We start from the raw sequence: 142,325 nt of genomic DNA on the forward strand, positions 1-142,325 counted from the left end.
AAGAAGTCTGATACATTTGTTTCAGACTCCTTAACTCCGCTAAAATGTCCAACAGTACCGTGACCGTTTGATTTTCACCCTTTTGTTTCTTTGATGCTACTTCTTCTTGCTGTTGCTGCTGTTGTTTTTTTCTTACCTCTTCTTCTTGCTGCTGCTGTAGAAGAAAAGCTTGTTCCGCTTCCTTTTGTCGTTGTATAAATTTCTCCAATTCTTCTTTCTGTCTCTGTCTAAAATTCTCCACTTGCGGTAATGAAGAAGGTAACGAAGGTTCCGGAAAAAGTTCTTGCGAGGTAAGAAAATCCACAAAATCCCAATTCACCTCTTCTGAAAGTAAGTCCGGGTTCCCTTGGGCAGTCTCCCCTGCTGGTGCACCCCAATGGATCGTTTTCTGAGTTTCCGTCATGTTGAATCACTGTCGCATAGATTGACTGTACACAAGCGCTTGCGAATCTATATAGACCACGTGACGTCACAGACTGCTCTCTTCGGATTGGATGCGGGCTGACTGAATTTTGTCACGCGTGTTCGGATTGGTGAATGAACTCAATCCGTTTCAATCCTTCCTCTACCTATAAATAAGCGCAGTTCACTGCATTGATTCACCTGTTCTCGTCGGTTCAAGATGTGGACCACAGTCGAATCATCCACCCTTGTGTCTTCCATGATGTTTAGGACGGACATGCTCATGTATGTCCGGTCCAAGTGGACCGTTGTCGACAAGTCAGACACCAGTCTGTGGATACGAAGAGTGTACGTAGAAAGACAAGGTTGCCTCAAGAGGACACTGATTTATGGCCCTCGAGTAAGACGCAGCTTGAGGACAAGAAGATGCCGCAGATGCCCTTTATGTTAATGGATACATTAACATAAACCCAAAGGCCCTTTTCAGGGCCACCCATATTTCTCGAAAAGAGAATGACTTTCAATTCCCTACCCCTTTTTTAAATTAAAATTTTTTTAAAAAAAAAAACAACAACAAAAAAAAAACAAATCCCATGTTCAATTCCCCTTGTCCCTAAATAGACCCACACTTTATTTCCCCCATGTTCAATTCCCTTGTCGCTAGAGTTGCCCACGATTTTTCTCCATGTTAAATTCCCCTTGTCGCTAGAGTGGCCCACGATTTTTTCTCCATGTTAAATTCCCTTGTCGCTATATTTGCCCACGATTTTCTCTCCATGTTAAATTTCCCTTGTCGCTATATTTGCCCGGGGGGGGGGGGCTGTAATGCTAATTCCCATTGTCGCTCTAGTGCCCCACTTTACTACTCACGGGATAGCCCGGGTAGAACAGCTGGCGATAGGAGGATAGACGATTCTACGATAGTCCACATCTTGTGACTAAAACAGATCAATGGAATGAGGTGAACCGCAGTTATTTATAGTGGAAAAGCGGATCAAAACGGTTTGATCTCTTTCACCAATCCTAACACACGTTACAAAATTAAGTTACATAGCGGAGTCTGTTTTCCAATTCGAAGGGAGTTGACTGTGATGTCACATTTCCTATATAGGTGCGTTTGCGCCTGTGTACAGTGAATCAATTTAACAGAGATAGAAGATGACGGAAACTACGAAGGCGATGAATTGAGGTGCACCGGCCGTGGAGACGAGGAGTGATGACATAGCAGCGGATACTAAAACAACCACAGTTTTACTTTCAGAAGATAACGACTTTAATTGGGACTAAGCGGATTTTATCTCTTAACACGAGTTTGTTCCGGAACCAGCACCTTCTTCGCTGTCTCCTTCCTTTCAGTACGTCGAAGATTTTAAACAGATGCAGAAATAAGAATTGGAGAAAGTTTTGCAACATCAGAAGGAAACAGAAGAAGCCATTCTCATTCAACAGCAACAGGGAGAAGAGGAAGAAGAAGCAAGAAGAAAACTACAGGAAGAAGAAGCAGACATGAAACAAGGTCTAGGGGAGAAGGTGGACAGGATAAGTCAAACGGTGATGGTACTCTTAGACATTTTGACAGAGTTAATTAGTCTGAAAGCAATGTATCAGATTTCTTTAATACGGCCAAGAGAAAAAGACCTTCCCGAGTCAAACACTCCAATCCCTTTCACACTCCCGCTACACCGGAGATACCAACGCAGGTGATTTCTACCAAATCATCGACAGTAGCAGGTCCAGAAGTAGGCCTTAGCCGTGGTGAAAGGATAAGGCAGTTAAAGCTCATTTCTTACCGTGCCTATTTTGTTTTCTAAAACAAAACCACACAACTGTCCTTTTCAGGGCCACCCATCTCTCTCGAAAAGGGACTACTCAATGTTTGCCAAAATCAAATTAAACTCAAATTACATTTTTCCCCATGATGTACTTGTGTGAGTGCGTGAGAGTAGAACAAATTTATAAAAATCAAAACCAAGAGACCTTTACGTTTTTCTTTCTGGTATATTCTCTGTAAAAAATTTACAATCCCAAAAGTTCATTGACTTTTTCCTTAGACCTCTTTGTTTTTTCTATCTCTCCTTTTTATGAATGTCTTTGCTGTCACTGGTTTTTCCACTTCTTTCTCACTTTCCTCTCGTCGTCTTTTCTTCTCTTTCTGGACGTGTCTAGGTTCTTAAATTTTGGAGGGTGCCGCTTCTTCCTGTTCGGAATCCCTCTCCCCCTCTTGCCCCTATTGTTTCGTAGGGCAGTCTGAAGACCAATGTTCTTTCTTTTGGCAAAGATAACAGGTATCTTGACTTTTGTCTCTTTTGACGCCTGTCTTGCTTTGACGTTGTGGACATTTCGAAGACCAAAATCCTTTCTTCTGACAGATATAGGAAGTATCGTGACTTTCATCTCGAAAGGAGGCGGAGTAGTCCGTCGGCTTCTCTGAAGAAAACCTCCGTATGACACCTCACAAAGCTCTAATCAGAAGTTCAATCTGTGTTGGCTCTTCCATCTTTATGGTAGGATTGGGAGTGAAATGAATGCTTTGAGGGGAAGACACATACCCTTTATATAGGGAAGACTCTGACCTTAAATTTATATATAGGGGACCATGGCGTTTAAAATGTAGTCAATGTAGTTAACCAGAATGAACGGGGAAAAGTCGTAGTTGGACAGTCTATGGTTGTGAGAGTTTACATTGTGGACACAATATCTGTATGCATCATAAAATTTCCATGTTTAAATTAGAATAACGTAGCAATTAGAATAAGTCATGACACTGACAGAATGGTCTAATGCTTGTTTTTGTTGGTTTTAACGACTCTTTAAACACATTATTGACTTTATCATGCCGAGCAAAAGGGAGCTAGTTCCTTTCAGAAGGACACATAGAGACAGTAAACCTGGTCTTGTCGGATGGGGTGGGGTGGGGGGGAGCAAAAGAATACGTACAACTTGGATCAAGATTGCAACGCTGAACCAAGTAATCAGCAGCGGTTCCACAGAAACCATTCCATACACAAACATCTAATAAATTAAATTTTTTATTTATCAGCTTTGTACAATGTTACAAATCAAAAGACCTTTCTTCTTGTATCTACCCAGTAATACAAGCATTTTATCACTTTTTAGATTTTGATGCAAAAAATCTGTTATGTATGGCAAGCATGCTTTACAAAAAAAAAAAATGTATACTGGGCTTTATACAGGGCCTCAGATACGACTCTGTCGGATATCAGGTTTAGAGGCAATGCACAGAGCTAGCCCTACGATGATACGGCATGAGCATGTATTACCCTAGGTGATTGATCATTACATGTAAGACTAAGATTCAGTTCACGTAAGATTTGCCTCCCATTGAAACAGCTGTTGAATGTTATCACGGTCATACTGCCATATCATAAAAATAATAGTTTAAATATTTCTGATAATAAGTATAATAATTATTTTTAGGAATAGTAATATTACAAAATGTAGTAGTATAAAATAGTATAAATATAATTTATTATGCAGATGGCGTTGCTTATACGGTTTCTGATAATTGTGCTGTTTTTTAATATATATTTTAAATTATTCGGACTATTCTATATCGATTTCAATGCAGACAATTAATTCAAGGGAAGTAAATCTAATCGTAGATGACGTTAAGATTACCCGCATACTTTATAATTATCTCCCTTTGAGATGAAGATGCCACTACTGCAACTTTGCAAATTTCTAGATAAAATGCCACTGAGAAAAACCGTAAGTTTTCATAACTGAATCACACTTAATTTAGGTTGCATTTCCTGCGCTGTACGTCAACGTCACATTCTTTACTTGCAGAGATCGAACACAAAAGCTGAGATTACAGAATTTCACGCGTCAGGCTTTAAAATGATGTAACAACCCAGACGAGTCATACCAAAGATTTATAAAAATGGTTCTATCAGCTGCCTCGCTATGTGCTCACAATTAAGGGGTTAGTGTCAGGACTGGTCTGCCTGGTGTCAGCATAATGTGGCTGGGTTGGACATCATGTTACGTGTCTGCGGCATGATGCACCAGTGCTAGACATCACTATAAACTGCCATGCTGCAGACATATATCGTAGCGATATGACTAAATTTGTTGAAGTTACGTTGAAAATCCTAATCACACACACACACACACACACACACACACACACTATTGACGTAACAATGAAGCGCATCACGCTCCACAGCTCATTTTCCTTCAGAATATATTTGTACCGGAAGGCCGCTTTGCCCCGAGGATACCGTAAAAGTTAGTACATTGTCTTGAGACATTAATATATGAGAATGATTACTGAATCGTACGCTACATCTGGTAGTAACAAAATAGAGCACTTAGAAATTTCGTATCTGAGATAGGCAAATGCCTTCTGTACCCCATGATTCTACTTCTTTTACCCTGATATTCACAATCGAGTGTATGCTCGTTGGGGAAGTTACAATAATTTCTAATGTTAGAGTGAAAGTTTTTGCAACAACGTATATATATATATATATATATATATATATATATATATATATATATATATATATATATATATATATATATATATATATATATATATATATATATATATATATATATATATATAAACTTTCACTCTAACATTAGAAATTATTGTAACTTCCCCAACGAAGAGAGAGAGAGAGAGAGGGTTTGTGTGTGTGTGTGTGTGTGTGTGTGTGATTTGGATTTTTAACGTAGCTTGAACAATTTTTCAGTCATATCGCTACGATGTCTGCAGTGTTGCAGTTTATAGTGATATCTAGCACTGGGGCATCATGCCGCAGACATGTAGCATGATGTCCCACCCAGTCGCATTATCTTGACACAACGCCGACCAGTCCTAACATTAAACTCTTAATGCTGAGCTCCAAGCGAGGTAGCTGTTAGTACCATTTTTGTAAGTCTTTGGTATGACTCGGCCGGGGTTCGAACCCGCGACCTCCCGCATCTGAGGCGGACGCTCTAACCACTAGGCCACCGGAGAGGTAAGAGAGAGAGAGAGAGAGAGAGAGAGAGAGAGAGAGAGAGAGAGAGAATTATAAATATACACTAGATAGAAAAAGAAAGTGTTATCCTTGGATTCTGTAAAAGATTGCTTGATAATCGTAGGCAGAATTAATATTTTAATACAAATAATACTAACATACACATTAGAGACATTTTAATTAGCACTTTACGGAGGTTCGAACCTAGGCCAGCGGGTTAACGGCACCTATCACTTTTATGTATTACAAAGTAATATGTCTTGCCTTACTTGTAAATATATTCTCTTTTTGTGTCTCATTTTCCTTCTTCATCTCTAATATGAAAGAGTCGATAAAATCATCAATGTTTTCTTCATCGAATTTCTTAATGTGTTCCTCAATGAGTTCCTTCACAAAGTCTTGTGTAACTTGCATTTTTCTAGTCATACTTCTTAATATTGGAATAATTATCACAATGGAGTCAAATGGGAGAGTCTGTAGAAAGAAATTAAACCCTTTCATCATTGTCTTAAACTTAGGGTTGTCATGGGTAAAGTGTCCATCAAACACGAGATGTGAAATGACCTTTCCAACACTAGTTTGAATAAGATCTACCATTTTTAAAGGCATCTGATGGAATGTGTCTATTTCATGAAGGAGGAGCTTTACTTCCGCTTGAATTTTGTTTTCCAGACTGGAATTTCCAAATTCGAAATTCCGACGAGTTACGAGAATAAACTTCCTTTGGTTCTTCCAAGTGTCACTTGAAACTTGTGATGCCTGTCAAAACAAAAATACAAAATATATGATAAATCATCAGTAAGTATCATTATAAGGGGGGAAATTACCTTACAATTTAGTCTGTTATCTTTCAGTGTTTCGCTACAATAACTCATAGTTCTGTTCTCTTAATTAATAAATTATTGAACGATTTAATAAATTAATTAATGAATTAATTTCGGCGCAGTTGATGATAATGCAGTAGCGTCATTTAATTTTAGGAGAAACTGTACCTACATTTTAATAAGAATACCAAATTGTTTTGGGGAATAAACAAAGAAAATCAGATATGTTTATAAAGAAATCATAATGCTTGTTTTCATCTAAATTTAAAGACATGGAGCGCTCATAACATGTCTTAATGTTTGAGTTTACAAACGTTTGAAGAATTCATCCGATTCTTCAAAAGCTTTTTGCACCCTCGTCGAAAATATATTCTATTTATAATAAATTATATTTCTCTCAAATGATGTGTTTCAAATAGTAAATGACAATGATAAAGCAATTATTACTATTTTGTTCGGTAATTCAAGATTCCAACCCACAATAAAATTAGAACCTAACAAAACAGAAAAATGAAAACATTAAATTATAACAGAACATAAACACGTGTACAAAACTATTGAGAAATACTTAAGATCATTACCATGATCATATCAGGTGATCATGCGACTTCAAAAAGTTTAATATTTAAATTAATTTTTAATAAAATAGCTTTATTGATAAAAACCATGATATGACGAGCAGTATGAGTGACAAACAGCGCAATGGAAGATACTCTAGTTTTATATTGGAAAAGAAAGGACATTGTACAATCACGTGATATTCATCTTCAACTCAATTAGTTGTACAAAAAAGCATACTTGCGGTTTAGAGGGATGTTGTGTCTCCATCTTTCCATCACTATATTATGAGCAGGAGGAAATAGTTTCTCGGAAACAAACGGATAACATGTTGATAAGTTGGTGAATTTGACAGTGACTTTAGAAACATAACGGAATAAACGTGGACAGATGTTTTAGACAAATATAACTAACGAATATGATGAATATCGCGCACGAAAGAGTACTTCCTCAAAAGAAACAATAACTCGCCCACTGCGTCTGAAGCGAGTGTGACATTTTAGACGAAGCTGTTCAAGAGGAGGCTAATTAAACAACTGTTTTGGAGTCAAAAGTATAAAAAAAGTATAAGAATGGCAATGGAACGGAAGCTCCATGGCACTGAGACGCAACAAAGGAAAGCTGTCTGCCTTGGAAAATACGAACCCTGTTGCAGAACATGCCATTATAAACATTGCAGAAAACAGACGAAAAAATCACGCGAGGGATTAGGAACAAGACCCTGTCTGAAAAGTGCCACCGGAGTTAATGGTTTTAATGGCCCTCTGGATCTGTTCGTGAATGCTAAAAAGCAACAAATCAAACCCACAAGAGCCTGTTGTTGCATAAGCACAATCAGATACCACAGCAACAAAGAAATGAATTAAGTAATCATCAGGATTGGATTGCAGTGTCTGGTCCTGACATAATATCGACAAACAAAAAACCAACAACAAAACAAGCCATCGACAAAACTTCCCAATCAGAATGAGGCTTCACCCTCCCTTAGTATAAGCATGCCTTTAGTGTCGAAGGTAAAACAACTGCACCACAACACGGAATTTACATACCATATCGTATGAGAAAAACAAACATACTTGAATTATTAAAACTCATCTTTGTACTGAATCCACAACCATCTCTGATCACCACTGCAATAGCAGCAACACTACAGCAACAACCAACAAATAACAACGGTCAAGCAACTAAGACCATTTGCATAATATCCGAATACCCAAAGTTACACGAAAGCCGACATTCTTTCTTTGATCAAATCCGCCTTCGAGCTGAGGATGGACAAAATCTGCTATTGCTACTGAAGCGGCAGAATACGTTACGTTAGTTCAAAAAATACAAGTACCGGATTTACAATTTTAGAAGCGTAGTGACGAGGTGGAAAATCACTTCGCCATTATCCCGCACACATACACACAAGGCAAATACTATCGACATCTATTGAAAAATATCATTCTTTGATTTCAAGCTGAGAAATATACCAATGCAAGATCGGGATGGACTGTCAAAAGATCTTCACAAGCTGATGACCATCTTTCACCATATGAATTGTTTCGTGGATCCAGTTACATACCAACATCAGACTGGGTACAGCCAAGGTCGATTATAAACATTAAAAGCTTCGTTGTTTTGAGTCATAGTCAGCGCTACATCTGGTCAATGAAAATCAATACAAGCGTCGAAACTATCAACAATATCTGGGTGAACTCAACTTTGGTGATATCGAATTTCCTACGCATTTTACCAAAGCCACACAAGACAAATTCAAAACACTTAACGCAAGTTTCTCTGTTAATGTTCTATGTTACGACAAAGAATTTTATCCACTGGCACTATCTCTCCATGGACAGAATAGTCGAATCCAGATTATATTGTTGCTGCTGAGTGAAACGAAAGCAGTCAGAGTCCATATCACGCTTCATATGGATAAAGAATATTGCTTGACTGTTTAACTGATACAACAATCATCATGGTAAAAATATCTTTGCAGTCGTTGTATGCATATATTTACGACTCAGGAACTGCTCACCAGTCATGATTTTCACTGTGGTGGTATCAGTGAAAAACAACAGCGCACAATTAACCCGACTCTGGTAAAACATTATCACATTTACTGCAGTACAACAAAAGATGAAAGTCCCGTGTATCATCTTCGCGGAGTTTGAATGCCCGATTGTTTCGTGGCAAAACTCGGCTAGCCAAGATATTGATCAAATAGTGCAAGTCGCTAAACAAATTCCATGCGTGTTTTGTTATGTTGTGGTTCGATGTGATATAATAAAAACGCCTTCTGTCCTTTCTCGTCCTTGCTCTCAGAGCGCTAGTGCTCCAGACACTGTTGAGGTATGTCTCAGAACGATTAAAACGGATAATAACATTCGTGAATTATTAGCAGTCACTCACTACTGGAGTTGTAAAAAGCTTCTGCTCCAGCGATATCATAGTTTATGAGCACTGCCATATTTTAAGTGCGTGCATAGGTGGAGCACACAACGAATTTACCCAGCAAAACCAAATTTACTGTGGTGTTTCATTACCTACGTGGTTAAGATGGTCACTTAAAAACGCAAGTGGTAGCCATGGCATCAAAGTCCCATATATTCATGATCTCTAGTAACGTTAAAAAATACGTGACGTTTCGGATGGGTCAATTGCAGTTTGTTGATTCATTACAGTTTATGAATTCTTCCTGCCCAAATTAGTGAATAATCGAGCGATCACTTTCCGGGAGAATATCCATGCAAAGTCACTAATGCGTTTCAGTGGATTGATTCTGCGAACATTGGTCTAAAAAAACACGATCCCGATCACAACATCAACAGTTACCACGGTTGATTCTTTGAAGTTGGTCTGGAATATACTGAGCATTTACATGTTCCGTATCAGTTGTATGCGTGTAATCAAAAGTTCCCGATATTCCCCAGCAAGCTTGAATTGCCCCGTACATTCAGATAAATACGGGCCTAAACGCAAAGGCCAACAATGGACATTTTCAAGCTCAAGAACAGTGCCGTGTTTGAGAAAAACATACAGATATACGCAAACGAATTTGACAAACTTCGAAATCTCATCGCGACCCGGCCTTTGAATCATGGAAAATCGTTTATGGTGTACTTATGGCCATGCTCAGTTTAAAAAAACAAACTCAAACTGACAAAACCAATCTGTATGGGATCTTCCGTGCTGAACTTGTCCAAATTGCTCATGTACGAGTTCTACTATGATAAGATCAAACAATATTATCAGGATCGGGTCAAGATGCTGCACACAACATTGACTCTTTGTTGATGCATATCACCACCAATAATGTGTACGCAGACATGGCACAACCAAGTCTGGTCAACAAATCTGATATTAGCGAATATCCAAAAGAACACCCGCTGCTTAGCAGTGACAATATAAAAATGGTTGACAAGTTAAAGGACAAATACTCGGGGAAACTAATCAAAACGTATGTGGAAATGTGGCCTTAAATGTGCTCGATTGTGGTCGACTCCAAGAACATTACAACGGCCAAAGGTGTTTGGAAAGTGACTGAACAAAAAGATCTTAAACATGAACTTTACCTAAAATTCCTGGAGATCGCACGCACGACAAATATGACCCGATACAAGAAACATTGCATGGTTGCACTAAAGTGAGTTTGTCCACGCTGGATAATAAGCGATGGATACTCTCTGATGAAATTACCAAGTACGTATTTTGTCATTGTGCTATTGTGGATGATATTGATCAATGCTGTACCAACACAAATCCTGGTGGCAGTTACGTATTTTCTGGGACGACTTGCAATTCCTCCAGCACAAATCCTCAGCTTGGAGGTATTGCTCCAATATGTGATGGCTCCAAAAGATAAGAGGTTGGTTGCCTTGGAGTGTCAATCCGTTCCTAGATCACTAATACCTTGAGTTACTATTTTGGGTCTGTAGAGCGACGCTGTTGCCCTGCTTCTAACACTCTAAATGCATTCACATACCTAACAAACTTGTATCATAGCAGCTGTAGCGGTGATGGTTGTGAAGTCATTTTCTGAGTAACAGTGCCAATATTTTGTCGAATCGCATCGGCTGGTTTTGATCCACATGTATGAGTTCATTCTTCAATTCTGCTATGACAAATATAAATCATGCTACCCATTCCTGAGACTATTTGGCCTTATCAACAGTTCTTCTATGTACTGATGACCGAATAACCATCCAGCAAAACTACGATTAAATCGTTTCACAATAGCTTGGTCACGGTGTACACTGATGTACCCGACACGTATTCGCACACGGTGTTTGGCTAACATCCATTACACAGATCCAAACACTTCTTTGCCAGGATCCACTTGTAACAATCATGGCCATGTGAGAGGTCTGAGTACATTAAAAAGCTCAAGTGCTTCTGCGCCACTAGTAGAATCGTTTGATGTTAACGCCTCCGCTTTTTTGTATATTCTGGCCACATCGACAATGCAGAATCAGCATTGTCGATCACGGACAAGACTGTGTTGAAGAAATAATAAATTAGCTTGATGATCTTCATTAAGATGTATGGACAACGAACCAAACCTGTGAAATCGTTTTTGGTAATGGTCAATACATTTTCCGCAACATCTGTTTCGACAACCATGCTCGAGCAATCTCAATTACCTTGGCTGAACTGGCAAACTGTTCCACAGCGGCTTCAAGTCGCCATTACTCGCGTGGACTATAGTATATTTTAGATAATGTTCGGTCAGTTGTGCATATCGCTTCTTTGGTACATATATATAATTTGCTCTTAATAATAAAGCAATGCAATCTTGACTTTCACGCCAACCTTGACGACATATAATGCGTTTCGTTCTCAAAATGCTGGATTAATCGCACTCAAGTCATGAATCAGATCCATGTTGGCGCGTTTTCTGCTCACATATATCATTGGATGCTTCATAAGCAATTTCATGCCGGTAACACGCAGCATCTACATGATTGATAGGTGTTTCACCAGATCTAGGTTGATTGTTATCACATGGTGAGGTTACAACGATAAGCAATTATTCAATGGCATCACACATAAGAAAACTATCAGATGATTTTGGAAAAATTAAAGATTCTTCAAGCATGGATATCTCCGCAAAAGCAACACCTGAACTGTTCTAGCATGGTGACGAAACTGTGTTTACACACTCAGCTCATTCACGAGTCATTGTCCCTGCTAGATCTAGAAAAAATTAATTTGTTGTTGTTTAAGGTTGTACGATGGTTAACCCGGAATCTAGTGTACGTAATTGCACCATCGGCTTATGATCGACCGTGTTAGGGCCCTGTTGGGCTGTGTGACCCTAACGACATTGCGGATCGACTAGAAATACTCGTGGAAACAGTTCGGCCAGGCAACAATGCACCCGAAGTTATTAATGAGGCCACATCGATTTGTCAGCGGCTGCACTGTAACGATCTTATGGACATAAGCCAAATCGTGCGTTGGTGTATGATTTTGTTTAAGATATTCATATTATATATAACACCGAAAATGAATACTGACAGGATTGTGGCGCTTCGCGTCGTGCGTGAAATCTATTCTTTAGTACAAACAGGTGGTTGTAAATACAGTCCTGAGATTGAACTCGATGATCACCATCTTATCTACGACTACAAAATTCAGCTTGACATTTTCTCCACCGGTGACCTGGGGAATCACACACACCTGGAGACCAACTATCATAGCTGCAAGTGTATTACAGTTGGCATAATGTTTGATCCCAATGGTGTGGTTGTCTGCCCACAAATAACGACATAGAATTGATCAATGAAGAAATTCGACGAAGAAATACGGTGTTGTTTGCAAAGACTCTGAAATTACTTTCAGTACCCATGCGCCCACACCAAATTCTATCATTGTATGCTGTTGATATTCCACGGTCATCTGTAAGATCAGTTTTAGGTTGGGCTGGATACGTTCCAGACGAATTTTACGTGCGGAATATCATATCGCACCTGACATTATGAGTATTACTCAACAACGCAAGTCAGTGTAACTTACGACGCCACCAGTGGCAACTATGAGAGCAGGTCTGAAAAGACTGGCTTAGTTATTCTGGGTTATATTCTGTTTGGGTTTTTGCCAACCGTGGAACCAGGTCACCTGATATTGATTACGCCAGCAACTCCTGTGTATCATCTATGCAATAATAATCGGCTGACACCTATTCATTTTTGCCTTGTATATCAAGACGGCACGTGGTTGATTTACGCTGTGGAACATTGGCGATACAACTGTACATTAGAGATCGACCTGATATTTGATAGTATCAATGATAGTCGTGAGCGGACGTTCTTATAATACATGATGTATGAGAGATACAGTAAAGCTCAGAACAAATTTCCCAAGCACTCGTCCCTGTGACGAGGAAGTTGCAAGAGTTAGTCCCTGGGACGAGTAAGCTACAAGAGTTAGTCGTCTCTATTCTTGTTATACTCGACAAATTACACTTCTACAATTTCATAAGAAAAATATCAGTTACTTGCATTTGCAAGAAAAATTCCAACCCATTCGATTTTCACCAATTTTTGTACTAAATGGTCCATGTTGATAATACCTCCATTCTAGAGAGATACATATGGGAAAAACGACAAGAAGGAATGAAGAATGGCCGAAATAATTGAAACATTAATAGATCACTGCTCCAAATGAATTCTGATCAGCTGCTTTATCAAAATTATTTGTTTTGTAAATTGATTACAAAAGTATGCATTCTGTGAAAGTTAGTGGGAATCGGCCGAGACACTGAATACTCATGTTGAATGTAAGCTGGCAACATTAGTCTTGTAACAGATACCTACATACTCACTAAAATATCTGATGAGATTAAATGATATATTATATGGCAAAGGTATTCATCGTTCAGACAGACGTTTTCATACATAAAGTATATAGGAAATTTATATACTGATTTTATTAAAACTACGATATTTTTTTCTGATCAATAGCACTAAGACATTCCACATTCGGATGTTGCCACCAATACTGCAGAGTTAAATTTCCAAAAATTTCATATCACGTTGAGCCCTGTATATGTTCAATGAATCGTCAATAACACATAATACAGTGTAGACATTTAAAAATGGTTCGGTATTTGTAAGTAAACTAGTCATTCATCTGTATTATATTTAAAATAAAATTGGGCGTTGATGAGTCTTTCTGTTTCATGAAAACAACCGACAACCATTGAAGTAGATGCTTATATAATTTTGTTGTTAGTAAGTCAAACATTGCTCATAAAAAATGACGACCACGGAGCCATAATCCCAATAAAGAGTTATCCAAAAATATTGTCGAAGACTGAGACAGATTTTTCTCATATCATAGATGATGACAACTGAATCGGAGATGATTCTTTCTCCAAACAATTGACTGCCATTCATCTATTGTTTTCTTTCCTAATAAACAATGATCACTGAGTCAAAGTCAGAGGCATTGTTTGGGGGATTTGATTTCATTCCTGACCCAGGCACTGGCGAGAGACATTCCGTTATATAAAAAAACTGACCAACTTGTAGAACTTAAGTTTAAATTCGCCATTGAGAACACAGCAAACTTGATCTTGTACGTAGAATTGATAATAACCGTGAAAGCGAAAGTCTGAGATATTATCCTATACTATATAATCAATATGGAATACGATCAGGAAATAAAGCAGTAGAAAACCCAGTCTCAAAGTGGAATAAAAGAGAAACAAACAGCACTGATGTCGCGATGGCAATAACAAGAACAGCAGTTAGCCGCCTGTTTTGCTAAAAGAATACATTCCTGACCAGAAACCGTTGAGATGGTTGTTAAACTGATCGTCTCAATCAAAACCAAAACTATCAATGTTTGATAATGAGTTGTGTAAAAAAGTTGAAGAACATGTGGAAGAAGCATGGACACTCATTCCAGAAGAGACAATCTTCGAATAGTGGCATAAAGACTAGAGAGACCGTTCGATAGTGCATTAACTCCTTTAGAGACGAAACAAATCAAAGCTCTCTTGCAACAGAGAACCGTGACTTCCATTCTTTGACTTGCTTGAAAGACCTTCGAAGAAAAAAGTCAAGTGTTAAATTATTATTGATCGTTACCTTTAAAAGTGAATACCTTGGAATTACATTACCTACTCATACAAAGGTCGTTTACAGCTCACTGTAATCCAGTGAAGTTTGCAAAAGATGAAAGTACTTATATAAAACCATTTGAACTTATGTCATCAACATGCTGTCATTTCGATATATTCGATTGCTTGTTTGAATTTGTTAGAAAGGGATGTTTTCTATCACGTACAGGTACCAAATCTGAAAGCCGTTGTCATTCACGTCTGCACATAAAATATATAAAGCTAGTTTGCCGGTCTTGACACTCATCGTCGTCTCGACCGCAAACGCAAATTAGCAAGAATATGAGCCGAAAACTGAGCGAGACCTTAGTTCACTTAAGTAGTTACAACATATCCTTGATAAGGTGCAATAACTGGAACATCATCCGAACAGGGGAGTCGGCAAGAAGGTATGCTTGAATTCAATGTGACTAAACTAACGGGTGTTATCAATGACGGAGGATGACATAGAAGCAACAATAAATCTGTGTGGGAGGATGAAAGGTACATGGAGAGGGTAGTGGAGAGACACATTAAACAGGGGAACGAAAAACATCAACAATCAACAGCAACAATCCTCACGTTTCCCTTTTGTTCAGCATTAATATTGGACTAGGAAGATACGGGAACAGAGGTGGGAGGCGTACAGAATCCGAACCAGAAACTGCAGTTGTGCTGGATATCGATTATATTTAAGATCCAGGAACAACCAGAGCCGTCATGATCTCTCATAATCAACGATAATATTAAAACTATTGCCATTCTTTGTTTATATGTGTGTTTGCGATGTGTCTAAGTTTTTCTTTTCCATAGCACAAATTCAAACCCATGTCAACTGTTTTGTCTTGTGTGATACTATATAAGTATGATAGTATGTTTGTTTATGTATGAGCCGTCCTACCCCTTTCCATACTTACGCTCAACTATGGGGGTGGTATGTTTATAAGTGCGAGATTCTTTGGTGTATTCTTCCTTATTCTACTTTTTATTTTACACCCCCTTTCACACTTAGTGCAGCGCTCCGGTGGTCTAGTGGTTAGAGCGTCGGATGCGGGAGGTCGTGGGTTCGATCCCCGGCAGAGTCATACCAAAGACTTACAAAAATGGTACTAACAGTTTCCTCGCTTGGCGCTCAGCATTACGAGGTTAGTATTAGAGCTGGTCGGCCTGGTGTCAGGATAATGTGATTGGGTGGGACATCATGCTACATGTCTGCGACATGATGCCCCAGTGCTAGACATCACTATAAACTGCCACACTGCAGACAATGTAGCAACATGACTGAAAAATTGTTAAAGACGGAGTGTTGGTCAGTACTTATAGGTGCTGGTCAGTCAGAACTGGTCTTGGTCAGTAGTTATGGGTGCTGGTCAGTAAGACTGGGCATTGGTCAGTACAAGTGGATGTCGGTCAGTCAGATAGCGTGTTACTATAGGTGTGTGTTAAACACTTTTAACATTACAGTTTTCCTTGTCCGTAAAACGTTTCAACATGGATACGTCATGTTAAATTCCCATTGTCAGTGCGGTGCAGCTTTTGCGAATACTGAATATCCTTTGTGTTATTTTGATACGAACATTTATTTTTTAATATTAAACTGCACCTGTCCGTTTAATGTCACTATATACTACTAACAATAACAACAACTAATAAATACAGTTCAAACCCGTATTTATAAATAAAGCATAATGGATTGTTTTTTTTCCAACGTTTAAAACCTATTTAAGACCATGTGAAAAGTTTCTTGTCTTAGCCTCAGTTACGATAGATTCAATGTAAAGGTGGTTTGTGCACATTTGCACCACATACAATTAGCGATAATCCAAATCTTTATATTGACAGTTTTCTTTACCCCATACTGGCAGAGGCAAAACGTGTCGGTCTTATTTTTAAGCATAATCTACTCTTCGTTTCAAACGTAAGATACCTCAGGGGCAAAAGCAAGAGAGCCCGTGATATAATACATGTCGTGGCCAAAATAGATACGACGTCAAACCAGTTGGTTGTATTCTGGTTATACAGGATTTCAGTAGGGTCCAAACTGGACTATGTTTCGAATTTGTACAGATCAGCCTGTAAATCTTACCGGCAGATGCTTTATCAGATACGCAATCAGACACTTAAACCAAGGCATTTATTCATTCAAGAAGCACCAAAAAGAAGTCATCGAAACGTTGTATGAATGTTGTTTTAACATGCTGGAAGGAACGGTGCTTTTAACTAAGATGAAAAAATAAAAAAAAGAAAACCTGAGTAAAATCAATGATATCGACAATCTTCAGCAGAAGGACAAGAAGGAAAGGGTTTGGATGGAACTAACTGTAGCGTAAACGTAGTGCGTTTGTACAGTCTGAAAGTATTGCTGATTTATCAAGCGCATTTAGATACTGCGTTTGGTTTGTCACTTGTTGCGAAATGCCGCCTTAAATAAAACTTATTAAGAATCAGATATTAAACAATATTTTATGAGGGAAAAATTAAGGGGAGGTTTTATATCTGGGAAATTGCATATATATACTGTAATTCTTTGTCATTGCAGTGTGCTGAATTTCATATAAAAAAACGCAATACACCTGTCATGAAGCTCCAGTGCAGCACAAATGGTCACGTTGGTGTTTTGTACCTTAAATAAATAATCTAGTTACATGTATAGGTAGGTCATTGTGCGCTTTGAGAATGTATTTCAGACTTAGAATGTTTTACATATCTTAGACGATGCATCATGTTTTCTTCTTAGGGTATACGTTGACTCCATAAAATAAGTTTGCACATTGATTTTATATCCATTGCTTTGTCACTACAAGACATTGTCCGACAAAGTTCTATATATAATCCTTCAAAGGATGAACGGTAGTTTTGGCAAATTGATTTGGAAAATCACGTTATAACTTGTCTGACTTTGGAATTATTCTTTAAGGCGAGTACGAAAATAAGGATGTCCAACAGTAAAAACAGTCCGTCCTTGATCGTAAATTTGGATCTTAAATGGATTTTACATAACATTCCAAAAACAAAGTCATGTTTCCAATATTGTTTCATTTAACTTAATATTTATCAGGTAAGTAAAAGTACTACGACTGCTGATTCTTGAAATCGAATAAGGTGACCAATATACTTGTGGCGAACAAAACCAAAATTATATATGTTGCTTTAATCATTGTGCGTCTGTTTGTTTGAATATATGTACTCTGCTGGAAGCATAGCAGTAATATGCATAATATATTGCAAGTGCTAACCGATGAAACTAGAAACAACTTGGAAGACAAAACCAGTCAGACTGCTCTAATTACCCATAGAGTCAAATTTCTAAAGAATGTTCCTATCCATGACATTTGCATAAGCTCTTGGCCATTTTGATATGTCACTGTGCTGTGTGCCCAAATATGTTATCATTTTGCCTTAATAGATGTAACTGGATGTGTAAGTATACTCACTGATATCGTTGAATCGATTATGTTTTAGTATCATCACGAAATGTCAAACCGGCTGAAGTCATAAATGAGAATTTACCCGGACCTTGATAGTTTCAAATACCTGTTCGATGTTGCCATGTACTTGATGGTCTGCTTTTTGGGGGGTAATATTCCTTGTTATATATCTTTAACTATTTGCAAGAAGCACATAAACACAATATGCATAATTATTACATCCGGTCATGACTTGGACAAGGGAATATAATTTAATATGCAACCATGTCCTTCATGATGATACATGATATCAAAGCAGCATATGGTTACCAACAAAATATATTTTCTCGGCCAGCAATATCAACGCATTCACACATGTTTTGCTTTATAACTTCGATAGGCAGCAATGACCAAAACAATACGCAACTGGAATAAAACATTGGGTCCAGACAAACAGGATTCTCATAACCGAGAGAGGTTGCAATGACCTAATTTTGGCATTCATGCTAAGAGGCAATACCATGAACGAAACGAAAGTTTGCTCATGTCAAAATGGCGAACTTGTGCTGCTTATATAGAAGAAATTACACTGCAACAAATGGTGGACCCACCCCACTGTAAATATTCTACAGTTGTATAAATCTAATTTTTACTCAATCTAATTAGCGTGTCTATTAGTGGAAATGTGAATGTTCGCATGACACATCCTTGCTGAATACTTTTGCATATGCAATCGACAGTCTCCGAGTTCCCAACACTGGTATAGTCATACATATTTAGTCATGTTATTTCTTTTTGATCGGAATTATAACTGGCCGAATGTCTGTAACTATTTCTCTTCTACCTAAATCTAGTCTGCTTTACTATATAGGCATACTGAATAAATCAACAGTCCTTATCAAAACTGAAAATTCAAATTCTAGGAAACCTCAACCACGCACGTGTTAATCACAATCGTTTAAGAGAATTGTGGATTCTAGAATCCCATGATTAAAAAAAAATAGTTGACGATTAAGCACATATGTATAATCTTTGTTGTCTTCTTAAATCTATTGAGTAACAAACGGGACATAATTTCTCAAACATACTTGCTTGTAACCTAGTGAACTCTTGACCAGAAAGTTTAACAACACCTTTAAAGATTTTAGGAAAAAGAATTAATTCCATCGCCGGTTGATGGAGTGCCAAGGGTCTCTTAATCGGGTGTTTTAGCTTTAAATCTACGTGTAGTGTCTGCTTCATAGTATAACCTTGAACCACAATAAGTGTGATCACGGACAGTACATACTTTGTAATACTAGACCAAGTATGAAAATGATCAGTACAATTTACTTTCACCGAAATGACCAGGAACAGTAATATAGGTCTTCCCTCGAACTAGCAGAACATGATCTCGATCAGCACATAGACCGTTCCCGCAAAAGGAGACGTCGCTACAATGTTCATGCTGTCTATTTAGTTTATTGAGCATTGACTGTTGTCGAATTTCGCACTAATGATGTATAAAAAGATTGTGTGTTTTTTCACAGTGGTCTTGACAAACGCTACGGTTGATGCAAACTAGCAAAGTCAGAATAGGTCCCTACCTCCTATCTCTCACCTAATCACTTGGTATCATATTTACTGTGTTTATAATTAGTTAGCATTCAAAATCAGGCATCAGGGTTAAACAAGTCTGAACCAGGAAAATATATTACAAGTACAACTATAACACCATATTCATGCAAACTAAGATTCTATTACAGGCAAGTTACGCACTTCGCAGTGTTACATGATTCAGGAACCATACAGGTTTCCTGTAATTACTTTTGCAGGCATTCTAATCTGCTAGCACTGATCTTTTCCAGAGCAACCTGATTAAAATCAGATCTTCACTGTCCAAGGTGAAGCTCTGACAGCGACCACTTAGGGTAATGTTTTAGGGACCCTTGAGCTAGCCAAAGAAAATACAGCTTTGAATAATTTGAAAGGGAATCAAATCGATAGGTATATACTGCTGCTCTTCAGCTATACTTCTCAGTCTCTTAAACGTGAAGATATAAGTCTTCATCTGATTGGCTGATAAACTTAGCGATAATGGTAATAGTATAGGTCACCAGAATAAGACCCCTAAGAGGTCGCAGTCAGATCTTCACGTACGACAGTGGAGACCTAATTTTAATCAGAAGGTTTGCCCCACATACTCGTGCAAATGACCTTAGTTCATCAATTTGATAAATATAACAAAAAGAGAGTGTACCAATTATTTGTCTGAAATGTTTACAGTCATTATATTAACTGTAGACACTTCACAAACAGAAAAGGGGATATAGTATTTATTAAAAAATATTTCCTTATTATATTGACTTACGTACATGTTTCTATATTTTCTACCATATACAGAGAACCGAAATAAATACACATACATACATACATATATATATATATATATATATATATATATATATATATATATATATATATATATATATATATATATATATATATATATATATATATATATATATATATATGGACTCAAACCCAATAATTGTAGACTGCACAGTCTATATCAACATATTCAACGTTTACCTCAATATCAGAAAAATTATTTCTAATTGATGTGAGGTCGAGTTGCATGAAAAAGACAACCTTCTCGAGTATCTTTTCTTTATGCCATAATTAAATATAAAACAAGTAAGTGAATAATAGATTCGTCTGAAAAAATAATAAAACAACATTCACTCACCCCACCCTACCCAGAAAAAGAGGCAAAATTAAATTTACAGTTAGATACCAAACGTTTCTAGGAATATTATATCTCTAAGGCATGTGATGTGTTGTGATTTGGATTTTTAACGTTGCTTTTAACAATTTTTCAGTCATATCGCTACGATGTCTCCAATGTGGCAGTTTATAGTGATGCCTAGCACTGAGGCATCATGCCGCTGACATGTAGCATGATGTCCCACCCAGTCACATTATCCTGACACCAGGCCGACCAGTCCTAACACTAACCTCGTAATGCTGAGCGCCAAGCGAGGCAGCTGTTAGTACCATTTTTGTAAGTCTTTGGTATGACTCGGCCGGGGATCGAACCCACGACATCCCGCATCCGAGGCGGACGCTCTAACCACTAGGCCACCGGAGCGGTCTCTCTAAGGTATAACGTTTAAAAGCTGCAGCTCTTGATGCAAGGACTTTAAGAGAAGAAGAAGGTGAAACATATGAAGCAATATGTTTAAATTGTCTAGAAATAATTTGTACTGAAGTCCCAACGCAAAAGACAAGCATTTAAAACAAATAACAATGTTATGGTCACTGCATGTCTGCGGAGTTCCATACAGCAAAAAAGTGAAGAGTTGCAGATTTTAAAAAATAGACATAGTTAGAAATAAGTACGATTTTAAAACTTCATACAATTTTACCTTGCAAGACTTCTGTTTTCAATGCAAATTTAAACCATAACGCAATTAAAACAGGGATTTTCACTGTATGCGTGTAATATACAGGGAAAGGTTATTTCAATGAACTTGTAATTCTCTAAATTCCATTTTATTTTAATATAATCATGTCCTATGAATTTAAATGCATCATAAATTGAAGGAGGCTGCGGTGTTCAGATTGAAGGACACGTTCGGCATCATTGTTGTAATCGCATAAATCGACTACATTAAGACATATATTATTTACATTCAACCCCAATTTATTTACTTAACATCAGACATAATATGCAGTTTGCTTGGTTTAATATCTTCCCTCCAATCATTTCTTGGATATGATTCATAGGTAGTGCTGCATGTACGTACAAGATCATGTCCTATTCAAATTACGCATTATACTATGTCTATAGAATGACCCAGCTAAATGTAAGTACGTTTATATATCAGTTGTCAAAAATTGTATAGAGTCAAAAATAACAGTAGCGTAAAAAAGTGTAGCGTCAAAATTGTGTAGCGTAATTGGTGCTTAAAATGTATAGATTCAAATTAATGTTTATCTCAATTCTTTCTGATCACTGGAAATATGGGTATGTACGAATATAAAGAGCAATGGTGTGAAAGAGTATATTAAAAAGTATCATATCCAATGGTATGAAGTGCCAGGGTTAATACAGTTTAGTACAAACGTCCATATTTTAATGTTTTTTTATATTATTATCTAAGTATTATCCGATATCTAATATATGTATATAAGTCGTCGAGCTTGCTGTTTTTACTGTTCCAATTATTACTCAAGGGGGAACACTACATATGCTCGGTATTTCAGCTGATCGAGATACTAGTTGGAATTCCCCTGAGTTGCTGAATTCCTATCCTGATTGCTACTCAGTTCGGCTTTTTATGTATACGAACTGCACAAGATAGATAAGTGACTTGAGATAGCTCTAAAGACACGCTGTTGATATGGAAAGATAGAAGCTGTGGAAAGTATGTTCAGAAAAGATACAATATGATTTTCATAGATACATTAAGGAACCACATGAAGTCCATCAAATGCTAAAGGCCTTTCATGATATGGGAATAGCACATACGACCTTGTCCATTGCCTAAACTCAAGCAGGAATGTAAAAGCAGATCAATAAGGTGAAGTTTTCATGGTGATAATGGCCAATGTAGACTGTTAGCAGTAATACAATGACCGAAGGACTATTGATACTGTCATGAAAATCGGCTGCATAAATGCTGACTTTCTCATAAACATAAATTTATCAAAGAAAATCTGAAAAATTACCTCGCCATCATAGCATGTGATCATTCAAAATAAAAAATAAATGAGACGCCAAAGCTTGAATTCTACAGACGTTTAAAATACCTTGAAATAGTCATACCAGTAAACAAAAAAAAAAAAAAAACGAATATTAGCAGTTGTCATGTATATGTTTGCGCTATTCGCTTGTTAGTTTGTTTAATGTTTATTTTACATATGCTATGGGTTATGTAAAGTTGTATTTTGTAGCTGACCTTGTCCAAAAGCATTGATTTTTTTTTATTTCCATAAACAACTAATAAATAACTAAACTTTTCTCTACGAGTATAGACTTAAGATGAAGATCATTATTAATAGAAGTATATAAATTTATCTTGGTCCTAGTCAAGGACATTGTTTTTACTACATTCCTTATTATAGTTCTAGTAACAAACATTCTAATTATAACCAAAATTGAATCTTGTAAACATTTGAAACGTTCTAGTATGATGTTTTCCGTTAGCTTATAGTGTTTCTTTAGGAAATGTTAATTGTGACGTAGATCAGGTAAAAGATTATGAAATGATGTTTCTGGAAAAATGGTTTATTCGTGCGATAAGATTTTGAGGCAGATCATTTTTGTGTCCAGTATTTCATTTGGACTGGAATTTATTCAAAAATGTATTCACTGGAAATACAAAGTGCTCAATATGTAAAGTTATATTCTTAGAAAGACAAATGTAACTGGGAATTATAGTGAAATTCTACTAAGGATGTATCTTTGGATTGTATTATTGTGATTCAACAATAGACTGTTCGCACATCACCACTATATGGGTCATCACAGGTACATCAACACCTTTAGAGTTAGAATTAATTTGGAATACCACTAAACGTTAATCAGAACTGGAATCATTAGGATTTGTATTAGTAATTCTAGGATTATTTGGGATTTATTTCGCAATAACGTAAGTTGTTTTGTGTTGCATATTTACTTTGTATTCTAGAGAAAGAAATTATTTGTTGAATTTTTTAAAAAGCCTGCTGCATTCCACTATTTTCTATTACTTACGTTAAGACCATAGAGTTGTAATGCAGTATGTATAAGATATACGAATAATATAAATCAAAGGAAGGAAACCAACTTAGGTGAATGAACGAGATTAACAAGCACGTGATTGTGTCGAAAATGCAAAGTATTTTTATCAGAAGCCGGACATACTTATTTTAAAAACGGCAGCGGTCATATTTAGATACAAAGTGGCAACTAAACTAATATATATATATATATATATATATATATATATATATATATATATATATATATATATATATATATATATATATATATATATATATATATATATATATATATATATATATATATATATATATATATATATATATATATATAGCTAACAGAACGGAAAGTGCTATCCCTGGATTCCTATAGAAGAAGGCTTGATAATAGTAGGCAGAATTAATATTTTAATACAAATAATACTAGCATACAGGTTAGAAATATGACATCGTAGTAATATGACTGAAAAAGTGTTAATGCTAATTAAATTGTTAAAATCCAAATCACACACACACACACACACACACACACACACATAGGCTCTATACAATTAAGCTGCATTTGCCTGTTATAGGACTGCGTAACGAAACAGCATATACATTCCTTAAAATGTGTGTATATATATAGATTACAATCAAAAGCTATATTTACTTGTTCAAAACAATATATTTTAGTATGCAACAAGATTGGAGACGTAAGGCAAAAGCGAGGCAATGTAAACGTGTTACATTTACAAGTAAAGAAAATCATGATAATCTGTAGTAGGAAAGCAATTCAAATCAGGAAATTCAGAGATCTGTACATTTTGTCACATTTTGCTTGTATTACACTCAATTACCCCTTGTAATTTGATAATAACCTCTCCTAAAACGCCGGTTTATATTGAAATTGCTTGTTACACAAAAGTACCTCCATATCAATCATCGATCCGACTGAAGAAAATAAAATGTTCATTCCCTCGTGTATCGAATAAAAGGGCAAACGTACTACTTTTGAAACAATTGTTGCAACTCAATGTTGTTACAATTACAGAGTGGCCATGTTTCGGTGGGTGGTCGGAGAAGGGCATCCACTGTTTTCAGTCCATCTTCGTTAGCCATGGTTCCGATATTTTAACTTTATCTACACCTTGGCGGATTGAACAGATATTTTAGCTCTTTGTTATAGCGACATCTGTTTTAGTTCATTAGCTGCCTCCCTTTGTATGTAATGCCGACTAACCAGTAACATTGAAAAGGGCACATAGGCCGAAAATGTTTGAGGCAATTGAATTCAAAAGGATACTTTGTAAGTTTAACATCCAATGTATGATACTTACCAGAGAGAAGCCAAAAATCTTCCCCCACCCCCTTTTGGGAATTGTTGCATGTGTTAAATGGCATGTAACCATTTAGGCCAATCTGTGGGCACCATCATATGAAATTCTGCCATCAGGCCATACTATGCTCTTTTCCCCATGGCCTGAGCTATCTACTGGCAATGTCCAGTGTATGAAACCATCCCCATCTGTCTTTTGTATAGATGTTTTCTCCAAAACCACAGGCAAACCATGAAAAAAAGTCTCCATTATGATTGTCATATGCAAAAACCACCAAAATGATACTCTGGATGTACATGGTAACCATGGAAACAACACGCTCCTATTATGGTATAGGTCGCATATAGGACACACGGTGCTAATTCATCTCCAATAGTAAACATATGGAAACACCATGATATTCAAAATTCAATAATTTAAAATTTCTGGGTGCTGATGATGAGACCTATAATTCTCCATGCACAACTAACCTTGGCGCAAGCTTATGTGTGGAGAACACCATATGAGCCGCGGCATTTAGTTTACATACATGTGCATGAAACACATGTTATTGATTCTGCACCAAATGAATCAGGTACCACTTTCATTATTGAGTACTCCTGAGTCAAGCCTGTAAGAATGCTAAAATTGCATCAGTAGAAATTTGTCTATATTTTTTTTTAAAATTACATATAGGATAAGTTCTCAAAAGATATTTTTACTAAAATTTTAATTTTCATTATTAATAAATTATGGACCACCAAACCCGTAAATACTCTATTATGTATTCACCCATTTGTAGACTGGTTTACAGTTCTTCCGTATAATTAGTACCGCGTGTCCTACCAGGTTTATTTGAGCGAAAGGTAGTTGTTTAAACACGTTCCGGCAGTGGAAATTTCTTTTGTATGAGTCAATTCAAGTTGTATGCTATCTTTGTCTCGATCATGTAGGAATAGTGTTCAAATTGGACCAACTTGATTTTGACTGGTAACGATGGCTTGTCGCCGCATCTAATTAAATTCCCAGACCCGAAGCACATAAATATCTCCTCGATACGCCCAGGTTTAGATATGGTTAACATATTGGAACCTTGGCTAGCGAAGATGTATTCTGTCCCGCTAAGTTCGCAGTACAATAGATGGGATAAAAGTAAATTTAACATCTGTGAAACAAATGGAATATATAAGGAAAGAGACAATGACCAACACACATGCACGTATTATGTTTTTCTGGACCAAATCATTCTTCCATGGAAGTTTTGTTTAAACACCTATTTCATCTAAAGAAAATGTAAACGCTTTTCAAAATCTTACTCCAAAGGAAAATAAATATTCAGATTACACAATTATAAGGCTAAATCCATAACAAATTATATTGAAAGAGGGATACAATACACAATATCATCATACTGTGTTTAATAAAGTAAAATATACTGTCAACAATATTTGTTTATATCCGTACCATTTAACAAACTGAGGAAAATAAAACAATATCTCAAAAGCACTATCTAAATATTGAGCAAATATTCTTGTCATAATATGAGGATTGCTTGCAGTCAATGCTTTCAGCATGATTTGTCAGGTTCCATAACATGTGCATACATTTAATATCAATATTTGTCACTGCAATTTTTTTGTGAAACATACAAGGACTGATTTTCATATCAAGCAGATGTGTGAAATCCCCAGAATGCTGAATATTAATATCCAAAATAGTCCGTAGAACTCCCGTCATGAAGGCGTCATCTACCGGGCAGTAAGGCAATCTCTCTGCCAAGTCAAGCATGTCAGATATAACATCAAACGGCAAGATGTATGATGTTCCGCTGACGTAAGGTGGATATTGAGAACTTGGAAATTCTTCTTTCCCAACTGCATACTTTCCTTCTCTCTGCACCATTCCGCCATTAGGATACAGATATCCATGTATAGTTTTATTATTGATATTAGGATTCTTCAGCAAATAATCAGAAAATCGAGCTACGTTTATGAATGTATCATCGTCAGCTTTTAGAATATATTTGACACTAGGGCAGTATATTTTCACCCATCTTAGGCCATTCATCATTTTATTGGTTAAGTTATACCTGGATTCAATGAAGTCAACTTGGACAATGTCTTTATGCTTTGTAGTTTCTTCTTGCAAGACTTTGTCAGATAAAGTTCCATCTGCCATTCTTCCAAGCATGAACATCAGTTTGGTAGATATACTGAAAGAAGCACGACTCTGATTCGCAACGCTACCCCATGTTTGTCTAATGGCATGTCTCTCGCCGGTGTTCTTCGGTAGGGAAAGTACGAAAAGCAGAAGAAATGGAGGCGGTGAAACATTACAGATGTCCCTACCATCTATGATGTATTTTGGGTTATATGGCGTAATAACTTTATCCCACGACTGAGCATAGAGCTTCTTGACTGACTCATTCCTAGATTTAGTTAATACGAACTGTGTAGTAGTAAGACTTGATTTTGCCGATAAGGGCGCTGTAGACGAAACATTTCCCACCACGGTTGCCATGACTGTTTCTCCTATTCGTTGTGTAAATCTGTTAATATTTTCAAATCCTGCATTGAAGACAATAATGGATGCAACTACACCAACTAAAACAAACAACATGCATTTTCTTCTCATGCTTGTGCCTCTGTTCGCTTGAAAGTCTTCAATCTGCAAAGATAATTAGAGCACGTTTTTACACAACGTAACTGCTATCTCCTGTGGTACATTGACTCAATGACGATATGTATAAGACCACAAGGGCATATATAGACTAAAGAGCCACTTTTTCTTTAAGTATGAATTTTACTTTTATATATATATATATATATATATATATATATATATATATATATATATATATATATATATATATATATAACGAAGGGGTTCCCAGGTTGGGTGGTGTGGGATGACTTAAGGACAGTGTAAAAATATACTCAAAGGCAAATGTTAAAATAGTGGTAAGAGCTCAATAATTCCAAATGACATATGTGGTAAATCGTCTACGGATACGGAATGCCCATTGGTCATCGTCGATCCAATAAACTCTCAAAAGATTTGTACATGTATTGAGAGTGTGATTCCTGTCGTTTCTAAACTATGACTCAAAAGTAGAAACTACATGACCCGGAGGCATGACTCAGAGGTCTGATTCATACCCGAATCTTATTTATTTTCATTATGTCGAATGATTATGCATCCCAATTCCAAAACATACAAGACTAACAAAATAGAAGTTATCTTAATTTCCTAGAACCTTTACAATGGAACATGGCACATTCTGAATCCGTTGTCCGCCCCTAAAGACCACCCCTTATTTTACACGGAGGTTTAACATTTATATTGAATGGCGCTGAATTATTTGCAACCCAATAGGAAAACGCGAACAGACACACGGACGAGGAGGACTGCATATCCACTGCATTTGCTTCAAAAAGTGAGATAATGTGGGATAAATGCTGATGTAACAATGCTATTTGTTTGTAGTTTCATGCAAAAAGACTATACCTAAGTTACTTTAATATTTTTCACAGTTGTTTATCGCGCTTGGTTTGTTGATTAAACCAGGCACAATGAGGGTTCGAAAGCCAGTTATCTCACCATTAGGTGGAGCCACAGAAACACCATGTCCCGATATTTGGTTACTCTCGGAGTTGATCGTTAGCCAGAATAATATATTTTTTGATCAGTTCAGCGATGAACAGCTGTCCAAATATAATATACATGTATGACAGAGCAGCGGGATGGGTGAACAGACCAATAATGAAGCAAGTCTTCTTTGAAAAATAACACTTCCTATGAAAAATATACAAATACAAGGTCAATAAAGTCAAACCGAAGACTCTAACAAACCGAGATTTTATCTAATTGGGTTTTCTCATTTTTGTTACTTTATCTTTGTCGCTTGTGTTTTCAAATTTGTATGTGTGTTCGTTTACCCACCCAGACACACAATGTTGGTCGTCACCCTCCCTGCTGCTGTAGTGTGTGAGTAATTAAATCATTATTATATCAATAATGGAATCTCACACAAATAGATTAGCTTGAGAGCGACTAGAGGCAAATAAGAAATATCTCCCCGTCCTTGACTCTGTCAAACAACAGCTACAAGCGCGTCAGGAGTCTCCGGTGGAATTTGCAGAAGGTACAGAACATTTATTTAAACCAAATGTCGAACCAACAAAGAAATTGTTATGGCAACTGAGGCGGCTCAAAAACGTTCTTGAGACATTACCTGTTGATATTGTTGGCCGTCTTCAAGCAGCTCAAACACCACCGCAGCAGTCTCCTCAACCACAACCTTAATTCAACCACAACGTCTGCCAAGAGTCAGAATTAAAATCATAGATAAATTTACGTCCGAAGGTTATACAGCTATCAAAGATCCAAACCAAGTAAATAATATTGCCGCGTATGGATATCGTGATAGAAATATGTACATGAAACCTGAATATGTTAATATTCTAAAAGCTGCTGATTGGGTCATGGATATATATCGCATCTCTACAGATACCCCGCAGATCAGATCTGAGCAAGATATTCATAGTTTTGACCTCTTTAACAATACAGTATATGAGTATATTGAACGAGTAAATCAAGAAAGGAGACTAAGAGAAGAAACAATGAAACAGCAACTTCAAAAAGTAAAAGCAAAAAGGAAATCAGCCTCAAGAACACGGAAGAAGAAAGCAGATAAAACAACAAGTGAGGAAGGAGGAGCAACTGGAAGTAATCTTGTTGCTCGAGGAAGTGGTATTATTACTCCATGTCCCAATAATATCCTTGTCGATGTTGAACGATTAGAAATTCTGATTGGCGGAAGAAGAGCCGTAATAATTCCCCAGAAATCATTAATGAAGCAGCTGAAATTTGTCAACGATTATTTACAGACTTTATCATGAACGTTAATGGTTATTGGTCCCTTATCGATGAAATTGCCGATGATTATCACAGTGATTGAGGGTATGCAATTATATCAGTGACAAGAAAATAAGATGATTATACATAATGCTCAACGTGGACCTGTAATGGTCAGGATGATAAATTCGCGATTACCTTTGTATAAAGTTATCTACGGTGATGGACTCGGTAATGTTGTTCAGGGTATGTTTAGAAGGATAGACTTAAAAGCAATACCGATTTTAAAACAATTATCAATGAAAGATATTGATGTCGTTCGTGATAAAGATATTGATGCTCTTGGTGATGCTGCCAGCAAGGCATTCTCAGCAATCGAGGATAGATTAGCACGATTAATACGACAAAAACCACAGCCAGTAAAATTACCCAGCACTGAATTTATGCCTTCAAATGTTAGTAAATATATAAATCAAGCTGTAAATCAAAAACTATCAGAGTTGTTTGGTGTACCACTGCCAGAAAGAGAAAAAATATAACCGCTAGTCTGATAGGAGGAAGTGGTCTTCGTGTTAGACGATAACAGAATAAAGTGTTTAAACGTGTATCTGATCCAGCATTTGGCATGGATGCGTCACCTATCAAAGATGGATCTGTGCGCGATTATCAGTATTATTCTTATGACGCACGAGAGCCAAATCAGCGTGGACGAATCGAGCTGCAAGTTGAGGATACAAGTAGATATTTCTTACCCTATCACATATATTTGGATTTTGTAACATGCCAGAAAGGTTATTTGCGGAGCCAAACATACATTTGTACTTGTTAGAAAAGTCAACGACAATCATGCAATCTGACGACCCAAAAGAGTTGGTGATTGCATAGTAAGACCAACAAAAATTTCGTTGTGAATGCCAGTAATGACTCTATCGATCGACGAAGAACAACGGTTACTCTTTTTATGTGTCAATGTAGTAATTCAACATTGTCATAGTTGACGCTGACAATATACAGTATTTCAAGTGAAGTTGCTGGTTTATTTACATAGCAGATATCCTCACATCAGGGTGGTTCTGCACCGCGACATATATTAATTACATTTCAGGAAAATGCACTACGAAACCCACAAACGCGAAATTCAATGGCTTTGGACACACTTGGAGTTTCTGAGGCTTCCTGAAGGATAAATGGAAATCAGGAACATCCGAAGAAGTATTACTGAGTTTTGATCGCAATCATGTAGCACGTACATATCATCGTTTGATGACATTTATGGGGCTTGATCAGATTGTTGATTCTGGTTTGCTGATATCTCAGCGTGATTTTAGAACGCTGTATCAACCTATTTCGTTTCGTTGAAACATTTAGACTTAGGCAATCTGTCGTTGATGTACACTTTTGAGCTCGTGTAGCACGATCACCACCAAAAAGACATGGTCCACCTGGTGAATTCAGAGCAATCGCTGTCATATTCTCAGACAAAACAATGTTGCTTGAAGGTGTTCGTGGAGGAATGAGAGTTATTGATGCCCCAGTAGAAAACATGTAATTAAATCGCTCATGATATTATAATGTCATATGATCATGTTAGCGTCAGTCTGACTCATGGTCAGCTTTAAAATATTCAATCGAAATCAGCAAAGAAATGCTGAACAGAAATAAACACTTCAACAAGATCAGATCAAAAGAGATCCAAATAAACTATCACTGACTGAACGTCAACTCAAGTACTTCAGTGATTACAAACAAAGACTGGTGAACGACTTCATCTTTCTTCGGGTGCTATTAAAATTGTAGTCAAGATGGGTGGTATATTTCCACTTCTTGCTGCTATACCAGCGTTAATAGCCGCTGCTGCCTAATCTGTTGCAAAAGCAGCTGCACTTGGTGCTGTTGGAGATGCTGATGAGATGGCAGTAAAGAAAGCAACAGGCCACGGAATCAAGACTTCCAAATAAAAGGAAAGGTATATGACTGCCAGGAACTCCCTATTCTTGCTACGGAAAAGGTCTAAAACTCCCCGGGGACACTTTGTTAGAATCAAAGTATCTCCTTTTTATGTCCAATTCTGATTAAGTGATGCTGCAAAGCGATTAAATATCAAACATTTCAGATGTGTTTTTATGCGTGACCAATTGCCAGTGTGGCAGTTTATAGTGTTGTTTAGCACTGGGGCATCATGCCGCAGACATGTAGCATGATGTCCCACCCAGTCACATTATACTGACACCAGGCCGATCAGTCCTAGCACTAACCTCTTAATGCTGAGCGCCAAGCGTGGTAGCTGTTAGTACCATTTTTGTAAGTCTTTGGTATGACTTGACCGGGGATCAAACCCACAACCTCCCGCATCCAAGGCGGGCGCGGTAACCACCAGACCACCGGAGGGGTCTCTAATCATGTACAATCGTTTATAAATTTTCGCAAACAAAGATATTGCATCGTTGATGATTTTTTGGGAAAGCCAACATGTATCAATATTAAAGTCTCCGAAATAAAACAAAATTACTAATGGTGTAGAAAATACAGTAGCATCTGGTTCAGCAATATAGACACAACGTAATAAATCTATCAAACATCGCGATCTGAGGTCACCGGTATATACAGGTTCTAATTAATCTGAGATACAAAATATATGGCATTTACCTCAATACCACGGCGTCTTCAACAATCTGGACCTTCTGTATTGTTAGTATTACTAGGTCAAAACGAGAAGGGAACATTCGTGGCGGAACGTGAAGATAAATGTAACCCCGTGTTGTACTATAAGTGTTTTGAATTAGTCGCTAAATTACCACCTACTTAAAATATAATGAACTCCCCAATCGACGTTCAACGTGATGTTGCAGCGGAACATTACTGATACAATCAAGTATGTGAGAGGCAAACCAAAACGACAAACGTCGTTGAGGTGTATTTAGTAAAAGTAAAAGAAAATATCGCAGACGTGTAGTTGTTGTTGACATCATTGAGTATTCGGTGTCCGCTTTTATCACTGGAGATGGCGTATTGCTATCAACAATCACAATGACATCGCCGTCAGTTATAACTGTTATGTATATTTGATTTAATTAATATCTGATTTAATTGTTTGTATGTTTTAATACCTTTCTATTTTTTTAATTACATTATATGTCAAAATAATGTAGTTCTATTTAATAGGAACTCGATACTTTTTCCGGAAAATAGTTTGACCTTGACTGATCATTTCTGAAAACACATAAGGCTGACCTGGTTCCGGACCCTAATTCAAATTTAGTAAGAATCACGTCAACAAGTTTTTTTTTATAATTTATTTTTATTGTGGTTTGAGATCAAGGCTGTGTTGAATATGTAATCCTAGGCTTGTAAATAGTTTTAGTGAAATAAACAACTGTTTTTCTCGGAGTAAAATGATTGGTTTTATCAAGGTCATGCTGGGGCTACGTCATATTTTATATGTAAACATGATCACGTGATCGTCTATTTCTCAATTAATCATTTCCAACATTGTGCATTACTTAGTTTAAATAGTGATGCTTTAAGAGAGATCTCACAGTCTGGGTTTGAAAACGTTTGATATCTTCAGATTATTTGGATTCTCAAAGATTAATTCGTTTCTCTGGAAATATTTTTGTGCTCATACAGTACTCTTGAACAAAGACATTGTATTTGGATTTCCAAAACCGGAGGATTATTTATTGTGTTTCTACAAGGAACTGTAGACAACAACGTTGATCAGGACACAGCATACGTCATCGCCTTTTGTTAGATTCTTCGTCGGAGCTCGAACTTGAATTCATAAGAACATTTTATTATTGGGACTTCCAACATTTTATTCGTGGATTATTCTTGAATTATGTTTGGATTTGAGTCTTGAAACCGTAAGTTCTTATTTTTTCATTTTTACAGTATTTTTCTAGGGAAATAAATTGTTTTCTAAATTTTTCAAAGCTTGTTGTTTTCACCCTTTCTTGTGTTACTGTTTTATCGTGCCTAAACACGTAACAATAATTTGTGTTTCAGCTGCAACAGCAATTGCTGATGTTCTTAATATTATCCCAAAAAGACAAATTTCTACGTGCAGCGACACTAAATTACATGAGCACACAACGAAACTGTGTGCAGCGACTCTAGCATGCTCCTACTTATCTTCGTTGATATCATCATGCCTTTGTGACGGAATAATATCAGATAGCGAGTTCACAGGAATGATTAAGATTTACAACGAGACAATAACTGTGCCAGAATCTACGTCCAATTTAGAAAATCGGGTTTTAAAATCCTGTTTTAAAATCAGGGTTTAACAATAATGTCATCATCGCAAGAATTACTATTACAGATAGTCACTAATACAACTCCATCAAAAACAACGATGATATCAGCAGGCTCGACCCATCCTGAATTCAGCTTTAACTTTCCAACTGCAATTCCAGCGAAAGAAATAGCACTAGCACAATTATCTTTATCCTACTTGTCCGAATATTTGATAAAATTCATTCGGTGGATTGCAAGCAACTAATTCTCTGGTATTTATGTTAAACATAAAGCAGATGGAACACCATACTGGAATGTTGTGAGCATATCTACGGGTAGTTATCAAATTGAACAGATAAATAATGAATTTCAGCGCAGAATCTAATCAATGATGGGAAAATAATCTAACATTACTATCACTGTTCAAGAACCAACATTTTCAAACGCGACAGAAATAAATTCGCTAGATTATGCCTTAGATATATATCAATTATCGATCAGTACCGTACTACGATGGCCAGAGATAGCACCTGTTTATCAAGTACCATCAGAATCTGAACGTGTCGAGTTCTCAACGGACAAACGAAACAGTTTTAGAACTTCCTGAATATCAAAAAGGATATCCATGGAGTTCTACCGAATATACTTTCATTGCGTCTGCTGGCACAAAACTTCCTGAAATTAAATTTAGTTTTTATCACAGTCAGTATAATAATGAGATCGGATTCGTCAAAGAAGATCTTAATGAAATTTTTTCCGACGGCCTCAAGTCAAAATACATGCGTGTGCTCGATTCACTGCAAAATTTCTTTTCAAACGTGTTACATGTTTAAGCTCCAATAAACAGTAACACATAAAAAGTGAAAGCAACAAGCTTTTTAAACTTTAACAAATAATTTATTTTCCTCTAAAATTCTGAAGAAAAAAAATGTTAAAAAAAGAAGAACTTACGGTTTCAAGAATCAAATCCAAAATTATTCTAAGAATAATCCACGAATTAAATTGCTAAAGTCCTGGTAATAAATGTTCTAATAATTTCAAATTCGAATCCTGATGTAAAATCCAAGATGTATAACAATGACGTATGCTATAATCAGTACTGTGCTTATCTACAGTTTCTTGTAAGAATGCAAATAATGGCACTCCGGTGTTGGAAATCCAAATTGAATTTGTAAGCAATGTTTTTCCCTGTTTGAACACTCTTCAGAATATTTCCAGACAAATAACATAATTAATCCTTTTTGAATCCAAGGGATTTGAAGTAACTCCAAACAAGTAATTTGAAATAATTCTAAACAGAACAACATAACACTTTAACTGCCAAACTTCTACTGAAAAATTTTTCTTTCAAACATTGAGTTATATGGGTTGTTTAATACATCAGCAAGGGTCATGTGATCATCCCCTGGAAGTTTCTAGAAGGAAATATTTGTAAAATATCACGTCCACCCAGTGTGACCATGAGAAAGCCAATCATTTTCTCTGAATATAAAATTGCAAAAAAGTTGTTTACATCTTAAACCCCACGTAATCCCATCATGACATTGATAACAACCAATCATTTTAAAATAAAATAGAACTTTTTTTACTTACTCGGAACACAGGTCAGAATTTAGATCAACACCTGTTGTTTATAAACTAACAGTCAATGTCAAACCATTTCCTGAAAAAAGTATCATCTATAGTGAGTAAATTTACATTATAATAGCAGATAATAGAATTAAAATGTTAAAACTGACAAATTATATATATATATATATATATATATATATATATATATATATATATATATATATATATATATATATATATATATATATATATAAACAGTTATACGTAACAATAGTCACACAATAATACAGCGATGATACAAAGCAGCAGATCATCACAACGATATAACATTTAAACCAGGTTATATCCAACCTTGAGTTTGTCAGTAAAATTATCATTGAAATTTATCATGCTAATAGAGAAATTCGTGTCTCAACAATTAAATAATTATTCCTGGACGCATCTGTATTTACAGAATAACAATTATCAACATTTGTAATACCAGAATTAATCCACGACGAGCTAATAAAATCACTCAACAACGTAAATCGATAAAAAGTGTCCTAAAACTGTTGCCGCATGGAACAAATAGCTCCGCTATCAAATAGTCTTAAATATAACAATGATCGATACGGCGGTGGCAGGTTTATTTCACCTGGAATTGTAAATATAACATCAACGATCGTAGTCAATCTTGCATGTGATGCAATTGATGGCAGCTATCAAAAAGACCTTAAAAAATCCAGTCAGGCTCAACAAGGATATATTTTCTATACATTCACGCCTTAAGCACCCCCTGGATTTTTCATCGTGTTAGAACCCGTTAATGCAGTTTATCTGTGATGTCATAATCCGCTTTTATCAAGGATACATTTCAAGCGTACTGACCAAACTGGACACTTGTTTGATTAGCGACATGCAGTTTTGAAACTAAATCTATATGTTAGATCATAAAAAAACCTTTCTTCGAGTCGAAGTTGGCAATTTACAAACATTACAAACAATTATTCCTTGATTTAATCAAGGGGTATTATATAATGTATCAACACGTGAGAGCTTTTGTATACAACAAAGAGGTACTTGAAAGTGCCATCAGAACAATATTAACACTTCCACACACTGAACAATTTTAATTTTACTGACTGTGGTTTTCGTCGTATTAATTGTACTAGTGTATCATTGATAGCTTAGAATGCTTTGCTGGCAGCATCACCAACAGCACCAATACCTTTATCACGAGCAACATCAAAAGCTTTAATTGATAATTGTTTTACAATCAGTATTGCTTTTATGGATAACCTTCTAAAAAGACCCTGAACAACATCACCGAGTCCATCACCGTATATAACTTTATACATAGGTAATAGCGAATTTATCACCATTACAGGTCCACGTTGAGCTTTATGTATGATCATCTTATTTTCTTGTCACTGATGTAATTGCAAACCCTCAATCACTGTGGTAATCATCGGCGATTTCATCGATAAGGGACCAATAAATATTAATGTCCATCATAACGCCTGTAAATAATCTTTGACAAACATCAGCTGCTTCATTAATGATTCCTGGTGAATTATTACCGGCTTGTCTTCCGCCAATCATAATTTCTAATCGCTCAAAATCGGCAGTACATTAATGGGACATAGAGTAATAAGACCATTTCCTCGAGTAACAAGACCACTTCCAGTTGCTCCTTCTCCCTCACATGTTGTTTAATCTGCTTTCTTCTTCCATGCTCTTGAGGCTGATTTCCTTTCTGCTTTTGCTTTATCAAGTTGTTGCTTCAAGTTTTCTTCTCTTAGTCTCCTTTCTTGATTTACTCGTTCAATATACTCATATACTGTATTGTTAAAGAGGTCAAAACTATGAATATCTTGCTCAGATCTGATTTGCGGGGTATCTGTAGAGATGCGATATATATCCATGACCCAATCAGCAGCTTTTAGAATATTAACATATTCAGGTTTCATGTACATATTTCTATCACGATATCAATACGCGGAAATATTATTTACTTGGTTTGGGCTTTGATAGCGGCAATACCTTCAGGCGTGAATTTATCTCTGATGTTAATTTTGACTCTTGGCAGAGGTTGTTGGTAAACTTCAGGTTGTGGTTGAGGAGATTGCTGGGGTGGTGGTTGAGCTGCTTGAAGACGGCTAACAATATCAACAGGTAATGTCTCAAGAGCTTTTTGAGCCGCCTCAGTTGCTGTAACAATTTCTTTGTTGGTTCAACATTTGGTTTAAATTACTGGTCTGTACTTTGTGCAAATTCCACCTGAGACTCCTGACGCGCTTGTAGTTGTTGCTTGACAGAATCACGGACGGGAAGATACTTCTTAATTGCCTCTAGTCGCTCTCGAGCTAATAATCTAGCTGTGTGAGATTCCATTATTCATAAAATAACGATAGATTTGCTCACACACCACATCAGCAGAGAGGGTGACGACCAATAACGAGTGTCCGAGTGGGTAAACGAATACACATACAAATTAGAAAACACAAAAGACAAAGATAAAGCAACAAAAATGAGCTAACTCAATTAGAGAAAATCTCGGTTTATTGGAGGCTTCGGTTTGACGTTACTGAACTTGTTATTTTTATTTTTTCGTAGAAATTTGTATTCTTTAAAGAAGACTTGCTCTAACATTGGTTTGGTCACCCTCCCTGCTACTCACTGAAACCATATATTGTCTTATTTCATTTTTAAGAGAATCAAAGTATATACTGCATTAGCACTGCAAGACAATAAACTTACCAGTTTTCTTCCTTGCCAGGTGAAGTAAAATAATATATCTTACTATCTTTGGAATCATTCTATTCAAAACGTAAAATCCGACCTGCTGTGTATCAAATCTTAATGTCATTAACTAAATTTTCTTGGGTTTGTAGTATATGCCTTCGTGGAAATCTCCCGATTAGTGTGGCTTTGTGAAAATCTCTTGATTGGTGTAAAAAGGAATATCTGATTTGTGCGGCTCAGTGAAAATCTGATTAGTGTGGTTTAATGAAAACCTCTCGATTGTTGTGACATTGTGAAAATCTCTTGATTGATATGACAGATAACATCTGATTTGTGTGGTTTAATAAAAATCTCCAAAACAAACTAGAAAATAACATGATGCAATTTTCAAATCAGTACATATAAGAAAAAACTTGAAAAGCATATACAAAAGAAAAACCTAATGCCTTATTATCTGCTTTCACTCAATTTAATACATGTAAATATATGCAAAACAGCTGTGCAAACAGTGTCTTATCTAAACTTGAAATACTGCATTTATTTGGTGAACAAATATGAATTAAATAGTCAGGGGGAGACAAACAGACTACATTTATAGCAACTGCCTCAAAGGACAGAGCAAGTCTCGTATAAATAAAGGATTAATACATGAATGAACATGTGTGTGTGCAAGTGTCTGTGTCGTAATCAGGAACTATTCCGTTTTAAAATATTACATCCTATGCTCTATTGCGACCATATCCAATGCAATTTTCTAAATCATCACATTTTAAAAACCGTCATTGCAAAACTGAAACACATAAACTAAGAGTCATAAAACCTTATTTAGACCATGATCATTTTTCTACTTTTGACCCTCCCAAGTATTATCCTGGGCATAGGTTGCCTGAATAAAAAAAAATTAAACATTTTCACCTGTACTAAATCTAACCTATATCATCGCACACACGCGCACACCTGTACTCTCTCTCTCTCTCTCTCTCTCTCTCTCACACACACACACACACACACGCATACACTGCCATGTATGTGCCTGATATCAGACAAAACTCATTTTAAATAGGAAACAAAGTGGACATAATAAATATAATAATATTCTGTTTGAACCGAACATTATTACAAGAGTACTTTTACCACAAGCAGCAAAGAGGGCGGACCCTGCGGCCTCTTCATGGTATTTATTTAGTAATCTGAGTGCTTCTCCGAGTATGTGTCAACTACTGTCTGTCGACCTGTGTATATACATATTTCTACCGACTCTGTCTTTACGGAACTCAATACAGTTCATATGTCGCCTCCCCTCCCACTGCTCTGTGAAACCAAGCAGTAAGTGAAACGGTTTAAAATGTACAAGGGAGAGAAAAACGAAACGGTCACCTGGTGTCTGTATACATGAGAGAGAGATAGTGCTAAAACACCAATTCCACCACGCGGATGGAGGCGATCTCTACCAACGACACCACAGACACCACCGGTACCCCGAAGGTGGCGTCCTCTGACTTCTCTGATACCACTATCGACAATACGGCTGTATGATATATATATACTGATTCTGGTGCCACTGGAAGTGGTTTTGCTACCGCTGATACCAGTACATGGGGAAGTGGCCTTGTTACCCCATACCCCAGTAACGTCCTTTCTGTTGTTGATCGACTAGAGATATTATTTGGTGGGCGACGAGCTGGCAATAATTCTCTTGAAATTATCAGTAAAGCAGCTGCTATTTGTCAGCGAATTTTTACTGGTGGTGCCATGAATATGAATGTGTATCAGTCACTTTTTGATGAAATTGTCAAGATTATTACAGTGTTTGATCACAATTAGATCACTGACAGGAAAAATAGCCATGACCATACACAATGCTCAACGTTGACCTACTCTGGTCAGAGTGATAAATTCACGATCGCCTGTATACAACGCGATCTACGGAGATGGACTCGGTGATATTGTTCAAGGTCAATTCAGAAGGATAGTCCTAAAAGCGATACCGATTGCAAAGCAATTGTAAATGAAAGCTATTGATGTTTCTTCGTGAAAAAATGTATTAACACTGCAGGTAATGTTGCTAGTAAAGCATTTTCTGCGGTCAAGGAACGACAAGCATATTAAAGCTGCGAATGAACGGGTGAAAGAATTAACTTATGCGCCCGTACCACGGTCAAAATCGGAGAGAGAGGAAAATATAACCGTAAGTTTAGTAGCGAGAAGTGGTCGTAGTGTTAGACGATAATGAGAAATAATGAAATGTTCAAGCGTGTATCTGACCCCTCATTTGACATGGACGCTCCAGTCCTTAAAAATGAGTCGATGCGCGATTATCAATATTATTCGTATGATGAACGTGTACCTAACGCACCCGGAATAACTGAGCTGCAAGTTCAGGATACAAGTAGTTACTTCCTATCCGCCGAGGAATTTATTGAAGTCGACAGCAGATAATACTGTGTTTGCAATCGCATCACTAACAGTTTCGAATGATCTTAGGTGTGCATATCAGCTAATACGTTTTCCGGTTAACTTTCGAACGCCTTGCCTGCGGCTTTCTACTTTTATAAATAATTTTAGTTAAAAACCCGCCAGCAGGATTCCGCGTTTGGGGTTCGAACCTACGATGGTATAGTTTTAAACAACATGAGAGATAGTATTGTTTTAAACAGCATGATATTTCTATCAACGGCATTTACCTCTCGACTATCGGCTCTTCAAAGGAAACCTGCTTAATTATATAATAAATACAGCAGACGATAAACGTTTTAGCTGCTGTCCACTATTAGATAATTATCACTGCGTTGCGTGTAAATATTGTTTTAGCTGAAATAAAATTATATAAAAGATGTACAAAAAAATCAAACATTCAAGTTTGCATCACCTATTACACTGAAAGAGTTAAGGCGCCCCCCGAGTTGCTTCCTCTTTACATGTTCTTACTGTGTGGATTATTGTTGGGCACAATGAAGTACTGAAATAATCATAGCTGATTATATCTCTTTGACAATGCAGAATTCATTATCCCGTCTACTTCACGTTGTTTTGAAGTTAGGACAACATCGAACTTTTTGCCAGCTGCTGCCATTGATAGAAATACTGTCTGTTTGTAGATTTACAGACACCACTCACCATGGAAACATCGCCCACCAACCCCTAACCCCCGCCGCGCAACCTCGCATACATTTTTCACTTTGTGTAACAACGTCAAGGTTATACAGAAAATTATTTCTTGGATCCGAACCAATATGATGCACAAGTAGACCTCTCCCGATCAATCCATGGTAACATTCGTAAATAAACCTGCGCCAGTATTACTAACAACACTGAATGTTTCTTTTATATTCGACACTTTCTAATCGCACCCTCGCGAGATGATTCATAATTGCCGATAACAGGATTTGCTTGGAATGCTTGCATTCCCATTGCTTGAGTTTAAACTGCCTGCATTCCAACTTTATCGTCGTTGTTTCCTTGCTCCATTTGTATAGTACATATCACATGTCTACATTCTGATCGATCGTAGAAACAAAAATAAATAAATAACATTATTGTGAATCACCGACTTTACTTAGGGTCGTTTGATAGTAGTATCTACTATGATGGCATCAGCGATTGGAGTATTGATACTTGCAGTGCATACACTGGCAGTGTTTTTGTTTTTTTTTTGTTATTGTCATATGTGGCCTGGCCATCATTTTTCTGTTTCTTATCATAATACCGTATTTCCTACCTCCACACGCCACACACAACATCGTCACCCCCCAGCCCTTTGTTACATTTCGAACACGGTTTTGGTCCTTGAAACCGCCTTCGCACACTTTGCATGTGATATGCACAATTGGTATTGTAACATGCCTTCGCACACACGGTGGTGGATCCAAGTTATTCTTTGCTCGAGTCATATGCATATAAGTTGAAGTTTGATTTAAATATATATGTTCCTTACTAATATAATGGAGGAATTTACACGAGTGTCTGCGATTGGTCCCGCAGTACTTGGTCATCGCAGTAGGAGATTTGATCTTGACAGATTGGCCACAACACCGTCCTCTACCCCGAACGGGTCTAGCAACTGAAGGTCATTTAAAATTTCTTGATCGTATCCTTGAGGCCAAGAAAGAATTTAGGCGTGATGGCGCATTTCGTGTGTGGTCAACAATGAGGGTCAGGCCCTTGTCAGGTACGCTAGTGACCCCGGATAGGGTTGCTAGTCACTAGATTGATGCTACGAAGAATGACCAACGAGCAAGGGAAATCGTGGATTATTTGCAGATCGGACAAATAAATATATATATATATATATATATATATATATATATATATATATATATATATATATATATATATATATATATATATATATATATATATATATATATTTCAGAATAAAGTGTATTGTTCTCGTGGTCGGCGAGTACACCTTATCCAAGGAGAAGGGTGATGTAACTTGGATTATCCGTGATAAACGTGACCCAGTTCGTGAATTACGAAACTACGGGGGTGCTAGCGCCAATGTGTGGTGGCGGGTGGTTGTGTTATATAGAAATTCTAGACCAGGAATGTTAACTGGGGTGGACAAACCCTATTACGGGAATACCTATCCAATGACTGCAGTGTTTCATGATAGTTATCTGTTAAATGAGCCTGATGTGAACGTGCTTGCACACACGCGTGGGTCGCTAGTGACCGAGGGCACAAGTGCATGGTTCAGTATCGACCCGGTGGTGGCATCTTAAACTGTGTCGCCCAGAGAATCACAGAACACTTTAAAAGCGCATTACGAGGGAAGGGTCTGACAGCGATACGACTTGATAAAATTAATCAATGGGAAGATAAAGTGTGATTTAGTGGGGCCTCCATTAGTGATAATGCTGCGTTAGAAAAGACCCTAAGATTTCCAATCACGGTTCAAACAGTAACCGGCGAGGTTTAGTACAGCGCCAAGTACTTGAAAAATGGAGCTCGGATTACACTTATTGACATTAACGCTCACGCTTGGACGTGAAGCATAACAATATTCCCACGAGATAAACGAGTTAGATTTGTCCCCCTTGTCTCCGACAAGGCTTACAGGACTAGTGTTGATATTGACGGTGATATATTTGAGTATATTCGTGAGATCAATAAAACCCATCCAGTGTCTGTGGATGTTTCAGAATGATGATGAAAAAAGACGATTTGACGAGTTTGTGCGACCGTGCGGAGATCGTTTTATAAAACGATGACTGAAATCACACGAAAATATACCGACGACAATGAAGAGATGAAACGATTAATGGGTAATTATTTTACTGTTCCGTCTGTGGTCGCCCATTTTGCTCAGAAGAACAATTCATGGAGACCAACGTGGAAAATTTCTGGAGGATATTCAATGGTCGTGTGTCGAGTATGGGCATGGAGGCTTGTTGAATACCAAATATGATTTCAACGAAGTTATCTCCGTTGATATGGTGGCATGTTATCCTTGAAGTTTTCTTGGGATGGGTGAGAGTACCCAGTATTTTAAACGATTTTTTGCATCCTGCCCATGATATGACTAGGGTATCGATAAATGGACCTCTATCCAATTTTGACTCGACAGGATTTGTATGCATTGGATCATTTGAATTGGCTAAAGGGATTCATCTTGCTATTGTCGCTTGGTTTGGCCAACACTTTTATAAGTCTAATCAGGCGATAAATCCCAACGATGACATTGCGAAAAATGAACGTGGTTGGTTTCCAATGGTATTAATACGGTATATGATTGATGCGGCGATATTGTTATCGCTGACAGTGAGTAAGGCAATCATTTCGCATCGACCACAAAAACATGTGTGGATGCCAGAATCTGGCGAAAACTGCGATACGTCACTTGCAAAGGATTTGGGCAGAAACATCATTGCTAAATTTACAATAGGAGCCTTATCATTGACGAAGCTGTACACGATTTGTTATTGACGAGGATGAGCCTGATCTTTATAAACAAAGATACAACGAGCAAAGACACGCTTGTATACACCATTAGTGTAGTTTTGAACGATGGAACTAAATTGGGCACTATTGTGTGTTATTATGATATAACTTTACCCAATTTGTACTCCTTTAAGATCTTCAGCGTTAGCGTGTGTGAGTATAATTCTGATATCAGTGATAAACAAGTTTCCTGATAGAGCGGTCAGAATCGTCACAGCGGGTCCGGGAAGGCGACACGTGCAATAAACTTATTTTTGAACCCGATTCTTCAAGAACGCTGATATAGTGCTGCTACTCCGACTCACCAGTTCGCCATAGTGATGAAAAAACGAGATGTTAAATCACATATCATTGACAATTTCTTTCGATGGAAGTGATATGCATGGACCCCAGAGCAGATGGGCGAAAAATATATTCCTAAGATTATTATCTTGGATAAGATATGCACTGTATCGGTGGACGTGTTAAAAAAGTTTCTTCCATGACTGTTGATGAAAGATACAGCCGTTATTATGGGCGGTGATCATGGCCAACCCACAGCTTTGTCGGCGAATTCCCACACTGCTGTTTAAAAGAATCTAAGGATTATTATGAAGAAATACTAGAGGACCATAGGGCAATCGATCAGTCGTTTACAGAATTTAAAATGTTAATACAACTGCAGCCGGATTGCGTCAAGTGCTCGATCATGCGTAAAACAATTCCAGAAACAACAAAAGAGGAATTTTGGATGTTACGGCATCCTAGTGACCTGATAGTTGCATCGCCTACGTGTGTTCTTGATTCACTTCAGCAACGATTATTTCTCCTTCATCGAGAAAAATATCCAGGTCTACGTGTCCCATTGAGTTATTGCCCAGATGATACACGTAAACAAACTATTAGTGTATCGATTCCTGTGTCAAGTGTGAGACAAAAACTTGTACTGAATGATATTGTTGTTCTCGAGTTCGATGTGGTTGAGGAAGCATTCGGGGCTGCAGTATCATGCTCAGCCCTAGAATATGCTATACCTTTTCATTCATCCCAGGGATTAACTATTTAGGATACTACAATTTTGATTATTGATGACCGTATCAAATGGACAAATTTAGTTTATCGAGCCGTATCAAGAGTGACGAAAATATCTCAACTACAGGGGGTTATCCCAGAATGTATTCAGGATAAATCCAGCATGGATCAAACTCAAGACAATGGTGATGATATATTAACAAGGATAAAATTAGTTCGGTACCAACAAAGTGATAAAAAGAATGAAACAAGCATGAGTGTGATTCTGATGTGTCTGCGATCATGACACTGAAACAACAACAAAATAATCATTGTGCGACCTTTAACGCAGTAACTTTATGGCAGCATAATTCGAATAATATTCAAGTACAATTAACCGTTCATAAAGTTAATAGTAGTTGCGGTCATACACGTGAAAAGTCTATGCTGGCCTGTCTGGAGTGTAATCGACATGGAGGGGCTAGGTCCTTGGTGGTGAGGGGCTAGTAAACTTTCACTTTCGGGAGAGTGGTTGTAATTGAGTACCTTTAGGAATTACTTGCAATTGTTAACGGACAAATCCACGCTGAGGAGCAGTTGAATCGAATCTGTAGATTGCAGGTCTACCCGCGGATCTTAGCACGCTGTACTTTTTATGGGCGATTACACTCCAGACTGGGGAAGTCGCTCTCTTGTACCCCCTCCCCCGTTCAAGCTCCCCGGGCTCATATAAATATCAAACAGTTACATTATTACCTAGTACTAGTTATTTTGAAAACGAGTCATGTCGTTGTGCTGGTATGCGTGTTTTCGTGATTGCATTGGTAGGTTTGATAGAAATTCCATGTGTTATTTCATTATTTAATGCGGCTATCACACTTGGTAGTCTTGTAACCCTTTCAAGAGATGTTTTGTATGTGGATATTTCTTGTGCATATTGATATCAAAATAATCGCTCAGCAAGTGTTCGATTAAATCGTTCAAGGACTGTCTGATCACGATGTAACGCAGTGTGCCCTTGGCTGATTTTGACATTATGTTTTTTCCTCATCGAATTTTCTCCCCCCAGAAATTAGCTAATAATGGCTCTGATTCTTTGTATCTGCTTGCAACGTAAACAATCGTTAATGCATATTTGTATGTGCGTGATTTACGTCTACCAGTGTTAATAGTATCATGCGGTAAAAACAAAATGTCATCATGACGAACTTCATTGGTGGTACTGACATCAAAATGCCGATACTGAATTTGTTTATTGGGGGAGATAAATTTACCATATTGCCTGTCGTCCTAACCAATTTGCAGCTGCAGCACGTGTGACCATAGCAGCGTCAGCACATTTACTAATAGCAGCCCTATCCCTCTAGTATCCCTTTGGGCTATAATAAATGGATTCCATTACTATTATTACAATCGGCTGATTAATTACCCAGCCCCTAACACTAATTTACACTAATCACTACTCGACTTCTCACGAGATGAAATAAACTTGTATTTTTTGTGATACATTTCACAAACTGTCATGTAAGATCACGCATTTTATTCCTCGTCGTTAATGTTCTTCGTTGTTATTGTTCCTAATTCACTGGTACCTGTAAATCCCTTGCACCGAACACAATATAAATATATAGTATTCGTTATATTTGTTATTAATATGAATTTCATTGACTTTTCAGCGACACCAGAAATAGAACCCGTCAAGCACCATCCAGCATTGCCAAACTCTATTCGAGCAATTATTATATGGCCATCTGGGTATGGGAAGACTCAATTAGTACTCAACATGATAATGAGATGGCTTAAGTGGGATAAGTTATACTTAGTGGCGCCATCTGCAGATGATATGAGATTTTCTTAAGAATTGTAATGACGATAATATTGATTTTATTACTGATATCGATGAAGCCCCGTTGGTCGATGGCCTTAACGGGGATATCAATAATCTGTATGTATGATGATGTAACATTAGACAAACAATCAAATCCAGCTCAAATATGTTCTCGAGGCAGACAAAAAGAGCACTAATATTATATATGTTACTCAGCGATATACTAAAATACCTAAAGTGATCAGAGATAACTGCACCTTCGGTTTTTTAAATGTTGTTGATACATACACGCTGCAAAATATTCACCGGAGATGGTGTTCAGGGGACATGGATATAATCAAATTTAAAACGTCTTCACAGAAGCACAAACGATTTTCTCGTGGATTTATCACGATAAATTTACATGACCCCATATCGAAGTATCGCATTGGTCTCGAAACAAATTTAGACTGAGACATTATACACTGTCATCTTTATTTTAATCCTCCCGCACACTCATCATTGCATTCACAATCACAAAAACAACAGTCACAAACAAATATCACACACTCTTTAACTCCGAACGAGTTGTCGCCCCTCTTGACACATAAATAACAACAAAAGCTGGACGACCGCACTTAGCTTAACTAACCTGATACAACGCTAGGGAGTCTATAGAATCGCTGAGCGTTGGAAAATTTCTTATACTTATTGCCATGTACACAAATACCAGGGGACTTTCATTTTTCGCTCTCGTGTACATTATACTGGATTTCACTTACAGTATGGTTTCTAAGATTAGCGGGGGGGGGGGGGGGAGGGCGACGGATGAACTGTATATAGTTCCATAAACATACAGTCGGTAGAAATGCGTATATAGACAGGTCGTCAGACTATTGTGGGCACATACTTGGAGAAGCAGTCAGATTACAAAATTAATACCATAACGAGGCCGTAGGGTGCACCTTCCATGCTGCTTTGCGTAAATAAGTTACACCTGAAATGTATAATTTACCTTGGAAAACTACGAAATTTAGCTTACAGCAATATACGAAGTAGGCAGTTTTTTTTTCTCACTTTATAACTGAAGTGTTGCACGTCCTGAATCACTTTTGTGGTTCTTTTAACTTTCGAAAAAAGTGAATGTTATAGCATGATTTAAAGTATACGTGGCATGCTCATCCTGTATTAAATTTCATTCTTCACGTGGAGTTCATAGTGGTCGAATACAACTTTAAAACAGTTACATTTGCCTCTAAATAATATGAAAAAGAACCTCGTTAATACGGACCATGTTTATTCAGAATAATCGTTATTAGGAAATAGTTCAACGGGATTGTAATTTCTAAACGTTAATTTGCTCTTTTCATCCAGAAATTTGCGTACGGAAATCAAAGTCGGGTAACAAAGTGTAAAATTACTATAAAGCGTGCCTCGATCATTTGGAAACAATCTGGCAAAAACTAAAAAACAGTAGAATGGTACATGAAAATACAGTCAGTCGGATAATACATATTCACCTACGCAAAATGGCAAGGGTTGTCTATTTATTAATCTCTGATTGGTCTAATTTTAGTGGCACGTAAAAGTTATAAATCGATCACATGATGTGTGAAGGGCAAAATATCAAATATAATCAAATAGCATGACAACGTGCAAAAATGATTGCATCTGACTTCGAGCAGACTTCATCAACATTCACCAGTGATGACATGTTACCAGTGCCGGATTTAGGACAAATGAGGCCCTGTGCTAGTTAAGTTATGAGACCCCTTACTTGGGCCCTGAAAGAGGTAGGCCCGGTAGGCCTACACAGATAGTCAGGCATACATACTCAGGAAGTTTAGGACGTTTTGACTTTTGAAAAACATTTGAAAAATTGATCGTAAACTTTTTTTTGCCAGGAAGATGGGGCCCCCTGGCCAACGGGGCCCTGTGCTTAAGCACACATAAGCACAATGGTAAATCCGGTACTGCATGTAACACTATAGTTAAGCCGTTGAGAATCTATGGACATTATCGAGAACCACTGAAAATCGATCCGCAAATGAATCCAGGCAAACGAAGTTCACATATTGTGATGTGCTCAATCTGGTAATTGTTTATACTTATATTTAGGTATATGTAAAACAGCATGTTATAATAAAGTGAAATAAACACAAATCAATAAATCTATTCATTATTTCACCATTATTGAATACGTACCAACAGCTGCCTCGCTTGGAGCTCATCATCAAAAGGTTAGTGTTAGGACTGGTCGGTCTAATGTCAGGATCATGTGCATGGGTGGGACATGATGCTAATGTCGGTCGCATAATGAGCCAGTGCTAAACATCACTATAAACTGTCACACTGCAGGCACCATATCGATATAGCTACTTTAAAAATCCAAAATCACACACACACACACACACACACACACACAGTACATGTACTACATATAAAGATGACAAATACACGTATTATGTACAGTACATGTATAAAATATGTTGTCATAGGAAATTAAAGACTTGCAACAATTATCCAGAAATCGCGTGAATCTGAATATATTCACTGGGAACGAATGTGTCCGTTTATAACGAGGTTATGCATGGAGGCCAAGTGCTTATATACCGGTTTGCATTTTCTCTTTTTTAAATAGATGTATTTGGAACTAATTCCGGTTTCAGACAAGTGGTTGCTTAATAGAGCTGATCTTTAAGGTGGTTGACAGTGACGTGTTTCCTGTATACATTCTCCACATATTTTGTCCTAAATAATTTGTCTTAAAATTCCACACTTTCATTAATTGAAAAAGCAATGCTTTTGTACGCATATTTCAGATTATCACTATGCGGTCGATATATTGGTGGATTCGAAAAACTGAAGAAAACAAATCAGTGCAAAATCAAGCAAGCACATTACGTGTAGTGGTTCGAGAATGTATGGTATTTTGTAATAAATACTAAAACATTTGTGTCAGAGTGTACAGTATTTTGTAATAAATACTAAAACATTTGTTGCAGAGTGTACAGTATTTTGTAATAAATACTAAAACATTTGTTGCAGAGTGTACAGTATTTTGTAATAAATACTAAAACAGTTGTGGCAGTATTTTGTAATAAATACTAAAACATTTGTTGCAGAGTGTACAGTATTTTGTAATAAATGCTAAAACAGTTGTGGCAGAGTGCTTCGATAACAACACAAGTATTAAAATACCTGTAAGCACCCGATACGAATCTGGTAACCCACATCAGACTGCACAGTGCGCATGTCATTGCATTCATCTATCTAGGGTAGTTGTCCGATTGCAATAAACTACCCTAACCTTCTCTCAGTTGTAACGAAGCATGATATTGTTGTCTGTGTGTGTGTAAGAGAGAGAGAGAGAGAGAGAGAGAGAGAGAGATGATTATTGAGCAAGGAAACATATCTGCGATAGAGTACGGTTTATATAGATTATGACATTCTTTTCTCACTATCTGCCTTCAAAACTTCAGCTCATCTGCATTCATATGACGCCTCGCACCCAACCCATTTATACTGAGAAATATTTTTGCTTCAAATATTAGTCTAGACGACACGAACTGCCGTACGTTTTGGTAGACTTGGATAAAGACGTATCACCGTACGTTTTGGTAGACTTGGATAAAGACGTATTCACCATACGTTTTGGTAGACTTGGATAAAGACGTATTCACCGTACGATTTGGCAGACTTGGATAAAGACGTATCACCGTACGTTTTGGTAGACTTGGATAAAGACGTATCACCGTACGTTTTGGTAGACTTGGATAAAGACGTATTCACCGTACGTTTTGGTAGACTTGGATAAAGACGTATTCATCCGCTGGGGATTTATTGCAAGTAATATGAGGACCGACACTGATATTGCGCCATTACTTACAAACAGGAAGACGAAATCTTAAAATGGAACCAAAATAGTTATAAAAACGTTTATATGGATGTGAATAGTATTATAGAAGCATTCGGACATATATCCATAAACCAAGGACCAATTATTATTGTTCCCAGATTCGCAGCTTACTGATGTTCCAAATTATTAAGCGCAAACACTTAAAAAAATATGTTGTGTGAGAGAGATGGAGAATTTTGGGATGTATCCTTTAACTCAAGTTTTCATAGTTTACAAGCAAAATTAAGAAAACTATTCTTGCCAAATAATTTTGAAGAACACTCTTCCTTCGCATTGTGTTTATATAAACACGATACACTGGTGTCCGATTGTTTATTTAAATATATTTACTTCACGACCACCATCAATGTATTATCGACTTTGTTTGTACCCGTGGGCAAGGGTATATCTGTTGTTTTTTTTTTCTTCCGCGACTGGATTTTCTGCATCCTTCATTTCCACGACACGCAGAAGGGCGATAAATAAAAAAATCTATTGAAAATCGAACATCAAATTAAATATTAAGAAGGCAATAACAAAGCAGTAAGAAAGATTTAGAACTGTGACAGAAAAAGCAAATATAAAATTGAGTCTTAATTCAATGAAACTCAAAGATTTTATGTTAAACAACATTTAATTGGTTGTGTTTTCAAGAATTTCATTTCAATAATATTGCATAAATTTCTAAAACCAAGGCCATATTTACAAACAAAACAAGTCCATATTTACAAAATCATACTTATTTACTAGGGTAGATACAAAATTGGCTTAGTCCGCTACTGAATGCAAGAAAGAAAATGATTGCGTGACATAAGAAATCAAGCAATTTTGAGTTATTGCGTGCTGACAAACACGGCACGGAAATTGCGCAAATACCAGTCGCTGAAAAACAGGTAAAACCTTGGCAAGCATTAGAGGTAAAGTGTGGTTTCAGCGCCATATGTTCTGATAAGTCCCAATAATTTTGAGTAATATTAGCGATTTATATCTTTAAAAGCAAAAATCAGCTATCTCTAATGGGTAACTGGAGGCACCTCGCACTATATGAACTTTTCTGTCCTTATATAGCGGACATGTAGGCCTCAAAGGTTACCTCGCCTATCGTCCTGGATTTTTATTTTAAGTTACAATTAATTACGAAACGTTAAGTTCCAACATACCAATTTAGAACATAGGAAATTGTTTCACATCGTATAATCAAAAGAAACCTACCTATTGACGCGAAGTCTTATGACCAGAAGGGGAATCACAATATGGAGCTAACCAACAGTGGGCTATTGACGAGACGCATATAGTCTACTCCTGACTTTTTTGTCTGTGTTTTTTATTTATATTCTAAGTATCAATTTACCTGTTTGCAAGTGGAAGTAAACCTTGATTATATTTTACAGGGCGTAAACTGGAACATACATTTTATTTTACAACAAAATCATAGTTTGCTCCACCGACGTTTCAGTGTATGAAATGTGATGTCATTGAGAAGCTGCAGACTTAAACGATTTACATGATTATAGACTTACATCCGGTGTAGAACTTAATCGCAAGGATATCAAGCCTCCGCTCAAACACCTTTCCCTTTCTCTCATTTGCTCATTCTTTCTCATTTCTTTCTCTTGTGTAATACAAATGTGGGATCCATTCCTGCAAAATTCATGTATGCTAACCACATCATCCATCAAGGTTAGTGAATAAAAGATACCCATTTTTTTGAGACGAAATTCCGAGTGCAGATTGTAACTTTTGTAATGTATATAAATACAACGAAAACATGAATATAGAACATGGTAAACAAAATGTTAAAAACATAAACATAGATTGTATTTTCAAACGTTTTAAAAAGAAAAAGTAAAAAATTACGTAGAGCATATTTTACATAATTATTTGTCCAAATCAACACAGTATTCCCCCCAAATTTTACAGTAAATAATCATGACAACGTACAATACTTAGACTGTCGAGTATATTAAACTGAAAATATTTTAAATCTGTCGCAAATGGGTTATTTATTTTTTGAGGTTTTTATGGTATTATTTTTAAAATGTCACACGAAATATGAATCAGAGAACATAAAGCAAAACGAAAACTTACTCTTACTACGATGCACAAATTTTGAAATGTGTTTATGAATCGTTAGTACTAATTAGCCACTTGTATCTTACGGAAATGCACATATTATCCTCTTGTATCATATGGAAATGCACATATCCTCTTGTATCATATGGAAATGCATATATTATCATCTTTTATCATATTGAAATGCATATAGCATCCTCTTTTGTCATAAGGAAATGCATATATTATCCTCTTGCATCCTATGGAAATGCCCATATTATCCTCATGTATCATATGGAAATGCACATATTATCCTCTTGTATCATATGGGAATGCATATATTAGCCACTACTATCATACGGAAATGCAAATATGTAAATTGATATGTTGATACGTAAGTACATTTAAAAAAGAAAGGAATCATTAATATCAACATGCCTACCTAAACATTCACACACTCACTGCTTATAAACTTACCCTGTTGCATGTGCGTATATTCAGTTATGCACTTCTCCTCAGTCATTAGCCTCCCGTTTTCTAAACATCAATAGTAAACGCCAAAATATGCAGATGTACAAACCGATGTATTCTTCAATTTTATCTTTATTTCTTGTTATCCGCCATCAGCCAAGTTTCATCAGTATCCAAACTGCATGCAGATAATGATTGCAGCACTTGAACGTATGTCACGGTTGACAGACTGAACGATTCAGTCACCTCGGGCTAGTGTAAAGAGACCAATGTCGCCTATTTAATTTTAAAACCTCTCATCGATTGCAGAGCAATATAGAAATACGTGCACTGCTTCGAAGTTAACTTTATCAAAATGTCTTCGGGCTGTGCTACACCTGAGATTACACAACGATTTTATGCAAGTGGGTTATTTAATATGATCAGTAGGTGTAAAATAATCATTTTAGACCAACGGATATCTTAGAGCCTGTTGAATGTATGCAATATTAGTGCTATATGCAAAATCATGAAATATTATGAGAGTAGCCTCCCGTTTTCTAGCCATCAACAGTAAACGCCAACATATGCAGATATACAAACCGATGTATTCTTCAATTTCTTCTTTATAATATAGAAATATAGAATATATATATAAATGTAGCAATATAGAAATACGTGCACTGCTTCGAAGTTAACTTTATCAAAATGACTTCGGGCTGTGCTACACCTGAGATTACACAACGATTTTATACAAGTGGGTTATCCAATATGATCAGTAGGTGTAAAATAAGCATTTTAGACTAAAACGGGAGGCTAATGACTGGGGGAGTATTCTGTTCGTCTTCGTTCTTTGAGTTATTGAATGCCGTCCTGAACATTCATCCTCCCCTATCTTAACTATCTGACGTAGTGTAGGGGAGTTCGTGACAAACGTAAGTGTGGCGAGCCGTAAATATTGAAAAGCAAATTTTGTTGTTGTTGTTAGCAGTAGTATTTTTGAGATGCGTACATCAAGATGGCAAAGAAAGGTCTACCAAGAAATCGACTAACGAAAACGAATTAAGATTAAGAAACAAAATGACGGTGATGCATTCAACAGATGTTGTCTTTTTATACTTGTTATGATCCTACTAAGGATAATTATTACACACAATAGTAGTTTGTACAATAATATTTTGATGAATTTAAAAACAAAAATCAGCAGGTGGGTTACATCGTTTGGTAAATAACAGGTCTGCGGTTTGTTGTTGTCTTTTGTTTGCTTTATAGATGTTTGTGCACTTATTTTTAAAACTCCATATTAAAAAAATATGTTAGAAAAAGCCGATTTCAAGACAATTCCAAAAGGTGAAAATATCAGTTGCTTTCTATTTAAAACGTTAATAATCTTGGCTGATTCCAGTGAGTATCCTCTTTGTAGGATTCGGTACTGATATTACCACTTTATGGTCTTAAACAAGGTGATAAAATATTAGCGAAAATCAAGTTTTCTAAAATTCAACGGTATTGCGAATTAAATACAAAATAATCCAAAAAGTTTTATCACCGGTCGTAATGAATCAAATTCTAATTAAATTCCAGTGGTGTTCATACAAGCCTCAACTGTGAATGTGTTGATGTCTGTTTAGTGGCCTGTGAAGTGGAGATGTGCTATGTCTTTTGATGAATCACAATAATATAATTCAAGATGTTATTGTCTTAAATCCAATATAATTCTAAATTAATGTTTCTGTCCAAGAATGTTATAAAAGAGTACTTTGTAAATCCAGCGAATAATTATAGGCTACTGCATTTGTATGGAAAAATATGAACGAGTTTTTTGGATGGAATACTACACGACAATTGGGAGTGCAGTATATCCATCCGACAAAACGAGTTCATTTTTCCCATACAAATGCAGTACCTTTTTGTTATATGATCATTTTCTTATTCAACCTAAGACTTAATTATATAAACAAAATACACTATAAGAAACAACGTAAATGAATGTATGCCGTATTCCAAACTCAATGCACAAGCGCAGATTTATCATTACACAACAACATCATTATTAATGAGCACATAACTCCGCCCAGATAAATTTGAACTTAGTCGCGCGCTCGACATAACTTTCGAAAGAAAATGGCGTGTTTAGTTAAAATTGAAACTTGCAGTCATATTGTGAATGAATGCGCATTGCAACAACTTTTCCATTTGATCTGGAATGAATATATTTTGGTATTTTCTTTTGATTCGACGAAAGTTTGTGATTTTGGACTGGATTCATCTGTGCAAATTGTACATGAAATTCGTCAGACTGAAGCGGCGCGGGAGAAGCGTGTTTACATCTGCAAGTGTGTATGTTCTGTCATTGACTGTTTGAAATCATTATGTGGGAACAATATGAAGTGTTTCAATTGCAATTATCAAAAAGACGCTATTGAATTTAATGTTTATTTCATGTACAGTAAAGAAGATGTAATTGTGGATGGAATATAGTTGAAATTACAGTACAATTTCGAAATGTGTAATCAACTTGATTATCAAGCTTGAGAACTCATGACATGGCGCATGTAATTCGGATTTGCAGAACTAAGAAAGTACATTTTGAGGAAATTCTGGATGTAAAACTGTAAATATATTTTTTTGCCATTCTAATTACCAGCTAAAGGAGCATATTTTATGCCTTTATAGCTTGCATGTTATTTGTAGTTACCAAGCAATTTTATGAAATCTGGTGTCTATCGCAAAATCTGAAACAATGTATCAAAAGGTTAACGTGGAATGTAGCAAAACAGTTGGTATGTTGCAGTCCACGGAACATCTGCTTTAGTTTATTCAGAAACAAATTTAATCAAACAAAACGTATTGCGTCTACTATGCGAATGTACATAATTTGATTACAAAGTAGTTCCTAATACACTATTGAGTACACGTGTCCAGCGCGTGGGTGCAATATGACGGTGTGTAATATCGTAAAATATTGAACGATTCTGATAATGCAAAGTTAACGGAGACAAAAATGAGAATATAATAATAATTTGAATAAATAATTCGTCCAAAATTCAATACTGAACCCCCCCCAAAAAAGAATGATTCTGCTAAAGGTATTAAAGCAAGAATTAATACCTGTTTCAAGTAAACAAGATTTTATAAGAAACTAAACACAAAAGAAGAACCAGGATGTGGAGCCATAGTTTATTTATATGAAATTCAAAGAACGTGTCAAACATAAAGTACAACAGGTTTTTGCATAATGAATACCAATATCCTAGACCTATACCCTCCAAAAAAACATGTTAATAATGTTATATTTAACCCATACTCATAGAAAAAAATAACTATTTACCATTTGTTCACAAAATTAAAAGTTACTGGTCAGGTACACAATGATCGTGATTTTGGACAAAAAAATCAAGTCCAAAATACAATTTCTATATAGCATATAATCATGGAGAATTTTTGTATAGCAATACTTTACATTATACATAAAACTAGTATACGGTTGTACCTTAGCCACATAATGTTACTATGAATACAAGCGAAGTTAATAGTACGTCGTATTTTAATTTAATGCTAAAATCGCTCATAGGTTTAACATTGAGCTAATATGGTCACAAAGGAATTTAAAATAGAATGGGCACTATGGCTACAAAATGATTTTAATATTATAATCTTTCGTAGAATTAACATTATAAGTCACTTTGAGAATTTAACTTTGGGTGCAATTTTAGGAATAAAGGGGAAGATATTGGGTTTAGTGTGAATATAACATCGTATGTCTCTATGGAAACATAGCGCTAGTTGGCAATCCAATACACAATATGCTGATATGGAAACATTAGGGCGCCCATGGTCGCAAAATCGCAAGTTCACGTGACAATGTTTAATTCAGAATGGTGTCTGTTGCTAGGTTATATAGGTGAATGAGCGTATTTTATATTAATACTCCGCTACGTCCAACATTCTTGCTATTATATTGAGACTAAAAGGAAACAAAATTTCGCTGAGACTAAGAACAAAAAAATGAAAATGAAAATCCCAAATACTTTTTAATCACCAAGACTAAAACTAATATCAAAACTCCCAATCTGAAATGGAATTTAGCGGAGTTTAAAAATCCGGAATATTTTTGAAAATAACGTCGAAACTTACACTTAATTTAATCGAGACTAAAAAAAAATATTGTATTCAAATGATTCCGATTACCGATAATATTACGATCCCGAAACTGGAACAGAGCTGAGAGGAAACTTAGCAAATATATTCTATATCTGATTAAAAGGCATTGAATAAAAGCATGCTGATGAAGAAAATACACTTAAGTGTATACACACCATTGAATCTCATCGTTGTTATCTCATTGTACTGGATTGTTGGAAACATTTCTTTAAGCAATCTGTATGGTATTTTTCGATATTTTAGATGGAGAATGGTGTAATCCATAAGAAACATAATATTCCACCATGCTCTCATTGGAAATATAAACAGCGACTAAATAAGTTCTTGTTAGAGGGCTTTTGACAGTGTTGATGGCAATGGAACCAATGTCAAGGCCACTGGATTCTAGGGAAAGTTGTACAAGGGTAATGAAGTTCTAAGGTAACCTCAGTAATTTAATTTGGTTATGACTGCTGTCGTTCATGTTCTTGATCATCTGTGATCGTGCTCCGTCGGTGAAATAGTTTAGTCTTTGATCGATTCGCAGAAACTGCTGATTTCAAGGATACCGTAAAATTCTGCAAACAAGGTCACATTGAGCATATTTTCGAGGACTACTAAAAATTCAAATTCCACAAGGAATTGTCATAGGGTGGACATGTTCAGCTCAACTGCCTTGGTCTGCGTGAAAACAAACCCATACAAACAATAATCTCATGCGTCGTTGTCACAAAAAATACCGCGTGTATTGTTGGTACCCATTTGACATGTGGTACAATATACAGTAAAGAAAGAGCTTGAGTCATTCTTCTGTACAACGTTAGGTTCAAAGGAGCATAAAGTTTGTCCGTCCCGGGTAAATGCTATCTCGGAGAAATTGCAGTGCTTGAACTGGAAAGTGTTTTTGATCAATAGCTTCGTAGACGGCTGCAATACTGACGATGCAAATGAACAGACGTTTGTTTCATTTTGGAAGAGTTAAAACAACAAGCTTTGAAAAGTTTAACAAATAAAAAAATTCCCTGGAACAAAAAACGTTTAAAAATGAAAAATACTTAGGGTTTTAAGAATCAAATCCAAAAATAATCGAAGAATAATCCATGAATTACATTTTAGAAGTCCTAGTAATGAAATGTTTTAATGAATACAAGTTCTAGTCCCGAGGAAGAATCCAAAATGGAAGGGATGACGTATACTGTAGTCAGTATGGTGTTGTATCGTCTGAAGTTCATTTTTATTCCACAGTCAATAATATTCCGGTGTTTGAATTTCAGAATAAAATTTAAATAAAGGTCTTTGTCCAGTAATTCTGTATGAGCACTCAAATGTTTCCAGGAAAAAGAATAAATCTTTTAGAACCCAAATAATTCGAATAAAAATTAAAGTGTAATTCCCAAACTGGTCACAAACACACATTTTCCAGTGTAAAAAGCCCCAACTGAGAAAAATCTATAAACAAAGGTTATACAGTAACCTGAGACGAAAAACAGATTCCCGGATGAGGGTCAACTCTCTAAAATTTTCGAGAAGTATTTACGTCTAAAAGCGCGTAGTTCCAGTATGACCTTGACAAAAACCAATCACTTGTCTCTAAGAATAAGATAAAAATAAATAGTTGTTTACTTGTCTAAGTGATTTTTGAATCAAGGTCGGGAACTGGGTTAACATAAGGTACAAAGTTAGGTGTTTATGACTAACTCTTTGGTGAAACAAATTTCTGTAAAAATAAAAAATGCTTAGTAAACAAAATTATATTATTTTGACATATAATGAAATTAAAAATAATTTAAAAAACCAAAAACCTTACAAACAATTAAATTAAATACAATTTAAATTAAATCCAATATACATAACACTTATCACTACAGCTATATTTGTGTAGTTATATTGCCCCATGATACTACACTTTAGCGGACCGATCACAAATGTTAGAGCTTTGTCCTAGCGACATCTATTGGATTTCACGAGTTGCTTCCCTTAGTATATAATCCCAATTACCCAATCGCGTGTAACACTAGTGCATTGTACATCGACCGAAATTGTTGGAGGCAATTGACTTTAAAGGTCACTTACATTGTAAATTTAAGATCGAAAGTAAGACTATGTGCCAGAAAGGAGCGATTACAGGTATATTTAATGGAAAGGATGCATTTGTGCAAACTTGGACGGGCAGTGGAAATTTGCTTATTTACGAGTCCATTCCAGTTGTGTGCTCCCGTTGTCCCGATCATGTAGGGACAGGGTTCAAATTTGAACAACTTGATTTTAATTGGATGCAGTGGCTTGCAGATCTATTCTTAGATTCGAATCACTGAAATATCTGATCGATCCGCCATGGGGGTAGCTAAGATAATATATAGGAACCTTCGCTAGCGAAGATGGCAGTGAAGATCTTCGTACAGCCTTTGTTAATAATTTGTGTAATTAGTGTTATCGAGAAAAATATAATTTGACTCGAAAAGTAGGAATGCAATATTTGCGTGGTCAGAAGTTTCGAGCAAAATTGAACATGAGCAAAATATATCTGAAGATCATATAAAGTTTCGAGCCTGAGATTGAGATTCTGACACCTTGTTAACCAGTCGCAATGGACCTTAGATTTAAACAGACAAGTTTGACTGAGTAATAAGGGGAATTAAATCACAGACCAATAAGGTGTTTTCTTTCTCGGGGTGGGGGATGGTAAATGTAAAACACTTTTTTCGCAAGAAAGACACTTAAGTAAAAGAACATTCAGGTTTCAGATAGTGACTTTTAAATATTTGTAGCTTTATTTGTGAAGCATTTATCACTATTATAGACCGAAAACGATGTAAGTGGCACTGTAATTTATATTGTCACTTTGCGGTCATAAAACAGCAATCATGACACCCGTAAACCATTTTGCCGTTTTGAGTGTACTTGACAATCGAAATTTCGTTTCTTGAGAGCAATTGAAACATCAAAATCGATGTTAGCAAATGCTGAGCCATGGTGAGTGCCCATGTTATAATGAACTATGTTCTTGGAAATGACCGTTGCAGCCATAAACAAATCACATGCTGAAATTTATAGCTCATTTACTCAGGAACACCATTTATTACGGGTCATATTAAAACCGGTAAATTCAAATGCCAGGTAGTGCAATTTGATTTTGTTTTTAAAACTTTATATGAACATGCTCTTTTCTGGAACGATTTTTATGAATGTTATTCATTTTCGAAAGGAAAACAATTTCGATACGATATGTTTTACAAGGTACACTGGAAATTTCTCTGGTACATTTAGGTTTGCGTATAACCGTTAAATAGCATTACTTCATTAACATGCAAACGTGGAAACACTAACAAGAACACATTTGAAAACATGCAACCATCATTTATACGCGGTCCTGCAAACCATCCAGTGGTTAGGCTACGTCAAACGGGTAATAAATCAGTTATTAACATTCAATTTTATGTTTCATTATATGCTCATTTATTTCTCCGTTAACTTTACATTGTCAGAATCGTGCAATATTACCCGATACTGAACTCGCATGCAAAAACACATATTGCATTCACGCGCATAAAGGAACTACTTTCTAATATAAACAAACATTGGACGCAGACGCCATCACTTTTGATTTGTAAATAAATCATCTACACTCGCGTACTAGGCGCTTTACGTTGTTATTCTTTAAATTTGTTTCTGAATGAAGTAAACCAGACGTTTCGTGGACAGTCACACACCAGCTGCGTTGGGACATTCCGCGTTAACGTTTTTGATACAATGTTTCGGATTTAGGCTACCTATACAACAGACGCAAGAAAGGGTCCTTACAAATAACATACAAGTGACAAGGCATATACCGTCTTCTTTAGCTGGTGATAAGAATGTCAAAAATATACTTACAGTTTTACATCCTGAATTTCCTCAAAATGTACTTTCTTAGTTCTGGAATCTGAATTACATGAGCCATGTTATTGGTTCTCAATCTTGATTACATATTTCGAAATTGTAAAGTAATTTCGAGTATAAGTGAAATTACATCCTCCTTACTGCACTTAAAATGAAATAAGCATTAAATTCCATAGCGTATTTTCGATAATTACATTTGAAAGACTTCATATGTTTCCCACATTATGATTTCAAACATTCAATGACAGAAACAGAAAGACATTTGCAGATGTCAACACGCTTCTCCCAATCCGATGTATTTCACGCGGAATTGTCACATATAAATCCAGTCCATAATCACGAAATTTCGTAGAATCGAAAAGAAATACCAAAATCTATTCATTCCAGATCAAATGGAAAAGTTGTTGCAACGCGCATTCATTGAGAATATGACTCCAAATTTCAATTTTAAGTAGACACGTCATTTTTTTTCGAAAATTATGCCGATCGCGCGACTAAGCTAAAAATTATATGGGCGGAGTTATGTGCGCAGTAACAATGTTGTTGTGTAATAATGAATCTGCGCTTGTTATGTAGGTTGGAATACGGCATACATTCAGTTACTTTGTTTCTTGTAGTGTATTTTGTTAATATTATTAAGCCTTAGGTAGAATTAGAAGAAATTAGCATATAATAAAAAGGTTCCTGCATTTGTATGGGGAAATATGAACTCGTTTTGTCGGATGGATATACTGCAGTGTGACAGTTTCTAGTGATGTCTAGCACTGGCACATCATGTTGCAGACATGTAGTGTCATGACCCACCCAGTCACATTATCCTGACACCAGGCTGACCAGTCCTGACACTAACCTCTTAAAGCTGAGCGCCTTTTGAGGCAGCAGTTAGTATAACTTGGTCTGCATTTGAACCCGCGACCTCACTCATTCGAGTCGGACGCTCTATCCGGAGCGGGCACATACAGTTATTAAAAATGTTGATACTCAGATAGATAGAATGAACAAAACCTCAGTCGTGACGATCAAAAAATAATTTAAATTTAAACCTGAAATTAGCGATATCCAACACTGTAACCATCCCTTAGCTGAGATTTAACACATAGAGGGCGCTACCTGGAAATGGCGTAGATTTATCCCCCCTTGATAGAAAATATACATCTTGTTACTGACAACACAGTTAAAACAGAATAAAATATAGGTAGGTTGGCTTGGTTCGTTGATTTGCTAGGAGATTTGTTATGTAATATCCATATTTTTGTAATTTCTTGTTCACGACTGTAAATTATAGTGATTATCCATACAAAAGATAATACGTAGTTAATTTTGTTCACGGGTATAGACTGTATTTAAAATATTAAGTGACTGTGGATTGACTTGTACCTATAAAGAGATCCTGTCAAGCTTCTAGTAGTAAACATGTTTTCGATTTTCAGTTATTTATGGTTAGCTAGTTAAAGTAAGATGGTTAAGTACTGCAACGTAGGTCACGTGAATATATATTTTGAAATATTAGATTGAGTAATAAGGTCTGTCACGTGGGGTATATTGCGACATATTCGTCGGAAGTGCTCGTATGAATAAAATACTATTCTGTAGCAATTGTGATTTTAACAATACCATTTTGATACATCAGCACGGATGGTCGACAAGTACATTCGATGATCATTCGGAACATTTGATTATTTTTCAACTTGTGTAGAACTTTTAGGAATAACTGTTTTATGCTATTTCAAATTCAGTTCATAATACTATTAATTCCTCTTAACCTTTCATTTAAAAAATTTGATAATTAAAACATTTGTTTAGCTTAGCTTATTGTTTTTGTTTATTTCCGCTACTTAGTGTTTGACTATCGAGTCGTAGCACGTTTGTGGGTTTAACCCATTTTTCTGCACATTGTAGGATACACAGCGGACAGTATATATGGTGGAAGAAGAGCCCGGAAAAAGCTCTGGGGAAGCTACTGGCAATCTTTTTCACATACCCATTTTGGCCTATCTGAGACTCTATCCCACTTCGTAAACGACGATCAACACGGGAGAGATGAATATACGGACTTAGGAATGTTGATAGATAAGCCACTTTCACCGTTTCATGTCTGTATTGATAGTTAATGCTGTGTTGCTTTAAGTTGTATTTTTTATTGCTATATGTTTCATTACAAGGAAAGAAAATGACAGCTTAGAAATATTATGTTTTTTCCACACCCCACTAGACTGTCCTAAAATGTAAACGAATCATATACGATCCTACCTCCAGCCCCATTAGAAAGAAAAACGATGTACATATATACTTGTATGCTAAAACTGGGTAACATGCAGGCACGTTGCAAAGTACTCGTCTTCCTGCCACATCTGAATATCCGATTTTCGACACAATGTATTGTACTGTCTTACTATTTTCAGGGAGAAAGTTAATGTGAACGCCAGTTCAGTCAGCTGCAATCTTTTACCGAAATATTATTTGAACTTTAGCTTTGGTGTCATAACGTTTTGTTATGTAGCGCATTTCTTAAGCTAGATAAAATTAGAGGGTTGTTCCCCATCCCTTCTGCTCTTTGAGATCATGCCCTTACCTGATCAATATAGTATGTATCTTCAATATATTCATTCACGTATGTCACTTTTTATAATGCCGGATAAAGCTGATCATTCTGTGTTTATCACTGGAATCAAACACTCCTCTTGGAAACAAGTTTCTATTTCTAAATCGTGACTCTCTTCTTCTCCTTCTTGAGACATTCGTGCTCAGAGCTTTGGGTAAATACCGCTCCGGTGGCCTAGTGGTTAGAGCGTCCGCCTCGGATGCGGAAGGTCGTGGGTTCGATCCCCAGTCGGGTCATACCAAAGACTTACAAAAATGGTACTAACAGCTGCCTCGCTTTGCGCTCAGCATTAAGAAGTTAGTGTTAGGGCTGGTCAGCCTGTGTCAGGATAATGTGACTGGGTGGGACATCATGCTACATGATGCATGATTCCCCAGTGCTAGACATCACTATAAACTGTCACACTGCAGACATCGTGGCGATATGACTGATAAATGTTAAAGCTACGTTAAAAATCCAAATCACACGCACACACACACGCACACACACACACACACACACACACACACACACACAGCTTTGGGTAAAAATGTACTGCATTAATAGATTACCCATATTACCTTAAACTAGTCGTTTTCGTGTCTTGCCCATTTCGTTATATCCCTCTTAAACACATCTTATATCTTGAAATTTTTTTGGAGTTAAATTCTTAAATTACGTTGAACAAAGTATATGAATTACGTTTAGATTAATCTAACGTGTTACAGATTTCTTAGACTTCTTTCCTGTTTCATGGTTATTTTCTAAGAAACATTTAAAGCAATTTCTTAGGCACCTGACTGAACTCAGCTTATTGAGAAACATTTCTTTATATTCAAATATGAATATTTTGCTTCATGCAACGTCTATTCAGTGGAAAGAGGCATTTTTTAATTTTAATACGTTCGTACATTACTGCAAGATTGTGCTGAGTTGGGTGGTTCTCAAGCTGATTTAACGAATATAAATGAAGATCAACAATTTTCATCCATTGAGACTCTATATCTGTATTTTAACAACGATACAAATTTCAGCGTTTAAAACTAATAGCAAATTGTATAGCTGGACCAGGAAGTCAAACGTGAATAAGAGTTTTGTTAAAACTATAAGAAGAATTTTAAAACCCAACAAATTACTATATATTTCTATATATTTTATCCAAATGGCAACACCGTGAAACTCGTTTCTTTTGCCACTGTACAGCTGTTTACTTACAAAATGCCGAACAGTCAACGATGCTGAGTAGTGACCTTACAAATCAATCATAATGGTGTGGAATGCCTTTTCTGCAAACCAGTCAGATATGCTGAGTAGTGACCTTACAAATCAAATATAACGTGAAATGTCTTTTCTGCCAACAAGTCAAAGGTACTGAGTAGTGACCTTAACTATCAATTATAATGGTGTGGAATGCCTTTAATGTCAACCAGTCAACGATGCTGAGTAGTGACCATACAAATCACTTACAATGTTGTGGAATGCCTTTTCTGCCTATCAATCAAATATGCTGAGCAGTGACCTTACAAATCAACTATAATGGTGTGGAATGCCTTCTCGTGGAAAACTTGTATACATTATTGGAGCAACACAACCTGCCTCAATTGAATTCATATGTAGGTGTGGGATGAAGAGTTGTTTAAATTTTGATAAAACTCCTGGGGACTGATTTCAGTGAAAGTTCTCTTGGAAAATGGAAGGCAATTTTCTCCGGTGCTTGATTCTTCTGAGTGCAAATACATTACATTGAAAAACATCATTCATTTTTGCCAACCAGTCAACGATGCTGAGTAGTGCCCATACGAATCAATTATAATGGCGTGGAATGCCTTTTCCATTTAATAACGTGGACCGTAGTATATGTACATGCGCAGAGCACTTTAACCCAAGACGCTTTTCACAAAATAGTCTTCCATTTTGTCTTTTAAATGCTGCTCAGCGAATGAATAGAATATTCCTGAATGATCTACATATTTACGTGTGTTTCCTTCTCTATATGTGTGATACAGTCTATACCAAAATTTGTAAAAAAATATTATATATATATATATATATATATATATATATATATATATATATATATATATATATATATATATATATATATATATACACATTTAGATGTAAAGTGTACATAGGGCATCTCAGCAAATATTCTATACAACTTAAAGTTCTATGTTAAAGATGACCAATTACACAATGGATAACGAACACAAGCGGCACATACGTTGTATAATCCAGAACGTTTTGAACAACATCTTATTTCAAATTTCACATGTACGCCTTATAGACACATATAACGAGCAAAATTGTCACGATTTCTATTCTGCCGATTCCCTTCGTAGCATTATCATATAACCACTGGGCATTATGAATTGGAGCCATCCATTTGGACCTTTTCATAACATTATCATATTATTATGCCTATCATTAGCATCATTATATTTTCCAGATGGTCAACATGATGATCATGTTTGTTGTTCGACAAACATGTTTCCTAAAGACCAACTAAATATTGTATGATGAGTGTTCTGACAGATGTCTGATATTGAAATAATCACATCCATTCAGAAGGAGTAGTGACACCAGCATGTTTAAGAAGACTGGCCGATCAAACACACGAAACATCCAAAAGTATATGCCAAGTTTCATGAATACACGTTTTACTGGTCTGAAGGAGATGCAATGACATTTTCTCATTGTCAAATTCTGGACGTACGTCCATCAAATTTGCATTGTCTTGTTCTTTAACGCATTCTGCTACAATATGCACTATTTTTACACGTATCACGGTTACCGTGAGTGATACGAGAATCACTACACCGATACCGTAACTTACGTATTTTTTAACAGAATTTAGACAAATACATAATTAAGTTGAGAAAAACAATGTAATTTCCTATAACAGTCTGCCAAAACATCAGCACTAAAAAGAACTAGACTCATTTCGAATACATAATTTTGTTTCCGACCATACCAACGTGCAATAAACCGACACAGTTCTATCTTCTCTGTATAGAGTCTTAGTAATGCATGTTGTAAAGAATGTGCTACCAAGTTTGATTCAAACTAGCTCAGTTAATCCGGCGAAACAGACAGTCTTGCCAAGTTTGATTATTATTGGTGATTACATGTGATTGCAATTCTAGGTGGTAAACTGAAAAAATGTCGCATACGTTAGGTAGTAGAGCGTGATGTGATGTGATGTGATTTGGATTTTTAACGTAGCTTTAACAATTTTTCAGTCATATCGCTACGATGTCTGCAATGTGGTAGTTTATAATGATGTCTAGCACTGGGGAATCATGCCGCAGACATGTATCATGATATCCCACCCAGTCACATTATCCTGACACCAGGCCGACCAGTCCTAACACTAACCTCTTAATGCAGATCGCCAAGCGAGGCAGCTGTTAGTACCATTTTTGTAAGTCTTTGGTATGACCCGACCGGAGATCGAACACACGACCTCCCGCATCCGAGACGGACGCTCTAACCACTAGGCCACCGGAGCGGTTATTTAGACAGTAGAGAACGTTATACATCGAATATGATTATATCTGACGGCTTAACCAACGGGCCTAAGTTATGGTGACCTTAAGGTGGAAAATGAAGCACATTTTAATTCATAAAGCATTATACAGTCAGACCTTAAAAACAGCTATGTACACATGTAAGAAAATGACACACCGTATACAGCAATGTACATATAAATGCAAAGCTGAGAGTAAAACATATTATGTAGATATAAGTCATTCACATTTCGAAAACAGTTTTAGACTAAAAATGGGTTAAGGTGGAGTTTCTGTTCTTGTTTGCGCGGCAACTTAGTTCCTTTAATTACGTGCCAATACCCTTGCAGCAAAATGATCTCTTTTGTCAAGCAGCAAGTGATAGCAAGACGGGTTCTTTTTGCGTCTATCTCATGTTCTGTTTCATAGACAATCCAAGATATAGCGCCTTTGTTTTGGCTAGAGTTTTATTGAGGCTGTGGTGGCGGAAAAGAAGCACCAAATTACACATGACCATGGCAATCGCCAGACAGTATTTTTTCTTGGAGAATGATGTTCAGATCGTGTAGTGAAGATAAACTTACCCGTGCTAAGTGCTGTTTTTATTTTACGAGCACTGAATTATAGAACTGAATACCTGAAACTTTACGGTGAACCCTTTTTAGTAGGATAATAGCCCAGTTAGACAGGTTGCTATATACAGAAGTTGCTACATCATTATTTTATTGTTTTAAACTGATATCACTTAGAGAGTAAAATGCAAGACGAGATACCTCAAGAGATAAAGAAGAAATTGTCGATCTTTATAATGCATTTATGCTTGGCGTTTCTGCCTTTCAACAAGCAATAAACAGTGTACTCGTTTGCCTTTCCCCACAAGAGATAAAGTAAGTTGTTAATGGGGCGAGACAATGTCTTGCAATAACAATGGATATGCTAGAAAAGACTACTATCGCTGGAATTTGACTTGCGACATATCTCAGCCCGTAATGTACCAATTTTGCTTGATAAAATACTCAAGACTCCTAAAGTGGTACGAATTAAAGTTCCCCCCCCCAAAAAAAATTAAAATTCTGTGGTAATGTTTTATACCAGAAAAGAAACATGATCTGCGATTTTAATGCAAATATTAACCAGAGATTTGAAAATTGTCAGCCCCACACTGTCAAGCAAATTCTCAATTGCAGTCTTGCAAGAGGGTAAACCTGCAATGGGATGGGATACGTTTAACAAACATAATCAGGCTCAAACTCAGATTCAGAGTTCTGACACATCACTCTCCACAGCGAAAGTTAGGTAATGTACATGTGATCACATGTTATATACCACATAATGTGTACATTATATACAGAATCTTATATGAATGTTCGTTTGACATGATATTTAATGAAACTAATTGAACAATTGTATCTGCAACGAGCTGCTTTCAGCAGGTGGCACAATGTTTTAAGAGTTTCATAACTATCACCTCAAAAAGAACACGAGTTTAACACGCTACTTATCTCATAAAGACTTTACCCAGTCGGATTGCAATGCAACATTGCAAAGAGTTACGACACCGTGCGACAAACAAGTTTTATGATATAACGTTACATTAGCAATACAGGTGCGCTTAATGTAATAAATACTTTTTCGATTTAAGAGTGCTTAGTACAAATACAGCCTCGTGGGCACATTATATTTCTTATACTCCGTGTTTCTCTGGATATGAGCTTCATTATTTAGCCTCTGTTTTAAAAGGTCAAAAAATTAAATTAGAACTTTAAATTATTACCAATTGAGCAGTTCAGACAAATTTTTATTACGAATTATTGTGTGAAGAAATGAAATCGACATAGAATAGTGGCAAAATTCATTAAGCACGCAACTGTAAGCTTTGAAAATATGGAAACAGGTCATTATAGGTTTGTTCTCACCAGTACATGACACGGGAAAGATTGTTAGTGACTACTAATGTTTTAACGGTTTGTTGGTATAGTTACCAAATGACTAATTGGAATCCACCGTTCCAGAAAGGATGTGATTTATTGAATTAGTAAATGCCATTTTCACTGAGGAACTTCGAAAAATCTATATACTAATTATATTTTCTCATTATAATTAATCAAGAGCAATCAAACATAAGTGGCAGACAATAGGCTTCTGGGATATTGAATTAAATAATACGATGCGATGTCGAGTTTCAAATATGATTTAATGTCCCGAGTGAATGTACATGTTGTACTCTTCTTATGGACCCTGAAACGGGTAAAACAAGTAACACTAAGACATCTAACATATCAAACGATAATTATTGATTTCTCAGCTCCATATATATTATTCCGTTTAATGTAATCTTTTTTCAATCGTGTGTAGTTCATTTCAAAACGTTTGTCAAATATATTAAAATAATAAAAGCCCGTGTGAGATTATATATGCTATTTATTTTATTTTCGCCTACTTTGTAAATTTTCTCGTTCGTTGCTTAGAATGTTTAAAACTAAACTATAGCATGCGATATATTGAACCAGAACGGTCTAGATCAGAGTTGCCCAACTACAGGCCCGCGGGCCAGATGTGTCCTGTGGTTCATTTATTATGTGCCCCGCGCTTGTGCGGAAAGTCAGTTCAATCATTATTGCATAATTCCTATAACATATATTACGTACGGCTCACGAACGTTACCTCTTTGGTCCATATGGCCCATGGTGTTGAAAATGTTGGACCACTCTATTATAGGTACGGGGATCATGACTGACCACCCTTGCGAAACAAATCGATAACAAAGGATATTAAGCGCTCTTGGTGTCAGTATAAATATTCGATATCATTGTTTGAATATTTATAAAGGATTGCTCTGTATTGATTATCCCATCCTGTGAGAAGCGGTAGAAAATACTTTAAGTGCACATTCTGATTGTCACTTATCAAAATTGTTCTCGTTCTTGTAAAAATGTGAATGAGAAAAATCTCATTTCTAGAAAGAGCGTGTTCATCGAGTGAATACGGTTAATAAAATAGACTCACAAAGCAAAACTGCATCAAAATAGAGAAGTTAAGCCTAACACATTTACATATACTTTTCTGGACTAAAACAAATGCTACCGCCAAGCGAATAAGCTTCAACATGCAGATAGTGACAAGTATATGGCTTTAGCTGTCGTTTTCGAAAACGCAATTTCAGCTTTATGCGTGTATCTACTATGCTCCAGAATTTTCTAGAACCAATTGTATTCTCATAAGACTCTTCGATTGCTCTTGTAAGGCTATTGTACAGAGCCTCACGTACCATTAAAACAGTGAAATGGTTGACAGAGTGTTGACAGTGTTCGATGGGGACATAACAAAATAAATTACAATGTCGCACACATAATTTACGGACATGGATTAACCATAAATATAGTTATAAACAAAAATACCGCACTCGCTGCTCCCGCTATAAGTCAATGATGTAGCTCAAATTTATGGTGTTTTTTTTTTTTCTTTTTTTTTGTTTTCTTTTTTTTTACACGGAAGCTTTTTTCCTAAGGCCGAGACATCACGAATTTTCTAAGGTCACTCCAGTTCGTGATTCCATAAATCAGTCAGATAGGGTAAGATAGATAGGGTAAGGATTGTCCACCTTGAAAATCTTTATCGATACTTATAAGGACTGTGATTATCTCTGGTCGAAATATAATAATAACAGTGTGGTTTTGATTCAAAGTTGTACAACAATGGAATAAAGAAGAAAACAAATCGGCTGTTTAGATGTTATCTATTACTATAGCAGATGTTGTCGTTAGTACCGAATTTCCCAAATACTGGGCAATTATTTAGTGATTGAAAAATGATGTTTCCCGGGTTGGCATTTTTTTTCGATCTCACTGTGTTATGTATGTATGTATGTATGACTGACTGACTGACTGACTGACTTTATTTCCTCTTTAAAAAGAGATTACATCAGATTAGACAAATTCAGAATAATACAAGATCATAAAATAGAACAGAAAAGTGACAAAGATACAGTAGTAATACAATTGTAATACTGTGTCAGCTACCGTATTGACAAAACGAAATATCTCAATACCTGCAATTATGCAAATCTGCAATCATTTGGCGGAGCATGGCACTGATCTTTTAACAGTTGCTTGATGATGATAATATTTCGAAAAGTTAATACGTCTATAGTGTTATGTGCTTAACATTAAGTCCGAGATAGCAACGAAAATGAAATGTAAAACTTATAACAGTGTAATTCTATATGTAGTTTCTTTTCTTCATATGACGCATGTATTTATGCATATATATACTTGTTTGCGCGTATGCGTGCGTGCATGCATTTATCTATGACTGACTGTCTAAATGACTTAGTAACCCCTACAACAAAGAGTATATCAGGTTGCTAAGATACATATTATACATATCATAGAATTATGAGACACATCATAGACGAGAACGCAAGCATGATATATACATCGTCAACTAATGCGTTTACAAAATGAGATATATAAATATAGAAAACCATATAGAAATCTCTTGGAAATAAACATAAACAAATACATAAACAAATACATAAACGCACACACAAACAGCTGTCAGACAACAAAATTTGCGGATATGACAAGAAGACTTTGGCCTTTAATTGTTTATATTTAATGTTAATTTACTACTTACTTTTAATATCATGTTAGGGCATGTTAGTTGATAGTAGGGCACACATTTTATTGTAGAATGAAGCTATGCTGTTTGCGGTCACCAACATGAGCCTATCTGATACGTCATCGTCAATAGACGACATGCAGTTAACCCTGCTTCCAAGAAGTGTCTCCAACAATATATCGTCTTCTTGATTGAATAAGTTAACCCCGTCTCTCACTTCTAAAGAGTCAATCACTCTCTCAAAGAAAACATTTCGTTCCTCAAGCAGCATTTCGCAGCCTAAAATAAGATGTTTCGCTCTGTCGTCAGTCTCTTTTCCACAGAGTTTGCATACCATAACTTTACCAACAGGCATGATATATAGTTTCATTACTTCAGAGAGAGGCCATAACATGGATGGATATTTACGCCCAAGAAACCATATATTACTTGGTTTTAAGTCCAAATGAATGTTTCTGAAGTGAATTAAATACTGTGTTATGTATGTATGTATGTATGTATGTATGTATGTATGTATGTATGTATGTATGTATGTATGTATGTATGTATGTATGTATGCATGTATGTATGTATGTATGTATGTATGTATGTATGTATGTATGTATGTATGTATGTATGTATGTATGTGTGTGTGTGTGTGTGCGTGCGTATGAGTGAGTGTGTGTGTGTCTGCATGCATGCATGCATGCATGTATGTATGTATGTATGTATGTATGTATGTATGTATGTATGTGTGTATGTATGGATGGATGGATGGATGGATGGATGTATGTATGTGTGTGTGTGTATGCATGTATGCATGTATGTATGTATGTATGTTTTTACGATGGTAGGTTTGTACTTTAAGATGACGTTATTTAGTAAACACATTCCATTTTCTCTAGATAGTGCGTTGTACCTTTTTTAAAAAGTAAGTATGATGTGTGATTTTGAATTCAGGTCATGTGTTTTCTTGAAACACCAGGTTAACCTAGTTCCTGATTGGCTAGCTGATATAATACTTTACCTTCTTGAGCTGGAATGATCTAGAATGAATTTTTGACTCTCGTCAGTTTCTATATTACGTCTGCTTTTATATAAGGGATGATTTACTGAAAAGTAGTTATGTCTAGCAGAAACATAAGTTTTAGAGGAGTAATTTAGTTTTGATCATTTGAGAGGATTTATTATTCGTGTCAATTATTCATTAGAATGACAAAGTGCTTAGACATTCAGATTTAGTCGTTGTCTTTGAATTACTGTGAATACATTTAAAGACATTTTCGATTATATCATTGTGACGCATCCTGAGGATGTTGCAATGATATTTTGAAAATCTCTATTGCTCTAGTCATCTGCCCTGCGTTTTGCAATTGCGTCCATCCGTCATGTTTTCTTCTCTGACATTATCATGCAGAAACACAAACAAACTTAATAATATAATTTCTCGATCTCTGATATAATACAGAGATAATGCATACGCCATATATTATTTTGAAGCTTTGAACAACTTCCCTCCTTACACCGCAGTTTGTATCCCCTTTATTGCATCTGTCTTTTGTGCCCCCTTTATTTCATCTGTCATTGGTGCGAACTTGTCAGAAAAGTTGCTCTAGAAGCTTTGATGAGCGAATCCAAATGCAGACTGGTTCATGAAATCTTTTGGGGCAGGTTTAGTTACAAATGAATAATTGCTTTAAGTTACAGATTATATACAAAACAGATGGGATATATCCCTGGATGTAACAGAAGAAAACGTGTTAATATGAAGTGAAGCTACATATAAAATCTTCATTGTCTGTATGTCACATGTTAGAAGGTTATAATTTGTCACTCACCGGGAATGCAAATACAAACCCAAGCCCAAAGTTATGGTCCTCTCTCACTCTGTCTGTCTGTCTGTCTGTCTCTCTCTTTACCATCATTATGGTTAATTTTGAGACGGGTGTAAATATAAAGATATTCGTATTATACGTAACTCGATGGATCACCATTCTTTATAGGGGCCCCGAGTGGCCGAGTGGTCTAAAGCGATCTCCGTTACGGATCACTGCCATCTCACCTCTGTCTGCGTGGGTTCGAGTCTCGGATTCAGCCAGTGTGGGCATGTGAGAAAGCTTGCCAGTAGCTTCTCGTGGATCGGTGGTTCTTTCAGGGGTTTTCCCGGGTTCTTCGTCCACCCTTAATACTGGCCGCCATGTATATAGCCTATCGTGTGCTGCAAATGGCGTTAACCCCCCCCCCCCACAACAGCCATTATTTATATACTCGTATTTGTTATATTCGTTTGAGTGTCTGCTCAGGCAGGCATACATAATATGAAATACTTTACAGCTATTGCACGCATTACAAGGCTTCTAATCGACTTCTAATCGACGCAAGTAATTTGCAATAGTGAGATAATTTTTCACCAGGTACAGAATCACGGTGGAAAATGCATTCAAGCAAATCGTTGACTAACATATCGAAAAATTATGTATGCATCAGACCATTAATTTTAAAAGTGTTTACAATATGTAATCTTATTCACCTTTCATAAGAAGAAAACCAATTATTTGTGTGAAACATGTCAGAGAGATAAATCCAATATTATATCTAAGAACCCGAGTCACACGTTATGGTACCTCTCTCTGGCGCTTGGGCACACCCATGGTTTACCTTCATCATTTAGACTGGTGTAAATATAAAGATATTATTGCAACAGGTAACACGAGAAATCACCCCTCTTAAAATATTCAATTATTTTGGAGCTTGGATCACGTGGTCATATGGTTGATTTCAAACTATGCACGTATAACAAGACTGATAATCTGTACATTCGTCACCTGTCTTATGGTGGAAACGTGACTGGATAATTTTTAACATTAACATCTGAAAACATATACAAGATGATTTGCATTACTGGTCTCTGTTAAACCTCTTTTCATTAAAGTTATATCATATCAGAAAATACCGCCATAATGAAAAGCTCGTTAACACTTAACTATAGTTTAAATCGTATACATCATCCGCTAACGTTCTATTACTCCATGCAACAATGAGTTTCCCTCCGGCACTCAGCTGGTTTAACTAAAAGGTAGGGAGCATTTTATACAAGTAATAACTGTATATGAAGATCGACCATTGTGCTAGGTTTGAAATGAGTTCATCAACTGAAAGTTTTCTATCAATTGGATCAAAATTTAGTATCTTAAAAAAGAAGCTGAGATACTTCTAAACAGTTTCAGTGAAGAAAGGCGAAATTATTTGAGAACAAGTTGGCCTGATGCCACTAAGATTTCTAGATAAAGTCACAAACGAGAGAGAGAGAGAGAGAGTGAGAGAGAGAGAGAGAGAGAGAGTACTTTGGAAGCCATTCTATGTATACTTGTTACTTTTAAAAAGTACTCTACTAGGTATGCACTACAAAGGCCTGTCAGTTTAAGGTGGAAATAAAGCAATTGCATTTATCGACACATTCTTCCTTAAAATTCGTTTAACATATATTTCTTTTCAATCTTGAAATTAAATTATGTTTTGAGCATGATTACTTCGATAATTTGTGAAATTCAGTAATCACAAAATAATCTAAATAAGGTGTGCTAGAATAAATCAAATGCGTAGACAAGGAGCAAGGTACAGTATGAACAGAAAAGAGGATGTTAACGTGATTATTTCAAGTTTGAAAATACAAATTTTAAAAATGTTGCTAATCCATTTAGCGCAAACGTGTGTGTGCTGTGATTGAGTGCTTCAATGTAGCTAATTATATTTGGTTTACTGCGCAGATATGGAGGTGCAGAACTTGCTCTTTTCTTCTTAACCAAGTGCATTTAAAATTAATAGTGAAACTCATTTACCGGTTCATGTTTGTCGCACAGGGAGCAGAGTCTCGCAGACCTATAAATGCCAAGAATCAGTCGAGTTCTATGGGGTACTTGAAACTTCCATAACAAAAACGACAACTTTAAAAAATTAAATCTGATGAAAATATAATAAATTTATTTATCAAAACTAACATTTAAATATTTTCCAAATGATACAGTTAGGAATAGTCGAAATTTAGTCCTTCCATCACTGTACAAAAGTATTTTGTAAAGATTGGGTGAACATATTTAATAGACTTAAATTTCTGTCTTCATATTAGTTATCCCAAACCTCAGTTATAACACAATTATCTACTTTATGCACAGTAAATATGAGCCATCTGCAAGAAATTCCTACCATGCAACTTGTTTCAATATATCATGTGCGAAGTTTTAGCTTTCTTACTAGGAATAATTCCCTACCTCTTTTAAATATAATACACAGTGGTCACGATGGTGATCTTATCCTATATAAACTTAACTATCCCATGTGGAAAATAAAGGAAAGAAAGAGATCAATGAAATATCAGGACAACGTTTTCTGCGCATATAGTTCAGCGCATATCGAAATACAACGTAGGCAGCCTACTCAATATCCGACCAAACTTTGTTTACTTGATGCTGAGTTCACAAACTTCAGTCAGCTCAGTGCAATGATAAAATGATTTTGTAAAAAGATGAAAACTAGAGGGTATGACATCGATGTAAACTAATTATAGGTTACTGCCTTTGTATGGGAAACTATGAACGAGTTTTTCTGCAAAAATTGCACGACCTTGCGGAGTGAAATATTTTGCAGAAAAACGAGTTCATATTTTCCCATACAAATGCAGTAACCTTTTCTATTATATGCTGATATTTTAAACTAACTAGCACTTAATAATAAAAGACATTAAAAGAAACAATGTAATTTAATTTATGCTTTATTCCAAAATACATTCATAACCCTAGATTCAGCAATGCACAAGAATTGTATTTTGGTCTACATAAAGTTGAAAATTAGAGTCGTATTGTGAATGACTGTGCATGGAATTTGTTTCTATGTTGATCAAACTCAATTCTGCCTTTCTAGTTATGGGGGGATGGATTATTGGGTCAATTCAGTGAAATAAGTTGAATGGATTCCCGTTGGAAATGTAGGCTACTCGAAATTCCAGTACAGCTTCTGTTTGAATCAGGTTTGGCAGGACATGCTGGTCCGACTTGAAGAACTAACTTGGAAAATGGTGAAATCCAAGACTATTTGAAAGCAAACGGCACTTCCTTGCTTATACTTATCCAGGCGTCAAAGTCGGCGAACAATTGTTGCATTTTCTTCGATTGTTAGAAACTGTACAAAGTGTATCGAGCTTTGAAAATTGAACCATCATTGATTAGAACTGGCTTAAGCTGGACATTAGCAGACGAAATTAGTATAAACTAGCAGGGTTGGAAATATCGAGGGGCGCAGACTCTTGTCTTCCTTGTGTTATATTGTTACAGGTTAGACCCCCAACCCTCGATTCATTGACGGAAAATGCTAATTCTTTTTTGTAACGAGCCCCTGTGCGTATTGGCACCTTTTGAACTGAGCTAATGTACACATATACAGTTTGCATTTGTAACATGTATCAATTCAACATTTATTATCTTACCTCACTGGGTAGAACTCTCACGATGACACAAGGGTGCACGGATTACTCTTACGAACACTCCCACCGGCCGCCTCTAAGGTCAGGAGCAGGAAAGCTTTTAACATGTACCGTTCATGCAGATATGCGGTGAATTCAATAAAGTATCCAATGTTGTGTCAAGTTTTGTACTCAGAATTGGGCAAGTAGATAAGAAACCGATTGTCTACCAAAATGGATGTCTACGTAGGGACTAATATCGTCATTATTTTGGCCTCGAACCTGGCATAGGAGACTGTTTCACAACCTTGGATAATGTCACTGGTTTAGCTGAAAAAGTTAAAAATTGTCAATGTATTTATATGTGATCGGCTTGTGTTGATTCATAATCAAACCAGCAGTGACAATGCATTGCGTGTAATCACAATCGCTTTTATATGCGGTAAAAGGAAATGCTCTTGTAAGTTGCTTTTACACGTGGTAACGGTGTTATATAAACAAGCGAAACTACCTGTCACATACAGAAATAAAGAGGTCGGACCAGTCCACTTGAAATGGGTAGTACACTGTCTTGATACAATATACAAAACAGCACCATTAATATGCAGAGCTAACTATGCTGATAACTCCTTCCACACTGTGTTTGTGTTAACGCATCGAAGAGTTGCTTATTCACCATAAGTAGTGAATAGGGGCACTTTACGGACAATGGGAATTAGCATTACAGGGACCCCTGGGTCACTTTACGGACAATGGAAATTTAACATGGCGAAAAATCGTGGGTCACTTTACGGACAAGGGGAATTTAACATGGGAATAAATCGTGGGTCACTCTACGGACAAGGGGAATTTAACATGGGAATAAATCGTGGGTCACTCTACGGACAAGGGGAATTTAACATGGAGAAAAATCGTGGGTCACTCTACGGACAAGGGGAATTTAACATGGGATTTTTTTTTTAAAATTTAAAAAAAAATTTTTTAAAAAAAGGGGTAGGCAATGGAAAGGCTATCTCTTTTCGAGAAATATGGCTGGCCCTTAAAAGGGCCTTTGGGTTTTCTTCTTCTAATTTCTTCTTTTCCTCCACCAACTTCTTATTTTATCTCCAACACTCTTTCTCTTCTTTTTTTTCTCCTTCTCTTCTTTCTTCTCTTCCTCCTCCTCTTCTTTCTTCCTCTTCTCATTTTCCTCTTCTTTTTCAATTTTTTCGTTCCATGTTCTTATTCTTATCTTTTCCTCTTCATCCTCCTTCTCCTCCTTTATTTCCTTCATCACACCACTAATATTGTCCTTTGCTTTTCTTAAATTGTTAATTTCCATCTTTACACGATGGGGACTATAGGAATAATGGTCTTCAACCAGTCTTATTAGCATCTGTTCCATTATTCCTAAGTTGTCTAAAACGTCTTGCAAGGTTTGTATTTTGTCCATTTGGTTTGACGCCATCTTCTTTTTATTCTTTGCAGAATGGTTTGAACGACCAACACTGTGGGTTCTTATACGAAAAGCGCGAACGTGAAGGAAAACATCCCCCTAAAAAACATAAAATGGATCTTACCTAGATCATGACCCAACAACGCGCGTACGTGAAGGAAAACATCCCCCTACTTTTTTCATATAATAAAACCCTAACTATACTCTTCACATACGCTAAGAAACCCATAATCTACTATTCACACAAACATACCTCAGCTCTTACTAACACAATCACACAAACACATACCCTCACATTTTTAAGAAAGAGTTAGTGTTTATATGCACACTACTCTACCTACGCACATTGGCAAATTGATGGTTATTTCTTTTCTTGAGTATTGGGTAGCCCTGAAAAGGGCTGTTTTTTTAACTTCAGAGGCCCTGGTTAATGGTGGCACCTTCCGGGTCTGGCACCACAGACACAACGTCTACTCCAATCATTAGTCCAATTCACATGACTTGTTTGAAGAGCAGACGGTGGGTGAGTGGCTTCACTATCCCACTCCTCCGTTTGCGGAATAGTGAACACTTCTTCTTCTTCCCTCTGTCTTCTTTGTCTTTGTCTTCGTTGTGATTGTCGTTCAGCTACAGGCTGGCAAGATGTCCTTGCCTCAGGTATCACCTTGCACACAGGGTTCATCATAGGGTGACACCTGATCTCTCTCTTTCTTTCATTCTCTTCTTTCATTTTTCTCTCCTCCTCCTCCTGTTCTATTCTCACTTCTTCCACAAGGGCCTCCGCAGTCAGCTCGTTCAGTAGGTATCTGGCATACTCCAGATGCATCTGAAGTTCCATCAATTTAGTCAGTCTGTTGCTCATTTTTTTACTGTTGATCAATCAACAAGGGTAGCTAGACTGCCCAGCGAGTTTCAATTTATAGTGAAAGCGCGGACGTGATGGAAAACATCCCCCATATAACATGAAATTGATCTTACCTGGATCATGACCAAAATCAACAACAACGCGCGGACCTAAAAGAAACACTCGCTCACTTTTTTATGTTACCCATTACTATTTTAAAATTTTTTATAAATCACTTCAATTGACTATCCACATACGCAAAGCAATCCAATCTAACCTAAAATATATACCTCTAACAGCCAAAAAAACTAACATCATTTTAATCTACTATCCACACCAACCTATTTTATCACTTTCAAACACACAAACACACAAACTCATACCCTCACATTTTTTAAGAAAGAGTTAGTGTTTATTTTCACACTACTCTACCTACACATTGGCAAATTAATAGTTATTTCTTTTCTAGAGTATTGGGTAGCCCTGAAAAGGGCTGTTTTTTGTTTTGCTATGGCATTCTTTTTTAGTTTCTAAGAATGCGATGTCCTCTGAGGATAGACTTTCTGGCAATAGGTCTGCTTCTTCGGAAAGAGAAGAAGAATTCTTTGGTGTCGATACGACAATCGACAAAGCCTCTGTCAGCTTCAGGTTGCTGCTGCTGCTGTTGCTGTTGTTGCTGCTGTTGCTGCTGTTGCTGCTGTCTCTGAAGTCTGTACTTCTCTGTCCATTCTTCTTTCTCCCTGTTCATTTCTTCTCTGAAGAGCTCTTCTATCAGGTCTTCAGTGATTTTTAACATTCTCACATTCTCTATTTCTTCTGGTTTCGGTATCAGACTGTGTCTGACCCTATGCAGATTCACGTAGGCTTCGTTGAGCTTAGCTAGTTTGGAGCACATCTTCTTAGGAGGATGAGTCGACAATGGATGGCTAGACTGGGAACAACCCGGTTCTTAAAGTCAAAGCGCGGACGTGAAGGAAAACATCCCCCACACGGTTTTCGAGCCGCAACGTTCATGAGAGGGATAGTAAGAAATGAAAGAGCATCAATCCAACATTCTTCTAGCTAAACAAAAGACAAAGGCATTTTTTTCTAAACACAACATTTTTTATTCAAAAATCACTTAACACTAAACAACAACATTTTTAACAATAATCCAACACTATAACATCAAAACATTTTTTTTTCAAATCACAAACATTTTTTTCTCAATATACAATCTACTTTGAACAGGGCTGACAACGTTGTGAATGAAATTGTGATTTCCACTGTTGGAAATCATTAGGCCATTGATGGACACTACGTTTCCTAGCTTGAGACAAAAGATAAGCATAATGGTCACAAAACCATCGATCTACTTTCACATCGTTTCTAGCAGAAGAACGAGGATCGAAATGAGTCACTAAATGTTCTAAGGAATAGCCCAGGCTGCGATGATGCAGAAAATACACACAGTACTGTCCACACACCAAGGAATCTGTGCCTTGTAATTTCACATTATTGAATCGGGTGGTTTGAGCATTTCTTCTCATAAAGTCGATGATATCGTCTTCCAAAGGGGGCAATCCGTACGAATCGAAATATTCCACACATCCTTCTTGAGGAAAGTAGACGGCTACCCAGTGGGTTCCTGGGAGATGACTGTCGTCCGTGTTGATCACGTAAGCTTGATGGTCTTTAGGTTTGCGATGAGGGAGTTCATCTTTAGCACAGACGACAGGATTCCAAGAAGCTGTATAAGAACTGTGGTTCAAAAGGTAATAAAGTTCCCAGGTATCCATTGATTTGTGTGTTTTTTTCTTCTTCACAGGTAATAATACGTCGTCAATTCGATCCTGACTTTTTGCTTGAAAATGTCTGACGAATAAACGGTTATTCGTTCTGTTTCCTCACTCTGATTCAGGAGAGCTTCGATACGATGGATCTCTTGAGTCGTTAATGGTGGACAAGAATGTTCACGCAAGTCTTTATACCACTGGTGCAACACGTCTTTGTTCGAGATGAGGCTCCAAGCTTCGTCCAGATACTCGTCCAATTTTTCTTCTTGACTCAACATCAGGCATTTATCGTGTTGAATTTGACTGGGATGATCGTTTTGACATCCATAACAATTTTTCTTGATCAATTCCGTCATTTTGTCGACCAAGTGTTTGGCAAAACAGCAGACTAAATGGGCTTCTTGTTCTGGCCATCTCGACTTCATCATGATATCTTCTTCGTCTTTGTCTTGAGATTCTTCTCCTTCCACGGTCTCCTTACATTCCATCTCCAAAGTTTCTCCACTAGGTAAAGAGGGACAACAGTTTTCCATGGCTTTCTAATAATCTAGAATGACTTCTCTCAAACTGTTGATTTCTATGGTATTATCGAATTCTGCATACAGGATGACGTTCACTGTATCGTCCAGTGGCTTTTTAAACTGAAGTTCCACACGAATCGAAAGCCCACAAAGCATAACCTCCTGCGTAATCGTCGTACGTAATGCCGTGACTGGTGTTGGTTCCTAACTGGCCGGTGGCTTCGTACAGGGACAAGTACGATCTCAAGTAATTCTTCTTTGTGGGATCAAAGTCAGGTTCGAAAGGTCGGGTACACAAGGTCTTGCCATCGCGACTGACTTCGATCTTGGACACGCCAAAGTGTTGAAAGTTGAAAGGATTTTTAGCGAAGGCTCCGTTGAAGGTTTCATTCTCGACTATACCAAGGATCAAACGTTTGGGTAACTGTCCTTGAAACAGATGATCTTCGGTTATGGATTGATTGTTACGGGGAATGGTGAACGTTTTCACTTCCACGCGTCGGATGGGATACTTGGCGGTCGTTCTGCTCAACGTTTGACTGATGTCGTTAGCTACTTTAGGTAACACTTCTACGCGTCGTACGTAGAGTTTGGCTTCTAGGATTTTGCTTTTGGGATTGCCAACAGCAGTAGCATCAGCATCAGCCAACAAATGGAAAGCGGCACTGCTGCGATTCAGTCTCAAGCGAACATTGACCCCGTTCAGCAAATATTTCTCTTGTAACCACATGTCCAAATGCAAACGATCCATCAGTTCTAAACTCTGTCCATCTTTGATTCTGTTTCTTCGTTCTACAAATCCCTCATTGGTGGTTGCTTTTGTTTTGGGGTCAGCTTCAAGACCTGTTTGATCAAATTCGCCCGCTTCGTCAGGTTCCCATAGCACGCAGGCATTGAGATGAGTATCCTTGGCGTCTATTCCGTACGTCAAGAGATTTTCCAGGTAGGCACGGTAAGGGTAAGTATCCATGCTGCTGCTAACCAGTTTGTTATTCAAGTACAAGTCCACTGAGCTGAACAATGAATGCATGAAATTGTTGATCGGAGCTACTTTCTCTTCGCCGCTTATAATATCTCCTCCCTTATCTAGAACTTGGACTTTCAAGTACAAGTAACTGCTATTCAGATCGATGTAATCTTCGGGTTGTCCTTTGATGTCAAACTCAATGGGAGCAGAATCGGCCAAAGAGGAGATGGGATTAAATTCCACCCATTGGGATTCTTGCATGGTCATCATGGTGGGGGGCATGGCAAACAGATCCAGTTCCGTCTTGGAACAGGCGCAAGACTCTCGGTGCATCATTTTGTTTTGTTGCTGTGTCTCAATAATCGAAAACGTCTAAGTCTCGAACGGTTCTTCTTTTCTTGGCCTTTCTCGCTTGAAGTCTGGTGAAAGGGTGTTTTCTTCTTCTTCGTCTCTTTCTGCCTTGTCCTTGCTGAATGCTTGACTCGGTAGCGTGCAGAGCATTTATAGGTGTGTCTCGTCGACCCAAAATGTCTTTGCCCGTTTGCAGCAAGACATTTTTGCCTGCCCTCATGAAGGCTTCTTTAGGGTTTTGTTTGTCGATGATGACATTTTGGAGAAATTCTTTGCCTTGTGTCAGTGCCGCATCTTTCAAGGCGTGCAATCCTCGTGTCACCATCGGTTTCAACACCGGGGCCACCGAACGAAAGGCCGATTTTAACATGTCTCCTAAACCGTGTCCTCGCTGTCGAGCCACCCCTCGGTACACTGGATACATGACTTACTTACGAATCGTGAGAGAACCGTTTTCGAAAATGGAGTTTCACCGTGACTTTTCCTTTGGTGAATGGAATATTTTGTCCCAAATCTCCTTTTATAGTAATGTTGACCGTGTCCAAATACGACTTGCTGACCGGTAAATAGTGAGGATGGACAAATTCGCGGTGGAGGTGGTAAGTGTTTCCACCTTCCTCGTCAGCGTTTGTGGCAGAATCCACTTTGAAAGGAATGACACGCAGTAACGGTACGGAGGTGTGTCCCACCACGTTGTACTCCACTATATCGGAGTACACAAAGATCAAATTCAGTCCTTGGTTCAGTTCTACCGGGGTACGAAAATACCTGGCAAAAGAATCGTTGTCGTGAATGCCTGATGATTCGCCTTTTTGTTCTACTTCCTTCCTCATATCCATGTCACCGCCCAACATGTCAAACAATTCAGGACTAAATACAATGGTTACGATTTTAGGCCGTTCAAATTTCATCAAGAAGCGACGAGCTACTTTGTGGTACTCCATGGTGTCACTTTTGTTCTTGACAATCTTAAAAGCTTCCCCAAACACGCCATTAAACCTGGAGGCTATGGCGCTGACCAAATGATGACCACTGAAATAATAGCCTGGGTGAATGAACAAGTTGTAGGTGGTCGTTTTAGTGATTTGATTATAGGTTTTATTGGTAGATGTGCCAATCTTATCCAACTCCTCTTGCAATTGTTTGTCATGAACTTCCACCGTAAAAGTATTTTGCTGGGCAATGACATTCTTGACTTGGGTTGGGTGAATCATTTCCACTAAAGCCACTTCCCAATGGGCTTCGTGATCTAAGGGGATGGCTTGAGGTAATTTGGCCGTGTAACAGCACAACGTGTTGTTGGGAAACACCTCCATGGAACTGTCACTGGGTAAAGTTAAGTAAAATTGGTTTTGGTGACTCATAATTCCAGAGTTCTGTGGCTGTCCGAGGGGTTAGTGGATGTCAGAGGCGTGTCTCCGCCCAAAATGGGGTTCTGGTTGTGGTTGGAGTGGTGACTGGCACTGACACTGGCACTGGACACAACGTTCCCGTTCGAGGAGAATTTCAGGGAGGGATTGGGAAGTAGGTAACCGATGCAACTGCTCAATAAAATGGTCCACAATTGTTTGTCTCCTTGTTGCAAACTCAAATTGGCGATGGCTGCCCCGATGACACAATACACCACGAAGATTTGGCAGAAAAAGACGATTTGCGTTTTAGGCACACGTTCTCCACACCACACCCACAAGGGTTGTTTTTGTAAATCTTGCACAGAAGAACTAGGGGAAGAAGGACTGGTCGACGTAGCTGCGTCTGCTGCTGTGTGAAAGGGCATGATGGTCACTTCTTCTTTTTATAGTCGATGACTTGCGAAGCGTCGATCCAAGAATCGAAACTGGGTGGATATCCTTTCCAACGTACTTTGACTTCTTTGACACGTCGTTTGCCCACTTTACGGGTTCTGCGTTCGAGAATGCTTTCGATGTCGTACACGTCGTCTTCTTTTTTGGTGACACGTTGTAACTCGGGCAAATAAAACGTTCCTTTGAGTACTTCTCCGTTCATGTCTTCCAATTTATAGACGGCAGGATGACGGCCATGTACTCGTCCAGTGACGCGAAACAATTCGGTCGTCCAGTTAGGTAAGTAACCTTTGTCGAAAGTGCGTTTGGTTTTGCCAATGCGCACCCAATCTCCTACGGTCAACTCTCCACTTTTCTTGGGGACAGCCCTCGTCGGGGACGTACCGAACAGGCGCTCAAACACCAGCACTTCGTTGTCGGGAGTCACGTCTTGCGGGGCACGTCCGATGCTTCGATGGTAAGATTGGTTGTACGCTTGCACCAGGTGCGGTAAGATGTCGATGTACTTCAGAGTGTGGTGATGCGTAAAATATTTCCACATGCGTTCTTTCAAAGTGCGTTGAAAACGTTCCACGATGCTGGCTTTGGTTTCGGGATTCTCGGTGGTAAAAAAATGAATGTCACGTTTCTTTAATTCTTTTTGGAAAGCTTGGTTCAGAAATTCGGTGCCTTTGTCCGTTTGCCATCGAAGAGGGCGACGACCGCTTTGTTTCAACACCCGTTGCAGGGCTCGCACTAACTCGCTGCTGGATTTGGAAGTCAAAGGCACGACCCAGGCAAATTTGGAAAAGACGTCGATAACACAAAACAAATATTTGTAACCACGATTGTAGCTGGCCAAATGAGAGACATCGGCTAAATCGGCTTGCCATTGATGATCGATACCTTCCACTCGGGTGCGACTTCTGGCAAACTTGCGTCGAATGGGTTTGTGTAAAGTGTAGGTAGCTTGTTCTTGTAACCATCGTTGCACTTGAGGTAAACGGAGACTTTTCAGTCGCGTTTTGGCAGCACGATACAATTTTTGAACTCCTGCGTAACCTGCAGGATGCGAGGGATCGTAGTAAATGCTAGCTAAGACTTTTTCCATTTTTTATTTTTTGTGTGTTGGTGTGTTAATAAGTCACCCACTCTTCGGTGATGCTACTTTGGGTGGGTCGAAAGGGTGGTTTGGAAACGGATTTACGTGTCCGATGGGCTACGGGAGTAGAAGTCGAAGGTAGTGATGGAGGTCGAGGTGGCAATGGAATGGCTTTGGTTTTCTTTTCTTTTTTCGCTTCTGGTTTCCCTTCTTTCTTTTTCACTTCTGTCGAAGGAGGCGTGGACATCATCTTTTTAACCCAAGCTTTCATTTCTTCTCGTTGGGGTGTGGGGGACGGGGTCAATAAGGATGCTGCAATCTTACTCGAAATGGGAGCTGCTGACGGTGTTTGAAACACTTCGCGCGTCTCTTCTTCCTCAGGTCTTTGTGGGGTAGCATCTCTGGTGACCCTTGGGGATGGTAGTAGTGGTGGTAATGATGATGATGGTGCTGGACTTTTCATCAAGGTCTTAAAATCTTTTAGAGTGGGTAGAGCTGTTTCGTCTAAAGCTTTCTGGTGAAAGAGTTGCAGTCGTTGCAAGAGTTGACCGTACTTTTGCGATTTTTCTGTTTCGGACAAATCTTGGCGATCCATCAAGGATTGCAATTCGTGTTGTAACTGGGACATCTCGCTCAAATTGGGATTGGGAGGTAAATGCGGGGTGCGTTGTTCTTGCCACCGATGGTATTCCATCCATCGTTTGTAAGGCACTAAAGCTAGTTTTCGTCCTTCCATGGGGTTGTCAGGGGTGAATTCTGAGATCTTGGGACTTCCGAAGGCCTTTTTATCTTGCTCCCATCAGTCCTCCCAACATGGTTCCCAAGACTCCTTTCAGTATGGGGCCTAACAAGAGAGGTAAAATGCCTCCACGTTGGACCAACATTTTTTGACGAATGGGAATTTTCTTTTGAACCATTTTCCGAAGAACGTGACGATGTTTGCCTAAGCATTGTTTCTGGTGTTTGGACAAAGGGATCGTGCCTTTCAAAACGTTCAAACAACATTCGCACACGGCATCGATGACCTCTTTGGAGGCCGTTTGAATGAGTTTTTTTCGTAGGGGTGGAGAAGCTTTGGACAGGACAGATAACAGGTCCCCATGTTTGGCTAAACGTGGTGGTAGTCCTTTCCTTTTCTTTCCTTGGGGTTTTCTGGAGGGTGACATCTTTGAGTCTTTAGGAGCACCTAAAAACACTGATACCCTACTCGGTCACAGGCCTTTTTTATACTGGAACGCGTCGCCACTGATTGTCTTTACGTTTTATGAGTTTGAGGACAGGCATGACACGTCGTGCAGGGGTACGTAACGGACTAAATCGAGCCAGTTCTTGCTTGGACAAATCCAGTAAACTTTGTAACATGCCCGATCTTTCTTGAACTTTGATTTTGGGAGAAGGTACTTTGTGAGCAGCAGCCACTGCCGCTAAATTGGAAGGTCCTGCCACTGGGGAAGTTCTTTTGGGGGTCATCAACGGAGAAGTTCTTGGTGTGATCAACGTCTCCAAGTACTCTTCAGTTCCTGGTGACATCAACGGAGAAGTGGACAAACGTGAGGCTGCCGGAGACGCTGTGGCAGGTCGTGGCTTGCGAGTGTAAGGTTGCGTCCTGGCCGAAGTGCCTCTCTTGCGACTAGTTTTCTTCTTCTGTGGACTTTACTTTTTCTGGGGACTTTTTCTCTGTTTCTTTTTCTGGGGGCTTCTTTTCTTTTTCCGAGGTGATGGTGGTGGTGTCTGGTAAGAGGAGGGTCCTGCCACTGGAGAAGTTATTCTTCTTGGGGACTTGGTCTTTTTCTTTTTCTTCTTGGGGCTTCGTTGAACTTTTGTCTTGGGGATAACTTTGGGGGCATTAGGATCCCATCTTAAGAGTGAGCGAATGATGACCCCTCCTAGAGTACCGCTCCCTCCAGGTTTCAAAATGATTTGTTTTTTGGTTTGAGTGTCGATGCGGGGATCGGCCAGTTGGACCAAAGCGACTTTGTTTCGATCGAAAAAGCGTTGGGTTTGATGAGGAATCTGAATGATTCCTTGGAGTAATTGACGTGCCGTCACCGTGAACCATCGTAAGACTTCTTTGAGACTAGCTTCTAAGACACGGGCTCGTGTTTGTGGATCTTTTTCTCGACTGATGCCATACAAGGCACGAATCAATTTGACGGGAAGATGCGACTGAAGGGACGTCATGTTCACACTGTGTGAGACAGACGAAAAAGGGTCTGAGGTTTTTATAGATTTTTTTCATGGGGAGTGAAATGAAGTCGAGGACGGAGACGTGTACAGGACAGGCCCTCCGTCTTGGCACCAGTGGTGAAACAAGTGGGTACGAAATCGCAAATCCTCGGGGGTCGTAGGTTTCAAATCGACGAGTAAATAGGCGTGTGGCGTTTGAGTGGCATCGTCGTACGCCTGAGTCAGCCAAGGCGTTCCTAACTGTTTGGCTAAGACTTGCACTTCCGATTTATCTCGAGGGCTTTTAAACAAGACCACGTAATGCGCATTGAGACTGATGGTGCGATGGGCTTTACTTTGTTGAAACAAATTTTGGGTGATGTAAACGACACTGGCATTACGGTGATGCCCTTTGCGCGTGAACCACAATTTAATTTCTTCTTCGTCTTCTCCTAACATGTCGTCGAAAATGACCAAATGGGTTAGACGGGAGTCAGGGACGATGACGTCGTCTTCTTTAGGAATGCCTTCCACAAACACGATGGAATCGCCTTGACTTTCTCGCAAGAGGCTGTACGCCGATTGCCACTCTTTGTAACACCACACGATCCGTTGAGGGGGCCGATCGATCAAATGATGTTTATGTTCGATCAAACGTTTGACGAATTCGGTTTTGCCTGAACCGCTAGGTCCAGCAATGAGCATGTTAAAGGGATGGCGAAGATACAAAGCCTCCCAACTGGCACGATCTAAGTGTTCGTCGATGACTTTGACAGTAGAGGAAGAGGGAGCAGAGACAGCAGAGGTAGCCATGGTGTGAGAAATGTCACTTGTGACACGAAAAACAAACAAGACAAGAGTTTATATACTTTTTTCAGAACACGTTTATTGAATGTTTCAAATATGAACACGAAAGAGAAAAATACATACAACCCAAATAGTGATGTACAGGAATAAAAAACACATCATAACAATCAAAGTGGAATATAAACAAGTGTCTGTACAACATGTTTTGGGTAACAAAGATGTCCTAGGGACAGTGTGTAATGTTCTTACAGTCTCTACATGAGGTATTGTCACACAAGTGTCCTCCCGGAATGACCTTTCAGGCATGTCCATGACAGTCCTGTCCTGAAGCGAGTGGTTGTTCTCGGTGACGGGTTCTTCTGGCACTGTCACTAACACAGGTTGAAAAGTAACTTTTTTCCTTGAACAACTCTTGTGCATACTGGGCCACTTCTTGGGTCCAATCTTCAAAACCCCCTTTTTTCCAATCACGAACATCTGTCCAATGTGGATGTAAGTCACAAGCTACACACACATCGTCATACACGTCTTGGGTAGCTAAAAGTTGACGAATCTTTTTTTCCTGTTGAGGTCGAGAAGTATCCAGATGAAAACGCAAGGCTTTGAGCAAAAGGAGTTTTTTGTGACCATTTAAGGCCATGGAGGTGGTAAGTACTGATCGTAAAGAGTCCACAAAGAATCGGCTGGTAAACGAAATCCCAAAAAACAAGTCACTAAGACACACACCACTTGTCGTCCCAAATTGAATGGATACAGTTCTTGTAATAATCGATGGTAATGATCCACGGTTTGAATATGGTCATTGAGTTCCTTCCACGGAATCTGTTGGATGACATACGACATAAGTCGTGGCATAGCAGCCTGTTTTTATAGTCTCTTTGTTTCGAAAAGAATACACGTACTTTCTAGCCAGTGATCTTCGTTCTCCAGTTGGGAATGTAAATCTTGCATACTGTAACCGAAACGTCAGAGTTCGATTAGAAGTTTCCTCTTCCGCTAAGTAGATTCCACGTAAAATATGTTGGTAATCCTTTACCTCGTCTTCCTCAATGGGTTGCTCTAGGTGAATCTCGCAGTAACCAAAATGATCAACACGTGAATCATCGGGGGCCTGGAAGTATTGAACAAGGTCTGACCACTGAAACAATTTCTGACGAATCAGTTCTCTTATACCATTCAGGTACCAGTGGTTAAAAATCTGGTGACGTAACGGATGCAATTGTTCTTTACGTTTCACTTGTATTTTCACCAGCTCTCGGTAAATGCGTTCTCTCAACTCCACAGGCAAGCCCAAAATGTACTCTTGTAAAGTATCCATAAGTATATACACTGTTTTTGGAATCGTTGGGTGGTAGCCAATAGCCTCGTTTAACTTTGTGCCTAATGTAATATCCACTCATAATCAGTCTTCTTGTACTTTGGAACAGAGCATAATTTAAAAACGGATGAATCACTTTGAGTTTACGTTTCACTTGTATTTTGACCAGCTCTCGGTAAATGCGTTCTCTCAACTCCACAGGCAAAGCACGAATGTTCTCTTGTAAAGTATCCATGAATAGGTCATACTAAATCCTCTTTGGTCTGACACAAGAAATGTACTCTTTGCACAAACATGGTTTCACTTCAGTGTCGAATTTAAATCGTTGAGTCACTAATCTACACATTACAATTCGTTCAGAAGTTTCCTCTTTCACCAAGTTGACATTGTGTGAAAGATGTTGGTAATTCGTTAACTCTTCCTCTGGAATTCGATGCAGTACGTTTACAATGATGTAACTACAATCGTCCATACCAAACCAATCCTTTTTAAAACTAGAGGATCGTTGATCAATGTCTGTCCAATGGAACACTTTCAATTGAATCAGTCCTTGTATAGCCTTCAGGTACCAGTGGTTCAAACACCGGTGACGTAACGGATGCAATTGTTCTTTACGTTTCACTTGTATTTTGACCAGCTCTCGATAAATGCGTTCTCTCAACTCCACAGGCAAAGCACGAATGTTCTCTTGTAAAGTATCCATGAACAGATTATTATGGTAAAAAAGTTACTTCAATGTCTCGGTCCCACTAAAGGTAAGTAATGACAATTCGGTGACCATCGAGCATGTTCAACGTAGGCCGAATCTTGCGGTTCCCAGTGGTGAAGTGACACACCACAACTGAAGCACTTGACTTTATCTCCTTCGCCCAAGTAGAAAAATCCGGCTCTGGCTAATTCTTCGGGGGTCGGTCCTCCCAGATACTTTGGCCATTTTCCTTTGAACGATTGAAGACGATTTTCAAAGTCGCAGTATTCCGACAAACGCACAGGGAACGAATATTCGTTTTTCACAGGTTCGTTTCGATGAGGGTTGGGTGACAGGAACAGGAGTTTGCTCAGGGCTGGATGACATCCGTAGGGGGGTAGACGTGAAGGTGAACATTCCCCTTTAAACCCGGTAAAATGTCTAAAAGGACGAGCGGCATCGCTTTCGCATCCCTCAGGTTTGACACGCACAGCATCACTTTCCATGACAGGGGCAGTGAGAACAAAGTTCCCATGATGCTTTACGGCATCGCTCAGGTCACAAGGTACAGCATCGTATCCATCGCAAAGCTCACAATCGCACTCGTCTGCAAACTCCGTTACGCAATTACAATGGTAACCACATGGACAATCGCAGTTTCCTTCCGGACATTTTCCGTCGCAATGCATGGGTCTTATCCATCCAGTATTAGTCACACTAGAGGAAGATACAACTTTTTTACAATCCCCAAACTGGAACGATGTCTCTTTCAAAGTATTCATCTTGTTCGCTCGGTCTTGGTAGTCACAATGAACTATCGATCTTGCCTAGGGTTCCTTTTTTATATACAGACCAATACCGACGTGACCGTACGGTAAGGTGAAATGATTGGGAAGTCTCACTCGCTTCTGGTACACGATTTGATAGACTTTTTCCAAAGGTCGACTGACGATGTGGTGAGTGGGTAAACGTACAATCTTGTTCGGTTGGTAAGTGGTCACTTTAAAGTTTCCATCCTCTCCCGATTGCAAGGCTTCTTTCAATACCCCAAAGTTGACCACTCGACTGGTACGATAATTCAGAGTCAGTCCTTTCACTTTGCACGTCGTGTGCACTTCTTCTTGTTTGTCCCGGTATTCGTAGCCGTAATTTTTGGGACCGCCACTGACGAAACTTAGAATCTTGTCGTCGGGATGCTCGTCTGTCCAGGCTCCTAAACGGTCTCCTTAGATGTTAGGGTGATGTTGAATCGGGTGATGGATGTAAATGCAACTGTCCGTGTCAAAGTACAGGACGCGTTCTTCTAACAGTTCTAAAGCTTCGTACAATTTTAAGCGAGCATGGGCTGTCACGTAAGCCGCAATGATGACATTTCCAAAAGGGTCGTCTTGTACAAAGTCCAGATCTTCTTCGTAATTGACCAAGATCAAATTCTCTCGAACGACGTCCACGTGTTTCATGTATTTGGTTTTGTCGTGAATCATCTGGAAGTAGCGGGAAGGTTCTGTCAAATATTCCGTCTTGGGTAAACACGGTCGTTGTGCCATTTTACCCCACAAGCAATTTAACATCACTTTGGCAAACGATCGCCTGCCTTCGTTTTTCTCGATGTGGTCTAAAGTGATGCCTTCTTGTTCATAGTATTTCTCTTTGAATTGTATTTGGTCTTCGGGAGTGTGACACCAGGAGGGATAGCCGCTGGCTTCTTCAGTTTCAAAAAGGCATCCACGTAGTCAGCGAAAATGCCTTTCTGACTGGGATCACCCTTGTGGTATTGTTGTGTCTTGGGAAAGTGGCAAATTTCGTACACTACTAACAGTTGGTATCCCATGTCCAGAGCTTTGAACAATTCTACGCTGACCCAGGTTCCCGTCAAGGTCCGTTCTTCCTGGCTGTGCTGACAAGGTTGATCTTGGTTGCACGTTTCGGCACAAGTACGGCACAAGGGAAACATCAATTTGCCTTGACAATGGTGAGGTAAGACGGGATGGTATAGGTTCGTGGGAGGCAAAACTTTGCACTTGATCAAGCCTTCGTATTGTCGAATGTTTTTCAGGTCGATGTGTTCCGTTAACAATTGCGGGTGCCCTACAGGAAAGCGACAATATTTGCACACGTAGGGATACAGCGAACACACGTCCAAGTATTTGATTTCTTCTCCTTTCTTTTCGTCGGCTTGGTACAGCAAACAGGTGGCATTGGTCCTTCCTCCGTACAAACTATCCCTCGGGTTCAGCGGGTCCATGAACTGGTAACTTTCCACGAGGCGTTTAAACTCGGGATCGGTTTTCATACGGTGATCGTACTCGTGTTCCCACATTTCCACCACTTGGTATCCTTGCTGTTCTAACTTTAGGCGTCGCTGACAAGTGTCCTGGTACAAGTCTTCCATGGTTCGTTGCAAAAACTGATTTTTAGTGCCACGGTCAGGGTAACAGACGGGACATCCGTGAAATAAGCAACCGTTAAACTCGTACACGATCTTGGGGTTTTCTAAGTCCCAACCATCGACCGAATACGTTCCGATGGTCTTTTCGCCCCCTCCGTTGCGGGCATGCTGAATCCACTTGTCTTCCTTGTCGCACAAGTAATGTAACCAACGTAGGGCTTTGACCGAGTATTGACGTTTGACAAAGTGGGTCGTTTGAGGGCTGATGACAGCCACGGTGTTTTCAGGCATGAATCGTTGTCGATACACTAAGGAACACGCTTTGGCAATGGTGCAAGCTTCTTTCAAAGGATCGACCCCTCCGTGTTCCATGAACAGTTCTCGAAATTTTCCACAGCAACGTCGTAAAATGTCCACGTCGGAACGACAATACTTTAGCATTTCTTCCTGAAAGTCGAAAGGGTCCGAGGCGTGAATCTGGTACCAAGCGTAGAAAGCTTCTCGTTGTTCGGTACGCATGTTGTCGGGGTCGTAATAGTGAGCCTCAGGTAAATGGGGTAGAACGGCATGTTGATTGGCTTCCGTATTGAAAAAGTGTGGAAAGTACCCTTTAGCCATTTCTGTCATTCCAAACGTTTTAGGCATTCGACTCAAAGGCATGGCCAAATAGCTCATCGAATCTTTAAACTGTACTTGTCCCACTTGCATGAAAATGATTTTGGCTCCGTTCAAAGTGACTTTAGGACGCTCGGTGCCTTGTTCCGTATAGTATCTGAGAAGAAACTGTCCATCGTATCCGGAGAAATTGTGAGCCATCACCGTGGCATGACGATGACAATCTCCGTAACGTTCGATGTCCTCTTGGCTCCACGTCTTGTCGACGGGGTCTAAGACCCATTGGGCAAAATCGGCTAACGTGTTCGGTCCCCGAAAGATTTTTTCACGCCCTCCAGGAATCTTGCTGCAGTGAGGGCAATGACTGAAGATAGGTTCTTGAATGCACTTCTCGCACGCTCGATGAGCCACGCAGAAATTAGGAATGTGAATGCCGGTCTCTTGCATGCATTCGAAATCGAAAAAGATGAAATTGCCTTTCTTCTTGTGACCGTCCTCTTTCTCTGGTGGGGGTTGGTATTTTTGCACGTAACATTGGTGTTCCAAGTCCACGATGTGGTGACAAATGTGACATTTTTTCTTTCCTCGACATACGTGTGCCTTGGCAGCATTGGTACATATGACTTGTTCACACGTAGGGCACAATCTCAGGAGTTGACAAGCACATTTCTTCTGTGAACCTTGCGTTTTTAGATGTTGTTGGTAACAGGTAGGGCTGACAAACGTGCGCAGACAAGTGGAACAAGGCACTGGTTCTTCGCTCAGACAGGGTGAAGAGGCCAAACATCCTGAGCATTTCGATCCGCAATGCTTGTGTTGCTCTCGATTGTTATAACCATGGTCACATTTCTCACAATAATAAACATATCTCAGGAATCCAGTGATACTGGTAATGGTATCGAAATGTTCATCGTGATGATAAAGGTGAATGTATTTTCCGTCCTTAAAATCTTGCCCTCGAAACAATAGAGGTCCGCGCACTTCTTGAGGGTGCACTTTCAAGGTGTATCGTGGAGCTAGGGCATCTTGCAATTTTTCCATCTCAGGAATGCCACAGGGTGTGTCTTTGGACAGGCCAGCTTGTTGTAACAGGAGTTCTGCTTCGTTTCGTTGTTTGGCTCGGTCGGAACGTTGAATAGTGTCCCAGGTTCTTTTCCATTCTACCGTGTCGTTCTTGTTGGCATAGGTTCGTCCCACCACGATGGCACGGGCTAAACACATCTGGTCATGAGGGTTGTTAATTCGGACGAGACTCTTTTTGGTGTTGCGAAGGTCGTCCACCAATAACATCTTTTTGCGTCCTGTCCCTTGAGGAGGAGAGACGTGGGTCATGTCCAGTGTGGCTTTACCATCGGTGATGTCAAACTGATCATTAGATTGTTGTACGTGTTGAATCTTGTCCATGACTTTGGAAGCAGTCAATTCTGCAGGGGTGCTAAACTCGATCCAAACAGGGGATTTCAAACCGTCGTGTTGTATGGAAAGTCTCAAGCGATCGTCTTCTTTGGGTTGACATTGTCGCTTGAGTGCAGTGAGCAAAGAATCCCACACCTCGGTGATGAACACTTCTGCTTTCTCTAACGGCACTTCAGCCTTGAAATCTTTAAACTTCACCGTGTATTTGTAAGCCGTGGTTCTAAATTTTCTAGAGGAGCGCTTTTCCGTCTCTCGAATGGAATAGTACTTTTCAGGGTTGACAAAGGGTGGTGGACTTGGTTTAGAGGGTTCGGATTCTGGTTCACTCATGTCCTCTTCAAAATCACTGACATGAATTTGTGCCAAGATTTCAGCCCTGGTACGAGGCGATAGATCACGTTTCTGCCTCTTACTTTCTTCTTCTTTCTTCTCGAATGAATGGGATCGTTTCATCTTGAAAGCAAAAAGTCAAATGACTCAAGTTCAAACACCATAAACTACTTTATAGTCATAGCAGACCAGCGTATATAAAAGGGTGTGTGTCTTGTCCTTTCACTATTCATTTCACTCTCAAGCCGAGCACAACGATGGAAGAGACTAACCAGATGGAACGTTTCGTCAGAGCTTTACGAGGGGTCATTAGAAAATTCTCTTCAGACCAGCCTACGGACTACTCTCCTTCCTTTAGAGATAAAAGTCAAGATACTTGCTATATCTGTCAGAAGAAAGGGCATTGGTCTTCAGAGTGTCCAGACCGTCAAAAAACAGGAGCTAAAAAAGACAAAAGTAAAGATACCTGTTATTATTGTAAAGAAAAAGGACATTGGTCTCCAGATTGCCCAAAAAAGAAACAAGAGGAGTCAGAAGAAAAGAGGAATTCTTCAGAAGAAGAGAGGGATTCTTCAGAGGAAGAGAGGGATTCTTCTGAGGAAGAAAGAAGACAGGTGAAGAAAAAGAAACAGGAGAAAAAAAGAAGAAGGGAAGAAAGCGAGGAGGAAGAAGAGGAAAAGAGTGTGACGGTGAAGAAATTCAAAAAACAGAGAGACTAAACAAGGAGAAATCAATGAACTTTTTATTAAAGTGTTGTGTTGTGAATTGTGAATTGGATTGTAAAAAATGGAGAAAAGAATAAATGAATGATATAAGGTAAGAGTCTTTGAGTATTGATTTTAAAATAAGAAGCTACACTCACGCACTCATACACAGACACGTACTATAAGGGTAACATGGGTGAGTTTTTTTTTGAGTTATTGGCAAATTGAAATTGTATTTCTTTTCGAGAAATGTGGGTGGCCCTGAAAAGGGCCTTTTTTCTTCATGGTGTAGGGGTGAGTTTAAGCAATCAATTTTAACTGCCTTAAACCTTTGCCACGGCCAAGGCCTACTTCTGGACTGCGTAATGATGATGATGATTGGGTTGAAATCACTAAGGGTGGTACGGTAGGCTTAGTCACAGGGTTGACATGTTTGGCTCGGGAAGGTCGTATTCTCTTCGGTCGTGATAAAGAAGTCTGATACATTTGTTTCAGACTTCTTAACTCCGCTAAAATGTCCAACAGTACCGTGACCGTTTGATTTTCACCCTCTTGTTTCTTTGCTGCTACTTCTTCTTGCTGTTGTTTTTTTCTTACCTCTTCTTCTTGTTGCTGTTGCTGTAGGAGAAAAGCCTGTTCCGCTTCCTTTTGTCGTTGTATAAATTTCTCCAATTCTTCTTTCTGTCTCTGTCTAAAATTCTCCACTTGCGGTAATGAAGAAGGTAACGAAGGTTCCGGAACAAATTCTTGCGAGGAGAGAAAATCCACAAAATCCCAATTCACCTCTTCTGAAAGTAAGTCCGGGTTCCCTTGGGCGGTCTCCCCTGCTGGTGCACCCCACTGGATCGTTTTCTGAGTTTCCGTCATGTTGAATCACTATCGCATAGATTGACTGCACACAAGCGCTAGCGAATCTATATTGACTACGTGACGTCACAGACTGCTCTCTTCGGATTGGATGCGGGCTGACTGAATTCTGTAACGCGTGTTTGGATTGGTGAATGAACTCAATCCGTTTCAATCCTTTCTGTCCCTATAAATAAGCGCAGTTCACTGCATTGATTCACCTATTCTCGGAGCCTCAACATGTGGACCGACGTTGAATCTTCAACCCTTGTGTCAACAATGATGTTCAGGACGGACATGCTCATGTATGTCCGATCCAAGTGGACCGTTGTCCACAGGACCAACAGCAGCCTGTGGATAAGAAGAGTCTATATAGAGAGACAAGGTTGCCTCAAGAGGACTCTGATGTATGGCCCTGCTGTAAGACGAAGTTTGAGGAAAAGAAGATGTCGCAAATGCCCTTTATGTTAAGGGCATATTAACATAAACCAAAGGCCCTTTTCAGGGCCAGCCATATTTCTCGAAAAGAGATAGCCTTTCCATTGCCTACCCCTTTTTTTTAAAAAAATTTTTTTTAAATTTAAAAAAAAAATCCCATGTTAAATTCCCCTTGTCCGTAGAGTGACCCACGATTTTTCTCCATGTTAAATTCCCCTTGTCCGTAGAGTGACCCACGATTTATTCCCATGTTAAATTCCCCTTGTCCGTAGAGTGACCCACGATTTATTCCCATGTTAAATTCCCCTTGTCCGTAAAGTGACCCACGATTTTTCGCCATGTTAAATTTCCATTGTCCATAAAGTGACCCAGGGGTCCCTGTAATGCTAATTCCCATTGTCCGTAAAGTGCCCCTATTCACTACTACCATATCATGGTTGATATATATTCGACTATTTATAACTGCGGGCGTTACTGATTTTGCAACCCTGAACAATGCATTCGCGCTATAAATGTACAAGTTGTTTATGCTAGTAGAGTGTGTAATTTTAGACTTTACTCCATGTCGGAATAAAGCGTCCCTTATTCGAGATACCTGACCCAGACTGGGAATCTTATATCACAGGTAAATTCGTCTCTCCATAAGTGCTCGACTGGAGCTAGATGTTGAACAAAAAATAATAATCTGAAGGAAAAAAAAAAAAAAAAATCATACCGAGTGACAAAATTACCTTTGATTACCCCATGACCCGGTCTGACATAGGACCCTATCATACTATAAAAGAGACAAGGCAGGAAACTTCCACATTTTCGTTTCACGCTTGACCTTCGATTTCCTTCTGCTATCACCGTCTTTGAAGGCACACGGCCATAATCTATGATTTGCTTTACTCCTGAGATAATTTTCGAGTCATCAAATCATCATTAATTCTTCTGATTACACCAAACTGAAGATACGGGCTCCGAAACGTACGATTTGTGCGAAAGTATGTTCCAACTTACCATTAACGCCATACAACTTTAGGAATTTTTGTTCAATAGAAGAATTATCTTAAGTCCACACAAATCGAATACAAGTAACACTAATTTTCAAAACATTCCGATCATGCGGCACATGCGTTAACGGCGAAATATGATTGGATCAAAGTTTAATACTTAAATAACACCAATGCAACTGGCTTATTATGTTACCTTTTGTGTCAATCATATTACAATGCATAGGAGCAAAAAAGTTTCCGGGCAGGCAGTAAACGCAACATTCGTACATTTCGGAGCCCGTAACTTCAGTTTGGTGCAAGCCAGAAAAAAAGATTAGTTTCAAAACTATTTGCCTACACGAAATAGTATACAGAACGAATGCAGTGTTGACTAGAAACATCCCCAAAGCAAAACACGTCAGCATATTTTTTAATATTTTAAGTTGGAAGCATGGGCGCCCGCACGTAGGGACAGGTACCCTCCATTTCACCTCTTAAATGATTTGACCTACATCAGTATAACTTGAATGCTGACTGCTACATGTTTGATAACACCACCACCATCACAATAATTCTGCTGGATGGTCTGGTTGCGAGAGATATTTTGCATATTGGTTAATATCTGTGTAACCAAAACTGTAAAGTTTATATAATTTGCAATTTATAAATTAATTATGGTCACTAGCTTGATATTTCCAAGCCGTGCACATAAGTGTGCAAATATAGATCGTCACATTGACCATTTACATATTCGTTACATAACGTGGCACATCATGTAATTTATTTCAATATGTCCCAGATCAATGGTAATATCAAACTCGGTAACTATTGATTAGACAGAATTACATTTTTTAATATTGGTCTGATTTTTCGGAAGTGAACCTCATATGCCTAAATGTTGCGATAAAACGCTCCACAGCTGATGGCATATACACAGACTTCAAATGTAATTTTATATTCTCTAACGTAACCTTCGAAACTATGCGAATTGTTTACTTGCGCATTCTACTACAATACAGAGGTATGTCAAGTAAATCAACTGTGGATAGGACTCACAGTACTAGTTGTATGGAAAAGTGGGAATCAGTCGAGAAATTGGTGTACATAAAATGGATAGAATATGGATATGGAGAGTCATTATTGGTTGATAATGAATATAAAAATTTGTATTATGAATAATCGTTTGAGAGCTTCTACTATTTTGTAATGGAAAATAATAGAGATAAAACTGTATTGCTGAAATTTTAGACCTTTTATCGAGATGGCATTGGAACATTCTTTCTTTATATATGTACCTTGTTATTTAGGTAAGAAATTGAAAACGCATGTTTCAATCGCATTTAGATCAAATAAATGCCTCGCGGCATATAATTTTGTCCATGCTGAAGGTTGCATCCTCGATGTGTGTGTTTGTGTGTGTGTGTGTGTGATTTGAGTTTTTAACGTAGCCATACAAATTTTCAGTCACACCGCTACGATGTATGCCGTGTAGCAGTTTATAGACATGTAGCGTGATGTCCCACATAGCCAGGCTGACCAGCCCTGAAACTAACCTATTAATGCTGAGCGCCTGGCGAGCAGCTGGTAGTACCATTTTCTCGAGCCCGCGATCTCCTCCATCTGAGTCGCACGCTCGAACCACTAGGCCACCGGAACGGTCTAATGGGAAATATAGCTTTGATCATTAGGTTTAGATAATCATGTTCATTTTGAAGTTTGAATTAATACGGTGAGTCATTAAAAAAGCAACATTAATAGAATGGTTCCGCAAATTCATATACTATTAAGTTACGACCGATGGTATATATTTGGTAGGATCAGTCTATTTATCTGTTCTTGTATTGGTAGAATATGTTCAGTGGAATTTCAAACACACCTTGAGACATTGCAATAGTTGCCATGAAAGGGGATGATTGTAGTTTGTCTATGTAACTATCATGGGTGGTGTGTTTTCACATTGATACACCTAACTGTATTTTGAAACATTATCATTCAGATTCGATACTTAGGTATCTATCACTCTACCACCACGCTTATGTTGATGACATAACTGTTACCAGTATGATTTCACTTTCTCTGCCTGTATGTTATTCTACCTGTTAGTAGTAACAGTTGGCCAGAACATGAATCCTAGCATTATGGATATTTGATACCAGAAACTGTCAACAGGTCCGGTTCCGTTGTTTATCGTCCCATGGCTAACTGAGCTTGGACCAGTTCGTGCCCTTGGATAAGGTACAAATGTTAAATTAATTAAAATCCCTTTTCTCTAACCCTTACTGAAACAAGAGCAGAATGGGAGACTATGTAGTTTTATAGCCGGGCATGGTACTGTAAGCAAGACTGGTTTTAATTTTTGTGATGAATTTTAACTTCATTTTACATAAAGTTGTAGGACCCTTACTTGGTGTTCGTGTCTCCTTTGAATCGAATGTAACATTTTGGTGGCATCGGTGGGATTCCAATAATTTTGTTTGAATTATTCGGGATTGTTCAATAGGTTGGACTTGTATTTGACAATGCTGGAAGCTGTGGATTCAGCGAACGTGTGTTTCATATCAGCAGTGACTGGTTGTACTGTGTGTATAACGTACACATCAGTTGGCTGCTAAGTGCAAAGAATTCAATAATTCTGTGTGAATTACTGGAATTGTTCAATACGTTGAAAATGTGTTGGACAATTCTGAATTTTGTGAATTCAGCGAATCTGTATGTGATATTATCATTGACTGGTTATACTGTAAGTATAACGTACATGTGTTGATTGCTAAGTTCAACGTGTGTATCACGGGTGTACACGTACAAGCCCAGAAAAGCTAGTCCAGTGGCTATGGATACAGTGATAGAACTTACAGTACGTATGTCGGTTGCTGGTGACATCGAAGTTGAGGGAGTTATAGTCAGATCAGGAAGACCACGAAGAAAAGCGGCATCACAGAAATCGATGGAATTGACAGATACTGAGATTCCGGAGTATGAAGAGGAACATAACCTTAAGCACATGCAACCATCCAAGGAAACAAGACTCAAACATAGCGCAAAGAAGAATGAAAGAGAATTTGAGTTAAGGCAGAAGGTGTTTGAAGGGGAAATGGAAAGAGAGAAATTAAGATTTGAAATGAAGCGTTGGAAATTGAATTAGAGTTAAACATCAAGAAAACGCGACGGAAAAACATCTTCAATGCTATTTAAGGTAAAGCTTTAGGCATATAACCATGAACAGGAGAATATATTGCCACTTTCGTAGCAGAGCTTGAATCAATTGCAAAGCATGCTTAGTGGTCTGTCAAGTTTAAAGTATTATAGCTAAAATCTCTTTTGGCAAGTGAGACTAACTATGTTGCACCTCAGGCTATGGACATTTCACTGCGTCGGTCAGCATGAAGAAGGAATGTACCGATACATATCGTGGTCTGATGTTCCGGATTGATCAGCACATAAAGCGTTTCTTGGATAATCTTGGACCCAATTATTTGTCTTCGTGAGGAATTTGTTTGTGTAATCCTTGCCACAAAATGAGACAAAGTGGATTGGGAGGAAAAAGGGATATAGTCCAATTGTAGAGGCTGCAGAAGGTTATATTCCCACCAATGTAAAACAGTAAATTCAGAAGAATGTGATTAATAACAAAACATATTCGGAACTAAAAGCAGATAGCGAAACTAACATCAACCAATGAACAGTCCAAAGATAAGAATAGTCAGTGTAGTCGATGCAAGCAATGTGGACATATTGCAAGGTATTGTCCATTGGATGCTATGAAACATCATAGCAACCCAGAAACTTGTTTTGTTAAGCCAAAAATTGATGTAATGCTTATTTCATAAACAGGATGTGTAAATGTGTGCAAGCTCATGTTTATGAAGGACAGCAGCTTACATAATACTTTGATTAGAGACAATCTCTTTGACGAGATTTGCAAGTTGGAGGGGCACAACGTTATATTATACAGCAGTGGATCAGCCATTTACCACACATTTGGTTGTGGTAGATAGAGACACTCCGCATTATAAGGGACTAAAGCAAGTGGGGCTTGTTTACAATGTAGCTGCTGAAAACCTATTGGGGATGGATATACTTAGCAAGACGGGGTCATTTGTAGTTACTAAGTCAATGGTAAAATGACTCGACGATGAGAGAACTGTGGAAAATACTGACCAATGTGAGGATGAGGATAAGAATGAAGTTGTCAACAGCAGCATCGAGACAGCATATACTGATCAGCGTGTTGACACTAAAGTTGACAAACGTTAAGCAATGGATGCGGACATGTTGTCGAAACTACAGACTGCGAATATTTCACTGCAAAGTGTTCCAGAGAATTCATTTGCTACTCGTGAATAGGCTGAGGAGGAGCCAATGGCATTCTTCTATGAAAATGATATTTTGCAGTGGAAATGGTAATTTGGTGATGGTTCGCGTGGAGAGGAGCAAATTGTTGTACGAACAAGATTACGAAAATATTAATGATGCCGTGGCAAAATCGACCCTTAGCTGATCACGTGGGTTTGGAGAAGACAAAATACAGAATTCTCCAATCGTTCATTTAGCCTGGAATGCATTCCGATATAAAAATATATTAAACATCATGTCACGAGTTTCAGATGACAGCAAAACGGGTTGCAGGTAGGAAAACATCAATGGTTAGCCCACTTATGATAACAGAACCGTTCTCAAACATTGCAGTGGATATTGTAGGACCGTTATCTAGAAGGTGGTCTGGACACAAATAAATCCTGACAGTGGTAGATGATGCAACTGTGTATCCTGAAGCTTTACCTTTGAAAGATATGGAGGAAACGAGTGTAGCTAGAGCACTGATTGTGTTGTTTAGCCGTCTTGGTTTTCCAAGGGTCATATTAACAAAGGGATCAACTTCACTAGCACCTTATTGAAACAGTTGTATGAACTAGTGGGTATCCGTGGAGTTACAACAACGCCTTATCACCCACAAGCGAATGGAAAGGTAGAACGTTTTAACGGGACGTCTAAGTCAATGTTGCGGAAGTTCTGTAAAGACAACAAGAATGATGGGATGAGATGTTACCATTTCTGTTGTTTGCATACTGCGAAGTCGCACATTAGGAAAATCGATTCGCACCCTTTGAGAAAGACCCAGTCGTGTTGCATGGGTGGCTTAGTACGAAGTCGATGGTAAAATGACTCGACGATGAGAGAACTGTGGAAAATACTGCCGAATGTTTGAGGTTTGTTTATAAGAGAAAAGGATACCAGGAAGAAGTTAGCTGTGGAGCATATTGTGAAGATTCATGAGAAGCTAGCCAACAACGGAACTCTTCTTGAAGATAAACAGTTGAATCGCCAAAGGAAAATCAGGGCATTGTATGATCGTCACACGAAAACAAAAAAAAAATTAGTACAAGGGATGAAGTCCTTATTCTCTTGCCATCACGTTCGTCCAAAATGAAGTCACAACGACAGGAACTTTATCGTGTGGTCAGAAAGGTAAACGATGTTAACTACTAGGTATCTGTACCCGGTAGGTGCGGTATGGTAACATATCGTGTAAACTTGCAGCGTTTATACAAACGTGCTGTTCTGCTCGCGACGCACCCAGAGGAGAACAATAGTGTGGATATTAATTTTCATCCAAAAGCAGAAGAAGGTGACCCTGGCTTTAAGCTGCGGGTAAACTCGATAAAGGAGCAACGAGAGGATATTAGAAATCTTTGTAACGAATTTCACCATGTTCTTAGCCAGTCAGTGGACGGTTAAGAGCATGCGCTGGCCTATCTAAGCCGGAAACGTCTTCCGCGAGATCAGAAATATGCAGCTATCGAGAATGAATGTCTTGCGAACGTGTGGGTGATTGATTCTTTAAGTTATTACATGTCAGGGACAACATTTGAAATCGTGACTGACCACATTACACTGACATGGTTAAATCAATTGCAAAGCAAGAATCAGCGACTACTTATATGGCGTTTGGCACTCCAGCCTTACAATTTCATTAGAAAGCAAAGGAGCGGCAAATAACATGGGAATACAGATGGATTATCGCGCATATAAGTGAAGTATGTAGGAATTTAATGACAAAATTTAATGACAAAAGATACTGGCGAGATTATAACACTTCAAAGCTGCTGAGAAACGTATTGGAATAGCTCAGGATTCCTGGATTTTCGAACTTCAGTGTGTTCTTTTTTAATCATAAGGGCTTTATGCGGATATATATACTGGTTTTCCACTATTCTGAATGGTCAATGAAGGAATTCAAGACTCTTTCACAGAATGTAATAATAGTGACCCTAAGCTTTATGCAAGTTTTATAATTTTATTGATGTACCAAGACAGTATATTAATTTGAAAAATATTGCATTGTAAAACATTATGTTTCCTCTAAAGAAGGGAGCTGTTATTAGTGCATGTATCAGATTCTAGCTGTTAGTAGTGACAGTTGACCAGATCATTAATACCAGAATTCTGGATATTTGATACAGAAAGTATCAACAGGTTCGGTTCTCTTGTTTACCTTCCCATGGCTAACTGTGCCTGGATTAATTCATGCCCTTGGATAAGGCACAAATGCTAAATTAAAATCCCTTTTCTCTAACCCTTACTAAAACAAGAGCAGAGTGGGAGAGTAGGCAGTTATGTAGCTGGGCTTGGTACTGTACGCAACACTGGTTTTAATTTTTGTGAAGATTTTACCTTTATTTTACATTATTTGTGAATCCTTTGAACCCGAATGTAACACCAACATAATTGCTGGTAAAAAAATTTCCGTATGGTGAATGTTTTGCAATTTCACATTTTGTATTGTAATTGGCTTAAGCCTGCCGTACTTTAGGCTTAAATTATATATGTACTTGGGGAATTTAAATAGTGTCTGTCATTAAGTCTCCTCATTGATATAGACACCTTTCGACGAGGTAATACTATGAGTCCTCCGGCAACATTGTTAATTCCAAATACCCAGGTTTCGCTGGATTTTCAACACTGAGCTCGTATTGCATGACGCGTTCCCATTGTGGTTTGTAAGATACTACGAGACAGGTGTTACAAGATCCGGAACGCTATTAACATGAAATTTTAGGTATTAAGAAGATACATATTCGCAACAATACACAATAAATAATTCCATTCATGGTTTAACGTTCAGCCTTTGCATCAAAGTGTGCTACACACAATATTGTGACTGGCAGCAACATGCACTTTGTTTACGGATATTTTAGGTAGATCCAAGCAACTGAGTATAAAAAAGGAATGCTATATGTGCGAATTCAGTGGTTGCAAGCTGTGTAATTTTATGATCAATTTAAACACAATGAAATTCTTGAAAACAGGTTTTATAATTAAAGAACACATTTCATGTGATAGGCAAACTATCATTTATGTGAAAAATATTTAAAACTACAGAAAAAGCAGTATGTTAGAGCAAACAAAGTAAATTTAGGTGCTAAAATGGAGGGGCATGTTCTGGACACACGACTACAAAGACAAATAAAAGATAAGTCTAAAATATATAATATAAAACTGTAATACATATCATTCGATAGCGACTTAGATTAAGCGCAATATCTAATGGTAAAAATTGGAGAGAAGGACAAATGAACAATGCTTGATTAATCGTTTAAGTGCCGAATTTAATTTAGAAATTCCTTAGACTGTGTTACTCCGGACATAGGTTTGTGTATATTTAAAAAAGAAATCTTTTATTTTATTTCCTTTCCAAACTTTTAGTTCATTTATTTATTTTCTTGTTGTAGTGAGCATTGTGCAGGTCATTTAGATATATTTGGTAGGATCAGTCTATTTATATGTTCTTGAATTGTACTTTTCATTTGAACGAATTATTTTTCTTTGAAATTATTATATGTTTTACATTGACAACTGATTTAGTTTGTTAAGATGGCATCCATCTATGCGGGATGTCGGCCATCAGTCCAACGTTCATTCTATTTACCTTTCACCTATTAAACGATATAAATGTTTCAGATTTTCAGGATGTTCATTTTTTCTATCTTTATCTATTCAGACTTTCAGAATGTTCATTCTAACTCTTGGTCTAATTATACAACTATTTCATGCTTTCAGAATACATAACTAAGGCCCATTAAGGGCACTTCCCTTGAAGGTGTTAATGGCCTAATTGCGTGTGAGTGCGATATGGCAAAAGTCATACAACATACGATTTAATTAATTCTAATTTGTTGCTGACATTAAATCCCAAAGTAAACGAAGAGGTAATGAATTCCAACAACTTTGGCAGTTTTGGAAGGAAACTGCAACCTGCAATCAAATTGACAGTCAATCAATCTTTCGTGTTATAATCACTTAAATCGTTTCATTACATATTCAACAATGCAGTCATCCAACAGGTTAAATTTATATTTGGTTGCAACAATGCAGTCATCCAACAGGTGAAATTTATATTTGGTTACAACAATGCAGTCATCCAACAGGTGAAATTTATATTTGGTTACAACAATGCAGTCATCCAACAGGTTAAATTTATATTTGGTTACAACAATGCAGTCATCCAACAGGTGAAATTTATATTTGGTTACAACAATGCAGTCATCCAACAGGTGAAATTTATATTTGGTTACAACAATGCAGTCATCCAACAGGTTAAATTTATATTTGGTTACAACAATGCAGTCATCCAACAGGTGAAATTTATATTTGGTTACAACAATGCAGTCATCCAACAGGTTAAATTTATATTTGGTTACAACAATGCAGTCATCCAACAGGTTAAATTTATATTTGGTTACAACAATGCAGTCATCCAACGGGTTAAATTTATATTTGGTTACAACCTTTCCTTTGATGAGAGCATAAATCATAACATCTTGAGAAACGCACACATATTTCATGTTACTGACATGATGCAAAAGAAAGTACGTGAACGTAGATTCACAGCGTTTTAACCCACGTCGAGGGCACCGGTTGTAAAGAAAACAACCGGGAAATTCAAAGCGCTTTGGTTAAATAAAAAGGAAACATTAAACAAATGTCGACTGAGGGAAAGTAAAATCCAGGCTCATAATGGAAGCAATCTCTTAAGATAAGAAATGATACCGTAAAGTAGGCAGATGACTTTCGTGATAAAATACTCCACCACCCCACTCTTACAAACAGACTATCGGGAAACACTGAAAATGCACAAGGATTTAAAGGTATAATGCTATTATGTTATTTTTCTTTAGTGCAGACATCTTCATTATTCTAGGTAGTTTCGTTTTTCTGTGTCACAGTGTAAATATTTATATATAGTAGTACTGTAGTGTTGGCTAACTTAAGATGTGGAGGAGTATTTTTTATCATAGTTTTGAACATATAATACACTTAACGAATATCTATATATACAATATCGGATATTGGATGTATGCAATGTTGTTGGTTATGCAATAACACAAATTAAATGCTTTGCTAAATATAGGTAATTAAAGGTTATATACAACATCTGAATTAAATCTAGTATTTTAAATTGGTCTGATGTATAATAGCACAATGAATGAAATTAAATAACAGAGGAAAGCAGCAGGTGAGGTGAACAGACCCGGTTCTTCCTCGCGTTTGAAGACTCCTACAAAAACAAATCCGTAGGAAAGCTTTATTTTCATTTTTAAAGGCTGCTACGGGGTGTTATTTTCGATACAAAAGACCCTACGTGACATAGTGTGACACAAAAAAAACATCACCGCCTGGGAAAATTTGTTTTTAAAAATAAATTTTCTAACGTTGTTATTTATTACCTTCAACGTGTGCGCATTCTTGGGGGTCTTCACCTCACCTGCTACTCCTCATAAAATAATATTGTTAAAATATTTGATCAAGACCAAAAATGTTATTTTTTTTGTTATCTATTAAAATCACTTGCATATAAATAATGTCATGTGTCGGAGAACCACACTCTGCTAGATTAGCACGAGAACGATTGGCGGCGATAAAAGAATATCTTCCTGTGAGAGAATCTGTCAAGAGAAAAATAAAAGCACATGAGGATGCGAAACTTAGATTTAGTGAATTGTCCACGGAGTTATTTAAACCAATTACTGAAAAAATCCTACTTAGAGATGTTAAAGATCTTGAAGTAGAAGAGCGTGAAATTCTTCCTGCAGAGCGAATAGAAGAACAAACTAAACCTCAAGTCAAGGACATTGAACCGGATTATGATGAAGAATATTCCAGAGCTATTGCTGGATTATTTCCTAAATTTAGAACCGGAGTTATTAGTCGCATAAGGTCAATTGAGGATATGGAAGATTTGGTTAAATTTGCTGCTGAAAGTTATTTTAATAAAAATAATTACTTAAGAAAAGAACATACTATCAAATTTATTCCTGAAGATGATTGGTTAAAGTGGATATATCGCATTAGATATGATAAGCATCACGCTAAAGGTGATGCTTACATCATATTTACAAATATGTATCGTAATTATGCTCAGTCATTGCGAATACAGCCATCTCCACGAAGACCGCCATCTCCACCACCTTCTCAAATACTTTTACCACCCCCACCACAACGTTCTTAGCGGCGCCCCAGGCAGCGGTTTTCACCACCACAACCTCCATTAAAACCTCTGCCATCTCCATTACAACCTTTACCACCTCCATTAAAACCTCTGCCATCTTCATTAAAAACTTTACCACCTCCATTACAACCTTTACCACCTCCATTAACACCTCTGCCATCTCCATTAAAACCACTGCCACCTCCATTAACACCTCTGCCATCTCCATTAAAACCGCTACCACCCCCATTAACACCTTCCATACGACGTTCTCTACAATTTGATCCACAATTGGAAGAAATTACCGAAGATAAATTTATCGGCAGCGGTTATAATTCCATTTGTCCTGATAGCGTTATTAACGATGTATCTCGGCTAGAAGTACTTATTGGAGGAAAACGAGCAGGAAATAATTCACGTGAAATAACCAACGAGATATCCGATATTTATCAACGATTATTTTGCGGTGGTATCATAGATGTTCACGTTTATAGAAATTTCATTGACGAACTCGTCGACGAATATAGCGATTAGATTATAGTAAATAAATAATGATCGTTCACAGATATCATCGTAGACCAACACAAGTTCGTGTAGTAAATTCTAGATTGCCAATGTACAAATACGTTCACGGGAACGGACTCGGCGATACTGTTACAAGTTTTGTCACAAGAATAGCTCCTAAAATTGGACCTGCCGCTAAACAATTAGCGATGAAATCTATGGGAGTAATTGGCAGTAAGGTTCTTTCTGGTATTAGTAGTTTAGCTAGTAAAGGTTATGAATCCGTCAAAGATAGAATATTAAGATTAATAGGCCGAAAAAGGAAAACATCACCACCTGAGCCAGTTAAATTACCTAGCACTGACGTGATGCCTAGCGATATTAGCAAAATAATAAATGGCGCAGCAAATCAGAAATTAGCGGATTTAACAAGTCAGGAAATTAGTAAATTAGCAAGTCAGGAAATTAGTAAATTAGCGCGTCAAGAACCAGCAAATACAAGTTTTATATCGGGCAGTGGTCTTCGTTTTAGAAGATAATCTTTATAATAAATGTTTGCACGGGCATCAAATGAGGCATATGATATGGACGAGCCAGTAAGCAAGGACACATCGGTGCGTGATTATCAATATTACTCGTATCACGCAGTTGATCCAGACAGCCAAAATCGTTTTGAAGTTCAAATTCATGACACAACAAGATATTTTCTACCATCTGAGGCGTTTATCGAAGTTACTGGTGAAATTGTAAAAACTGATGGTAACGTCTACGGGGACGATTTCAAAGTAGGATTTGTTAATAATGGCATTATGGCGTTATTTAAGAGTGCCACATACATGATTGATGGAAGAGAAATTGAGTCAATTACTAATGATGTTGATATTGCTACGACAATTATAGGCCTAGCTAGGTACTCGGACGATTTTACCAGATCAGCTGGTCCTAGTATGATGTTTGCCAAGGATAATTCTAATGCAGCTGATCATGTTCAGTTTGTTCACAGACAACCAAAAACTCATAATGGCAACGCCGACGCCGACGTTGAAAATATGATTATAAATGTTAACGCTAATTACAATCTCGGATTTGCTACGCGAAGAGCTATGTTAACAGCGGGTCGTAGGAAATTTTCCATTATCGCACATATTTGGATTTTGTAGACATTTTAGAAAAGTTATTTTTGGAGCGAAACATACAGTTACTTTTATTCGAAATGGTAGCAATAATGCCATCTGGCGAGAAGGTGCTCTTAACGCCGATGGTACCATTAATGCTGCCGCTGATGGAGTTAACAATGGTAAAGTTGATTTAACTAATTTTATCCTCTGGATGCCAGCAATAACACCATCAATTGTTGAAGAACAAAAGTTACTATCATTTATGGATCATGGTGGTAAATCAATTATGTCGTGGCTAACAACAACTACTGACACCATAACTACCAGCATTAATGGCGAATTTACTTGGCGTATTGCGGCCCAACAAGGCGTCTCTGCACCAAGACATATCTTTGTTGCTCTTCAAAATTATAATAGGTATCCTCAGCAGCGTAATCATATGGTATTTGATAATAATGGCGCAACAAACGTATCGTTGAGAATAAATGGACAACAAGAACCATCTGAAGAAATGTCAATAAATTTTACAACTCTTTCGACAGCTCGTGCATATCATCGCATATTAAGTTATATGGGTCGAGATCAAAATATTGATACAGGTTTGCAAATATCACAGTTGGATTTTAATAAATTTTACCCAATCTACTATTTTTCGCTGGAACATCTTGATTTGTTAAAACAATCTGTCGTTGACATACATTTCAAAGCTAGAATTAATACAGGTGGAGATGATTATAAAGCTATCGCGGTGATACTCAGCGACAGAACTATGCTACTGGAGGGTATTAGTGGCCGAATGAGAGTAATTGACGCACCCGTGGAAAAAATGTGATCTAAATTTAGATCAACCAATTGTAATAAATGCCGTACGATCATGTTAGTGTGACTCTGACTCCGGGTCAGATAAAGAAACTCGCGTCGGTGTCAGCGAAAGCCTGCGGGGTAAAATTAATATTAAAAAATGCTCAAATTCATGGTGGGCCAAATAAATTATCATTAACTAAAACTCAACATGGACGTTTTACTGAATCAGCAAATTCTGGCGTCCATGTTAGTCTTAGTCCATGTGCCATCAAAGTTAAAGTTGGTGGAATTTTCCCACTTTTTGCCGCTATTCCAGCGTTGGTTGCTAAAATATCTGCTGTTGCTGGTCCGTTGGCGGCAAAGGCTGCTGCGGCGGCTCCGGCGTTACTAGCGAAGGGCGCGTTGTTAGGCGCGGCTGGATACGCAGGTAGTAAAATAGCGGAGAAAGTAACCGGAGGACGGTATGGTAAAAAAAAAGGGACGAGGACTAAGATTACCAGGAACATATCTACGAAACGGTCGCGGATTGAGACAGCCAGGAACATATCTGGGTCACGGTCTAAGATTAGCATAACGCCAATGTCAAATTTAGATTTATCCAACGAGGCAAAAAATAAAAAATAAAATTCTTTAGAGGTGTATTTATGCGAGATCAACTTCCTGACAAACCAAACCATAACGAAACCGGGATAATAAATCTCGATTCAAATACAGGTCCAGGAACTCATTGGGTTGCTTACGCGATAAATCCGCGTGAAGTTATTTATTTTGACTCGTACGGGTTAGCCCCGCCGAAAGAATTTCTCAATTACACATCAAAGTTAAAAGTTCCAATTTGGTATTCAACGTTACCAACACAGACATTAACCGATCCACCGATATGCGGTCCAGAATCAATTAATGTCCTTGACGCAATTTCACGTGCAATTGACCCGTATAGCAAAACCGTACTTAAATACACATCTAATAAATATGGTTGACATTTATGGTAGACCTTTTTATAGGAAAACAGCGACCGGTATTGATTTATCCAAATATGCAACTAAAGATGATCTTAATAATCTTCTATCGGTGGCAGGAATAGACCCTGACGATGTTGTTATTTTTCAAGATACTCATGGAAAATTACGAACAAGTAATGTTAAAATTAGCGATATAATCAAATGAGCCGAGTATAACGCTCACGTAGGCGAATTTAACGTTATTAAAAAAACTAATGAAGATATTTCAAATTTAGTTCGTCAAAAAGTTGACACGTCGTTGTATAACGCTCACGTAGGCGAATTTAACGCTATCAACGACGTTATTAAAAAAGCCAATGAGGATATTGCAGCGTTAAATAGTTTAATAACAAATATCACAAATTTAGTTCGTCAAAAAGTTGACATGTCGTTGTACGACAGAGAAATTCGCGACATTAATACAAAAATTACCGACATTAAATCTACTGCTGATTTATTTTCCGGCGTCAACGCATTAATTCCTGGAATTATCAGCAAAACGAGCTTTATTAAAGTTCCACCAGTATCATTACAGCAATTTCATAATATAACGTTTACGACGGCGTCTGGATCAGTAACGTGGACGCCAGAAAATAACTCCTTCACGTATACGGCGCCGGTTACTGGCGTTTATCAACTATATATTTTCTCCAAGGTGAGATTTAGAATAATAGTTAAAAATTACAAATGGCGACACTCCACTGATAGATTTCTTGGATTTCTAAACATTTTACTAAGCAATGATGTCGAAGAAACGTTCACGTTAGAACCACCAGAACGAGCAACAACGGCGTCAACGGACCTATGGTGGTGTATGGAATTTATCTCTGAAACACCTTCATCATTTAGTTGGACAGAAATTGCATAAATGACCGCGTCCGAATACAGATATAATCAGGCGCGACTATGGCAGGATTCGCTGAATTTATCCGTAGATACATATACGATAAAAGTAAAAAAATATCAGCGAAGATTAGTTGCCATCGACGTAATTGTGTATTCAGTTAGCGCCGCTGTTGCTGGCGCTGGCATAATATTATCCGCGGTAACAATGATGGCACCGGTCGCGGTAACTATTATTGTTTCTGCGTCAACGACAATCGCAGGCGTTCTTAATATTATTTCAAAAAAAAAATATCTTCGTGCACATGCATAAAGTTAGCTTCGTACGTAAATAAGTTAAATATAGCGACGGACGCATATTCAAAATTATCGTCGTTGCTTTCTGAAAGTCTCAATGACGGTAATATATCCGATCATGAATTTTCATTAATGTTGAAGATTGTCGATATTAATAATGACCGAGCTGGCGCAGATTGTAACAAACACAACGCCGCCAACAACAACAATGATATCGGCAAACTCGACTAATTCAGAATTTAGCATTAATTTTCCGGAAGCAATTCCCGTTCTTGAAATTGCACTATCGCAGTTACGTGTCTATTACAGCTGGCCCAATATCAGATCAAAATCATTTGGTGGTTTATCATCAAATAATTCGCTTGTTTTTGCTAATAAAAATAAACCTGACGGCACTCCTGACTGGACAGTTGTTGGAATACCAACAGGTAGTTACCAGATAGAGCAAATTAACGGTGAATTCATTTATAGGATAAAAAATATAACCAGTGACAAAGAACCGGGCATAAAAATATCCGTGCATGAACCAACGTTAACGTCGGTGGTTGAGTTAAAATCACCGTATGTCGTCGATATTTATCGATCCACGATTAGATCCGTGCTAGGTTGGCATGATGTTAGGCCACCGGTTCCAGATTCACCACCAGAACCTAAAAAATCCGATTATGCCACTGATAAGAAAAATTATCATAATTTTAAATCTGATTATGGATATTTATTAGTATTAGCGGAAAAATCAAAGTATATAAGATATTCTGTCGCCGGGGAAAATTCTCTGTTATTTGATTTTGAAAATGACCTTTACACGGGAAATGAAATTCGTAATGATTTTTTTTGATATTGGAAATGAGTATGAGGAGGAATTAAGGCGGCTACGACGATATTTTAATGAGTGTATCTTTGATATATCAAGTTTACTATGTAACGAAATTATTGCGCGTATAGAATCAATAAATCAACTCGCATACGACATGGAATATATTAATGAAAAATTAATTCAGACAATTATTGATGATAAATCAGCTGAAAAACAAAAATTTATGACCGCGTTCAGGCTGACCGAGGCAACGTTGCCAGGTTATAAATTTCCCGGTTATAAAGTACCCTAAATGAAAAAATCTGTCACTGATATCATTGATGAGTTATTTCCAAAATTGCACGACGCGTGGGTAAAAAACTTACCACCAGCATATTTACTCAGTCATAATAATAACCCAGATGGACTAGTTAAGCATATTTCACCAGGCATCGTAAATATAACTGACGTTATCGCGGTTAATCTTCACGCAGATATCGTCGACGGTAGCTATAGCGCAGACGCATCAGTGTCAGAACGAGTCCAGCAGGGATTTATTCTTTATTCGGTTTCACCAGAAACACCGCCGGGTTCTTTGATTGTGATAATGTCATAATCGATTATTATCTAGAATTAATTTTAGATTAACAAATCAACAAGGAAATTTACTTGATATAAGCGGTGAAACGTTAAATATTAATCTGCTAGTGAGATCCTAAGGATCTTTGTCCACCGTAAAAAAATGACATAAAAAAATAGATAAAATACAATAAAAAAGTCAAATTTATTTATTTTTTTTAATTCTCAAAACGCTTTGATATAAAAATTATACCTCACGGATTGACCTCCAACGTTAAATATCATCGAAGTATGATAATAAATTTTAGGTCCTGATGCAACTTTAACATACTCCGCCGCAAGAAGAAATTCCCTAGTAGGAATAAAATCTCCTCGTAAGATTTTACTAATTCGTCGGTGAAATTCATTAGAAAATTCCTCCGCAATTTTGATCAGCGAAAATGACGTTAGATCAGGTGATCAATCGCCAATAATTGGTATTATTTCACCGTTACAAAACGTAAAAGTCATCATTGTATCCAGCGGTAATAGATAATGATTGCAGGTTTTATCGAATATCATCTTTTCGTAAAAATAATTACTTGATAATACATTTAACGCCGCTAAATCGTTTATACTGCACATTATATAATTATAATTTTATTAATTAGGAAATAATTATTTTTGAGGGGGTAGTTGGTGGTCAAAATCAAGAAATTTGTACAATTTTGTTGTATTTATTGAAATTTGTTGATTTTTCTCGTTTTTCAGGGGGTAGTTGATACTCAAAATCAAGAAATTTGAACAATTTTGTTAAAAAACCCAAATATTTCAGTAAAAAACAAATAATTTCAGTAAAATAAATTAATTCAGTAAATAAATAAATAAATAAATAATTCTTAGAAGTGAAAATTCTTAGTGAAATTAAGAAATTTGTTGATTTTTCTCGTTTTTGAGGGGTAAATGGTGGTCAAAATCAAGAAATTTGTACAATTTTGTTGTATTTTGTAAAATAATTGTTGTTTTTTTCTCGTTTTTGAGGGGGTAGTTGGTAGTCAAAATCAAGAAATTTGCACAATTTTGTTGTGTTTCAGCAAAATAACAAAAAAAATAAAATAAATTAATTGTTGTATTTCAGTAAAATGAATTAATTGTTGTAAATTAATTTTCATTTACTAATTTTTTTTAACTGTCTAGCGCGAGTACTAATAATTTTTCTTGATTCGTATTCGTCAGATAATTCTGATCTTATTTTTTCCACATGCGTCGACAGGGTAACAAATTCCTTAATTTGATCCTCATTGACAGATGCCAGCGACTGATGCATCGCTGATTGAATTTGTTTTATAAGTTTATATTCAGATGGTAATACGTACTTGTGCTCGAGTTTATTTTGAGCAAGTATCTCAAATTCAGAGATAATTTTATTAACATCTAAATCTAGAGATAATTTTATATTTTTATTTTTCAAATTCTCAATGGCGTCAATGATATTGCTTATATTTTCCTCGTTCATATTACAATTGTATTAATTTAATAAATAAATAATACTTATTGAGTAAAAAAAAAAATATTGTTTTTTTTTGTTTGTGAAAATTTAATTGTTATTTATCGAGTAACAAAAATATTGTTTTTTTGTTTGTGAAAATTTAATTGTTATTGTAATTTAATCATCAAGTATTACACTGGACAACAAATTTTTACAAAAGTCATGTTACTGAAATAAAATTAGTCAATTCTTATCAATTTTTATGTGCTGAACACGAATATGACAGTCAAATTGCAAAATTGGCTCTAGTTTTTTTGTAATCTGCAAGAAATTAATGTTTACATAACGAAATGCATTCCAATAGTAAAAGGTCAACTGTAATAGCCTACCTATAAAAAATCAAGTCATTGACTACATCTTAGATTTCTTCGCCTGTCTCTTGTACAGCTGTTCGGGAGCATCTCTGAGGAGTGTCCAGCAGTAGTCAGCCAGCATTGTAGTGGACCATTTTCCCTGGTATCTTTGTTCCATTGTTGCGATATCTTGATGAAAACGTTCGCCGTGTTCATCACTAACAATACCACAATTGCTAGGAAAGAAATCCAAATGGGAATGAAGGAAGTGAATCTTTAGAGACATATTGCAGCCAAGTTTCTTATACTTCATCAACATGTCTTCTACTAGTTCCTTATAGTTTTCTGCCCTAACATTTCCGAGGAAGTTTGTAGAAACTAGGCGAAAAGCATTCCATGCTTGTTTCGCGTCACCTTCCAGCAAGTTGTTGAACCGGTCATCTTTGAAAAGCTCTCGAATCTGAGGACCCACAAAAACTCCCTCTTTAATCTTTGCTTCGCTGAGTCGAGGGAATTTTTCATGCAGGTATCGGAATGCTGGCAAAGTCCGGTCAATGGCTTTCACGAAGTTCTTCATCAAACCTAGTTTGATGTGAAGGGGTGGTAGCAAGATTTTCTGAGCCTCAACCAGAGCTGGGTGTTGGATATTCTTCTCTCCAATGGCTACATTCTGCCTGTGAGTCAATTCCTTCCTCATGTAGTGCATTTCCCTTGCTCGGCTATCCCACTCGCATAAGAAACACATGTATTTTGTATATCCTTGCTGCAGTCCCATTAAAAGGGCAACTACCTTCAAATCACCACAGAGGTGCCAGCTGTACTTGTTATACTCAATGGAATTCAGTAGCTGCCTTAAGTTATCGTATGTCTCTTTCATGTGGACAGCATACGCTACTGGAATAGATGGAAGAATGTTTCCATTGTGCAAAAGCACAGCCTTGAGACTCAGTTTCGAAGAGTCCACAAATAATCTCCATTCTTGTGGGTCATGAGTGATTTTTAAAGCATTCATGAGGTCCTCAATATCGGAACAGAATATCAGATTACTTTCCTTTCTGAAGAAAGGCTCCAATTGCTGGTGGCGCTTTCGATATGCAGTAATTGTGACATCTTCTTCTAGAAGATTCCATTGTTGGAGTCTTGATCCTAGCAATTCTGCCTTGTTCTTTGATAAGTCCAAATCACGAATCAGGTCATTTAGTTCTTCCTGTGTTATTCTGTGTGGGGTTGATGATGCACCACAGTGAAAATCTGGATCACTGCATGCTGATGGACCAGGAGAAGAACAGGTCGACTCACCTTTGTCTTCGTCAGATGAATCAAGAGAATATTCTGCTGGAGGTTCTGGAATAGGAAGTCCCTCACCATGTGGAACTGGTCTCAATGCAGACGGAATGTTTGGGTAGACTATTCTCGACTTCTTTTGCTTCGTTATTCCGCCGGAAAGAGGAGGAACCAAGCAGAAGTAACAGTCATTTAGGTGGTTGCTTGGCTCTCTCCACACCATTGGGACTGCAAACGGCATTGATGACCTTTTGCAATTCAACCACTGTGAAAGCTGTGTTGTACATGTAGCACAGCATATATGCGGAGCCCAAGGCTTGTCTTGGTCACCAACCTTGCATCCGAAGTAAAGATGATATGCCTTCTTCACTTGAGAATTGATACTTTTCTTCTGGTTGGCAAATGTCACTTCCCCACAAATATAGCAAAAATTGTCCGCGGTATTAACACACTTTCGAGGCATTACTGTTCTTTATTGTACGTAAATGGATAAAATAATAAGTTTTATGTAACAGTAGCTTGAACTGTCTCGCACAACGTCTAAAATATTTTAAATGCTGAACCTATCTGATTGGGCTTTATATAGTACACTGCTTACGTCAGCTTCAGCAGCCGCCTGGCATTAGTATAATAGGCCTACACATGTATAGTACACTGCTGACGTCAACTTACTTCAGCAGCCGCATGGCATTAGTATTGCATTGCATCAGAAAATGATGCAATCAACTGTGGATGATGTGAGCATGATGGTATTATGCAATGTTACATCATTATTCCGGATGTTGCTGCAGTCCTACTGGAGAAATTTACACAGTGAAACATAGAAAATGAGGTATATGAATATCTTCAAAACGAGAGCCAATACAAATTTTTCACGGTTATATTCGTGTTCGGCACACCAAAATACTACAGATTAGGGCCTTTTCAAGTCAGTAATGACTTCACTGTTGACCAGTGTTAGCGGAACATAATAAAACTCGATCCACTCGTCAAATTTATATGAAAACGAGTTGGTTATTTTATCTGCAACTCGCTGCACCGAGGCTGGATGAATATTAAAATATCTACCAGCAGCGCTCATTGATTGAAATATCATTTCCTCATTGGTATTTAAATTTACTGATTTAACGGCCTTGGGAGGTTTTCATCCACCACCGGTATTACTTCGAATAGAATTTTCACTTGCGGTGACTGCTTGAAGATTAGATAATTTATTATTGAGTTTATCTCCGTCAATGTGGTCAATAACAAGTTTATCTTTTATTAGTCCGTGAAAACACTCATAAATAAATCTATGACATGAATAACGTGTTTTTTCAGCATTAACGGTAAATCTGAGATAGCCATGAATATCGATGTTACCAACGTGATTTTTTGTTTTGATATGCCTGACAACGCCGTCGCATGACGCTTCATAGCCGCTAATTGTTGGATGACTTCTGAATGCCTCCATATACTAATTATTGTTTGTTTAAATCATTATTTGTTTGAAATCTATTAAGATTTATTACATCATTGACGGATTTTTTTATCGTAATGTCGCTTTAACTCTCGATAGCGTTTTCCACCACACCTTAGACACAATCGGGTCTTTCCTCGAACTCCAACCTGACAAATTACTCATCGTTGCGGTCCTAAACTTCCTTCGCGAACAGCTTGCATATGTGCGCCACAATAGTCTTTTTTGCACGATTTATCACAATAATTTACTGAGCCAACCAATAACCATTTGCAACGATTCATTATTATTTCGATATTTATTTAAAATATAATATGAAATTATTTGATCTTGACGAAGATAAATATGAAATTTCTGAGGCTAATCAAGCCAAGAAAGAATTTCTTAGCGATGGAGCTGTCCATACTTGGTCAACATGGAAAACTAATACCATTGATAGAACAATGACAATCGGGCGAGCCAGGAAAATAATTGAATACGTGAAAGAAAATCATCCCGATGAGAAATTTATTTTTGGAATAAAATTTATCGCACAGATGCCTGACGGCGTATGGATTATTCGTGATAAACGGGATCCTATTCGCGGAGATAAAAAAATGGTATTCTTGATAAAAATAGTCGGCCCGGATTAATTCTAGGTATAGATAAACCTTATTATGTTAGATCATATCCAGTTAGCGCAGTCGTTTATGGAATTTATAAACTAAATAACAAACCTGATGTTGGAAAACTTGCGTTGATGAAGAAATCATCAGTGATAAATTGCGTAGCTGAGCGTGTAATGGAACATCTGAAAAATGCAAAACGCGGATCGGGTTTAACTCAGTTAAGGTTGACAAAGATAAATACCAGCAGCAGGGGGGGGGGGGCGAATCCGACATTTTGTCCAAACGTCATTTGGCTTAATTAATACTTTCTGCACTCAGCGGATCCGGTGTCGTCAGCGCCTGGTAAAAAAAAAACGACGTCGTCGTCGTTGTCATCGTCGAGGGGCCAAATCGACAATTGTCCGGACGTCATTTGGTTTAATTAATGCCTTCTGCGCGCCGATCCCAGCGTTGTCAGCGTCCGGTAAACACATCGACGACCGCGTCCAAGTCATCGCCCCCCCCTGCTGCTATGATCTTACAAACAGAGTGATCACTAACTCCTCCTCTTGTAGGTCAATTAGGTTATTTGACTGATCGGTAAGTCTGAAATTAATTCTCGTTAAAAACCGATCATGGCATCGCATATAGACCGGATTAATCGGACTCTCAATGATCAAAAATCCCGGAGGGGCTGTTGGTGAAAACGAATAAAGGATATACCCCTGTTGAGCTTGATTTGATTGCTTGGTATCCACCTGGTAACTCCCTTCGATAGCATCACACACTAGATTGATCGCTATCACCGATGCGATATTTACGTTGTACGGGGCAATATGCCTACCATCATCTCCGTTATCGTGTTTGAGGATATAAGTTGATGGACCGAGAAAATCATTAAGAGACTTTCTTAGTTCTGGCGCGTTGTATCCCGGAACCTTTAAATCGGGTAAATCGGCTTCTGCGATATTAAACTCGGTTAGGAATTTTTGTTTATTATCATCGCTGTTAGCAGATATTGTCTCAACGATTCGTTTATTAATATATTCCATGTCTGATATAAGTTGATTTAACACCTCAACGTGTTTTCGTTCTTTTGTTTCCCGTAGCTGTTCTAGTTGTAATTGGTAATAATGATTAATCTCGATAAAATACCTATTAATATCACTTAATTTAACTGTGGTCGACGCGAACAATTTAGGAGTTTCCTTATACGGAAACTCCCATTGCATATTATTCCTGTCTTGAAATGTAAACTTGCTGGGTAATAACGCGCCTTTCATGATAGACAAATCAATTCGATAAGCGGGATCAATCTCATGATACGATTTCTTGTCCGCGGGGGTTTCATGAGGTGGATTCTTAGGCCATCCTAGTATGGTTCTTATTGAACTGTTATAAATATCAACCATATACCCCGGTGTGCTTATTTCAATCGTCGACGATAACGTCGGTTCATGAACCGTAATAGCGATTTTTGATTCCTTTCCTGTGATCGATTTTATCCTGCGTTGAAATTCTTTATTGATTTGCTCTATTTGGTATGACCCAGTTGGTATTGTAACCTCCTTCCAGTCTGGGGTTCCATCGGGTTTATTTGTCCATGCAAAAACCAGCGAGTTATTAGGTTGTTGTCCGTTAAATGCGTCCACTCGGATATTAGGCCAACTGTGATATACTCGCAATTTTGCCAGCGCTATTTCCTTCACTGGAACCGGTGATGGAAAGTTTACACTGAATTCGGGTTTCGTTGACGTTATCGATATCATATTTGTTTGTACCGGAGTGGTGTTCTCCGCGATCCGCTGAAGTAATTGAAACCCTTCGGGGTTCAGCGACATTATTATTATTCGTTGTTTTTAGTGTTTAATTTCAACACCGAATCTTGTTTTTAGGTCATTGAAGTGGTTCCGGCTTCCAGTTAAAAATCCTCGATTTTTGACATCGCGGAGCTATACAACTGGACCATCGTGGAGAATTCAACATCGGATCTGAACAAATTATCAATCGATAACGAGATCAACCCGGATAATTTCGAGTACGCGTCGGATACTATTTGATGTTTTACTGTATACTCGTCGAGTTTTTTCTGAAAACACGATGATATCTTTTTAGTGATTGCGTTGGCGACTCCAGCAATTGTTGTCATCGCGGAGATAGCGATTGGAACAGCGATCGGGGCTATCGTGGTCACCGTGGATAAAATAACACCGGTACCGGCTACTATACCCGACACCGAGTACACGACCGCGTCGATGGTGGTTATTTTTCTGCGGTATTTTTTTATTTTTGCACGGTATTGTTCGGAAAGCGTTTTCAAGTTCGCGGAGAACTCTTTTGCGGTATCGAATCGATATTGATGTGACGTCGGTGATACCTCTGATTCAATTACCCTGGTGGTCATTTTTATTTTAAAAGAGCTAGTGTTTTTAATTACTTAGATTCGCTACAAATTCCACATACCATGTGATGTTTGCCCCGGCTAGATTTCCATCAACGGCATAAATTGTAAACTGTTCAGTTGCGTTCCTGTCTATAATTGTTGATATTGTATTGTTAAACCCGGATGAACTCGACGATAATATATTAAACTGCATCATTGAAACCAGTGTCAATCGATAAATGCCCTTAACAGTTGCGGTGATATTTACTGTATTCTGTGTAGGAGTCCAATCGAATGATCCATGCCGAATTGTGTATACTGTGTTGATGGTGTTCTCATGAGGGATTTTTATTTTTTCGAATTGCTCTGCTACTCTCGGTAGTCCGTCTTTAATCGCTTCAACATCAGTTCCGATTATTTCTATTCTCCGCCAATTCGCGTCTATATTATTCTTGTTCGCTGCAACATTAGTTTTGATTGTTTCTATTTCCCGTGTATTCTCGGTGTATTCTCGGTTATACTTTTTTTGTTCGCTGCAACATCAAGTTTGATTGTTCCTATTTCATATGTATGCACGTCTATACCTTTTTTGTTCGCTGCAACATCAGTTTTGATTATTCCCATTCCCCGCCAATACGCGTCTATATTCCCTTTGTTCGCTTCAACATCAGTTTTGATTGTTCCTATTTCCTGTGTATGCGCGTCTACACCCCTTTTGTTCGCTTCAATATAAGCTCTGATTGTCATTATGTCCTGTGTATGCGCGTCTACATTATTTATGATCGTTGTAACATCAGTTTTAATTGTTTCTATTTTCCGTCCATGCGAGTCTACATTATTTATGATCGTTGCAACATTAGCGCCGATTATTTCTATTTCCCGTTCATGCACGTCTACACCATTTCAACATCAAGTTTGATTGTTTTTATTTCCTGTCCATACGCAGTGATATCATTTATAGTTATTGTAATCTCATCCGGTTTGACATTTTTTTTACCAAGGAATTTATCAACGGCGCTATCAACCCTGTTAAAATTTTTTCGTAACGTGTAAAATTGGCCCGACAGCGTTGCAAAATCCAAAATAGTATTCCTTATTGTTGTAATATTCGGTTCGGTTACCGTCGGGGTCCCGAAAAAACTAGCGGTAGTGAGTTGTATATCGGTGATAGATTTTTTCACCTCGGTGGCAGATTTTTTCACCTGCGCGTCAAGTTCGGTCACCGATTTATCCAACCTTATAAAACCGTCTTTGACTAATGTTATCGTCGACAGATGTTCACCCGGTTTGAGTCGTCCGTCGCTGGTATACAACGCGATAGTGTCTTCGGCGGCATCACGCTGTCGTATTAAAACGTCATCCAGCGACACATTACTGGATTTCAATTTACCCTGGCGGTCTTGAAATACGACTATTTCACCTGGGTCAACACTTGTTAGATTCAACGTATCAGCGATTTCATTCTCGATTAGTTTTTTTATGTCATCGGCGGCGAGCGTTTCCGTGGACTCTTTCGGCGCCGAAACCGGTCGTCCCCAGATATCAATCATCGTTATTGTAAAAAAAACGGCGTTTCTAATTAACCCGCCGGGCCTCTACGACCCCACTAGTGTATTCGTTTACAACCACATGAGGTGGTTTTCGCGATGATGAAATCGCCTCGAGTACGTTCAATACCTCACGGCCGCATATCGGTGGGTCACTTAACTGCTGTGTTGGCAGCGTGGAATAAAAAACCCGGGCTGAACACGCCCGGGCTGAACACGCCCGGATATACCGCATGAACTCGTTTGGCGGGGCTAACCCGTATGAATCAAAATAGACGATCGCACGCGGATCAATCGCGTACGCAACCCAATGAGTCCCCGCTCCGGAGGACCCATCGAGGTTAATTATGCCGGTTTCAATATTCCTTGGTACCGCCGGTAATTGATCCCTCATAAAAACACCCCTGAAGTTTTTTATCGCTAGCGCGTTTGCGGCGTCTATTAAATCAAAATTAGACATGGGAGTCATTGACTCCTGAGTCAATAAACGGTTCCCGGTAGTCTTAGACCCTTTCCCGAGTACCATGAATACGGGGTCCCCGGTAGTCTTAGACCCTTTCCGGCTACGGGTTGTTTTTTTTGTAGCCTTTCCCGGTTGCCTTCTTCAATGCCATTCCCGCCGCGGTACCAACGGCTCCTAACGCCGCCGCCTTAGCCACTGCTGGTGCGGCCGCGGCAATCAACGCTGGAATTGCAGCTAACAGCGGAAATATCCCACCGGTCTTTTCCATGTTTTTAATCGCTGCGGCCGAAAAATCTATTTGAACACCCTTTTTATTCTTCATCGCATCATTGAAATGTTTTATTTGACGCGCCGTCAACGATATCTTATGATTACCACCCGCCATCTGCGACGGCTTCAGCGTTATTGTGGTCCCGCATTGTTTAGCCGACTTTGATCGTAATTTCTTGACTTGACCATCAGTCAACTCTACACTGACGACACTATACGACATTTTATTGTAAACGTGTTTGTGCTTTCAATTACATGTTTTCCACTGGCGCATCAACGATTCTCATTCGCCCGCCAACACCTTCCAGCAGCATTGATTTATCGCTGAGAATGACAGCAACCGCTCTATAATTAACACCAGCCGGGGCTATACGAGCTCGGAAGTGTATATCAACGACGGATTGTCTCGTTAAATCAAGATGCTCCAACGAAAAATAATAAATCGGATACAGGTTTTTAAAATCAAGTTGTGATATTTGCAAACCAGTGTCGACGTTTTGATCACGGCCCATATATGACAGCAATCGATGATACACACGTGCGATATAGTTGTCGCCGTAATTAAGCTGTATATCCTCGGATGGTTCCTGTTGTCCGTTTATTCTCAGCGAAACATCCCTGACTCCTAATTGATCAAATATCATATGGCTGCGTTCTTGACTGCCCAATCGTTCCCTATTCTGTAGCGCTATGAATATATGACGCGGGGCTGAAACACCCTGTTTTGACGCCAAGTGCCATGTAAACGTATCGGCGACGTTATCCTCTTTAGCATCAGTTGTTACCGCTAGCCAACTCAACAACGATTTCCCTCCCTGTTCCATAAATGCTAACAATCGTGCTTCCGTGGTAACTGATGGAGTCAGCACCGGCATCCACAATGCCATTTTAGTTAAAACGACTTTACCGGCAGCGACGCCAGCAGCACGCCATATTGCATTGTTATCATCGCCCCTTCGCGTCATCGCGATTGTATGCTTAGCCCCATAGATGACTTTTCTAACATTTCTGCAAAATCCAAATATGTGATGGAGTGGAATCGCGCATGAAAACTGTCGGCGTGGTCTTTTTAGGATTAATATTCGTGCTGCGAATCCCATATTGTAATCATTGTTGATACTCTTTATAATATTGAAATTAGCGCCTGGTCTTGCTCTGCGGTCTGGGTTATTTGCTTCAGCCTGTGGGTCAGTTGCGGTATCTCTTTCCACCAGCACGTTGATGTACTGAAAATGATCAGCGTTATCGGTGGTGTCCTTTGCAAACATCATAGATGGGCCCGCCGATCTTGTATAATCGTCCGAATATCTCGCTAACCCAATTATCGTCGTTGCAACATCAACCTCGCGTTCTATTGACTCAATTTCTCGCCCGTCAATAAGATATCTGGCGCTCTCAAATAACGCCATGATACCGTTGTTGACGAAGCCAACTCGAACACGATCGTCATCTGCGTATGGTGCATTATCGGCAGCATTTGTCACGAGTTCTCCCTCGATTTCGATAAACGCTTCACACGGCAAAAAATATTTACTGGTATCTTGGACTTGAAGTTCAATTCGCGATCGTAGGTCAGGTTGCGCTGCATAATAAGAATAATATTGATAATCACGGACAGAATCATCCCTGCGCACTGGGGCATCCATATCAAACGCGGGATCAGCGGTTCGCGCAAACATTTTATTATTTATCATGTTGATGTTTTCAATTGCGATTTTTTCGTCGTAAATTCTTTGAATTCTGTTTAAGACCACCCCCCCCGCTATTGTGTTTATGGGCGCGTTGGTGGATGACTGAGCCGCCAACGACTCTAGTTTTTCTTCCACGGCGTTATTTATTACTTTACTGACATTTGCAGGCATCACTGTCGTTGATGGCATCACCGGTGGTTTTTGCTTTTTTCTTCTCACCAACGACATTAGTTTGTTCCGCGCGGCTGAAAGCGCCTTTCCGGCAACATCTCCAATAGCGCTGATTCCCTTATCACGAATAACATCAATAGCCTTCATTCCTAATTGTTTGGCTAACGGCGCTACTTTTGGGGCCATTCTTGTAAATAACCCCGCAATGGTGCTACCGAGACCATCTCCATAGTACGCGAGGTAAACAGGCAATCGCGAGTTTACCACGTAGACGAGTACTGGTTTATCGTGGTTGTAGTGTATGATCATCTTTATTATAAAAACACCAGTTTTCCAATTAGTGATTGTGATCACCAGTAATTGACCCCCCTTCCCACCGCCGTGTGGAAAACCGGAATAAATTTTATCAAAATTTCCTTGGGTTTTTGCCCTCGATAAAAATCCGGTTTGTTTCCGGTTTTTTCTTGATTTCTAGTCATTTTTGGTCATTTTTTGTTGCCTATAGTCGTTTTTTTTCGATTTTTCAGCAAAAACATCGATTTTCTCTAAATGATTTCCTGGGGTTTTTGCCCTCGAAAAATGGCAAAAAAACAGTCAAAAAATGGCAAAAATTGGCAAAAAACAGTCAAAAAATGGCAAAAAATGACCAAAAACAGTCAAAAAATGGCAAAAAATGGCCAAAAACAGTCAAAAATTAACAAAAACGATAATTTTATAATTTTATAATTTTTTTAATCATCCACGAGTTCGTCTATGAGCGTTCGATATGCATTAATGTCCATGATACCGCCTGCAAATAACCGCTTGCAAATATCAGCGGCCTCATTGATTATTTCCGGAGAGTTATTTCCGGCTCGTTTTCCTCCAATTAGTACCTCTAGCCGTGATATATCACTGAGAACACTACCAGGACAGGTAACGCCGTAGGATTCTTTACCAACAGAGTATCCTTTTCCTTTTTTTGGTCTTCTGCTTTCAACTTTCTTGTGGAATGCGTCGTAATTGGGATCACCACGATGTGGTAATGCGTCTCTATGTTTACTCGCTAAATACACCATTCTTGTCCAATCCTTTAACGTCTTTATATTTTTCTCGTAACCGCTATTGATATGCTTTTTATCTCGTATGCCCTTAGTAAAATTTGCATCGGCAAAATCAACTAATTCTTCATCGTCGAGGGCTCTAATTTGATCTATTGTGCTCTTCTTGAGTACATTACGGGGTATATTCCCCTCTTTCTCTTTTTCTTCCGGTATTTCTTCCGGTATTTCTTCCGGTATTTCTTCTTCTGGTTCTTTCGCAGTAGCACCTAGTTCTTCCTCGTCGGCCATTGTAACATAAGGTTCTTGTGGTTCGGTTATAGCGAGTGGTGGTGGCCTCCGTGTTGTAGCAGCCGCTATTTTTGCAGGGAGTGTTTCTAAAGACCTTTTTGTTTGTTCGGTCTGAGCCGCTATCTTTTCAAGCGCATCGAGGACGGGTACAGTTGCCGCCGTAACATCTTTGGTCGCTTTAGTTACCGGGGCAAAGAGTTGTTCGCTTCCAACAGTAAAATCGGTTTGTAGTTGCTGCCGCGTTTGAAGTTGCTCTCGGACCCTGTCTCGTAACGGTATGAACTTTTTAAGCGCCGCTAGCCGCTCTCTGGCTAGCCGAGTAGTAAGTGATTCGCCTACCATTATTGCAATTGCGAAGCAATTTCTAATTTCTCGCCGGAGTTTTCGTCTATAATCCTTCTAATGTTTTTGATCTTACTAGAAATCTCCCGGCGTCGTTCATAAACACGTCCGAGTTTTTTTCGTATTATTTCAACGGCAGTAAATAGTCCAATGAATGCATTTGCGTCATTGTGGTACAAGTTTTCATTAATCGTATGTTGTAATCGTTTTATAAAAAAGTACTCGCGGGCCAGGGTAAAACGCCCCCGTTTTGATTGCTCGTTAATAATTTCATAATCGGATAACATTTTTTCACTGTCGAGACCATCAGATAATTCAATTCCTTGATTTTTTAATTTTGAAATCTCGGCTAATATATTATTGATGTCTTCGATATTCATTATTCCTATAAAACATCTTGTTTTTAAATAAAAAAAAATGAAACCCCGCGTATCAATCCCGGGGTGTTTAACAATTCGTTTTCTTTGAAACAGACGTGACCTTGTCACGGTGACTTCGTATCTATATACGAAAATCGAATTCTGTGTCCGGTCTTTTTTGAGATCGCTGTTTGATATACTCGTTCTGCAACAAATCGTACTGCGGGCATACAAATATCAAAATATTTTCCTGCCGCATTCATGGAGTGAAAAGTTTTTTCCTCGTGAGTTATTGTATTAAATGACCTTACGGGTTTTGCTTTCTTTGGGTATTTACCAGTCTGGCCTTTTTTTACTGTTTTCACTCTGAGAGATAGCTTGCAAATTACACAGTCTGTTATTTTGAGGGTATCCATCAATGTGATCAATAACGAGACTATCTTTGATTAATCCGTGAAAACATTCATAGATGATTCTGTGACAGAGATATTTTTTTTTCCAGCAGTAAACATCAGATACCCCTGATTATTTACGGTACCAGTTTGCGGTTTCTAACAATGCCGTCGCGAGATGCCTCGTAATTAACGAGCAAGGGGTGAGGTCTGAACTCTTGGTCCATTTATATAATAATACTACTTGTCTAATTTATTATTTGGTTTAATTATAAATCTTTCAACGTAGTCTTGGGGGGTTTTGATGACGAAGTCAGCGGTGGGGTCAATGACGGCGTTTTTTATTCGTTTGTCATAATAGCGTTTTAGTTCCCTGTATCGCTTTTCGCCACAATTGATACACAACTGCGATTTTCCTCTTACACCGACGTGGCAAACCAAGCACGGGAGGGGGCCAAGAGAACCATTACGAACGCTTTGTAAATGATACCCGCAGAATTCACCTCTACATGATTTATTGCACGGGGTTGTCGACCCAATCATCAACCATTTGCAGTGATTCATTATACTATATTCTTTCATTTAAATACTTGTTTTAATTATATGGATGAGTTCGAGAGATTGGCAGCAATTAAGCCCTGGAAAAATATTAAGTTCAATCTCGATAGAGTCCTCAAGGACACACCAAAAGCGTTAATAAACGATAGAACCCTGCTGAGTAAAATACGCGATTGTATCAATGAATTCAAGCGTGATGGCGCATCTCATAGTTGGTCAACATTTCGAATTGATGGCGTTGTTGATGCTACCATGAACGACAACCGCGCAGCAACGATAATATCACAACTTGACGGTAAAAAGTATTTCTTCAGAGTAAAATTCATTGTCCGGGTGGAATCAGGTGATTGGATCATACGTGATAAATTTGAACCAGTTCTCAGCGACAAGAAAACAGTCATTGTTAGCCGCGACTCCAAGCCGGGGCTGTTAACCGGAATTGACAGACCATACTATGAACGAGCGTATCCTGAAACAGCAGTTGTTTATGGAATATACCCGTTAAATAAGAAACCTGATATCGGAAAACTAGCGCCGATGAAACAGTCAACGGGGATAAATTGTGTAGCAGAACGAATAATAGAGCATTTTACAAATGCATGTTGAGGAAACAAATTGACTGATTTACGACGTAGCAAAATCAACCAGTGGGAGGAGACAGTGCGCGAGCGTGGAGCAACCATCAGCGACATAGCGAGATTAGAAACGTCGTTGAGATTTCCAATAACCGTTACAACGATAACCGGTGAAGTATTATACGAATCGAAGTATAAATCAAATGGGGCCCCAATCAAAATTATTGATCATAACGAACACGCATGGACGCCCGCGATCACAATATTTCCACGGGATAGAACAGTAAAGTATATCCCGGGGGAATTTTTGGGAGAGGACGGTTTTCTCGCGGAGAGGAAACTATTTGATGCTATCGCTTATTTGTGTAAAAACGACCCTGTATCAATGTGGTTACTTCGCAGCGCTGATACCTTTGATCAGTTTGTAAGACCAAACGGTGAATTATATCTCACTGAAGCATTTCACAACAGGATGAAAAAAACCGCCATAGAATTTGAGGAGCATGATGAACAACTGCTAACAAATTGTTTTACGATTCCATCGGTTGTAGCTCATGTTGCAGCAAGGAAAAATGCGTGGAGACCAACGCGCAAGGAATTTCTGCCGGATGTACAATCCAGTTGTTTGGAATACTATCACGGTGGACTATGGAACACTGAATACAACCGCGACGCTATGATTTCCGTTGATATGGTTGCCTGTTATCCAGCGAGTTTTCTCGGGTATGGATCCGCCGCTGAGTATTTCAAACGATTTGGACACCCCAGACATGAATGACTCGTGTTACTATTAATGGACCACTGCCTAATTTTGATTTAACCGGATTCGCTCGCGTAGTATCATTTGAATTCGCGGCAGGACTTCATCGCTGTTGCTATATTTGGATCGGTAGACACATGGCTGAAAAGAAGTGGCTGCCAATAGCGCTGCTACGGTATATGATTGATTGTAAAATGCTAATTTCGTTGATTGTCAGTGACGTGATTATATCATATCGAGCGCAGACTGAAGTCTGGTTACCAGAACCAGAGCGTCTAGATAGCATAATTGACGAGTCCAGAAAAAACATTGATGCCGACGAGGAATATATCATCGAATGGTCCAGGAGGATATTCAACCAACGAAACCACGAGGCAAAAGATCTCGGTAGAAGAATAATTGGTAAGTTCACACAAGGTGGAAAAAACTGCGACTACAAACGATATTGCTCACGGCTGATTATAGATGACGCAGAATATGATTTCGTAATCAAGGACGCAGTGGCGAAAAATAGATACGTGAACTGCGAAACAGCTTTCTTGTCCAATGGAACAAGGTTGGGTACAGTTGTTACCTACAGCGATGGAGACAGCCCGGCATACCCGCATTTGAGGGCGTCTATGCTGGGTTATGCCGCTATCAATTTATTCTCGATGATAAATAGATTCCCCGACACCGCGGTTAGAGTAGCCGTTGATTCGTTTTATGTTGACGTAGCGTATAAGGAAAACGTAGCCGGGTTTACTAGTCCGGACGAGAGTTGGGGTACATGGAGAATTAAAAATGAAATACGACGCGATTATTCCCCGTCAGCAGATGTCACCGTTGAGAACAACTACTTACGCGGTGATAAATTGTCAGAATGGTCTAATGCACCACCGTGTTCTGATCCAATTTGTAGACACAAAACAGTTTATTTAAGCGGCTGTGGCGGGTCAGGAAAGACGACCCGGGCAATTGAATTATTTCGAACGCGGGCAAGTATAATCGTGCTTACACCGACCCATAGACTAGCGCGAGAGATAAAACAACGAAATGTTGACGCCGTTACTTATCACAGCTTTTTTCGATACAGCGGCGGTGAGTGGACTCCTGATCGAATGGGGGAAAAATTTATTCCTGAGGTTATCATCTGGGATGAGATATGTACTGTTTCGTTAGATGTTTTACAAATGTTTCTTGATTGGTTGTTGCTCGCGAATACAGCGGTGATCATGTGTGGCGACCATGGCCAACCACCACCATTTGTCGGCGAGGGTCCACATGATTGGTTAAAGGGTTTTGTGGACTATTATGAAGAAACCGATACTGATTACCGAGCACTTGATGAACAACTGCGCGAGGTTAAAAAATTAATCAGATTACAGCCGGATAGAATTCAATGTGAAATAATTCGCGAGGTGATTCCGGAAACGCCGTTAAATGAATTCTGGGAAACATGGAGACCAAACGATTTGATTGTAGCGAGTAGAAAGATAGTCAGAGACACACTTCAGCGGAAGTTATTTACGTTGCATAAGGAAAAGTTTCCAACGCGTCCAGTACCGTTATGTTATAGACCCGCGGATACACGGCGGCAGAACATTGAAGTTGAAATCCCGGGCCCGACAGCGTCAGGGACAAAAAAACAAATTCTCGTGCTGAATGATATCGTGCTCGTTGATATCAGCGTCGTTGAGGACGCGCTACGTGCTGATAAATCCCCGTGGACGCTAGGATACGCAACAACAATACATTCCTCGCAGGGACTAACCATCACGGACACAATTGTTTGGATGGTTGATAATCGCATCGAATGGTCAAATCTAGTCTATCTTGCAGTGTCCAGAGTACGAAGGATCAATCAGCTTCGAAGAATTGTTATTGACGGAGTCAGTGACGAAGCCAGTGACGGAGTCATCGATGCAAGCGTCATTGATAGAAAACTCTCGGGTTACCGCCAACAGGATAAAAAAAACAGCGGCGTTTTGATATTGATGCCGAATTAATAATTGCGTTACGACAACAACAGAATAATCACTGCGCGAGTTGCAATTGTATAATGAGTTGGCGCTATTCGGATAAAGACGCTCGCCAATTTACCGTGGACAGAATCGATAACAGTCTCGGTCATGTCAAAAACAATGTGAGGTTGACCTGTCTTGAGTGCAATAGGCGCAACGGCGCTAGCTAAGACCACGCGGGGGTAATTGAGTATCGTCAGGTATCACTTGCAGTTGCTCGCGTGTAAACCCGCGCTGAGGAGCAGTTGAATCCAGTCTATAGATCGGTGGTCTACCAGTTGATCGTGTTATCGTTGATATGTTATGTGTGGTAACACTCCAAATAGGATCAGTAGCCCTTTTTTTACCGCCTTCAAGCTCTCCCGGTTCATATAGATATCTCACGGTAACATCGCCGAGAATCGGCTTGGAAACGCTATCTATTTTTGATCCTCCGGGTATATACTCGTATTTAATCGCGTAGCTGGGCTTCATGTTGATTGCTCGGGTAATCTCGTTATTTAACGCGGCAATTACGCCTGGCAACCTTTTGACCCATTCACGAGATCGTTTTTCTTGAATAAATTCCTTCGCGTACTGATATCCAAATAACCGTCCAGCAAGAGTCCGATTGAATCGTTCAACAATTGCCTGATCACGATGTAGCGCAGTATGACCTCGTCGTATCGCGACGCTATGATGTTTCAGCGTTGATAAAACAGCGCCGCGAAATTCACTACCGGGATCAACTTGTAATAGATTTGGCCAGCGCAGAGGACCTCTTCGATAAATTCTTTCAAACGCAGCGGCTACTTCAGTTGCCGACTTTGTTTTTAACGGCTCCGCTTGTTTGTATCGACTCGCAACATCAACTACGGTTAGCGCGTATTTGTAACCGTTGTCATGCGGCAGAAATAGTATATCAGCCTGATGAACTTCATTAGGCACGCCGACATCAAAGCGCGAGAAGTTGATTTGTTTAGGCGGTGGTAGATAGATTTGCCATATAGCCTGTTTGGATAACCAATTAGCCGCAGTGGCCTTTGTTACCTTTGCAGCGCTTGCAAGCTTACCAATTGCGGCCTTCCCCTTCCAGTATCCTCTCGGAGAATAATAGATGGATTCCATGTTGTTATTAATTACCAGCGCCAATCATTAATTTACCTTTCATAGCCGATTTTACCAACCATGAGGCCAATTTTTCTTTGACGGATTTATCAGGAATAGCATTTAGCGCGTGAATTAATTTTACATCCGCAATATGACGCTGTTGCAGATCGCTACTTTTGTAAGCAACATCATGAGCATGACACGCCTTATCGATAGCGTTTATTGGATACTCACCGGGTTTGGGCTGATTTTAATCATCGAGTCTGATATCTAATCGTGTTCCGGGGCCACAGTAGCTATATCCTGGGAGGTGTTTTTCTCCTGGATACTTTGCCCACGGGGTTCCGGGGAGTTTTGATAACCTGGCTGCGATGTCACCTCCTCGCTTTTTTTTAAAACATCTCCGGGTTTAATAGAAATAAATCTAAATTTCTTTGTACCGCATTGTACACACTTACCAGTAAGCGCCGATCTGTTATTTTTTGTTGTAGCGGTTGTCATATCATTTGTGCCAGTACGCACTCTACACTTCACACAATATAGATCCATAATTTATGTATAGAGACATGAATATAATTGACTTTTCAGCGACTAAAACAAGAGAACCAGTTAAGCATGTTGCAGCGTTACCAAACTCGATCCGGATGATTATCATCGGACCATCTGGATCCGGCAAGACGCAATTGCTACTTAATTTAATAATAAGATGGATGAAATGGGATAAGTTGTATTTGGTTGCTCCTAGCGTAGATGATCAACGATGCTACGAGGTGTTAAAAGATTTCAACGAGAATGCATCAGCGATCGCTAAAAAAAATGTTATTGAGTTTATTACGGATATCAATGATGCACCGGGTATCGATGATATTGATGGCGACGTTAACAATCTAGTCGTGTACGATGATGTTATGTTAGACAATCAAAAAAACCCAGCTAGGATATTTTCCAGAGGCAGGCATAAAAACACTGACGTGATATATGTCACTCAACGATACACTCAGATTCCAAAAGTAATCAGAGACAACTGTAATATTCTTGCTGTATTCAACGGCGTTGATACACACACGCTACGAAATATTTGGCAGACATGGTGCGGCGGTGACATGGACTTTAATGTTTTTCGAAACTTTTTTAGTCATGCTCAGTCGACCCCACATGGATTTATAACGATAAATTTACATGATCCTCGGACACGATATCGTATCGGACTTGACCAAATATTCGGTTAAATTGCAAGTAGCCACTTAGCAGCGGGGGGGGGGGGGCGATGACATCGACGCGGTCGTCGATGTGTTTACCGGACGCTGACAACGCTGGGATCGGCGCGCAGAAGGCATTAATTAAACCAAATGACGTCCGGACAATTGTCGATTTGGCCTGTCGACGATGACAACGACGACGACGTCGTTTTTTTTTTACCAGGCGCTGACGACACCGGATCCGCTGAGTGCAGAAAGTATTAATTAAGCCAAATGACGTTTGGACAAAATGTCGGATTCGCCCCCCTGCTGCTATACCTGGGCGGGAACGGTCGCTAATGGTGCGTCAATAACCGACGTGGCGGCGTTGTCACGGCAATTAAAATTTCCAATTTCGGTAAAGACGTTATCGGGAGAAATTCTGTATAAATCTGCATATGAATCTCGTGGAGCGCCAATTGAAATTATTGATCATAATTCTCACGCGTGGTCACATGCGGTAACAATATTCCCACGAGAACGCGTAGTTAAAGTTTTACCTGAAGATGCTACAGAGATGTTTAAATTTATTCGTGAAATAAGTAAATATGATCCTGTGTCAGTTTGGTTATTTTCCAGCGAAGATAAATATGATCAGTTTGTATTACCGCGTGGTGACATTTATAGAAATAAATATTTGCACGACTCAATGAGCAAATTAGCGGTAGAATATTCGATGAATCCTGAAATATTAACTAATTGTTTTACTATTCCATCCGTTGCCGCACACGCCGCCAGAGAAAAAAACTCATGGAAGCCAACGCGATGTGAATTTCTCAAAGATGTTCAACAAAGTTGCGTCGAATACGGCCATGGAGGATTATGGAATACTGAATATTATTGTAAAAATATTATTTCCGTAGACATGTCTGCGTGTTATCCTGGAAGTTTTCTAGGATACGGCGACGCTGCTAAATATTTTGCTAAATTTGGGCATCCCTGCAGTGAGATGACCAGAGTTGCTATTAACGGACCGTTGCCAGATTTTCCCCAAACTGGATTTGCTCGCGTTGTATCATTTGAATTTGCTGAAAATTTACATAAAATCTGCTACGTTTGGTTTGGTAGACATTTTTCACAACGACGTTGGGTTCACACAGCGTTATTAAGATATATGTTAGATTCATCCATGCTGAAGTTACTGATAGTTAGTGAAGCAATTATTTCGTGTAAAAAACAAACTGAAGTGTGGTTGCCTTTGGATAAAGATTTAGGTAGAAAAATAATCGGTAAATTTACTCAAGGTGGCGCTGTTGATCATAAACGTCGCCATGCTAGATTATTTATGGACGATGCTGAATTAGATTTTATTATCAATGATACAACGTCGAAAGGTATATTTTGTAACAGAGAAGTTGTCACTGTTGACGGAACAAAATTAGGTACCGTAGTTAGCTATCTTGAAGGAGAATCTCCCCAATATACTCATTTAAGATCGTCGATGCTTGCATATGTAAGCATAAATTTACTTTCGATGATAAATAAAGTTTCCGGCATCGCAGTACGAGTAGCGACTGATTCATTTTACATTAATGATAAATACCTACCTAGGTTAGAAAATCTTATCGGAGACGGTTCCTGGGGCACTTGGAGAGTAAAAAACGAAGATATTCTTTGTTATTGTGAAGACGCTGACGTTGAAGATCATGATGAATTTCATCGTGGAAATATCACAGAAATATCCACAGCTGTATCTGTATATGATCCTATTTCAAGACATAAATTTGTATATTTGAATGGACCCGGCGGCAGTGGAAAAACTACTAGAGTGATAAATTTATTTGTAAGCTCGGATATGATTGTATTAACGCCAACACATAGATTAGCTCGAGAAATGAAACAACGCGGCGTTAATTCTTGTACTTATCATAGCTATTTTAAATATAGCGGTGGTGCGTGGGATCCTATACGAATGGGTGACAAATACATAAATAAAGTTATTATCATTGATGAAGTTTGTATAATAAATTTATCAACGTTGAAGTTATTTTTAGCGTGGTTATCACAAAAAAATTGCACCGTAGTTATGCGTGGCGATCACGGGCAACCTAATCCGATTGATGGTGAATCTCCACATGGATGGCTTAAAGATTTTGTTGACTACTATGAGGAAATTAATGCCGATTACAGGTCAACAGATAAATTACTAACCGCATTTAAGGAGCTAATTCGACTACAACCGGATAAAATTCAATGTGACGTCATGAGAAAAATAATCAGCGAAACATCGATGAGTGACTTCCTTAATTTATGGCGACCCGATCATTTAATTGTCGCAAGCAGAAAAATAGTTCGTGATGACCTTCAGGTGAAATTATTTAAGTTGCATCGTGAGAAATTTCCAGCGTTGCCAGTGCCGTTATGTTATAGGCCAGCAGATACACGAAGACAAAATATTGATGTAATTGTTCCAGGAGGAGAAAAAAGAAATTTAGTGTTAAATGATATTATTAATGTTGATATTAATCTTGTTAATGATGCGCTAAATGCAGAAAAATCTCCATGGAAGTTAGGTTATGCAACAACAATACATTCATCACAAGGACTAACTATAGATAGTCAAATTTGGATTGTCGATGATAGAATTATGTGGTCAAATTTAGTTTATTTACCGTATCTAGAGTTAGAAAATTATCTCAGTTGGGACGGATTGTTTTAGATGCGACAATTGTCAACGACGAAACCTGCGGAAATATAATCAGGAGAAAATTATCCAGTTATAAGCAATATGATAAAAAAAATAACTATAAATTTGACCTTGACGTAGATGTCATAATAATGTTAAAACAACAACAAGAAAATCACTGTGCAATTTGTAATTGCATAATGTCATGGAAATATCGAAAAAATGATCCTCAACAATTTACCGTTGATAGAAAAAACAATAATCTTGGTCATACAAGAGAAAATGTTACATTAGCGTGTTTAGAGTGTAATAGACGTGTTACCTGAGTGATTTTGGCGGTAATTGAGTATCTTCGGGAATTACAACTAATTCTTCTTGGGTAAATCCGCGTTGAGGCGCCAACGAATCTAACACATACATGGCCTGTCTTCCAGACGACCTCGTTACGGCGGATATTTTATGTGAAGTTACGCTCCAAGTTGGATCAGTTGCTCTTTTTCTACCACCTTCAGCTTCACCTTGTTTATATAAATATCTAACTGTGATACTACCTAGCACGGGCTGCACTGAGAAATCGCGTTTAGTAATTGGTATAATTGATTTTGTGATTGCAATTGCTGGCCTCATCGCTATTGTTCGTGTTATCTCGCTATTTATCGCATTAATAACTTCAGGTAATCTTGATACCCACTCCTGAGATCGCTCCTCACTAATAAATTCTCTTGCATATTGATATCCAAATAGTCGCTCAGCAAGCGTTTTGTTAAATCTCTCAACGATGGCCTGATCTCGATGAATTCCAGCGTGACCACGTCGAATATTAACATTATTTTTTTTCATCAGCGACGAGACCGCGCCAAGAAATTCTCTACCTGGGTCAACCTGAAGAAGATTTGGCCATGTTAATGGCGATCGCGAGTAAATTTTGCTAAACGCGTTTGCAACTTCAGTGGCAGTTTTATTTGCTAACGGCGCTGCTTCTTTATATCTGCTGGCAATGTCAACGATAGTTAGCACATACTTGTAAGTGACGCCGTTAACGATGTCGTGCGGCAGAAACATAATATCAGCTTGATGAACCTCATTAGGAACACTAACGTCAAAATGCGCGTAAGGAATTTTCTTAGGTGGAGGAAGATAAATTTGCCAAACATCTTGTTTTGATAACCAAGAAGCAGCAGTAGGTATTTTTACTCGAGCGGCCTTCGCAAGTTTGGCAATCGCTGATTTACCTCGCCAAAATCCTCGTGGAGAATAATAAATTTCCTCCATTATTTATTACCTGCGCCGAATACTAATTTGCCTTTCATCGCGCCTTTTATTAGCCACGTAGCTAATCTCATTTTGATAGATTTATTAGGAATAACATTTAACGCGTGAATTAATTTTACATCAGCGAGATGTCTTTGTTGTAAATCTCCGCTGCGATAAGCAAGATCATGAACGTAACAAGCGTCATCGATGGCATTTATCGGATTTTCACTAGGATTTGGTTGATTATTTTCATCAAGTCTGATATCTAATCGCGTTCCTGGTGCACAATAATTATATCCGGGTACGTGTTTTTCTCCAGGATATTTAGCCCAGGGCAGGCCAGGTAATTTACCTAAACTAGATGCTATGTCTCCGCCAAGCTTTTTTTTTTTAATGAATTTAAATTTTTTTGTGCAACATATTGCACATAAACCTGTCATTGCTTGCCTGCCATTACGCATTGTGATCTTAGTCAACTCCGTCGTTGAAGTACGCGTGCGACATTTTACACAATATAAATCCATAAGTATTGTTATATCATGAATGTAATTGATTTTTCAGCCACAAAAAAACGCGAACAAGTAAAACATCACGCAGCATTACCAAATTCAATTAGAATGATTATAATTGGCCCATCTGGATCGGGTAAAACTCAGTTGTTGTTAAATTTGATAATGAGATGGCTAAAATGGGATAAATTATATTTAGTTGCACCCAGCGTCGACGATCAGCGTTGTTATCAAGTTTTAAAAGATTTTAATGAAAATGCAACAGAAATATCTGAAAATGTTATTGAATTCATTACAGATATTGATGAGGCACCATCCGTGGAAGATCTTGATGGAGAAATTAATAATTTAGTTGTATACGACGACTTAATGTTAGACAAACAAGCAAATCCGGCCAGGATCTTTTTCACGCGGCCGACATAAAAATACAGACGTTATTTATGTAACTCAGCGGTATACACAAATTCCTAAGGTTATTAGAGATAATTCTAACATTTTAGCGGTATTTAACGGCGTAGATACACATACGCTAAGGAATATTCATCAAACTTGGTGCAACGGCGACATTGATATAAATAAGTTTAAAAATTTATTTAGTCGTGCTTAGGCAACTCCGCATGGATTTATTACGATAAATTTGCATGATCCACGATGTCGATACCGAATTGGTCTTGATCAAATATTTTAACAATATTATTTTATGAGGAGCAGCAGGTGAGGTGAAGACCCCCAAGAATGCTCACACGTTGAAGGTAATAAATAACAACGTTAGAAAATTTATTTTTAAAAACAAATTTGCCCACGCGGTGATGCTTTTTGTGTCACACTATGTCACCTAGGGTCTTTTGTTTCGAAAATAACACCCCGTAGCAGCCTTTAAAAATGAAAATAAAGCTTTCCTACGGATTTGCTTTTGTAGGAGCCTTCAAACGCGAGGAAGAACCGGGTCTGTTCACCTCACCTGCTGCTGAGGAAAGCACGACAATCAGAAAAAGATAAACATATAAGCTGATGTTCTGCATTCCAAAGCGAACTTGGATATGAAATGAAATTCAAAACTGAGAACCCACACGCACACCGAGAACTTAATTGCTTCTATCAATGGATGATCAACAGTGGAGATAAAGGTTTTAGTACATTTGTGAAGGCAATAGAAAAGGGAGGAACATAAACTACACAAAAACTCAAAGGTCACATTACAACATTCAAGAGGATTTCCTTTTGGAGAAAAAAGGTGTTTTGTTTCCATTCAAAGTACCTGACTTACCTGAAGTGTTTTTTGATCCAGCTTTCCCGGTGTATCTGCGCCAAGGTCGGAATCATGAACATTAAGCATACCTTTTGAGGGATATAAATTTTCATTTATATCATGGATTCAAGGTTGATCTTGGTGATATTTCCAGGGATAAATTTGACAGAAATGTGTTCAAAATCACCCCGATATGCAATATATTCCGATGTTGAGTGGTGTTTGATTTTATAAAAACCGATAAAAAGATGCTCCACATAATTTGTTTCAGAATAACATTAAAATCCTTTCCTTAAACACCTTGTTTTCTTCAGGATTTTATTTTAAAATTGCAAGGAAAGCATTCAGTGGCCGTGTATAATGTATGTGCTCACATCAAAATATAGTTCAGTTCATGAAGCCTGTCTAAAGCATAATATACGGAATGTTGTATTGATGGAAAATTCTT

The 142,325-nt window shown here is 38.2% G+C and overlaps 1 protein-coding gene and 1 non-coding gene across 6 annotated transcripts; one reads left to right on the plus strand and one right to left on the minus strand.

The window, feature by feature from the left end:
• Positions 1–24,415: 24,415 nt before the first annotated feature.
• On the minus strand, positions 24,416–99,602 carry LOC149791732 (beta-1,3-galactosyltransferase 5-like). 5 transcript variants are annotated; one of them, XM_089970229.1, is made up of 3 exons: positions 99,514–99,602; positions 78,040–78,345; positions 24,416–27,987 (listed from the first exon to the last, which is right to left on the minus strand). In XM_089970229.1, the coding sequence occupies exon 3, from the start codon at positions 27,952–27,954 to the stop codon at positions 26,827–26,829; it is 1,128 nt and encodes a 375-aa protein (XP_089826355.1). In that variant the 5' UTR covers positions 27,955–27,987; positions 78,040–78,345; positions 99,514–99,602; the 3' UTR covers positions 24,416–26,826. The 5 variants fall into 5 exon arrangements, with proteins under 5 accessions (XP_089826355.1, XP_089826356.1, XP_089826358.1 ...); XM_089970230.1 differs by lacking the exon at positions 99,514–99,602 and adding an exon at positions 99,243–99,503; XM_089970232.1 differs by lacking the exons at positions 78,040–78,345; positions 99,514–99,602 and adding an exon at positions 53,877–54,129.
• Positions 64,637–64,709, plus strand: Trnap-cgg (transfer RNA proline (anticodon CGG)). The gene has a single exon. It is a non-coding gene; the product is annotated as a tRNA-Pro (tRNA).
• Positions 99,603–142,325: the final 42,723 nt, after the last annotated feature.

Source organism: Sinohyriopsis cumingii, chromosome 9 (assembly GCF_028554795.1).
Source record: "Sinohyriopsis cumingii isolate HCF-2022 chromosome 9, ASM2855479v2, whole genome shotgun sequence".
Taxonomy (NCBI): domain Eukaryota; kingdom Metazoa; phylum Mollusca; class Bivalvia; order Unionida; family Unionidae; genus Sinohyriopsis; species Sinohyriopsis cumingii.

Excerpts from the sequence above, each read along its gene's own strand:
- LOC149791732 (XM_089970229.1), bottom strand. The coding sequence starts at position 27,954 with ATGAGAAGAAAATGCATGTTGTTTGTTTTAGTTGGTGTAGTTGCATCC.